The sequence below is a fragment of the Oryctolagus cuniculus genome, chromosome 11 (genome assembly GCF_964237555.1).
Source record: "Oryctolagus cuniculus chromosome 11, mOryCun1.1, whole genome shotgun sequence".
NCBI lineage: Eukaryota > Metazoa > Chordata > Mammalia > Lagomorpha > Leporidae > Oryctolagus > Oryctolagus cuniculus.
In genome coordinates, this window is record NC_091442.1 from 57,151,381 (window position 1) to 57,289,984 (window position 138,604).

General features: G+C 52.2%; 4 protein-coding genes, 1 long non-coding RNA gene and 2 other non-coding genes across 24 annotated transcripts; 4 read left to right on the forward strand and 3 right to left on the reverse strand.

Annotated features, from left to right (window-relative positions):
- Positions 1 to 4,905: 4,905 nt before the first annotated feature.
- Positions 4,906 to 6,669, reverse strand: LOC127490916 (uncharacterized). Its single transcript, XR_011380368.1, has 2 exons — positions 5,393 to 6,669; positions 4,906 to 5,267 (listed from the first exon to the last, which is right to left on the reverse strand). It is a non-coding gene; the product is annotated as an uncharacterized lncRNA (long non-coding RNA).
- A 5,162-nt stretch (positions 6,670 to 11,831) lies between these two features.
- Positions 11,832 to 11,904, forward strand: TRNAK-CUU (transfer RNA lysine (anticodon CUU)). Its single transcript has one exon. It is a non-coding gene; the product is annotated as a tRNA-Lys (tRNA).
- An 11,457-nt stretch (positions 11,905 to 23,361) lies between these two features.
- On the reverse strand, positions 23,362 to 65,497 carry CBX5 (chromobox 5). 6 transcript variants are annotated; one of them, XM_070052339.1, is made up of 6 exons: positions 47,980 to 48,011; positions 47,742 to 47,841; positions 46,028 to 46,206; positions 38,446 to 38,632; positions 33,495 to 33,592; positions 23,362 to 31,340 (listed from the first exon to the last, which is right to left on the reverse strand). In XM_070052339.1, exons 3-6 carry the CDS (start codon positions 46,162 to 46,164, stop codon positions 31,190 to 31,192), a joined length of 573 nt encoding a protein of 190 aa, XP_069908440.1. In that variant the 5' UTR covers positions 46,165 to 46,206; positions 47,742 to 47,841; positions 47,980 to 48,011; the 3' UTR covers positions 23,362 to 31,189. The 6 variants fall into 6 exon arrangements, with proteins under 6 accessions (XP_069908440.1, XP_069908439.1, XP_008254791.3 ...); XM_070052338.1 differs by having other exon boundaries at positions 33,495 to 33,595; positions 47,980 to 48,008; XM_008256569.4 differs by lacking the exons at positions 47,742 to 47,841; positions 47,980 to 48,011 and adding an exon at positions 65,180 to 65,497.
- A 352-nt stretch (positions 65,498 to 65,849) lies between these two features.
- HNRNPA1 (heterogeneous nuclear ribonucleoprotein A1) lies at positions 65,850 to 72,248 on the forward strand. 8 transcript variants are annotated; one of them, XR_001793343.3, is made up of 12 exons: positions 65,850 to 65,990; positions 66,553 to 66,669; positions 66,893 to 67,039; positions 67,174 to 67,384; positions 67,475 to 67,567; positions 67,646 to 67,738; positions 68,009 to 68,083; positions 68,292 to 68,444; positions 69,044 to 69,199; positions 69,410 to 69,475; positions 71,836 to 71,919; positions 72,113 to 72,248. XR_001793343.3 is itself a non-coding variant. In XM_051845614.2 (11 exons), exons 1-10 carry the CDS (start codon positions 65,976 to 65,978, stop codon positions 69,463 to 69,465), a joined length of 1,116 nt encoding a protein of 371 aa, XP_051701574.1. In that variant the 5' UTR covers positions 65,850 to 65,975; the 3' UTR covers positions 69,466 to 69,475; positions 71,836 to 72,248. The 8 variants fall into 8 exon arrangements, 5 of the variants coding, with proteins under 5 accessions (XP_051701574.1, XP_002711081.1, XP_069908438.1 ...); XR_011380076.1 differs by lacking the exon at positions 68,292 to 68,444; XR_011380075.1 differs by lacking the exon at positions 67,646 to 67,738.
- Positions 72,249 to 74,390: 2,142 nt separating this feature from the next.
- On the reverse strand, positions 74,391 to 83,501 carry NFE2 (nuclear factor, erythroid 2). 5 transcript variants are annotated; one of them, XM_070052336.1, is made up of 3 exons: positions 83,479 to 83,501; positions 76,722 to 76,895; positions 74,391 to 75,636 (listed from the first exon to the last, which is right to left on the reverse strand). In XM_070052336.1, the coding sequence occupies exons 2-3, from the start codon at positions 76,833 to 76,835 to the stop codon at positions 74,629 to 74,631; spliced, it is 1,122 nt and encodes a 373-aa protein (XP_069908437.1). In that variant the 5' UTR covers positions 76,836 to 76,895; positions 83,479 to 83,501; the 3' UTR covers positions 74,391 to 74,628. The 5 variants fall into 5 exon arrangements, with proteins under 5 accessions (XP_069908437.1, XP_008254796.1, XP_051701573.1 ...); XM_008256574.4 differs by lacking the exon at positions 83,479 to 83,501 and adding an exon at positions 80,552 to 80,881; XM_051845613.2 differs by lacking the exon at positions 83,479 to 83,501 and adding an exon at positions 80,537 to 80,881.
- Positions 83,502 to 109,888: 26,387 nt separating this feature from the next.
- COPZ1 (COPI coat complex subunit zeta 1) lies at positions 109,889 to 131,229 on the forward strand. 2 transcript variants are annotated; one of them, XM_002711133.5, is made up of 9 exons: positions 109,889 to 110,005; positions 123,191 to 123,259; positions 124,414 to 124,495; positions 125,045 to 125,136; positions 126,479 to 126,534; positions 127,697 to 127,774; positions 127,926 to 127,977; positions 129,153 to 129,191; positions 129,920 to 131,229. In XM_002711133.5, the coding sequence occupies exons 1-9, from the start codon at positions 109,988 to 109,990 to the stop codon at positions 129,965 to 129,967; spliced, it is 534 nt and encodes a 177-aa protein (XP_002711179.1). In that variant the 5' UTR covers positions 109,889 to 109,987; the 3' UTR covers positions 129,968 to 131,229. The 2 variants fall into 2 exon arrangements, with proteins under 2 accessions (XP_002711179.1, XP_069908441.1); XM_070052340.1 differs by lacking the exon at positions 129,153 to 129,191 and having other exon boundaries at positions 127,926 to 128,000; positions 129,900 to 131,229.
- On the forward strand, positions 119,898 to 119,958 carry MIR148B (microRNA mir-148b). The gene has a single exon (NR_162544.1). It is a non-coding gene; the product is annotated as a microRNA mir-148b (primary transcript).
- Positions 131,230 to 138,604: the final 7,375 nt, after the last annotated feature.

Below are 138,604 nucleotides of genomic sequence, written 5' to 3' on the forward strand. Positions count from 1 at the left end.
CAGGGAGTCTAGCTTGTATCTTTCCTGCTGCAGGGGACAGGAGGGTGGAGTCTGGGCTCCAGCGGTCAGAGGACCCGAAAGAGGACAAGCACTTCAAGCCTTGGGTGGGGGGGCAAGAGTGATGCAAAATTAATTAATTAAAAAACCCAGAAGGGTGGCTCCCCCCGCCCCGTCTCTCCTCCCTGGCAGCAGCAGGAATGGCGGGTGGACAAGTGGGAGGACTGCCCGGGAGAAGGAACAGGTTATGACGTGCAAAGGCTGCGCCCTCCCGCCCCCTCCCCCCAGGCAGCTGGCAGGGACCCGGCCAGGCGGCGGCAGGATGACCAGCACTTCCAGGGAAACTGTGAGCGCTAGGATTACTGGGAATTCTTCCGGCGCTGGACGAGACGGGGGAGAAAAAAAATCCTGGTCCCGGAGCCCCCTTGTGGCCACGCAGGGGCAGGACAGGCAGCTGGGGCTCCCACCGCCCCCGAGCGAGGGCTGGTGCAGGGGCGGCCGCCCCCAGTGCCCCACGTGCTCGCCGAGGCCCAGCCCCAGGGCGGCTGTGGGGGCACGCTAGAAGGGGAGACAGGCCGGCCCCATTGGGCTTCTCATCCGCCACGCACCGGCTGCCACGTCCTGAGCAAGCTTCCTCCCGCCCGGCCTCAGTTGCCCGGAGCTCGCCCGCCCGGGGCCCGCACCGCCCCCCAGGAACGCGGCAAGGACCTCGTGGCAACGCTCTCTGTGTGGACAACTTTGAATCGTTCCTATAAATTTGCTCTCACGTGCAGGCGCAGGGACCGGGCTCTGGCCGCCTGGGCACGGAGGGGGCATCAGGACCCATGCGCTCCGTGCTCCCTACACCCCACCACGCAAGGCTGGTGTTTGACCTCGCCGTCCCCGCGCTGTCTGGGACCTCCAAATCCCACGTCGGAGTGCATGGGTTTCAGTAAGGGCTCCATCCACTCTGGATTCCAGCGCCCCTCCCATGCCCCACCCCCAGAGGCTGCTGTAATGACCCAAGCACTCTGGCCCCTGACATCCCCCTCTGGGGGGGGAGACCCCACGGAGTGGTCCAGGCTCCTGAGTTTGACCTGGCCCAAGGGCCAGCGTTGCAGACCAACAAGTGGCAGAGGTGGCCTGGGGCCCCAGGCTGGGGGGTGGGAGCAGGGGGGTGGGGACAGGGAGGTCTAGGTATCCGCTTGGCCTTCTCACATACCAACTCTCCACTAGCCGACCCCAGGGTCTGGGGGAGACAGCCCCAGAGCGGCCCTGGGGCGAGAGTGCATGGCCACACACACACTCCCAGCTCCCCCTGGTTGTCGCCCGGAGATGAGGGAAGGCTTCAGCGAGTGGGGAGGGCGCAGGCCGGGTGGGGAGGGTCTCCAGCCCACCCTCCAACGTCAGCAGGGCCCTGAGGAGCCTCTGTGGACGCTCACTGAGAGGTCCGAGGGCAATGTGCCCAGGGGCTTGGAGGAGGAGGAGGGTTACAAGCCAAGAGCTGATCCTCGCCTTGCTCTCCACAGCTCGGGAAGTTCTTCCAGGCATCCGCCCTCAATCCCTCCTGCTGGAATGGGAGGGGTTTCTCCCTGGGGATTACTCTAGCTTTTCGCCTCCATTATAAACCAAACAAACACTTCTGAAACCCTGAAGAGGAAGGAGGGGCAGGAACAGGTGATGGATTGCAAGGCAGGGAGCGGACAGAACAGGGGACCCGAGGGTGGGGGACGACCCCTCTCCTCCCGATCCCAGACGCAGGATTCCCAACCACGGACCCCTTTGGAGGAGGACTGGGGACAGATGACAGATGTCCCAGGAGAGGGCCGTGACAACATCCTCTGAATGTATTCCAGGTTATCAGGAACGGGGGCCAGCAGGGAGGAGAGGCAGGGGACAGGAACAGGAAGGAAGAGGAGCCCGCAGAGAGAGGAGGAAGCCCTCCGTGGAGGTCAGGGGGCCTCGTGGGGATGAAGGAGCCCCCGGGGTCTACGTGAACGTGGCTGGGGCTGGCATCGAGAGGCCAGCACGGAGGCGGCGCCTGTACAGCGCAGGTTGGCAGGTGGCTGGGAGCAGTGGGGCCCTGGCTGCACCGGCCCCTGAATCCAGCCAGGTCTGTAGACCAGAGGGGCCCAGGAGTGTGAATTTTGTAGCACCCTGGGGTGACTCTGGCTATCCTGGCCGCATGCTGTCACTCTTCAGGGAATGGAGGGGCAAGGCGGTGTGACAGCATGGTCACCATCTGCAGGCTGGAGCCCGCACACAGAGGCGGAGCTGGGGGGGGGTCTCCTTTCCTCAGCCCCAGTAGGACCCTCCTGGCCTTGCCTCTCTGTTCTGATTTTGCCGGGGCCACCCTCCCACTCCCCAGCCCATGACCAGCGCCCTGCGCTTTCTCTTACCAAGACCCAAGTGGAGCCCACGCATCCGATGCCCTCCCAGCACCTGGTGCCCGGGACGCACTCAGTGGGCGGCCAATCCTGCAGTGAGTGGCTCGGCCCTCCTGGTTCCTACCCAGCGGGCAGGGGAAGGCAAGTAGGGCTCCTGGCTCCTGTCCTCGCCAATCAGGGTCCTGCAGGGAGCTGGGGCTGGGGCACCTGGGCTCCCAGTTCTTCCCCAGCCACCCGGACCCCAGCTGTGGGGTGGTTGCCTTGGCAAGCAAGGTCTACGCATCCTCCAGGGGTACGCGAGGGGGCAGAGCCCTGGGGAGGCCAGGCTAGGACACGGTGCTCCACCCTGCCCCCCAGCCCGGGGCCAGGAGGAAGGCCAGCCAAGCGCCACCCCTGGATGTGTGGGGGCCTGGCTCCTGCAAGAAGATGCATGCCCCTGACCCGGGGCGGGGCGCCCTGCCTGCTCCAGGCCCTCTCAGACTGGGAGGTGTCCCTGTGTCAGCCCCAGGGGGTGCAGGTGCAGACGGGGCTGCAGGAAGGGAGAGTGGAACTGGTCCTGCAAACTGGTCCCTACTGGTCACACTCACAGCCGGCCAGCAGGAAGCAGGGGGTCTAGGGGCAGCCTGAGACGGACTGCGGCAGCGGGGGGGGGGGGGGGCACGAGCAGGGAAGAGGCGCCGAGAAAGGGAAGGTACCCCGCTCCCAGGTTTCCACGTCCCCTCGGTAGCTACTGGGCTTAGCACCACCAGCTTCACGGAGTCCCCAGCGCTCCCCCTCCCCGGCAGCAGGGCACTCATCTGGGAGCCAGGAATCTGGGTCCTCGTTCTGCAGGGACCACCAACAGGCCTTCATTTTCCAAGCTGTTAAAAATTGGGAGGCCAGGGGCTGGCGGCGCCAACATCCCCTATGAGCCCCAGGTCAAGTCCCTGCTGCTCCACTTCCGCTCGAGCTCCCTGCTGATGCACCTGGGAAAGCAGTAGATGACCCAAGTCCTTGGGCCCCTGCACCCACATGAGAGACCCAGAAGAAGCTCCTGGCTCCTGGCTTCAGATTGGCGCAGCTCAGGCCGTTGCAGCCATTTGGGGAGTGAACCAGTAGATGGAAGACCTCTCTCTCTCTCTTTCTCCCTCTCTCTCTCTCTCCCCTCCTGTCACTCTGCCTTTCAATTAAAAAAAAAAAAAAAGTAAACCTCTTTTTAGAGTTTGGAAGGCAGGGGCCAGCGCTATGGCATAGCCAATAAAGCCGCCACCTGCAGTGCTGGCATCCCATATGTGCACCAGTTCAAGTCCCGGCTGTTCCACTTCTGATCCTGCTCTCTGCTGTGGCCTGGGAAAGCAGTAGAAAATGGCCCAGGTCCTTGGGCCCCTGCACCCACGTGGGAGACCCGGAAGAAGCTCCTGGCTCCTGGCTTTGGATTGGTGCAGCTCCAGCCATTGCAGCCATTTGAGGAGTGAACCAGTGGATGGAAGACCTCTCTCTCTCTCTCTCTCTCTCTACCTCTACCTCTACCTCTACCTCTATCTCTACCTCTACCTCTGCCTCTCTGTAACTCTGCCTTTCAAATAAATAAATTAATATTTTTGAAAAAATTGGGAGGCCACAGGGAGGTCTTCAGGACCAAGGCCAAGTGCTTAGAGTTGGCCTAAGGCCGTGGGGTGGGGTGGAAAGAGTCACGGAGAACCAGACTCCTGGGGTCCTCCCACTTGACAGACGGGACACGGAGGAGGCGGGGAGAGCCTGCTGTTCAGGGAAGGAAAGAGATCTCGGCCCCAGTAGCCCTGGCACTGGACCAACTCACAGAGGTGCAGCGGCTCAGGCTCCCCCCCCCCGCCCGGGACTCCCGAGTGGGCGCGGGCACTTTAACAAACCCCAGGGGAGGCGAAGTTCAAGACCAGCAGGCCGCATGGGCCAACACGGAGCCCTCAGAACTCACACAGAACCTGGCTCCTCTGCCGTGAGCACCCACGGGTGTTGCCGGGGCGGGGTTGGCCCTGCTGTGAGGACTCAGGGTGCTTAGTGCACGGTACGTGCGGGACAGCCTGGCCGGCTGCCGCCTGTGTGAGCTCGGGCAAGGCCCCTGGCCAGTGTGTGCCTCCGTCCCCTGCTGTGTGGAATGAGGAGGCCTTAGGAGCTTGCGGAAGGGTCACGCGATGGAGCGATCTGACTCCACGAACGGCGGCCACGGAGCAATGACGGGAGCGCTTACTGACTGGTCCTCAAGAGCCCCAGTCTCAGACACCTGTATCCGGCTGGGCCGGGAGGAAGGGGCTGGGCAGAGACGGGGAGCCGGAGGCAGGGGCTGCGGGGAGGACCAGCAGGAGCCTGCCCTGGGGCCCGCGGCTCTGCCTGGCACGGTTCCCACACTGGCTTCACACTAAAGCCGCAGAACCCCAGCCGGCTGCGCAGCGCTGTGCCACACACCTGCTGTGCCAGCCTAGCCGAGCGGCTTGCCCTCTCTGGGCCTCAGCTCCCTCGGCTGAAGACCAGGGGAGAGGACCATGAGACAGTCTCTGTATGATGCCGATTTGGTGAGTCTGGTGCATTTTATTTAAAGATTTATTTATTTATTTGAAGGCAGAGTTACAGAGAGGCAGAGGCAGAGAAAGAGAGAGAGAGGTCTTCCATCCACTGGTTCACTCCCTAGATGGCCACAATGGGCAGAGCTGAGCTGATCCGAAGCCAGGAGCCAGGAGCTTCCTCCGGGTCTCCCACAGTGGTGCAGGGGCTCAAGGACGTGGCCATCTTCTACTGCTTTCCCAGGCCACAGCATAGAGCTGGAGTGGAAGTGGAGCAGCCGGGACTTGAATCGACTTCCATATGGGATGCTAGCCTTCAGGCTGCGACTTTACCCACTATGCCAGAGCGCTGGTCCTCTGGTGCATTCTGGAACACACAGCTTTGCTCCTGTACGTGGCACAACGTGAGTAACCACAGGGCAGGACCCTCGTTCCCACCTCCCCTCACACAGACACACACACACACACACACACACACACACACACAGTCAGGAGCAGGCACCTGGAACACACCTGGCCTCGCCACACACAGCAGCTCTGCTCTCCCGCAGGCGCCAGGGCCAGGTGAGCCCGGGCACGCCCTCCCCGCGTCTCCCAGGCCGGGCGTCTGCTGCCCCCTGCTGGTCGCAGGCGGGATGGCCGCCGGCCTGGAGGGCGGGGGGATGTCCCGCCCGCCTCGGACGCCCCGCACCCGGCGGCTTCCTTCCGGGCCCCGCGAGGACGCGGGGGAAGCAGGCAGCCGCGGCTGGGCCCTGTGCAGGGGAGAGAAGCGGCCAGCGGCAGACACACGGACAGCGCTTAGAGCCGCAGAAGCCGAGGGCACTAAGCGCCGGGCACTGTCCCGCCTCGCCGCCCCTCGGCGACGGTGCAGGCGCGGGGCCCCCCCGGTCCCGGGTTGCGGGGAGCGAGGCAGACAGGTCCTGCCGCCCCCCAGCCTGCGGCGGCCCTGGGAGCCGAGGCCGGGACACACGGACACGCATCCGGAACGGGGCCGAAGGCTCTAGAAGAAGGAGAGGAGGCGGAGAGCACGACAGGATGGCGGGGAGGCGGGAGGGGAGGGGGCGGGCTCCCCTTTGACCCCAGGGCCCCAAAGATGCTATCAGGCTCCAGACCCGCCGGAAAATCCTTCCCGGATCCGTCCACATTCCAGCCTCCGCCAGGCTGGTTTACAGCCCGGACACTGTTTATGGCCGCCCCATTCTCCGGCCCTTGTCTGCAGGCCCCCAGGGCATCTGGCCGGGCCAGAGGGAGGCTGGCGGGGGCAGGGGTCCCCCTCCCAGCTTCCCAGCCCCTCCTTTGAACCCTGCTGGGCGCCGGAAGGAGGGGGCCGGACGCCCGCCCCAGGGGACCCCGGCCAGGCCCCTTCCTGAAAGGGGCCGCAGACCCCACCCCACCCCGAGCCCAGGCAGGGGCCACCTCACAGGGACCACGGACTCGCACCCCGGCCGACTCCCGGCTGCGTGACCTTGGCCACACGATTGAACCTTCCTTGGCCTCAGCGTGTCCGTCGGTGAAATTAAAATTATAGCTCATGAGCACTGTGGAGGATCTGACGTGTGACAGTGCCCAAATCGCTAGCTGTTGTCACAGAGCTGGGAGCAAAGGCCCAGAGATTTTTTTTTCACCCCGCTTGGTGGCCCTGGCATACACGTTGGCGAATTCTGTCCTCCAGACAGGCAGGCAGCCCCCCGGCTACCGGCTTCCTCAGGCCCACCTCTCACCCGGGCGACCCCGCCCCGGCTCTCTCACGCTCCGCGCCGGGCCGCCGCGGTTTGCGGGCGTGCTGCCCTCTGCCGGCAGTGGGCGGAACTGCGCCGCCCCTCCGCCGTCTGCGGCTTGGAGACCCGCGGCGGTGGGGGCCGAGCCGGCTCCACGTGTCTGAGAAAGGCGCAAGGGGACCCGGCAAAGAACCTTAGGCCACAGGGCCCTGGAGGGGAGGGCTCAGAGAGCCTGTGCGCTAGGAGCCGGGAGAGGCCTGCGTGCGGGATGCAGGGCCGGGGAGCCCCGGGCAGGGAGCTGGGAAGACACAGGCGCCCTCCTCTCCAGAGCTGTCCGGCCGGCCGGAAAGGGCGGAGGGGTCCGAGGGAGGCATGTCTGCGATGCACGGAAAAGGGGAGACAATGCTCCCACCAACCCAGCAGGGAGATGAGTTGTCTGCAGGCGAGATAAGGACTCCAGCCCGGCTGGCCTGGGTGCCCTGAGCCTGCTGAGATAACGCCCAGGACCTGCAGCGAAGGAGGGGGCGGGAGCCTGGCCCTTGCTCTTTCCCACCCTACCACTCCCCCCCTCACAGAGCCGGTGGAAGTCAGGCGAGAGCCCGAGCCCGGGCTGGGGGTGGGGGTCACGAGGTATGGCGGCTCCGCACCACCCCCCAGAGGTGGCATGACGCCAGGTCAGGAGACCCCAAGTCCGTTTTTAGGGACTTCAATGATGCTGGCTGGACCTTTCTCCAGAGCAAATGCCAAGGACTGCAGGGCCCCCGCCTCTGCACCCCCAGACCAGCCATTACCTGCTCCACTCCCCCCCACCGCCCACCGCCCACCACCTCACACACACCCCCTCCCCGCACCACCACCATCGCGGCCGCCAAGAATTCCAAACAAGAGCCTGGGCTCCAGGCCTGGCTTTAGTGTTTATCCCAGGTCGGGTTCTGTCCTGTCAGAAGCTGCCCCCGAAGCTGACCCCCTGCCCTGCCCCCAGAGCTCTGCCCAGGGGATACACTGAACAGGGACGCCCAGCGGACAGCCACCCCCCACACTCCGGGCTGGGCCCGCAGACAGGTGGGGGCCTGCGGCTCCGATCTCCCAGGGATCCCTGCGTTCACCTGCAGTTGGGGAGCGGCCACCTCCCCGAGCCCCCTGGGGTCCAGGCATTCGGCCCAGTTCTGCCCCTTACCTTGCGCCCTCCTGGGTCGGGCCTGCACAGAGCATACCCAGGGCAGGAATAAACAAACAGTGCCTGGGAGAGGGACTGGCCAGTGAAACTGAGCTCACACAGGTCATAAACAGAGGAAGATCTACTGTAAATAAAGAGCGAAGCCTACCATGAACAGACAGTGACCCAGGCCTGGGCAGAGGGACCCCAGAGAGGCCCGGGCAAGGGGCACCATGCTCGCTCTCCTGACCGCGGGCCGGATGGCAATGAGACTCCCAGAGGGGCCTCGGGGTGTCAAACGCAGGTGGAATCTGTCACCTCTCCCCTCCCTCAGAGCCCAGGAGCCAGTGGACAGAGTCCCAGGGGCCAGCCCAAGACCTGAAGCCCACTCCACGTCCTGGAAGGTAGAGGGCAGGTAGCCTGGGGAAGACGGCCTGGGAGGGCATCGCCAGCCACCCTGGCCCGACACAGACGCGGGTCCCAGCCTGAACCCCCAGGTGAGGTGCCAGCGGCACACTGCCCCCTTCTCTCTGCCCCTTGCTCTGCCCCCTGTCCCGTGGCTCTGCCTCCCTTGTCTCTGCTGCTGTCTTCGCTGTCCCAAAGCATCAAGTTGCAAGGCAGCACCTGAGTGAGCCCCAGTCTCAGGGCAGGCATTTGGTGCAGAGGCTAAGTGTCCCCCTCGCGCCTCGGTGAGCCAGAGTTTAAGTCCAGCTCTGCTACAGGCCGGCTTCCTGCCCATGCACACCCCAGGAAGCAGCAGATGACGGTTCAAGTGGGGGTCCCTGCCCCCCACACGGGAGGCAGGCTGGATGGAGCTCCTCATGCCTTGGCTTCTGCCTGGCCCAGCCACAGCCACTGCGACCACCTGGGGAGTGAACCAGCAGATGGGAGAGCTATGTCTGTCTGTCTCTGCCTTCCAAAGAGATAAAAGTTAAATAGTAAATCTTGGCCACTTTGGAAACTCCCGTATGGCTCTCCTATCAAAGGACTGGTCCCCCTGAGGCTGGCTGTGGGCGGTGCCAGGGCACCTGCTCGTCTTCTGGCTCCCGTCCCCGCCCACCCTGGCTCACCTTCCCCTTCTCCTCTGTGTGCACCCCCTCTGAGAGCAGACACTGAAATTGCAAAAGTGTCCAGCCAAGGAGACCCCACGCCGGTCCCAATCTGTAAGAGTGAGGCCCACGAACCTTCCGGAATCTTCCTAGCACGGGGAGACGGTGCAGACGCTGCCAGACCCCAGAGCCATGACCGGCTCCACCGCCACCCCCCACCACGTAATTTCTATTCATAGGGCACAGCTGGGTGATTAATGGCCTGATTAATAATTACTCAGGCTAATAAAATAATTAATTAATTTGGCAAGCCATTATTTATCTGTTCATCCTCAGCCTGAAACTCTGCACCTAGGAGTTTGGGAATCTCCCCTCCAGGCTCTCTCAGAAATGTGATCATTAATGTGGTGCGGGGGGGAGGGGGGCGGCTGGGGAGGGGGAGGGGGCGTCTCTGTCCTGAGCCCTCCCTAGGGAACAGAAGGGGCCTGAGGGCGCTCTGAGGACGCAGCCTGGAAGGAGGAGACAAAATAGCCAGGCAACTTCAAGCCCAGGGAGTGGGGGGAGTGGGATAGGAGCCTGGGAGTGGGGGGTTACATGGGGTTTGGGGGATCCTGGGATGTGTTCTCTCTGGCCATTGATTGATGACAGCATTTTCAACAAATGATCTTTATCTCACCTCTTGTCTTCCAAATTTATGATTTTGTCCCCAAGCCCCAGGCTAGAGGAGCAAGGACTGGGTGAATTCTCGGGTGGGGGGTGGGCAGCCTTGAGAACCCGGTGGGGGGTTTTGGGGGCTCTGCAGGAGGGGAGAGACCGCCCCCCACCATCTGCGTCTGAGCCCCAGAGGAAGGAAGCTTTGCATCGGACTTGGATTTGGGGCCCCAAAATCGAGAGGATCTGGTGCATCCGGCTCCCGGGAGGCAGGGAGCTGACCGCAGGGGAGAGAGGGGACTCTCCGGAGGTGGGGGGCAGCGGCGCCCCCTCCTGGAGGGAGGAATGCGAGCACTGGCTGCCCAGCCGCTCCCTAAATAGGCAGAGGCACCTGTGCCACGTTCTTGGTCCAGGGGCCCTGACACCTGCTCCCCCCATCCGGAGCACAGGCGCCAGCTGCCCGGTCCCTGTTGGCTTCCAGGATGGGCCGGGATGGGCGAGAGCCAGGGGCGCACGGGTTCTAGCTGGGGCGGGGAGGAGGAGCAAACCCTAAGAAGATACGCCCTGGCAGAACCACCATAAAAAGGGATGTGTGGGGGCTGGCGTTGTGGCACAGTGGGTTGAGCTGCCACTTGCGACATTGGCATCCCAGATCGGAGCGCCGGTTGGAGTCCCATTTCCCACCCAGCTCCCTGCTAATGCACCTGGGAAAGCAGCCGAAGTGCTTGGGCCCTGGAACCCATGTGGGAGGTCTGGATGGAGTTCGTGGCTCCTGGCTTCAGCCTGGTCCAGCCGTGGCTATTGAAGGCTCTTGGGGAGTGAACCAGTGGATGGAAGATTCTCTCTCTCTCTCTGTCTCTCTCTCTTCTCTCCCCATGCCACTTGGCCTTTCAAGTAAGAAAAGCCACAGTTTTTAAATCCCATCTTGTTGGGGGGAGCTGAGGCACACGGTGGGCAGTGGAAATGTCTAACAGGGGACATCTGACCTGAGCCTCGGGCAATGAATATAGGGATTTGTCAAGTGAAGGTCAAAAGCCCAGCACGCACCTGGAGACCCGTGAGGGAGGCAGGCCGGCAACTGAGATACGGGTGGCGTAGGCTTGGCCAAGGCATTCTGGGTGGGATATTCTAAAGAGGAACCTGGACCTCTTCTTGTAGGCCACGGGGAGCTACAGCAGGTGAATGGAGGAGAGTGATACGCGATCCGCACTGATTCGTGTTTTAGAAGATGACAGAGCTAAGACGTTCCCTGGGGCACCCGCATCCCGTATTGGCGCGCTCTGGGTCTGAGTCCCAGCTCTGCTCCTGGTTCCAAACACTCCCTGGGAGGCAGCGGGTGATGGCTCAAGTCCTTGGCTCCCTGCCACCCTCATGGGAGCCCCGGATGGAATTCCTGGCTCCTGGCTTTAGCCTGACCCAACCTCAGCTGCTGATGGTATTTGGGAAGTGAAAAAGCACATGGGAAATTTCTGCATCTCTCTGCCTTTCAAAGAAAAAAATAGAAAAGAAAGATTAGAAGGCCGGAACGCACCCGGGCTGGGCGAGCTGGAAGGGCTGCCAGGCTGGGAGGAGGCGGCGGCCAGGGCGCCGGGAGCAGGCAGGTTGGATTGCAAGCTGCCCAGAGCTGCGTGCAAGGAGACCCAGAGCCTGAGCCTGCTGATTGCCCCTCTGCTCTCTGGCTGTCCAGTGTGGGTGCGGGGCTGGCCAGGAAAGCTGGTACTTTGATCCGCTCACACTTCTAAGAGGTGGGAGATTAGAGCCAGGCCTGGCTGGGGGTCGGCCGTCTGGGAGCCTTGGGAGTTCAGCAGGAGGGGGCGTGGCAAGAAGAACCAGGAAAGGCGAACAAACCCGCCCATTCGGCGGTGCCTGCCGGGGAGGGGCGGTGCGGCTGTGCCCGCTGTGGCCAGCAGAGGGCGCATGGGAAGCGGGCTGTACCCGGAGACGGTGCTGGCGCTGCGGCTGCGCGGGCCTGGGTGCCCTCTGCTGGGCAGGCCGCGACTCGGGGCTGCCCCAGAGGGGTCCCCACCCCCGGCCCGCGGGGCTGCACCCCGAACCCCGCTGGCCCTGGACAATCGGATCTTGGATCTGGAACATCCAGTCCTGGGGACCACCCGTCGCCACCCCAGCTTTTGCGCCTCAGGACCCCGCCCCCTCCCGAGCCTCGGGTGCACCTGCTATGCACCCCTACGCTGCGGGGTGTCCGCGAGGCTCCCTGCGGCTCGCCCTCGCCTAAGACAAAATGCGTCCTCTCCCTCCCCTCGCTTTGGGCGGCCCTTTCAGCAGCCCGAGTGAACGAGACAGCAGTGGAAGCCCATTTCACGGAGGAAGAAACGGAGGTTTCAGACCCAGGTCGCAGAACGCAAGCTTCAGTCCTAACTGCCCGGCTAGCTCAGTCGGTAGAGCATGGGACTCTTAATCCCAGGGTCGTGGGTTCGAGCCCCACGTTGGGCGGTGTGGAGTTTGTCTTTTCATGACCAACTTTATAGCTGCCAGGTGCCCAGGTGACCCTGCTGTGTTTCTGACCAAGAGGAGGTCGCCCATGGAAACTGGGACCCCAGCCAGCTGCCGAGTGGGGGCTTTCCAGGGGCGGCCCTGAGCGCACCCCAGGGAGGGGTGGCATGGGCAAGTCGGCAGCCCGGGGCTCGGGCCTGGCTAACCTTCGACTGCATCCCCCCCTCCATGGGTGGCAGCTCGTTTTCAGCCTGGGAGAGACATCGTGCCCCCCTCAGGTCTGAGTCCCACAGGGAAGTCCCTCCTGGTGTCTGCCCACCGTTCCTCCTGCTGCAGCCTCAGCGGAACCCACAAGTTCTGTCCTCAGAGGAGGCAGTGGGATGGGGGGGAGGCTGGGCTTGACTTTCATGGTCTGAGCTGAACGACTTTCTTCCGCAGAGCCGAACCCCCAGCCCCCTTTCCACGCTCACACCCGGTCTCCCCGGGTCAGAGGAGGCCGCCCCTCTTTCCTTTCTCCCGCCGTTGTTGGCCAGGGTAGTTCAGAGGGGCGCTCTGCTCGCCTGCAACCCCAGCCCCAGTGCCTCAGTTTCCCCAGCGGGGCGCCGCTGCTCCGGGCCCGCTGGCCGCGCTGGCCGCCCGTGCGCACGGCACTGCCCACGCCGCGCGGAGAGCTCCGGCGAGCGCCCACCGTGCGTGCCGCGCGACTCCCCGGGCCTCGAGGAAGGAGTGGGGGACTCAGGGCCGCGGCTCCCCGAGTCGGGGGTCGGCGCGACGCCTGCGGGCCCTGCGGGGAGGAAACCGCACCACGCGCCTCTCGGCGCTGCGGGCGCGTGCAGGGCTTTCCATTCTTAGCGCAAGGAAGACCCCTTGTGGCCGTGCTGGGGAGCGCAGGCCACCGCCGCTGGACCGTCCGCAGCCCGGACGCCCTCCCGGGGCTCGCCCGGGTGGGAGCTTATGCCCACCGGATGCCTTGGTGGCCAGCTGCGCCCGGCATCCGGTCACCTCCCACGCCCTCCAACACCCCACCGCTGGTACTTCTCGCCCAACCGCCAGGGAGACGAAGCAGAAACTGCAGCAAGCGTGACTGTGGTTAGATCTCGGGAAGGACTTTTCCGGAACGGCTGGGTGGCGGGAGGGGACCCCTGCATGCCCGCCCCAACCTGTCGGAACTCCTTTCAGGTGAGGGGGTAGCAGGTGCGACCATGCTGCGCCCCTCCCCCCAACCCTTTGACTCCGCCTGGGGCCGAGCCCGGGTCCCAGCCGCGCTCGTTTGCATAGATTTGCAAGCCCAGCGGCGCACAGCTGCATTCGGCTTGGGGCCATAAATTCGCGGCGGGCGGCGGCTGTTCGGGCCCGGGTGCCGGCGGGGTCTCGCGTCCCCCGGAGCAGCCTGGAAGCCCAGTCCCGGGGCTCCTGGTCGGGTTTTCAGGTGCGCAGTCTCCCTATAGTCGTGTCTCCTCAGTCACCTTGCTGAAAACGAGTCTGATCATGGCCAAGGGCCTCAAACGCTGGACTCCCCAGGCATGCACCCTAAAGCTTATATGCTCATTTTTAAAATAAAAGATGTATGTATTCGAAAGGGGAGAAAGAGATCTTGCATCCGCTGGTTCACTCCCCCAGATGGCTGCAACAGCCAGGTCCAGACAAGGCCAAAGCCAGGAGCTCGATCCTGGTCCCACGTGGATGACAGTTGGGCCCTCCTCCACTGCTTCCCTCTTCTGCTGCGGGTTAGCGGGGAGCGGGATCAGAAGTGGGGCAGCAGGGACTCGAACCCACAATCCCGTATGAAAAACCAGTCTCTTAACCCACTGCGCCACAGCGCCCCCCTGTGTCCTGCCAACATTCTCCCTTTCTAACCTCCGCTCGGGCATGGTGCCAGAGCCAGGCGCAACAGAGCCTGTGCTTGACATACCCTAAACCCCTCCCTGGGCCCTCCCTGGCCGCCCCACCTCCACCCGCACTGCCCTTGGATTAGCCCTTCCTGCGCAGACCCGTGGCGAGCCCCCGCATGAGCACAGGCCCACACCCCTTGGCTACACTGGTGCAGTGAAGAGTCAGGGGAGCCCGCAGAGGCAGAGGCGCTCGGGGCTCCGCTGGTCCCGGGCAGCCCCTCCGGGACACGTGTGAGCCCAGAGAGCCTCCCCGCCCGCCCAGGCCAAGATTGCCAGCCGCTGCGGTGAAAGGGCTCCCGACCCCAAGTCACTGCCTTCCTCTGCGGCTGTTTCCTCGTCCGTAAAATAGGAGTAATACTGGCGACTTAATAGGGACTGTTAATGGTTGTAATGATGAAATAGTATGTGAAGAGCTTACTGGGTTTCAAGAGATCTTAGGATTCCAGGCAGGTGAAGCGAGGTTGGTTTGCTTATTTGAAAGTCAGAGATTAAGGGGGCGGGAGAGAGAGAGAGAGAGAGAGAGAGAGAGAGAGAGAGAGAGACAGAGACAGAGAGAGAGAGAGAGAGAATCTTCCATCCGCTGGTTCACTCCCCAGATGGCCGCAACAGCCAGGGCTCCACCAGACCACAGCCACGAGCCAGGAGTCTCCCACGTGGGTAGCCGGGACCCAAACGCTTGGGCCATTGTCTCCTGCTTTCCCAAGAGCATCCTCGGGGAGCTGGGTCAGAACTGGCACCCGTATGGGCTATTGCCGCCACACAGCCCCACGAGTTTCCTTCTTGCTCCTTGGCCCCGGGGAGGGGCACCCCCGCTGTCCATCCAGGCCAAGAGGCTTTGTGCTCTCAGCAGCCTGTGAGCTGCAGGATAAGCGGGTAGGGGAGACAGGTTGGGGGGGTCCCACCTGCTTGTGCAGTGTTGTCCTGGATGCCGTTTCCACGATGGCTACCAGGGGGCAGCACCAACCCCCCAAACCACCCTAGGCTGCCTGACCCGGCAGAGGAGGGCGTCCTGCTTTGCACAACCCTCCCCTGCCCAACCAACTGGGTCCCAGCAGGCAGCACCCGGGCCCTCCACCCCCGCACCTGCTCGGGCCTCCTGTTGCTTCCTGGGCCGGCTTACAGCCACGTCCAGCTCTGGATGCCCGGGAAAGGGAGGAGGGGTCAGGCTGCAGAGGGCATGCGTTTCAGGAGCTGCCAGGAGTGAACCGAGTGGAGGCTCAGAGGGGCAGGTTTGGGGGCCAGGAGCCAGAGGGTCTGTGAGCTCTGACAGGGGGAGCAAGCAAAGTGGAACGAGAGCAAGAGCTGTGAATGCAACACGGGACCCACCACTACTTTTTTTTTTTTAATTTTCTCTTAAATTTTGGTTTTTTTTAATATGAAAGACAGAGAAGGGGGAGATACAGAGAGATCGTCCATCCACTGGGTCACTCCCCCAAATGCCCACAACAGCCAGGGCTGGGCCAGGCCAAAGCCAGGAGCCAGGAACTCCACCCGGGTCTCCCACGTGGGAGCCATCGTCTGCTGCCTCCCAAGGTGCGCACCAGCAGGAGGCCGGGTCAGAACTGGAGGGGGCACTCTGGTATGGGTGGGGAGGGGGCAGCCCGAGCAGTACAACGCCTGCCCCGGGAGCCCCCTGCTTCAGAGGTACAATGCTGGGATGAAGCTGTTCCGGGAGTACTAGGGACTGCGGGTCAGGCTATGGTGGGGTCTGTGCATAGGCCATTACCGTGGGGACTCCCTGGGATGGAGGGAGGTTGGTAATGGGTACCAACATCAGCTGGCGGAAGGGCTGTCGCTCCCGGTAACCAGTGATATAATTCAGGAGCGGCCAAGAGGGGCTCAGAGGCTCCAGACACGGGCTGGTGATGGGGAGAGGCGGATGGTGATGGCTCTGATTTGATTAGCACACGTTTTATGCCCATGTGTGTACTGAGTGTCCCATTGTACCCCCCGAAGTGTGTGCCCTGATTACCTGCTAATCAAGTATTTCAAGAAATGTGGAGGGGGCCGGCGCTGTGGCGTAGTGGGTAAAGCCGCCGCCTGCAGTGCCGACATCCCATATGGGCGCCAGTTCTAGTGCCGGCTGCTCCACTTCCTATCCAGCTCCCTGCTGTGGCCTGGGAAAGCAGTAGAAGATGGCCCAAGTCCTTAGGTCCCTGCACCCACGTGGGAGACCTGGAAGAAGCTCCTGGCTCCTGGCTTCAGATTGGCACAGCTCCAGCCATGTGGCCATCTGGGGAGTGAACCACCGGATAGAAGACCTCTCTCTCTCTCTCTCTCTCTCTCTCTGTAATTCTGTCTTTCAAATAAATAAAATAAATCTTGAGAGAGAGAGGGAGAGAGAGGGGCCAGAGCTGGGCCAGTCTGAAGCCAGGAGCTTCCCCTGGGTCTCCCACGTGGGTGCAGGCAGACCATCCTCTGCTGCTTTTCCAGGCACATTAGCAGGGAGCTGGATCAGAAGAGGAGCAGCCAGGGCTCAAACTCCTCCCATATGGGATGCCGACGTCACAGGCAGAAGCTTTACCCACTGTGCCACAGCACTGGCCCAGTAATTCTGACTTTCAAAAAAAAAAAAAAAAAAATCAGTCAATAAATCTTCTTAAAAAAATCCTGTATGGAAGGAATGTTCCTCACCATAACAAAGGCCTATGTGACAAGTTCACGATTAGCATTACAATCAATGGGGCCAGGCTGGCGGGTTCTAGTCAGGGTCGGGCACCAGATTCTGTCCCGGTTGCCCCTCTTCCAGGCCAGCTCTCTGCTGTGGCCAGGGAGTGCAGTGGAGGATGGCCCAAGTGCTTGGGCCCTGCACCCCATGGGAGACCAGGAGAAGTACCTGGCTCCTGCCATCGGATCAGCGCGGTGCGCCAGCCGCAGCAGCCATTGGAGGGTGAACCAATGGCAAAGGAAGAGCTTTCTCTCTGTCTCTCTCTCTCACTGTCCACTCTGCCTGTCAAAAAATAAAAAATAAAACAATCAATGGGGCCAAACAGAAAGCTTTTCCTCAATGATGAGTAACAGGGACAGGACACCCACCCTCACTTCTGCTCAGCCAGCAGCACCAGAAGCTCCGGCCAGAAAGGAAGTGGGGACATTGCCCCTGCTTGCTGATGACATGAACTTGTATGTACACACCCTAAAGACTCCACCAAAAACCTGCTAGCAAAATGAATGCTTTTTGGTCTTTCAGCTAAGATCATCTTTATTAACAAATGAATACAGTAAAATACAAGATGCAAAATCAATGTAAAAAATCAGTAGCATTCTCATATGCTATCAATGAGCTATTAAAAAAAAAGAAATGAAGAAGCTATCTCATTTACCCCCCAAAATACTTAGATATTCATTTAGCCAAGAGACTGAAGGATTTGGACACTGGAAACCATGAAAAATTGATGAAACTGAAGAAGACACAAATTAAATGGAAAGATATTCTGTGTTCATGGATTGGAAGAATTGTCAATGTTAAAAGGTCCACGCTACCCAAAGCAATCTACATATTCAATTGAAATTCCGGAGGCATATTTCACAGAAACAGAAACACAATTCTAAACTTCATACGGAACCACAAAACAGATAGCTAAGGCAACTGCGGGTCAAAGAACAACACTGCAGGTATCAGCTTACCTGACTTCCAACTGTACCACACATCCGGGATACTCACACCAGCATGTGAAAATGGACACATCTGAGGCCTGTGGCACAGCAGGTAAGGCCACCACCTGCAGTGCCGGCATCCCTTGTGGGCACCAGTTCAAATCCCAGCTGCTCCACTTCCAGTCCAGCTCGCTGCTAACGGTCTGGGAAGAGCAGTGGAAGATGGCCCAAGTGCTTGTGTCCCTACCACCCACACAGGAGACCTGGACAGCATTCCTGGCTCCTGGCTTCAGCCTGGCCGTTATGACCTGGTGAGCATTTGGGGAGTGAACCAACAGACGGCAGTGCTGTCTCTCTCAAGTCAATTAAAAAAAAAAATTAAAGAGAATTACCTTGGGGCCGGCGTTGTGTCGCAGCGGGTTAACACCCTGGCCTGAAGCGCCGGCATCCCATATGGGTGCCAGTTCAAGACCCTGCTGCTCCACTTCTGATCCAGCTCTCTGCCATGGCCCAAGTCCTTGGGCTCCTGCACCCACGTGGGAGACCTGGAAGGAGCTCCTGGCTCCTGGCTTCGGATAGGCGCAGCTCTGGCCGTTGTGGCCAATTGGGGAGTGAACCATTGGATGGAAGACCTCTCTCTCTCTCTTTCTCTCTCTCTCTCTCTGCCTCTCCTTCTCTCTCTGTGTAACTCTGACTTTCAAATAAACAAATAAATCTTTTTTAAAAAAGAGAATTACCATATGATCCAACGACCCCACTTCCAAGTCCATGTCCTCAGGATTTGACATCAGTATGTCAAAGATTACAGAATGCACTCTGATGTTCATGGTGGGGTTTGCACCCATCAGCAGATGCATGGATAAAGGAAATGTGGCATATACCAAGTGGAATACTATTCAGTCTTCAAAAAGAAGGGAAGGCTGCCATTTGCAGCAACGTGGCCGGGCCTGGAAGATGTGTTCGCTTAGGATTCAGCCACGCCACATTGTATACATGGATTATAGCATCACCGTACCCCACCGAAAGATGGAGTTACAGAGAGAGGGAGAGACAGAGAGGTCTTCCATCGCTGGTTCACTCCCCAAATGGCCACAATAGGTGGGGCTGGGCCATGCCAACACCAGGAGCCAGGAGCTCCTTCCAGGTCTCCCATGTGGGTGCAGGGGCCCAAGCACTAGGGGCCATCTCCTGCTGCTTTCCCGGGTGCATCAGTAGGGAGCTGGATTGGAAGTGGAGCAGCTGGGACTTGAACCAGCGCCCATATGGGATGCTGGTGTCGCAGGCAGTGGCTTTGCCCGCTGTGCCACAGCGTGGGCCCCCAGACTTGAATTCTTACCTAATGACTTTGCCCAGTGCAAGGCTGGGACACGGGGTGAAGTCAGCCGTGAGCTTCTGTTGTTTCCCAGCCTCTCTCAGCCCACACTTTGTCCCGTCACTCTCTGTGCCCAGTGATACGCTGGCTGTCCCTCCAGCTCTCTGTCCCCCTGCCACGTGAACAGACACTGCCTGTCTCCTGCTGCATCCGAGCGGGGCGGCTGAGCTGGTGCACAGCCAGGAGCAGTTCTTCCATTGCCTCCGTGAACGATGTCTTCCTCTCCGCAGAGAAGCCCACGAGGCACCTTCCGAAAGCCCCTCTCCGTCATATTCCTAAATGACTGGGGATTAGCAACTGCCTTCACTTATCTAGGCCATTGCAGCTTGGGGGCTGGCGTTCCGGTGCAGTGGGTTCATCTGCAGCTGTGTGCTGGTTCGAGTCCCGGCTTCTCCTCTTCCAATCCAGCTCCCTCCTAATACACCTGGGAAGGCAGTGGAAGATGGCCCAAGTGCTTGGGTCCTTTCATCCACATGGGAGACCCGGATGGAGTTCCTGACTCCCAGCTTTGGCCTTGGCCCAGACCTGGTTATTGGGGCCATTTAGGGAGTAAATCAGTGGACTGAAGACCCTCCCAGCCCCACCTCGCCTTGCTCCACCTTCCCAATAATTTTTTTAAGTGGCTCAACTTGGGTTCAGTGAGATCTACTATACCTGAATGAGCACAAGCACCCAGAATTACATTCAAATTAACACATTTCTCCAACTGCCACACACCCAGACCTGCCATTGCTTCTTTGAAGGCGGCAAGCGGTCTGGCTTGGAGATTTCTGACCAGCACAAGGCTAGGACTAGGCTAGCCCCTGTACCGCAGGCCCCTCCCCACACTCGGCCACCGCAAGCAGGTGGATCGAGGGAAGAAATCCCCGCGTGAGGGTGGAAGCTGACATCACTCCGGATGCGGGGCGGGGCGGGGCGGGGGTGGGGGGAGGCTCTGAAACAACCCAAATATTTTCCACATTAGCAGGGAGGTCGCCAGCACAGAGCAAAGGCTGCCGTAAGTGGGAACACGTGGAGGGGAATGAGGAGTTGATTCAGCGCAGAAGTCGTGTTGGTCTGGGTGAGGAAGACCGGGGGCCTGCGGACGTGGGGGGGGGGGCTCGCCTGCCCCTGCCGCCAGCTCCCTCTCCCCACACCGCTGGCATCTGCGTTTCGGCGCACACTCGTCCCCCGCACATCATCTGTTTTTTCCCAGGTCTCTCATCTCCCTCCTTCTCATTGCATTCCAATATCCTGCTCTTGCACATGGGCAGCTCTTCCACCTCCTCCAGCCAAGCCTGCCCCAGCCTCTCGATGCGAACCAAACCCCCCCTTTCCTGCTTCGAGTAAAAAGCAGCAAGGGGGGGAGGGATGGGATGAGAGCCCACCCCCGGGCCCGGTGCTGCTCCTCGGCGCCCTCTACCGGCAGACTGGTCGCCGGGAAACCGGTTTCCACAGGCGCCAGATCCCAGGTGCTGGCGGTTGGGGCGATGGGAGGGAGACCCCCAATGAAGGGGCTGCACGCCCCCACGTAAGAAAAGGGGCAGACACTTCATACGGCGTCAAGAATTGAACTGGGTTAACTGGCCGCTGCAGATCAGTGACTTCCAGCCTTGGGGCAATACAATTATCTCAAGGATGGTTATGAAATTCTCAGCGCCACAGAAAACTGACTTGGTCGTGAGCAGGGTGGCAAGGGTCTCTTTTCCACGCCTATATAACCGCCCAGAGCCCGGGAAACTCTGAGGCTCTGCTCTCAAAGGTCAAGAGTCCCTGTTTTCAGAATCACAGCTGTGATCGGGAGGGCCGGCTCGGAGAGCTGCTCCAGGGCCCGGGGGAAGACGTGGCTACATCCTTCGTCTCTGCACCACAGAGAACAATCTAGAATGTTATTTCCCCCTCAATCCCTTCTCTCAATTCTCCTTATTGGCTTTCTGCTCCCAGGAACGTGAAATTAAAACACACACACACACACACACCCCGGAAAGGAAGAAAGGCTGCAAAGGGGAACAGTGAACGTGACGAAAAGGAAAACTAACTGGGAAAGGATGATGAACAGGAGAACAGGCCAGGGCGAGGGCACGCGAAGGGCAACACGGGGAGGAGGCATCCCGGGAGGCTGCCTGGGAGCAGGGGCCCTGTGGGTGTCCCAGCCCACCCTCCCCTAAAGACCTGTGGCAGCTCCAACTCATCCACCTCCAGACCTGGAGCTGGAGCAAGCGCGGATGGGACAGACGACAAGGGAGCCACCAGGCCCAGGAGGACTCTCCAGGAGCTGGGCAGAGACAGAAGCAGAGGACCAAGGCAGGGAGTAGGGGGAGCAGGCTGTCCAGGGGGCTGCGGGGTGGTGTTGCACATAGTGTGAAGGAATGGGCTCCAGTTCACTCGCGCCCCCCCGCCCGCAGGGGCCCGGCTCTTCCTGCAGACGCAGAATTTCATAAGCTCCAGCAGCTGTGGCCAATACCTCAGCTTCCTTCTCGAGGCAACAGCAGCAGCAGGAGGGGAGGCAGAGAAGGAAAGGGCGCGATCGTAACCGCAAACCTTTTCATCTCAGCGGCCCCAAAATTGAAATTTATCAGCGAACTCAATTCTCAACCTCCCTTCCTCCCTCCCTGGCTCGTAACCAAATGATCGAATCAGGCTTTGCGGCGAGGGGGCCAGGAGGCTGTGGGCCTGGGAGGAGGCTTCCGGTTGGAAGCAGGAAGAGATGCACCTGTTTCCAGAGGTGGCGTGGGGTAGAAAGAGCTCATAAAGAGTCCCAGATTGCCGCAAGAAAGATAATAATTTGACGGGGATGAACTTAAATGTCCAAACAGAGGTTGCTCATGGAATTTAAAGGGGGGGGGGGGGTGGAGAGAACGTGGGGTAGAGATGAGAAATGTGGAGAAAAAAAGAGAAAAACGCACACACCAGAGTAGACAAAGGGGAGAAACTATAAAAAAAATACAGCCGTACAAATAAGGATAGGAGCTGGGAGAGGAGGCAGGCAGCACCTGGACAGCAAGCTGTCACAGCTGCCGGGAGGGTGGGAGAGACGGGAGGGCAGCGGGGAGGCGGAGAAGGCAGAGCGCCCAGGAGCCCAGGACCTGTCTTGTCTGTGACTTGAAGCAGGTGCACTCACGGAGTTTCCTCACACTCAGTCCTGGCTTCTCCCACAGCTGCCCGAACAACAGGCCTCAGACCTGGCTGGGGCACACCCCCTGCACCACACCTAGCTAGGCCACACCCCCCTGCACTGCACCTGGCTGGGACATGGGCCTCCCGCCCGAGCCCCTGGCTGGGCCACACCTCTGCCTCAACTCCACGCTCCCCCAGCACACCCATGGAGAGTCACTCCTATGGTGTGCTCAGGCAGCACCTGCGCATGTCCGCGGGCCGCAGCCCTCCATCCCAGGGCCATCCCGCTGCCCAGCACTCTCTCCAGAAGAGGCTGCCCGGAGGCGGCCAACAGAGTGGTCTAGAGCCCGTGCTCTGTGTGCTCCGTGTGCTCCGTGTGCTCGGTGAGCCACAGCGTAAACCTTCCATTCCCCACGGCTCGCCCAGCTCTGCAGCCCTCCCATAGAGACAAAAGGAGGCAAGACGGCCCAGGGTCTGGACGCTGTGGCAGGTCGAGGGGCAAGACTCCAGGGAGGCGCGGTGAGTGGTGACGGGCTCAGCCGGATGTGTCACAGCCGGCACAGCCCCAGCTGCAGGGAAACCAAAACCGAGGCGTGGTTGTTTAGGAGTGGGAGCGTGGGGGGCCCTTGCCAACATGCTTGCCGAAGGGCCCAGGGCAGGGACAAGGTGGCACGGCGGTGCGAGGAGAGGACAAGCCGGCCCAGGCTTCAGAGGTAGCAAATAAACACCGCCCAGAAGGGTCTGCTCTGAAGTGGACCAAATGGCTCTCCTGTCCCGTGTTTATGGGGTCATGGACCATTAAGCCAGCCAACCTACAGATGTCTTCATAAGACTTTATGAGATGACACCGGGGAGACCCCATCACTCAGCAGCAAGAAAGGAAGAAACCAGAGCGGAGAATTGCAGATCAGAGGACTCGGCCTCCGAGGAGCCACAGCTCAGGGCGGGCCGCCTGGCCCCCGGGGGCCCCCGTCCCGTTTCTGCCCGTCTCCATCTGACTCGGTACTGCGCTGGGCTTGTGCCGCCCGCTAACAATTACTCACACTGCCCTCCCCCTGCCCCCAGCCATGTTCCTGCTTTAGCCCTCGGAGAAGACAGTGACTTCGGCATTTGTGAGGCAAATCAGAAAGATGAAATAGCTACACTTAACAACACTCACGGACATTGGGACTTTCAAATCTGATTTAGCCTGCTTGGTTTGCTGTTTCATAAATTCTAATAACCACGAGCAGACTCGCCTGGTGAGCCCTGGGCTCTGGCAGGCTAATGTATGTTAGGCACACAGCCTGAACCTGCTCAAGTGGGAAACGCCACACCTTCTTTTATTCCCTCGTGCTTGCGCCACCTTGTGGATATTTCTGGAATGCCAGGGATCAGCAATACCAAAAAAACCTACCTCTTCTGCAAGTGGCTCTTCCAGAAACTGGATGTATGGACTACCAGACCCCCGTCTCAGGGGTGTTAAGACCCAGCCCTTCAAACCACCACTCGGGATCCGTATTTGAAAAGCAACCATTTATTAGAACCAATACAAGAGTATGAAAAGAGGGAAAAGAGGAGGGTGGAAGAGGGGGAGAGAATGAGGTTTGTGTCGGAAGTCAGTTCTGGAAACACATAAATGCCTACTTTTAAACATTTACATTTAAAAGGCGAACATATACATAGATCACTTATCCTTTAAAAAAAATAAAAGCAGACTTGTTTGGCTGAAATAAAAGCAAAAACAAAAAAACACAACCGAAACTCCCCCACAAACCAAAAAGTCCATAGAGAATTTCCCATTTCCATTCAGGAACCTGGCTAGAGTGAGACCCCGCGACCCCGGGGTGGCGCTGAGCACTGCAGGGCAAGCCTGTGCCGGGGGTCGCGGGTCACAGCCTGCAGGAAGTTGGAGAGAGGCCGGGGCCAGGCCGGCCGGCCGAGTCACCTCCTGGCCACTTGGCAGCCATCAGACTCCGCTCTCTCCAACCTCCAGGGCTCCACTGAACCAGCCGGCATCGCCAGTGCTAAGAGTCCACACAGAGAACGGGAATGCGACTGCCAGGGGCCACGACCTTGTGCTTTTTCACAGGTTACAGATCTAGGGCCAAGGGGAGGGGCAGAACCAAGAGCCCTATGGGGAGGAGGAGGTGGCTGAGCCCCTAAACTGGGATGGAAAGAGTAAGGCTCTTGAGCCCACACCCGGGCAAACAGAAAGAGTGTGGCAAGTTTTCTCAAACCAGGAGGGGGAGAGTCAAGGTCAGGTGTGGACGGTGGACATGTAGAGAGATGACAGATGCTGAATTCAGTGTGTGGGAGGAAGCTTTAAAGACCAATGTCCAATTCCGCGTGTTCCACTCATTACCGAAAGAAATGCGGCAGCCTTCATTCCTGGTGGGGGATCAGGAGGTTACAGCTAGTAGGCCAGCTGGTTTCCATGAGAAGCCAAACACCACAAAGGGGAGCCATGACCCGGCTGTGCCGGGACCAGCGCAGGGAGTGACAAGTGACAATGCGAACCGAAACCGTGGAGGGCTGCTTTGCTCCTGAAGACAGCTGGGGCTGGCTCCAGCCCCCAGCCCCCAGCCCGGGGAGTGGAGCCCGAGTTCCTAACCTGCAGAAAGGAGCAGGTGTGGCCTGCCTCCTGCTTCCCTAGTCCAAGGCTTGCGGGTCTAAAACTGCCTCTTGGTGAACACAAGACATAAAAAATACCAAGCGCCCTCCCCCATGCCATCCTAAGTGCATCTGAACCATCGAGACGCCAGCATTCCCAAAACACTGTCAACATCTGAACTAGCAGCTTTGATGTGGGGTGGGGGGCAGAGAACTTGCTGGGGTCACGGAGGCGGCGCCGTGGGGACTGAAGCCACTGGCGGGCTCACGCTCAGTCACGGCGTTCCCCTCAGAGGACCCTCAAGTATTCTGTCAACTGTGATTTGCAATGCCTCACAACACCCCTGTGAGGTAGGTCTGTATTATTACCCCCATTTGACAGATGGGGAACTGAGGCATTGAAAGGAGTGACTTGCCCAAGGTCAGCCATCAGGGTCAGTTGAGGAGGTTGGCACACAGCGAGGCAGCTTCCACTGAATTCCTAACCCAGGTCCTAGGGCATCTGACTTCCCAGAGTGCACTTGGAAGCAAAAGGAAGCCAGCAGGCAGACCTCATGGGGTCAGCAAACGGCACGCACAAGGGTTACCTGAGGGCCTGGGATTTGCTAGGAGCATGGGAGGAACCTTGGAGAAACAAACTGCTTCTCAGGCAGGCATCCACAGATGCTTGGAAGATGGAGCTGCCTCTGGAACATGGAAAGCAAGGTCTTCTGTACAGAAACGCTTGCTTTACGCTAACAGGTAAAGGACTGCGACACACTGATTTCTCAAAGTTCTGTACTGCGGAACCCAATTCCTAAAATCCAGAAAGCAGCGAGGCCACACCGATGCGGAACAGTCAGACCATTTCCCGGCAGCGGCCTTGGCAGTGCAGGAATCCCAGTGCCACCAAATCCCCCATCCCAGCCCCGCTGCATCTCTCCACCCCGCAGAGTGCCAACATCTTCACAAACAGCTCAAGATCAAGCGCAGAAACTGGCAACCCCTGCTTTCCCACTTGGGGAGAAGGGATGAAGTGTTCCTCTGTAACTCATCATAGAGACTCTTAGAACATTCTTTCCCCCTGCCAGAACTTTTTTTTTTTTTTTTAATAAGAGAAAGGTAAAAACAAAACCCAGTATCATCCCCCTCCTCCTGTGCTACCCCAACCCAGATTACTCTGGATTCTGCCCCTTATCCTAAAACTAGGGGGCCACAGAGAGGTACCACATCAACAGCCAGCTCTGGGTTAGAATCAAATCTTAAAGCTACAAAAAGCTGGGAAACACTGACTTAAGCCTTAAGCGCTGTAACACAATGAAACTTGTTCTTCGAGAATTTCCAAGCAGGAAGCCCCTTCCCTCTCTCTTCCCCCCTCCTGGTCGCCAGTGCTCAAGGAATGACTGATCGTCAGACACAGTGTCATGCTCACCAGGCACACTCTATAGAGTGGCAGGTGTCACTCCAGATCTGAGTAGCAACTTTTCCTCACTGGCTGCTGACCATGCTAGGCTAATCCAGGCGCTGGGCAAGCTCAGGACTGATACTTCAGCAGTGACAGTTCAGAAATTCCCATAAGAATTCCTCAAAAAGAACAATTCCTTAAAGGTCTAGCAAACTGGCCACTCCGGCTTGGAGCAACTGCTAAGGGTCACAGCTGCCAATGCCAGGGGACATCACACAAAACAGAGAGCGACAAGATAAAAAGTTCATTGCATTCCATTTGGCCTAATTTCCTGATAATAGTTTCCTATTAGATTTTCCGATTAATACTGATGGCGCTTACCTAGGCTGTGATAATTAGGTTTTGATCTATTGTGACATTAATGATCACAATGAGTTGACTTTGAAATGGTCTTAATTAATGGCTCTTTCCTTGTCAGCTTTTGCGTCCAGCGCAGGGTCTGCTCCTCCCCCACCACCTTGCTTTAACTCCTTCTCTTACTGACCTTAGAGACGAGAGCACTGGAGGTTCACTTGCTTCCCGTAAGAGATGTAGCCAGGTGAAAATCTTTTTCTGACAGAGGAGCAACATGAGATGATGGTGGGCAGAATAAGGATTCGGATGAAAAGGCGAGAAAACGCGCGAGCCACGAATAGCAACACTTCCGTCCTAGACAGCCAAGTCGAACGTGCTGCTGAGGCAGAAGGAACTCTGAGGGGATGAGGTAGATTCAAATTCAAAGAAGTCAGCGCAAGCAAAAAAGGAAGCAGAACTGCTTTTACGAAGCTTGCCAAAGAACTCCGCGCTTCAGTAACCTTCCAGAACAGGTACTCTCACTCCTGGGGCCCTGCCACCCAAAACCTGGTCAGCTTTGTCACCCGGGCACAGACCCCCCACCTGTGTGTGGTCATGGGGGCGGGGACCGGGAACCTTCCTGACTGACCCCCACGTACTTCCTCACCAGGAGACTCCTCCCCAGACCGCGGGAGACTGGGGACACCGGAGACCGCAGGGGGATGAGTATTTCGGGGAGAGGTTCCTACGCAACGGACCCAAGTCCCTGCTTAGAAACCACACTCCTGCAACACTGAACAAAACTGCACTGGCCACAGGGAGACGAATGGGGCGTCAACACGGGGGTCCAGGCAGTCTTCTAGGGCGATTCTGGTCACGCACAGCAAAGCACGCCCGTTTCAGACTTCTAGTCAGCCTCACGCTCACGTCTCCAGAAGGGGCGAGCGCCTCTGATGGAATGTCTACAGGGCACAAATGCCGCTGCAGAACCCGCCGTGTCCAGAGCCGACCCACAGCATGGTTCGCACTTGCCCTAAGCCATGACCAACTCCACCGCTCAGCACTTCGGCAGAGTCCGCACCAGGGACACGGGCTGTTAACTCCTGCTCGGTGGTTCTCTCCCAGTAGTAATGGCATTTCTAACTAATCCTCAGCTATATTTATTTTCTGGAATATAACGAGTCTTGTTGTTTCTATGGCCAGCTGGCTTTCATCCAAGGTCACAGGTCTCTTCTGAGTAGCCACCAATTAATGTCACTCTTCTCCTCTAGGGCCAGAAGCCACACACACAGCAGCCGGCTGTCTCCGTCCCCACAGACGTGGGTCCACGCACCCACGTGCAGCATTCACGCCAGCATTTGGCTGGCCAGTGCACCCCGCACCAGCACAGAAACTCTGCTGAAGGCAGCCACGGTCTTTTTGAACTCTGTATCCCCTGCCCAAATGTTTGCTGAGTAACCCCACTGCTGATGTACATGAATAGGGCTAGGATTCGAACGTCTCCACACAAACTGGGTAGAAAGAACACCCAATTCAGGGCACCTGCTTCTGTCTATAAGGCTGGTAACATTTCTCATTTTTGCAAGCCACTTTTTTTTTTAAAAAAAGAGAACAAATGTTATGGTCAGTAGTGAAGCCATCACGAAGCTGCACACACTGACTCAGGCCTTTCCTTGCCACAGGCACACGTGCTGGGCTGGTTACGACAGCAGGGACCTCGGGACTGGCTTTCACTCTAGACATCTAAGCCAGAAGGCTGCATGGGGTCACAGACCCAAATGAACTTCCTCTTTAACCTCATTTGTAAGTTTCCTCATTTCAAATGAGGCACTCGTGCCATTGCAAAACAGTCTTAGAAGCCCTTGAATTTGAACCCTAAGGGCAGGCAGACACAACTGCTCCCTGGGCCAAACACAGATTCCTTTGACTTCCCAGCATCTCTGGAGTGAGCTAGGCCCAGAGAGCCAGCAAAAGCTTCAGATAAAAATCTTCCAAACTCTGCCCAGTGGCAAAGGCAGAGTAACGGCCTGAGCTGTGGCGACAGCAGCAACCTCGATGGACAACAGGCAGCATCGTGCAGCTCTGCCTCGGGGACTGCCAAGACCATCCAGACTCCTGACGGCAGGAGGAGCACACGTCCCGAGGCTCCTAGAGTGGCCCAAAATTGGACTGCAGTTTGCAAAAGGAGAAAACACAGCTGCCCCCAGTTTCAGAACGGGTGCTTCTGTCCCAGGGGGACTCTACTGGGAAGAGAGACCGCTAATGCAGAGCAGGGTTTTTAGAAAGACGCTGTGAAAGAGGCCTACCACAGGAGAAGTCTCTTGAGGACTGGAGACCCTAGGCACTGAAAGAGCGGTCCACCTGCAGCCACCAGCTCCGCAGAGAGGCAGTTCTCGCAGGGTAAGGCCAGCTCTGCAGTGCTGACGGAGGCTCCCGCACGCATCTGGTCTCCTGTGTGCTGAAGGCTGGATTTAGTATCAGCCTCTGGCTTCCTGTGTTCCTGACGAATCAGCTGCGGGTAGGCAGGGGACAACAAAGCTTGTGTGGGTGGCACTCGGGTCATCATTTAATACACTGAGGGCAGAAAAAGGTGGGATGAAGAGAAACGAAGGGACTACTGGGGCTATCTTGGAAAAGATAATCAGATTTTGTTGAACGTCTTTAATGACACTTCTAACCATGGAGACTCTGCGTTCCACGCTTCTCAGGGCCAACCAATGTGCCTGTACCAATACTTCCAAGATCTTTGACCACGTGCTAAGATTTTTGGCTTTAAAAATAAGATCTCTGCAGCTTTTATGCCCACTGGCTACCGGGGGGGGGGGGGGCACTGTCATTTTCTCTAGCCGCAAATGAAGAAAGCCACATCCATGAGCTCCAGCCTGCCTTTGTCCTTTTCCTGTCCACCCTAATTGCTGTCCTTGAATACTCCTGGGACCAATCTGTTTTCTGGCCACCTTGCTTTCTTCTAGATGCCCATCAGGTTACGTACATGCAACTGGCCATTACCCAGCACTTGATCTAGGCCTTTAATTCCTTCAGAGAGCAAGGAGTACGGAGATTAAAAACTCCCGCCCACTTGAGGTACGGGGCACGGGCTCTCACCCCATCACATTACCATTCAGGAGGGTTTTCTCAGCTGACTTAAACCGAAAGCTTCATCGTCCCAGTCTGTCACATCACCGCAGCAACAGCTGTCTTCTCACTGTGCAGTATAATTTTTGACATAGCTTATACGAGCACACAAAATCCAATCAGCAGCTGAGCAGGGAGGCAACGCTAACAAATGCGATGAATGGGGATATGATTTGCATATTATTTGGACTGAAGTAATCCATCCGTTCCCTTCATCACTAGGAACAATCTAGAAGCGGCTGAATGCTCCTGGCCAGACAGCTATATGTTTCAAAAATCAAAAGCAACAACAAAAAAACAGCCTCAGCGGCTGGTGAACTCTAAAATTAAGGCCATTTCAAGCATTTATTCTTATTTCCTCAGCTTTGGGGCCGGGATGAAGATGCTCAAAACCCTGCTATTCCCTTACTTTGAGTCCTGATTCTCCAGGCTCCCCCAACTACAAGAAGGAAAAGGAGAGAAGGAGAGCATTTCTTGGGGGTACAAAGGAAGAAGGATATGATCAGGGAAAAAAAAAAAACAAAAAAACAAAAAAACAAACTTTCAACATAACAAAGCAGGAAGAAACCAAAAAGGAAAGACTGTGTTGCCCAGAGAGAGAGGCTGTGTCAAAACCGCTAATGCCAGGGGGCCTGTCACTTCCTAGGGTCATAGTCTTCCATGGAAAACACATTCTTAAAAATCAGACAGACCTAGAACTTGGAGGGGAGAAGGGGAAGAATACCAACACTTCGGGGGTTCTCGGTGGCAATCTAGGAGCTAAGAAGCAGGAAGCTGTAACCGTTGTGAACGTTTCAAATAGATACCGTGGCCAATGGGTCCCCTCCAAGAATTCTCCACTGAAAATAACGGCATGGGGGGCAGGGGTGGGAAGCTTAGATCCGCTGAGAAGTGACTCAGGTTTGAAGCCTCTTTGGTAACAGGAATGCTTTGGGAGGCCACGAAAGTTGGCAGGGTTGGAGGGTGCCTAGCACCTTGGCACAAGCAAGCACCAGGCAATCACTCACACCTACATAAATACATAATCTAAACACGAGGGATGGAAGGAAATCATACAAACATACCACGTGTGATCGGAAAGACAATCGCATCCTACCCCCACCACGTCGTCCTCGTGGACTACAGCTAACAACGTGCACAGCTAACCATCTTGCCATTTTATGACAAACTGACGCCACCTTGCAGAAGGAGCCTTAGGGATTGCTAAGAACAAGGCCAAAGGTCCTGGGGCCAAAAGGAGGGGCTTGACAAAGTTCAATGCAGACCGTGGTTCTCCCGGGGACGGAGTTATTCTGGGAGGATGGGTGAGGACGAACAGAGGCTGGCCCAGAAGGCCACAAGAACCCTGTATTCTCGTGGGGGGAGCTGGACTAGGCTGGGAAAGCCAACAGGTGGCAGTTGCCACTGGCTTTTTAAAAGACGGGCAACATCCTTTCCATCCCCGTATGTCAGAACAACGGTCAGCTGGTCATCAACACGTTCTGAGGACCAAAGCAGGACATCAAAATTACTCATCATTGTAACAAAATCCCCCAATCTTAAAAAGTGACCAACCCTGGAAAGATCAGGACTCGAAGGTGATTAAAAAGTTAAAACTCCTCTTGAGGTCACAGGGGAGCAGGAGGAGGAGATCAGGGCAAAGGAAACCATCGTGGGAGTTACACACAGTATGTAAATGCCTGGTCTGCACGGAGACACTGCGCGTTGAGTCAGACCATCAGTTAGGCTACCAGAGAACCAATACCAACATTCCCCCTGTGGGGCACAGTGAGAAGCACATTTTTTATGGATGTGTTTAGGAGAGAAGGGGGTGGGCAGAAGGAAGAGGAGGCAAGGGAGGTGAATGTATTATGTACAAAGAGAAAGACAGAGCCCACCCCTCCTTTAGCTCTTTGCTGTTTCTTTCTCTTTGTTTTCCGCGTCCTCGGGATACGCGTGCCACGTCAGTCTCTCTTCATAAAATGCTATCACAATCTGTGGACATTTCACGTTGGCTTCTTTTGCAAGAACCAAGTCGGCTTCATCTGTGTCCTTCCTGCAGAGAAAGAAGGGGACACTCAAAAAGGAGAGAAACCGTCTACACACACGCTCATGTCATCAACGCACTCAGTGGACTTGATTCCAAGGTGAAAAGGACCCTTATGGCTCAATATTTTCAAGGAGAAATGGAAGTAAACAAATCATGAGTACATATTGCTTAACTACGGTATTAGACAGATACAGAAATCTGTAGCTGAAATTCAGATGCAAGGGATCGGTGCTGTGGCGCAGTGAATTAATGCCCTGGCCTGAGGCACTGGCATCCCATATGGGCGCCGGTTCGAGTCCCGGCTGCTCCACTTCCGATCCAGCTCTCTGCTATGTCCTGGGAAAGCAGTGGAAGATGGTCCAAGTGCTTGGGCCCCTGCACCTACGTGGGAGACCTGGAAGAAGCTTCTGGCTCCTGATCAGTGCAGCTTTGGCCGTTGTGGCCAATTGGGGAGTAAACCAGCGGATGGAAGACCTCTCTCTCTCTCTCTCTCTGCCTCTCTTCTGTGTAACTCTGACTTTGAAATAAATAAATCAATCTTTAAAAAAAATTTAGATGCAAAATATGACGGCTGAGTTTGAAAAGCTGAATAAATTATACTAATTCTGCTTCCGTAATTTTTATGTATGAGCATGTGAGTAAATACAATTGAACCTCACTATTAATTATGGGTAAACCCATCAGTTCAGTTTCTGGATCATCCCAGTGAACAGGGTCTAGCCTTTTGTGACCTTTTAAATATTCATGACCCCTTTGGTCAGAATTGTGGACTGGTATGGTATGAAAATAGAAATTTAGCTGTGGGGCTGGCACTGTGGTACAGTGGGATAAGCTGCCACCTGCAACGCTGGCATCCTACAGCAGAGTGCCAGGAAGGGTCCTGGCTGCTCTGCTGCCAATCCGGTTCCCTGCTAACACACCTGGAAGGCAGTGGAAGACAGCCCAAATGCCTCAGCCCCAGCACCCACATGGGAGACCCAGATGGAGTTCTAGGCTCCTGGCTTCAGACTTGTCCAGCCCCAGCTGTTACAGTTGTTTGGGAAGGGAATCAGAGGATGGAAGCTCTCTCTCTTTTTCCCCTGCCTTCCCCCCATCCTCTCTGTCACTCTGCCTTTCAAATAAATAAATAAATCTTAAAAATTTTTAGCTGTAACATCCAGTTATCCAACCTACTTTATCAAGTGATCAAAAAATCTAGGAATACGGTTCCTTAACTACTATCTTAAATCAAGGGAAAAGCACTTTAATTAAGATTTTCCTGTGACAAGGGCTATCTCCTTTGGGTCACTCACAGAGGTAAGTGTTATGGGTGAGGAAAGGGAAAACAGGCAGCTGAGACTCAAATCTGGATTAGCGTGGAAAGAGCAATTTAATACGTGAATGCAAACCCTAAGTAACACATACGGCTGAGTAGGGAAACCGCCAGTCAACAGAGCACCTTACTTCGGACAGAACACCGTGGTCCTCCATACACAGGTTTTGGGGTCAGTGCCCGGCAGCATTCTGACCAGTTGAAATATTAAACCTTTGATGAAACGTGTAGGGCCCTCAGCTTCCTTTGTGGCATTGGGGCACAAACCCTCTACACAGCACAAGCCCAGAACCCTTGGAAAAACTGAGAGGCAGTGAGGGCCACACCATCAACCAACCTGCCTTTAAGAAACCCAGCTGAGGGACAGCACTTCACTTTCTTCCGAGAGTCATTCTTTCTACGTGATGACATCACTTGTGCCTTGGCTGCTCACTGTTAACATTCATTTTTTCTGCCACATGTCAATGGCCTTGGCTCTCTGTGATGGCAAAGCCTCACTCAACTCCTGTGCCATGCTCCAGATTCACTGTCTTACAGTAAAGCATCCAGACTTGTGTGAGCCAATGGTTCATCAGGACTCTAAGGTTCCTACCTTGGATTTGCCTCTTTCCAACATGTGGGCTACTGTAACGTAACCGGCTGAATACCCAAGCGTGAAAAGGCTCAAGTCCGTTCCGAACCTTAGTACTCACCTTATGTCAATGCCCACAGCTCATCCTGGTTAAGGATCCCCGGCATTCCACATCATTACTTTGGGAAATTTTCAGTATTGCCACCCCATCCTTCACACAAATTTAAGTCACAGGCAAAGTGACCACAATGACAAACTGAGGACCCGTCTCGCTCACCATTTCATTAGGAACATTAAATCGCCACAGGAATCTGTCGCTCCAATGATCTTTTCTGGCTCCAGTCCTCTCTCAAAGCCCCGGGCGATGTCATTGCTCTGCTATACACAGAGGAGGAAGAAAGGTTACATACAGGTAGTGAAGAGTGAAAAACACTTGTTCCTCAGGTTAGCAAAGCACAACTAAGGTAATATCATCTGCTACCACTTCTGGCCCCAACTTAGAAACATTCTTAGAACTCAAGAATCATGGATCAGTGCTGTGGCTTAGTAGGCTAAGCCTCTGTTTGTGACACTGGCATCCCATATGGGCGCGGGTTTAAGACCCGGCTGCTTCTCTTCCGATCCAGCTCCCTGCTGATGACCTGGGAAAGCAGTGGAAGATGGTCCAACTGCTTGAGCCCCTCCCACGTGGGAGACCTGGAAGAAAATTCTGGCTCCTGGCTTAGGATCAGCTCAGCTCTGGCTGTTGTAGCCATTTGGGGAATGAACTAGTGGACAAAAGATCTCTCTCTCTCTGTCTCTGCCTCTCTGTAACTTTCTGCCTTTCGAGTAAATAATTTTTTTGTTTTTTGACAGGCAGAGTGGACAGTGAAAGAGAGAGACAGGTCTTCCTTTTCCGTTGGTTCACCCCACAATGGCCGCTGCGGCCGGTGCACCGTGCTGATCCGAAGTCAGGAGCCAGGTGCTTCTCCTGGTCTCCCATGTGGGTGTAGGGCCCAAGGACTTGGGCCAACCTCCACTGCACTCCCAGGCCACAGCAGAGAGCTGGACTGGAAGAGGAGCAACCAGTACAGAATCCGGCGCCCCGACCGGGACTAGAACCTGGTGTGCCGGCGGAGAATTAGCCTAGTGAGCCGCGGTGCTGGCCTCGAGTAAATAAATACTAAAAAACAAAAAACAAAAAAAACAACCAAAAACCCTGGATTGGCACCGCAGCTCACTAGACTAATCCTCTGCCTGTGGCGCCGGCACACCGGGTTCTAGTCCCGGTCGGGGTGCCGGATTCTGTCCTGGTTGCTCCTCTTCCAGTCCAGCTCTCTGCTGTGGCCCGGGAAGGCAGTGGAAGATGGCCCAGCTCCTTGGGCCCTGCACCCGCATGGGAGACCAGAAGCACCTGGCTCCTGGCTTCAGATCAGCCCAGCACACTGGCCGTAGCGGCCATCTGGGGGGTGAACCAACAGAAGGAAGACTTTTCTGTCTCTCTCTCTCACTGTCTAACTCTGCCTGACCAAAAAAATAAATAAATAAAATAAAAAAATCTGGTTACCCCTCTTGTTTCCATCAAATGATTAGAAGTGGCTCTTAAATTCTTTAATACCCCTGGGAGATATTCTGGAATCAAGTGGGAATTCCTCTAATGCTACTCATTCTGAATCTCCTTCGCACCATGAAGTTGACACGTCTGATGTGACAACCAAGTCCACGTCCACCCTAAAACCATTTCAATGGTATGAACTTCAAATGTACCACCCTTCTTGCTCTTCAATAACTTTTTTAGGGTGTAAAGTCACTGTAACACTGGCCAGTGCACCTGAATGCAGCTTTTCACACAGTAGAATCTACACGGATAGAACAGAAAGCAAGAAGGACACAAGACCAACACCGTAAGATGGCAAACCTCAAAGATCATAGACCATGGGGAAGGGAACCTGCTCTATGCTACCCCCTCCTGCCATGATGAGCCATGGCACCAGACGGCTGAACTTGACTGTGACTTTCAGAATAACGACACTGTGTCAAAGGCAACCACGCAGTCTAGGCAAGCAACACAGGCTCTCATCCACGTTGAATGGCACTGGTGACACCTGCAGTGTTTGTTCTGTAATAAGGGCAAGGAATTCTCATATCTTTGTACACCCTCTGAGCTCCATTTTTGCAGCTGAGATACAAAATATTTGAGGGGAGAGATATTTCTTGGGATACACACAGAGGCAAACATGGTTACTTTAGGACATGGTCACGTCTGCGTGAAGACAGACAAGCACTCTCTGCCTGTTAGTAATGGGGGGGGGTAGTATGTGTGTTTGGACTTTTGTCTTTAATACAGCATATAATAATAGACAAAAAAATGGCACTGGTGACAGCCAAAAAGTAAAATTTTACACAAAGAGTACACTGGCTTATCTAGCAGCAGTACAAAAAGGTTTAGAAAGACTGCCCAAACGAACTCCATCTCCGGCGCCTGGTTTTCATAATGAAATCTCTTTGCCCTGATATTCATCTCACTTTCTTCTTGAGAGAGAAAAAGCATTCAGGGTCCAGGTGGTCCCTGAAGATACCAGAACCCACAATAGGAAGGAAATTCCAAGCATGGATCAAGGGGAGATACTGACTTTTTAAAAACATAGCCTCTTTTGGGGGCGCTTAAGGGGAAGAGGTTCCCAGATGTGCACACAGCTGCTCACAGCTGGAATGCTGGCGCATGGACCCGGCAGTAAATCATAGCTGGCGGCTGAAAACAGTTTGCCACATAGGGAGGGAAGCGGGGGAATGGAAGAAAAATGTTCAAGCTGCTGAAAAGGAGCCGAGGCGAGGAAAATGCTAAAATCATCACACAGGCAGTAATCTTAAATCAGGCATAATGCCGACTAACAAATTTCTTCTGCAGTGGTCTAAGGAGAGAAACCCAATCTTCTTCTGTACCGGTAAAGTACGCAATCACCTATCTCCCCAGCTGCCTCCCTCACAGCCACCAGCACCGCCAAGAATGGCGGCAGGGGCCCCAGATGGACTTCCCAATGTAGGGGATGTGCGGGGCTGATTCTCAAGGCCAGCAGCTTCCTAACCCAGCTTGGGAACAAAACTCTCTGCACTGGCCACTGGCTCTGAGCCAGCTCGCTCGGGTCACTCCTTTTTAAAGGGACACAAACACAGGCGGAGGAAACACACATATGGCTCCTAGAAGTCCTACGCTGGCCTGTTTTTGCTCTTTTCACTTAGCTGGCAAATGCATCAAAGATAAGAGCCAGAATACAAAGGAGTAATAAAAAAAAGAGAAAAAAAGAAATCAAGCCCCAGCTCCTTAGAGAAGGGAACACATTCTCAAATCCTTTATCAGTGCAATAAATCATAATCATGTACAGACCTCACTGCAACAGAGCGGTTTAAAAAACAAGTTGTAAAAAATGGAATTAGTGAAACAGGGAGGCAGACACGAACTGAGGGTCCCCTCCACTCATAGCCTACCATCTTTCACTCATTTCAATTCTTCTCCCATTCTCTCTTCTCTGGAGGCCAGGCATCGTCTGCACAGCCTTTATAAACGCTGTTGCCTGGACCCAACACACAGCGAGGCAAGTGCACCTGCTCTGGGGTATATCCTGGGCAGTGGAGATTTCTTTGTTCCCTGCAGGGAGGGGTGCTGTGATCTCATGCTCTACAAAGACGGAGCCCAAAGAGAATGCAGAGAGATGGGGACCCCTGTGGCAGCGGTGCTGGGAGATTCAGAGACGGACTTCCGCTCTTACTTTACTCAACTCTAAGTGTGTGATATATCCTTCACCACAAAAGGCTTTATAACCTTGACATGAAAGGAATGAAAGCTGGGGGGTTCACTGTGTGTTTGCAAGTACACCCACAGATGGAAAAGAGGGAGATGAATAAAACAGATGGGTGGGCACTGGCACAGCCGTGAAGACTGCCGCCCGGGACACCCACAGCCCATATCGAGTGCCCAGGTTCAAGAGGCAGTTCTGCTCCCGACTCCACTTTCCTGCTACTGTGCAGCCCAGAAGGCAGCAGGTAATAGCTCAAGTAATTGGGTCCCTGCCACCTTATGAGGGAGACCTACATTGCGTTTCCAGCTCTTGGCTTCAGCCAGGCCTAGCCGTAGCAATTGAGGGCATTTGGGAAGTGAATTAGCAGATGGAAGATCTCTGTCTGTCCTTCAAATAAACAAAATAAAACATTTTTTAAAAACTTATTAAAAAAAAAAAAAAAAGACAGTAGCAATGCTTGTGCTGGTTGCCTGAGAGCTACAGAGCAGAAGGAGTCAAGCAAATGATCAAACTAAAATTTCCTAACTCTTCCCACAGTAAATAATAATGGTTCCAAATGAAGGGGAAAATTAATTTCTTTTTTAAAATTTTACTTATTTGTTTGAAAGGCAGAGTGAGAGAGAACGAGATAGCAAAAGAGATCTTCCATCCTCTGGTTCACTTCCCAAATGGCCAAAACAGCTGAGACTGGGCCAGGCTGAAGACAGGAGCCCAAAAATCCATCCAGGCCTCCCATGTGGGTGAAGGGGTCCAAAAACTTTGGCCATCTTCCTCCACTTTCCCAGGTGAATTAGCAGGGAGCTGCATTGGAAGTGAAGCAGCCAGGACTTCAACCAGCACCCATAGAGGATGTCAGCATCATAGGCTGACAGTTTAACCCACTGTGCCATAACACTAGCTCCCTGAAAATTAATTTCTTATTCAGATTATGTAGAAATAATATGATCAGGAGAGAATATAAATGCCACTGAACTGTATCCTTTACAATGGTTAGTTGCATATTATGTTTCTCTCACCTCCATTAAGAACGAGAGTATAAAGGGTTGAAAGTGAGTGCCATTCTTGAAAGAAAAGAAAAAAAATGGCAGACATTTCAAAGCTCTTTTCCATTCTTCCAAAATTCACCAAAGATCCTCCTAAGATAACTAAGACATCTGTTTATGGAGAGGGCAGAGAGTGGTTTTAAGTTTTACTTAGATGTGATTTTCCCACCTTAAAACTATTCAGTAGTCACAAATTGTGTTTCTCACTCAGCCAGGAGGGGGCACTGTGGCTAACCAACACACCTCCTGGAAGCTCTTTTGTTCAGCAATTCAACAATTTAGCTTGTGGGTCATAGTCCACGGTTCGAATAGAAATAGGGTGGTTTTCTCTCTCTCTCCCTCCCTCCCTCCCTCTCCCCTTCTCGCAGCAAAATAACAGTTTGTGAAGAAAAAAGGAAAGGAAGCTTACCTCTCTCTTTTTTTTGGACTTGATATCATCAGCGCTGTTGGAGAAATTGGATTTCCTCTTGGTGCTTTCTGACTTCTCCCTGGGTTTGTTGTTCTCACCCTCCTTCATCTTCTTGTACTTTTTCATAAACTCAGAAATTAGCTCAGGGCAATCCAAGTTTTTCTCAGGTTCCCAAGTATTATGCTCCCTGGGCAAGAAAGACGGGGAAAAAGAAAACAAGGGCATAAAAAATCCAATACCTTCAGAGAGGCCATGTAGCACAAAGGACAGACACCCTATCCTAAATTTCTACACGAGAGCAATGAAGAAAATATGTCCACATGGACACCCGGACACAATTGTTTACAGCAGTATTTAACAGTCAAAACCAGAAAACAATTCAACCGGTGAGTGGATAAACGAAATGTGGTATATCCATATAATGGAATACTATTCAACAACAACACCAAAAAACAAAATACTAATATAATACATGCCACAACTTGGAAGAACTTCAAAAACATGCTGAGTCAAAGAAACCAGGCCCAAGAGAGTATATATATGAAAAGCCTAGGAGAGACCAATTGAGAGACAGAAAGCAGATTGGTGGTTGCCTAGGGCCATGGCCTCAGAAACGCTCTGCAAGTGGAGTGTGGAGGCGGCTGCACAGCTCTAAAAAGGTATGGAAAATCACAGAACTATAGTTTCCATGGACGAATTTTACAGTGAATACATTATATTTCAGTAAAGCCATTAAAAAAAACCAACTTTCGCTCATGGAGTGGTTCCCACACATTATCATCTGTGCAACAGCTAAAGAGAGGACAGCCTGATACCTCGCGCACCCTCACTGTCCACTGTCTCCAGGGGTACTCATATTTTGAAAAAATGCCAGTGAGTGTTAGAGGATTGTAACCAGTTATTTAGAAGGCAGTATGGTCTTAAATCATTACAATAACGGCGAACCAAAAGATGACGAAGAAGCCGACGTGGAGTACACGAATCCAAGTGCTCTGGACTCAAGTCTGTAATCAGCTAGTGGTCAACATGTATTGTTACATTAACAAAGCTGAGCAATCACATCTAACTAACTCTGGTTCAAGGGAGTGCTGTTTTGAGAATAACTGGTATTCTCAAAATTCTCCTTTATATTCCCAGCATAGATTTTAAACCAAAACTAACCACACTATGAGTTTATGAAGTCAAACCAAGAAATGTACCCACATGGGAAAAACTGGACCAGGTATCACCTTTCCCCTTAGTCAGCGGCAACCAAGGTTCTTCGAGCTGTATTTTAAGGACTTATTTCTACTAAGACACATCTATAAATATATTATAGTTTCTGTAAATCCCTGATTGACTTGGGGATAACTCTTTAACCTTATGCTCTAATCATATCTAATAAGATGTTTTATTATTTTTATCTTTTAAATTTAAGCAAGGAATCTTTTTGTCTTAAAGATCTTCAATTTCAAAAGCAGAATTACATATTGAGAGAACTTCCATCTGTTGGTGTACTTCCAAAGTGGCCTCAATAGCTGGGCCAAGCCAAAGCCAGGAGCCTGAACTCCATCTGGGTCTTGCACCATGGATGGCAGAGGACCAAGCACTTGGGCCATCCCCCACTGCTTTCCCAGGCACATCAGCAGTGAGCAGGATGGGAAGTGGAGCAGCTGGGACAGGAACCGGCATCCACATGGGATGCCGGTGTGCTGTGACTTACGACAGCCCCTACATAAGGAGTCTTTAGATGGGAATAGTTTTTAACACACACCAGCCAAATAATCTGACTCAACCAGGGAGAAGAACGATGAGAAAATCTCAGCTATTTACTTTAGACCTAAACAACTTCCTGCCAAGAGTGCCAGATTCAGACAAAATTAATTTCTAAATCATCTGAGCTAATACTGGAAGAACATCTCCTTTATATTTCCCCACACAGTAACTTTCCCCTAAGCTCTCAAATTGTACAGTTTACAATCCCAGAAGAAATTAACGCACCAAGTCAAGAAAGGGGCCCTATTCTAACACGGCAAGTAGGCCTGGGGGCAGGGGGTGGGGAAGAATCCCTGCTGATGGGAAGACAGCAGTCCTAAACAGGGGTTATCCTTTTCCCACCATTTTGATACTGCTGTTTCTACTTCAACTACTTTTCACCCCAAATACAGTATAGTATAATTAAGAGCTTAGGTTTTAGGGCCAAAGACACTGGATCTTGGATGACTGTTCCACCATCTTCATGTTACATTATCTTCAATAAATAATTCAGCTCATTTCCTCCTCTGTAAAGCGGCAGAATCTGACCACTGACCAGCACATCCTGTAGCCATCCCCCTCCCCCAATCTGAGGTCCCACTTTTGTGCTCTCAGCTACTGTGGTCTGAAAATATTAAAGGGAAATCCCAGAAATAAGCAACTTCTAAGTTCTAACATGCACACCCTTCTGAGTAGTGTGATGAAATCTTGCACGGCCTGGCTCCGCCTGGGCTGGAACGTCAGCCGTTCCTTCATCCAGCCTTCCCTCATCCCCCTGCCCATTAGTCCCTTGGAAGTAGCCCCAGTCAGACAGACTGAAAACTGCAATGCTCGCATTCAGTGACCCTTCTGCAGCAGCCTAACACCGTGTCACAGTGCCCACATCATCACAAAGTAAGAGTTCTGGGGCTGGCATTGTGGCACGGCAGGGAAAGCCACCACCTCTGATGCCAGCAGCCCATGTGGGTACTGGTTCATGTCCCGGCTGCTCCACTTCTGATCCAGCTCTCTGCTGTGGCCTGGGAAAGCAGTGGAAGATGGACCAAGTCCTTGGGCCCCTGCACCCATGTGGGAGACCTGCAGAAAGCTCCTCGCTCCTGGCTTTGGCCTGGCCCAGCCCTGGCTATTGCGGGCATCTGGGAGTGAACCAGCAGATGCAAGAGCTTTCTCTCTCTGTCTCTCTCTCTCTCTTAACTCTTTCAAAGAAATAAATCAATCTTCAAAAAAAAAAAAAAAGATATTTTGAGAGACTACATTCGTAGAACTTTCATTATAGTATAATAGCTGTTGTATTCTACCATTAGTTATTAGTGGTTAATCCTTACTTGGGCTAATTTATAAATTAAACGTTATCACAGGTATGTATGCACAGGACAAACAGGTACTCAGGGATCAGTACCAGGCACGGTCTCAGGCACCCACCTTAGCTTGCAGCAGATAAGGGAGCATTGTGTGGAGGGTGTCCACTTGCAGACAAGGCTGAGGCGGAGCAAAATCTGGCCCAGTCTTTCATGAACCCAGGGCAATCACGAAATCATGACAAATGCTCCATCTGTCTACCACAGATCCTTCCCTCTCTGACCTATCATGGGGTACCAGAGCACCTCAATGGCAAGGAGACAGTTTCAAGGACCTTTCAAACATCTGAGTATTTCTAGCGGTGAGTCAATGGGCCCACCAGATCCCCTCAACGTCTTGAGGTGGCTACTTGAGTTCCTATCTCCCAGTGCTCTGGGTCTCTCAAGCTCAAGGGTTCTCGTATCTGGGGAAAGGATGACAGCAATCCTCCTGAGAAATGCGGACAGCATCTTCTGACTGCTGTGCCGCAAGTGCCACATTGGGGCTGGGAGAATGCGAAGTATCTCACGACGCATGAATTGTCCCACCTAAAACACCAACAAGCTCCAGATGAGAAATCTGAACCTGGGTACTGAAATAACCTGCAGCATGTTCCAAAGGCTCCCGACTCACATCTTTATCCAAAAGTAAAGGCAAAACATTGACGTTTGTAGTACACATAGATCCTACCTTTATTATTTTTTTTTAATATTTATTTATTTATTTGAAAGTCAGAGTTACACAAAGAGAGAAGAAGAGGTAGAGAGAGAGAGGTCTTCCATCTGCTGGTTCACTCCCCAATTGGTTGAAATGGTGGGAGCTGCGTCAATCCAAAGCAAGGAGCCAGGAGCCTCTTCCAGGTGTTTGCATGTGGATGCAAGGGCCCAAGCACTTGGGCCAACCTCTACTGCTTTCCCAGGCCATAGCAGAGAGCTGGATTGGAAGTGGAGCAACCAGAACTCAAACCAGTGTCCACATGGAATGCTGGTACTGAAGGCAGTGGCTTTACCCGCTACACATTAGCGCTGGCCCCCTGAAATTCATTTTAATGATATATTTAATTAATAGATCAAAAAATACTACTTGAACATTAATATGAAAATCCTTCGGCCCCTGCACCTGCGTGGGAGACCCAGAAGAAGCTCCTGGCTCCTGACTTTGGATAGGGTCAGCTCCCAACAGATGGCAGACCTCTCTCTGCCTCTGCCTCTCTGTAACTGCCTTTCAAATAAAATAAATCTTAAAAAAAAAATGAATTTCAGGGGCCAGCATTGTGGCCCAGCACGTTAAACAGACACCTGTAACGCTGGCATTTCATATCAAGCATGGCTTGAGTCCCAGCTGCTCTGCTTCTGATCCGTTTCCTGCGAATGCTCCTGGTAAAGCAGACAAGACGGCCCAAATGCTTGAGTCCTATCACCCACATAGGAGACCTGGATGGACAGACTCCTGGCTTCTGTGTGATCCAGCAAGGACTGGGGCAATTTGGATGGTGAACCAGTGGATGGAAGCTCTCTCTCTGTTAACTCTGCCTTTCAAACGAATAAATCAATCTTTAAAATAGGGTCAGGACTATGGCATAGAAGAATAATCCTCCACCTGCAGTGTTGGCACCCCATATGGGTGCAGGTTCAAGTCCCAGCTCGTCTACTTCCGATCCAACTCCCTGCTAATGCGCCTGGGAAAGCAACAGAAGACACGTGGGAAACCAGGAAGCTCCTGGCTCCTGGCTTCAGCCTGGCCCAGCCCTGGCCATTGCAGCCATTTGAGGAGTGAACTAACAGATGGAAAAATCTCTCTTGCTGTCCACCTCTGTAACTCTTTCAAATAAATAAAAATAAATCTAATAAATAAATAAATAAAATTAATTCCACATTTAATGTGACCACTAGAAAATTTAAAATTATGATTTGTACTTCTATTGGACAGCACCGAAACCAATTCCTATCAGTTCATTGGAGTTCTGTGAAATCTTTTTTTTATTTTAAAGATTTTAATTTATTTGATAGGCAGAGTTACAGAGAGGAAAAGACAGAGAGAGAATTTCCATCTGGGGGTTCACTTCCCAAATGGCTGCAACAGCCAGGGCTGGACCAGACAGACTGAAGCCAGGAATTCCTTCTGGATCTTTCACACAGGTGCAGGGGCCCAGGCACCTTGGAGGGCCATCTTCCACTGCTTTCCCAGTACATTAGCAGGGAGCTGGATCAGAAGTGGCACAGCTGGGATTCATACCAGCATCAGCAACCACATGAGATGCTGGAGTTGCAGGCAGAAGCTTAACCTGCTCTATTGAAACACCTGCCCTGAAATCTTTATTAGACATCCTTTATTAGCCATTACAAATTGAGATGGGGGCTAGCATTGTGGCACAATAGGTTAAGCCATTGCCTGCAACTCTGGGTCCCATATGGGCGCCAGTTTCAGCCCCGGCTGCTCCACTTCCAATCCAGCTCCCAGCTAATATGCCTGGAAAAGCACTGGAGGATGGCCCAAGTGCCTGGCCCCCTGCACTTAAGTGGGAGGCCTGCAGAAACCTCCTGGCTACTGCCTGGCCCAGTCCTGGCCATCGCAGCCATCTGGGAAGTAAACCAACAATGGAAGTGCTCTCTCGCGCACTTTCTCTCTCTAATTCTGCCTTTCAAATGAAGTAAATCTTTTAAAGAAAGAAAAGAATTGAGGCAGAATGAGTAACAATTACACAGTCTTACCTAATTAAAAAAAAATTTTTTTTTAATGTATTTGATGGAGTTATATAGAATGAGAGAGAGAGAGAGAGAGAGAAAGGTCTTCCTTCTGCTGGTTCACCCCACAAATGGCTGCTACGGCTGGCGCGCTGCACCGATCCAAAGCCAGGAGCCAGGTGCTTCTCCTGGTCTCCCACGCGGGTGCAGGGCCCAAGGACCTGGGCCATCCTCCACTGCACTCCCAGGCCACAGCAGAGAGCTGGACTGGAAGAGGAGCAACTGGGACAGAATCTGGCGCCCATATGGGATGCTGGCGCCACAGGTGGAGGAATAACCTAGTGCGCCACGGCACCAGCCCAGCCTTACCCATTTTACCTTCAAGCTACTTCTCTATGCTTTGATATGTGCCTCATTCTATTTATTCCAAAGGAAAGAATAATCTACTTTAGCATTTCAGCATAAAGCCAGCTACCGCCTGATAAACTCTAGTTACCACTTCAGTATCATCCTTAAAATTCATTAACTTACTTGAGGAAACCTCAGATTACATAAACATGTTACTGACAGGGTAAGATGCCACTTGACTCGCCTGCATCAGCCTCCCTCCCTACTCCAGCTTCCTGCTAATGCACGCTTCGGGAGGCAGCAGGTGATGTCTAAGCTGGGTCCCTGTCACCAACATGGGTAACCTGGATTGAGTTCCCAGCTCCTGGTTTTGGTCTTGCCTGGCCCAGCACTGCAGGTAGTGGGGAGCAAATGAAGGGATTGAAGACCTCTTTGTCTGCTTCCTTGCCTTTCAAATAAATTAAGTAAAAATATTAAATATAGAAACTAGGTGGTGGCCAGCGCTGCGGCTCACTAGGCTAATCCTCCACCTTGCGGCACCGGCACACCGGGTTCTAGTCCCGGTCGGGGTGCCGGATTCTGTCCCGGTTGCCCCTCTTCCAGGCCAGCTCTCTGCTGTGGCCCGGGAGTGCAGTGGAGGTTGGCCCAAGTGCTTGGGCCCTGCACCCCATGGGAGACCAGGAAAAGCACCTGGCTCCTGCCTTCGGATCAGCACGGTGCGCTGGCCGCAGTGCACCGGCCGCGGCAGCCATTGGAGGGTGAACCAACGGCAAAGGAAGACCTTTCTCTCTGTCTCTCTCTCTCTCCCTGTCCACTCTGCCTGTTAAAAAAAAAGAAAGAAAAAAAAAGAAACTAGGTGGTGTGTGTTCACTCGAAATTTTCTTTACCTCATCTGTGTCTAAAATCTTTAAAAATAAAATGTTGGCCTCAGATTTAAGTCTCACACTGAAATGAATACTCATCAAGACTGGGTGGCTTCATCCTGGGACACCTCAAAGATCCAGTTCGGGAGAAACATGGGCTATGGAACCGACTTTTTTTTTCTTTACCACCAAAAATGTTAATAACAGTTTACACTGACACCAAGCCTATGTTAGGCCCTGTGCATCCATCTATCAGCCCTATGACAAGTACTATTTCTCTTTTTCCTCTGAGGAGGAAAAAAAAAAAACAGATTAAGGAAATTAACTACCATCATCCATCTCATTTCATTAGTGGTGGAGCAAGAATCCGAGCTCAGGCAAACCGGCTGGCTGGTCTGTGCGCTGACCCAAGGCCTTACCCTGCCTCTTACAAGGAGAGTGAGTAGAGTATCAGCTCTACAGGGGAGGAGTCTGTTTAGTCTGTGTTGCATCTTCTGACTCAGGAAAGGTGTGCAGATGGGAGAAAGAAAAGACACACAGACAGCGGTGGCTCCTGGGCAAGTGAATCAAGGCGTTCACCCCTGCAGAGCCCTGGTGCTAAGCACTAGTACTTACTCGGAAAAGCCTTTCCACTTCAGGAGGTACTCCACCTGCCCCTTCACCACGCGCCGATCTAGCACCTTCTCCACCACGTACTCCTCCTCATCCTCCGAAGAAGAGCTGTCGGCCGTCCGCTTGGTTTTCTTCCCCATGTCGCACGCTCTTCCACCTGAAAGACTAAGGCCACCGCGTTCCTGCAGAGAGGGCGACAAGGTGGTTAGAAGCCACACGCGTGGTTCTGGGTCTCAGCCTCTTGGAGATGGGGTGGGGGGCTGTAAGACAAAGTTGCCACGTACTCTTCTTGTGCGTCTCGAATCATTCTACAGATGGACCCTAAGAATTCACTTTAAAAATGGGTTAATCCTTGCTTCCCCAACTTCCACCTTCTTTTCAGCTAAAGAGATCAAAATTATTAGTGCAACTGTTTGACTCCTCTCATTTGAGATTCTAAGACTGGGCTGCTTTTGTAACTATTTAAAAAACCGGGAACTCCAGAGGAAATGTGGAAAACCTCCAGTTAGAGGAACTCAGATAGAATGAAAACTTCTCCCTCCAAGGTGAATAAGGCTCTTTAAGAAAGTGAAAAAAGAAAAGCTTCTAAAATGTAACTCTTCCCTGTCCCAGCCCCTGAGCGTCTCAGGGCCGCACAAACGAGGCCTGCCCAGGCACCGCCGCCACATTTTCAGGGACTCGGTACATTTCCCTTAGACAAACCGAGCTTGTCCCTCCAGAGCATCCATCAGCTCACGAAAGCAAGGCTGACATCTCCAACACACTAAGCCTCCTTTCTAGTGAGCTCAAGTGGGGATGGGAGGGAGGCAGAAAGAAAAAAAAAAATGAGTCCCAAAATTCAAAATGAGTTTACTAGAACGGTTCAATAATCCCCAAGGCTCAGCCAAGGCAAACAGTTAAGGAGGCACCTCTCCTCTTAACTGAAGTTGACTCTGAGCCAAAGGAAGAGGAGGAGGAAGAGGGAGTCTGGCCCCAGACTCAGCATCAACACGAAGCCTCCAGGAAGCACAGAGGAACCATTCATAGGCCCAAGGAGAGCTGGAGCAGGCAACACAAATGGAAATTGAGTTAAGCTCAGAAATATGCACATCAGGGGGTGCTCAACAGAGAATCCAGTTTTTAAAATTCCCACGTCGTTGTTACCATGATCATTTTTAAGAATTCTTCCTTAACCATGCTAAATGGTGCCTACAGTCTGGATCATATGAGTAGCAGGAATTGTTTGCTTAGCTGAACTCCATTTTTATTTTGCTGTAATCTTTAAAGATGTTACTCAGCACTCTCTTAAATATTTCCATCTTGACCACTCCCGGGAATAAGGAGGGCCACTACTAATCTCAGAATTATGTTTGAGTAACATAAGAAGTTGCATTTATCCATTCACTTCGAATTAGCAAAACTTAAGAAATTATTACAAAAATAAAGAATATATAGTTGGAAACCCTATCTCGAACTTACTAGCAATAGGTATGCCCACCTAAAAACCTACTTATATCCATTACTGCCCTACAGTAAAACCAAGTTTTCACTAAAATACTTTATTCGGAAGAGGGAGTAGCAGGAGAATGTAGGTAGGAGGTTTTATGAATTTAGAAGACAGTCCTAAGCTCCAAGAAAATCTATCTGATTTGGTTTATTTAAAATACAAACAGCCTCGGACCTCACCAGGGACAGGAAATGTCGTTTCCAGGGAGAGCAACCCCCCACGCCCACTCACCTTGCAATTTCCGGGAGCTGAGCAGTGTAGGTCAGAGCGCTGGGGTTAAACCCGGCCCATGTCAGATGCATGCAGTTAAACACTGTGGCTATGGCCTCCCCTGCCTCACCAGGAAAAAACAAGGATTTACATATGTGTTCCTCAGTTTGAGGGAGGGATGAGGAAAATTTCCTTTTGTACCTTCATGCAGAAGAGGAACCCCAAAGGTAGATGCATGGGGGTTCCCTCTTTTACCTACCGGATCGCCCCAGTTCTTTCTTTCCCTCTGGGCTAACAGGAGGGGCCTCCCCTCCCAGGTCTGAGGCTTGGCGGGCTGGCAGCTCCCCCGCCCCCACCCAGCTGCCTGGGCGCCACTGCGCAGCTGTCCCAGTCCGTTGCCATGGCAACTGGCAGCCGTACCAGACTAAGGGGGAGAGGCAAATGGAAAAGTTAAAAGGCTTAACTTTCCCTTTCAGCGAAGACTGGGTGGAGAAGTTGGAAGGTAGCTCCCTTGGTCTCAAGTCTAAGGCATTCAGAACTCAAGGGAATTGATTCTTGAGTTTTAAATCCAAAACCTGTGCTTATTCGAAGAGCACTGTGAATTAATCAATAGCATTTTAAGATCATCTAACAAGATTACAGCTCAACTAGCAGGAGGGGAGGAGAAAGGCTGGGTCTCTCTACAACAGAATCAGTACAAACCACCCACCCCCTAATCCAGCCCGCCCCAAGCACTTTGGACAAGGCCTTTTCTACCATCTGTCACTGAACAGTTAATTAAAATTGCTTGGGGGAAAAAATAACAGGAAAGGGGGGAGGGGGCGTATTTTAAAGATACAACCTTCCTTCTTTGGAAGGATTACTAGGTAGAAAGAGAATCCAGAAGCACTGCCCCCAAAAACCTTTCAACTGACATTCCCTGAATACAAGACAAAGGCGAAACAGCAGATCGCTCAGACCACGACTGCTAAATTGAAAGCAGTTCTCATTAGTTGTAATGTTGTGTTAGGAACCAGGTTTCTTCATGGCTGCCCATCTGATACATTAATATACAGCTCCCGTATCAACAATCCCTAAATGCTTGAGAAGAGGACTGGGGTAAGGCAGAGAAACTCAAGAGACAAAGTCCACATATCTTGCTTTCTCCCAGCCTAATAAACCTCTCAGAGACTGCCGGACATGGAACCCTGGAGCTGGGGTTGCCGCCACAGGAGAGCAGGGAAAAAGGACCGTCAAAAGCAAAGAACCCAACCTGACACAAAAACAGAGAAAATGGTGACTATTTTGGCTGTCAAACAGAAGACACATAGGGTGTAAAAGCAAAATAGAAAAAACATTTTTTTAATTATGGGAGATTTACTCAAATCTGAAAGAACTCACCAGGAAGGAAATCTGAGTTAAAAAATGCTTTATAACCTTAATGATATCTCTTTAATGTAACCAAGGATCTGAAAACAATGGCAAAAAGAAAAAAAAATTAAAGCAAGATCCAGACTAATTATTTTGCCACGTGTGATCTTGGATAAATACATTTTTTGTCTACTCCCAGCATCGTTAAAGCGGGATGAGCACTGCACTCCTTCAAGAGTGAATCTATGTTCAAAACCAAAGAGCCGTTACAGCCCCTAGAAGGGAAGCTTCTGCAGAAATGTACCAGAGCTGAAAACAACAGAAGGAAGGCTGTGACCTCCCGAATTCCTAAGCCAGTCCCCTGCTCACACACAGTCCCTGGCTCAACGTGTTGGTGGACAGAGGAGGAACCATGCTAACAGGGGTGCTGGAAAATTGGTAAACTCAGAACGAGGTAGGTATGTCCTCTCCCAAGGGTAAAATATTTATTTCCATTCCTTCCAACTCGGAAAAGCCCTGGAAATGGCTAAACGAAAAGCCTCTAGTGTTAATTCCATGAAGGGATGGCTAAGGGACAGGAAGAATGACAGCAACACTAACATTCTGGCAAAACCCTTCAGGAGAAGAAAAGTGAATTCAACAAGGAAAGGGCCAAAAAATATTCTGTTGTCTACTGCTGCCCCTAAAAACATCAGGACATAAAGACTCAGATCCATTCCCTGCTTCCTACCCTTAAACTGCCGGAAGGACACACACGCCGAGGTCCTTTTCTCTTCGGGAAATGGGTTTTGTAGCAGCTGACAAATCGAATTGGGCCTGATGCCAGGAGTCAAGAGTCCACCCATAATATTCTTTAAAGAATGGCATGCAATTGTCTTGTAAATCTCCAGGACAGTCACAGATCAGAAGCTGGCAAGGATGACGACATAGTTCTGATGGAATGTGTCTTATCTTAACCTTGAAGTTACAGATCTGCTCAGGAGCAGCAGTAAGAAATGAGAAATGCACTCAGACATCGGAGGGGGCATAATTCTCTTTTAGACAGTGCGACCCAGTGTATGAGGGTCAAATGAAACACAAAGCCAGACGAACAATTTAAGGGCTAGAGCCAGGACTAGATAAAGCATCTAGACTGGTGGTTCACGCTGAGCTGGGGTGAGGGGAGCGATCCTGCATGAGAAGTGAGACATGGATGGCAGGATGATGGAGTGATTAGGCGGCAGAATGCTGATACCACGACAGGAAGAGAGGATGAGCCTCTGTGTGCAACCTTATCCTTGTGGAAATCTCCATGGCAAGGGGAGTGCAGCTTCTCCAGTTTCCAGTCATTCAAGCAGAAGGGCTCTCAGCCTCTCCAATACAGACCTGCACGCTCTGGTAAAGGTATCAACACTACCGATACATTGCAGCAACCAAAGTCCAGGAGGACAGGGCAACAGCAGGCCCCAGCAACCCTCCTTCCTTACCAGCCATGCAAGGCAAATTTACCTTACAGGAATCCGGGGGGGGGGGGGGGGGGGGACACAGAAACAAGGGATCTGCTCAGGAAGCCTTGGAAAACCATCAAAGAACTTTGCGGCCATGCACAGAACCCACATTCCAAGCTGCTGACCAGGCTCTTTAAACACATGAATCTTGAAAAAAAAAGAAGAAGAAGAAGAAGAGGTGAGAGGGTTAAGCAGAAAGAAGAGGGAAAGGAATTCCACATGTTCTAAGAGAAAAAAAGTTTAGAAAGTGTAGGTCTTCAGCAATTTCAGCGAGGTCATTACAAGAAAGCCAGGGTGGGTGATCAGAGGACCACGACGCAAGGGCCTGCCCTCGGAAGCACACCACCACCCTCGGAGGCCCTGGCGCCATCGGCTGCACTCGGTCCAGGCTCTGCTCTAGTCCCTCCAGCCTCACTTTTCAATGCCAGCTGCCCTGGTGGCTTCTCTTTAGTTCTTGGTGTAGTACATTTTATTTTCATCATTGCTTTTGCACAAAAGCACATATAATTCTAGATCTTTCTCCAAGCTTTCTTTTTATTGTTGTGCATTGCCTCACTGAACTACCCACCAAACTATTTGGAGATGGCAATCAAACCAAATGTCAAGGTATATAGTCAATGAGCTCTCTCCTCATTTTACAGTTTAACACAAACTCCACGAAGTAGGTAAAATCTTCCAAAAAGAAAGCCAAGGGGCATATGAAAAGTTTCCTATCACATCACAGATTAATATGCCACTGAGGAGTGGCTTCAGTTGCCCCATGCCTGAGAAATTCCCATGCGCCCCTAAGGGCCTTTGAGGAAAGAGTAGTTTAGGGGAACATTTCATTGTCAGACACAGCACAGGCTTCCAGCAAATAACAGAGATGAAAACAAGCCACATTTACAGAACCAACCATTTTAATCTGCTCTACGTCCTTTGCTCTTTATGGACCTGGAAGCACCAATAGTCTTAGGAACGTAACACACACAGCATAAACCCAGAATACCCTCTATAAAGATGTTTTCCTGTGCTGGATTTATGATTTCCAAAGTATTAGCCATGTGGCATTTTCACAAAAAACAGCATAGAGATGCACATTACAGCTGTCCTAGCTGTCTCAGGTTTTGTTAAATGGGCTGATAACTATCACTCCACCTCCAGCAAAAGTCCATGAGCACCCAATTCAAGAGGAGTTAAAAGCTTTTTAAATGTCTATTTAAGAGACTGGATTAGGAGAGGGTTGAGGGGGAAGATTAACTGTGGTCGTTAACACCCCTATCATTAACAAGCCACATATAGACAACACAAACCTTATTAATAGACAGGAGTGTGGAGAGAGGAAATGCTCTCTTTGGCCAGCACAGCACCACTTCATAATCCTTTAGACATGATGTGAAGGCGCTACTTCAACTAGCCACAGAACCCTTCCGCAGCAAAAAAAAATAAAAAATAAAAGCCTGTTTGCTGATTATCCAAGCCTCCTGCTACAGTGAGCAAAAGGGAGTATAGGCCCTCTTTCTTGTTCTTTCACATTAAAACACATACATTATAAATGGAGATAAAGGCTGCCTTATAAATTCCATTTGTCGGTATAGCCCCCCAGCTCTGACCACCATCATATAGATGAAAATGGACTGTGGGCCTCAATTCTCAGAACTGCTTCAAGTTCTGTCTGGTAAACTTTTTTTTTTTTTTTAAAGAAAAAGAAAGAAAGATTTATTTGACAGAATGACAGACAGGGAGCTCTTCCATCTGCTGGTTCACTCCCCAAATAGCTGCAATGGCCAGGGTTGGTACAGGCCAAAGCCAGGAGCTTGAAATTCCATGTTGTTTCCCGTGTAGGTAGCAGGGCCCAAGTACTTGGGCCATCCCTTGCTGCTTTCCCAGGTGCATTAGCAGGGAGCTGGATCAGAAGCAGAACAGCCGAGACCTGAGTCAACACTCCCACGTGGGATTCCAGTGCTTAACTCCCAGCACTACAACACTGACCCAGAAGTTTAACCATTTATTTTTATTTACATGAAAGACAGAGAGACAAAGCCACAGAGGTATCTCTTCCATCCACTGGTTCACTCCCCAAACGCTTACAATAGCCAGGGCTGGCTGGCCAGTCCAAAGCCAAGAGCCCAGTATTCAATCCAGGTCTCCCAGGTGGCAGGGGCCCAAGCACTTGAGCCATCACCTGCTGTCTCCCAGTGTTTACATTAGCAGGAAGCTGGAACTGGAAAGAGACAACATTTGAATCCAGGCACTCCAATATGGGATGCAGCCACAAATGACATCTTAACCACTATGTCAGCCGTCCACCATTAAACTGGTATATTTAGCAGTAACTTACAGATTCTTAACAGCTCACAATGATTTGACATGGGATTTCCTGCCCCCTCTCCCCCCTTAATTAAAATCTATTAAATAGAAATTTTACAATTGTCAGTCTCCTTTAAATTTATTTAGGGCACATCTAAACCCAACCCCTGGTCAAGAGGTTAGATATCCAACTGTTCCAAGATTTTTGAGAAAGAACTTGACACCACTCTGGAAAAATGTCTTCCAGATGGTGGTTTCCAACAACTCTACCTGTGGAATGCCCTGAGCTCCTCTCAAGGCACCACATGCTCCGGTGAGTGTTGCAGCTGATTGGGGAGTGAACCAGCGGATGGAAGACCTCCCCACCTCGCCTTCTCTGTGTAACTCTGCCTTTCAAATAAATAAATAAATCTTAAAAAAAAGAAAGAAAAATGGGTAATAGCAATATCTGAGTGGATTAACATGAATCTTAGATTAAACACCACTTTGGCAGATCATGCTTGCAAAACACGGAAGAGTGAAAAGAGAACTGAAATGATCACCACCAAATAAAATTACAGCCCTAATGCATTGTGTCAAAAAGCAGCCTCAGGGGAGACATTTGGGCTGGTGGTGAAGATGCTATTTGGTACGCCTACATCACACACTGTGGTGCTGTGCATCTGAGCCCAGCTTCCTGCTAACGTGTACCCTGGGAGGCAGCAGGTGTTGGCTTAAGTGGTGAGTCTCTGCCACCCACTGGGAGAGCTAGATTGAGCTCCAGGCTTTGGCCTGGCCCAGTCCTGGCCACTGCAGGCATCTGAAGGGTGAACCAGTCATGAGGACTCTCTCTGCCTTGTGTTTCTCAAATCAACAAGTTTTTAAAGTTCAGCCATCACATGTAGAGCCAGTGCTTCACCTTGTATCATGCAGCCTGCACATTTTGGACATCAGCAGCTTAAGGGTTACAAAGGCCTCTTGGGGTCATTCCAACAAATCATCTGCTTTAAGGAAGACCGTACACCAAGCCAGATAATCGAGGTTCTCTCAGTCTCAGCTCAGTGAAGACACGGGAGAGACATGAAAATCTGTATAGCCATAAACTAGAATCTCTAAAATATCTCTAATTTAACTGTTGAGAAGATACTAGAATTTAAATCAATATACTAAAAACTGATTAATACACGCTGACTAGAAAGGAATTTTTTTATAATTGGAGTAAGAAATATCTCAGGCTATAAAAGAGAGCATTCCCTCAACATATGGCATAATTTTCTGCTTTGCCATCACCTTGGTATATTTGCAACATGAATTATATCGAAGCCATAGCCTACAATTTAGATAAATAAAATCAAGCCAGTATTGAATTTTTCCCAACCCATACAAGGGTATCCTTGGCAGCTCCTGGGCTATCTATTATGATCCTGACCAATTTCTCTCTGTGGCAATTTAAAAGCTGTAAAAAAAATACATAATGGGTGATGACAGGAGAAACAAACCCACACCAGAAGTTATTGAACCTTGCAGGTCTTTGCAAGTGTCTCTATTGACATTTAAGTGTGAGTTACTATGCCACAATATCATAAAAGTGTACTCTATACTTCAGATATATTGATACTTAAATGCAAAGAAAGGCCACCATCAGATAAATGGCTCAAAGGATGGCCAATCTCAGACCACCCAGCTCTTCAACTCAACATTCTGACGTGTTACTTAAGCCAAGGAAGATTCTTCTATCCTCCTTTCCTCTAGTTTTCCAACTACATTCCCAATTCCACTCCTATGCCAAAAGAACGATTCATACAGTAATTCTGATCCTTGCTCTCAAACTGGTGGGTTGGCTATGGGATATTTACTGAGGTCCTAGTGTCAAGCATTCCATTAGCACTGAGTCTATTGCAGTTATCAACGTAAGGGCTAAGGACATGAAGGGCTTCCCTGGTTAAGTCAGCAGTAGTTTTTGCCTTCTCTGAAGACTTTTACAGAATAGCTTCAAAGAGGGCAACCTGTTCAAACAGTGAAAACATCAGGACTAAGAATAAATAGATATGGCACCTATCCCAACTACTTCACAGAAAGGTTAAATTGGACAGTTCACACAATCTCTATGGCATTATTTGTGCTAATGATCTCAGATCTGTGCGGAAAACAACTAGAAATCACTTAAAACTAAAATATAAGCAGATATTTAATGTCTGATCATGTATGAAATTAAAAAAAAAAAATGCTGGGGTCAGCATCCCATGTGGGCGCCAGATTGAGTCCAACTGCTCCACTTCCAGTCCAGCTCCCTGCTAACACGCCTGGGAAAGCAGTGGAAGTATTTGGGCCCCTGACCCATGTGAAGAAGTTTCTTGCTTTGGCCTGGCCCAGCCCCAGCTGTTGGGCCATTTGATGAGTGAACCAGCAGATAGAAGCTCTTGCACATGCTCTTTCTCCATCTCTGCTTTTCAAATAAAACATTTTTTTTAAATAATGAAGGCTTTCATTAGTGTTCCCTCTCTGATTTTCTGAAACTCTGTGAAGAATTGGTATTTCTTCCTTAATGGTTTGCTAAAATTCACCAGAAAAACCACCTGGGCCTGTTCTTTCTAGGATGGCTTTTAGCCACAAATTTCATTTCCTTAACACATCTAAGGTTAGCAGGGTTTTTGTATTTAAGTGAGATTTGGTAGTTTGTCTCAAGGAATTTAGATGATTTCATCTAAGCCATATGGCATAGTTTTTGTTTTTAAAGTTTATTTCTTTGAGGCCGGCGCTGCGGCTCACTAGGCTAATCCTCCGCCTTGCGGCGCCGGCACACCAGGTTCTAGTCCCGGTCAGGGCATCAGATTCTGTCCCGGTTGCCCCTATTCCAGGCCAGCTCTCTGCTATGGCCCGGGAGTGCAGTGGAGGATGGCCCAAGTCCTTGGACCCTGTACCCGCATGGGAGACCAGGAGAAGCACCTGGCTCCTGGCTTCGGATCACCGCGGTGCACCGCGCGCCGGCCTCAGCGGCCACTGGAGGGTGAACCAACGGCAAAAAGGAAGACCTTTCTCTCTGTCTCTCTCTGTCAAAAAAAAAAAAAAAAAAAGTTTATTTCTTTGAAAACTAGAGTTATGGGCTGCAGTGGGGAGAGAGAGATCAAGAACTTCCATCTACTGATTCACTCCCCCAGATGGCCACAACAGCTGGGACTGGGCCAGGACAAAGCCATGAGCTTCTTCTGGGTCTCCCATGCGGGTACAGGGGCCCAAACACTTGGGTCATCCTATAATGCTTTCCCAGACACATTAGAGAGCTGGATCAGAAGCAGAACAGCTGGCGCTGTGGTGTAGCGGATAAAGCCACCGCTTTACTTTTTTATTTTTATTCATTTATTTTAAGATTTATTTATTTGAAAGGCAGAACTATATATAAAGATCTTCCATCCACTGGTTCACTCCCAAAATGGTTGATCCAAAACCAGGACCTAGGAGCAGGAGCCCAAATGCTTGGGCCATCTTTTACTGCTTTCCCAGGCCACAGCAAAAGCTGGATCGGAAGTGGAGCAGCTGGGACTCGAACTGGCACCCATATGGGATGCTGGCATTGCAGGCAGCTTAACCACTTATGTCACAACGCCAGCCCCCACAGTATTTATGACCTTTGTAATGTCTGCAGGATCAGAAAGATAGCCCTTATTCCTACTCATGGCAATGTGCAACCATTTTTCTCGATTCGTCAATTTCATTGAACAACTCTCAGAGGGTAGGTTTTGGATGTAGCGGTTGAGCTGCCGCTTAGGATGCCTGCATCCCACATAAGCATGCCCGGTTCGAGGCCTGGCTCCTCTGCTTCTGATGCAGTTTCCTGCTAATGCACCATGAGAAGCAATTGACCATGGCTCAAGTACCTGGGTCCCTGCCCTCCACATGGGAGACCCAGATAGAGTTCTGGGATCTGGACTTCAGTCTGGTCCAGAAACAGGTGCTGCAGCCACTTGGGGAGTGAACCAGCAGAGAAGATTTCAGTCTGCCTTTCATGTAAAATTAATTAAAAAAATTTTTTTTTACTTATTTGAGAGGCAGAGTTACAGACAGAGGGAGAGACGGAGAGAAAAGTCTTCCATCCACTGGTTCACTCCACAAATGGCCACAATAGCCGGAGCTAAGCTAATCCAAAGCCAGGAGCCAGAAGCTTCCTGCAGTCTTCCAGGTGAGTGCAAGGGACCAAGAGCTTGGGCCATCTTCTAGTGTTTTCCCAAGCCATAAGCAGAGAGCTGGATGGGAAGAGGAGCAGCCAGGACACGAACCGGCACCCATATGGGATGCCAGTGCCACAGGTGGAGACAGCCTACTATGCTACAGTGCAGGTCCCTAAATAAGTAATCTTCCAAAAAAATTTTTAAACTGCTTCACTGATTTTTGTCTAATTTTTAATATTTCATTAGTTACTGTTTTTGTTTATTATTTCCTTCCTTCTGCTTACTTTGGATTTCATTTGCTCTTCTTTTCCTAGGTCCTTAAAACAGGACCGTGTAGCACTGATTTTGCCACTGCTTTTGTGCTTAGTATCACCTTCCCTCTAACTGCATCCTTTACAAGTGTTCCGTCTTCATTTGGTTCAAAATATTCTCTGATTTTGTGATTTCCCCTTTGGCCAACAAGTTACTTAGAAGGATACTGGGCCGGCGCCGCGGCTCACTAGGCTAATCCTCCGCCTAGCGGCGCCGGCACACCGGGTTCTAGTCCCGGTTGGGGCGCCGGATTCTGTCCCGGTTGCCCCTCTTCCAGGCCAGCTCTCTGCTGTGGCCAGGGAGTGCAGTGGAGGATGGCCCAGGTGCTTGGGCCCTGCACCCCATGGGAGACCAGGAAAAGCACCTGGCTCCTGGCTCCTGCCATCGGATCAGCGCGGTGCGCCGGCCGCGGCGGCCATTGGAGGGTGAGCCAACGGCAAAGGAGGACCTTTCTCTCTGTCTCTCTCTCTCTCTAACTGTCCACTCTGCCTGTCAAAAAAATAAAAAAAATAAAAAAAAAAAAAAGGATACTGTATAGTTTCCAGATACATGGAGGCTGTCTAGAGGTTCTTCCACTGATTTTTTTTCCCTGTTACTGATTTCTAACTCAGTTGCACTACAGTCAGAAAACTTACTTCACATGATCGAATCCTTGTGAGTCTGAGACTTGTTTTATGATCCAGAAGATGGGGGTCAATGTCCCACGTGCACCTGGAAAGCAATGCTGCTGACGTCGTGGACTGTTCTAGAACTGTCATCATCAGATTAGTTGATGGCGTTAAGTCATCTACTTCTGTCTAGTAGTTTTATCAATTACTGACAGAGGTATTAAAACTTTAGCATATAACTCCGGGTGTCTATTTCATTTGCATCCTTTTTCCTTCATGTATTTTGAAACTTCCCTCATTAGCTATGTAAACACTTAGGACAGTTATATCCTGTTGATGAACTGACTCCTTTATTACCTAATCTTTGGGGTGTTAGTTATTTGCCCAAGCTATCTTTTAGGTCTGTTATGGAAAAAGAGCAAGAAAACATTTTGAAATACACATAGGAAACAGAAGGTAAAATATGTAACAGAGGAAGTTAAAAAAATAACTTTAATGGATTTTCTGAATTATCTCTAAGTTTTATCTATGCTTGTCTCCAACTACTCATATAAATGAGCTTTGCCTATGTTTTATCAGATCTTTAGACATAATTTATTGTGGTGAAATACTGAACAAATTAGCAGTATGTTAACCTCCCCAACTCCTTGTGAGGTGAGTCTTACTGATTTAGGGAGGAGAAACAAGGCACATGGAGTTCAAGGATTTGCCTCAGAAAGCAAACTTACATTTCCCAGCCTGTTAGCTGACCTCTTTAGCACAGGGCATTTTATTCCGACATAATTATGCCCGCTGGCTCGGACACGAACTTGCTTTATTCTGAGAAACACAGATTACAATCAGAGAAATACTTGAATTCAATTTGGTTCCTCCTCTCCATGGAAGAAATAAATAATGAGTTTGTTCTAAAACTTGATCTTGAAACAGTCCTTTCAAGTACACGACCTCAATCTCATGCTTTCTAGTGTCCTTCCTTGCAAGGAAGAACAATGGAAGAGGCACTCGGTAAGTTTGGAGATGAAAATCGCATGTGAGATTTTTTTACTCTGTCCATGACCCAGTTTTAGGAAGAAAAATCTGTCAGTGTTTAATTTGGATGAACTATTATTACTGAAGAGGAAATCCAGACTACACAGTCCACAGCCCATGAGGAAGAGAATGAAAGCAGCTCAGCCAGTCCAGTATGCCCTTTGTAGAAAACTTTTCCTTCTAAAAGGTTCAAGCACAGTTAACAAGCATAGGTTTGTTATTCCGTGTTAATGCCCGGAGCAGCTGACAATCAGCCAACAACTCAATCTTTGGGCCCTGAAGTCCTAGGCACTGAAGACCACCAGTGACTAGGCTCATCCAAAATATTAGAATATGTTCTGGACCACACTATAAATCATTGGCTTTTAGAAAAACCCCTCAAGATGACTTAGAGTCACTCCCTAAAAGTCTTTGGTCTAGAAGCCTGTGTGCTAACACTTACCCAACTCCTTTCACTTAAGATAAACTAAAGCCCAAAGCCCACAGCAGACTGAGAGCTCACCCAACTTTATACCATTAGTTAATGGCAGAAGTAGGACTAGAATTCAGGTTTCTGAGTCTTTTATTTTTCATTTGCTTGAAAAAAAAAAAAGTGGGGGGACCAGCACTGTGGCACAGCGGGTTAACACCCTGGCCTAACGCGCCAACATCACATATGGGTGCCAGTTTGAAACCTGGCTGCTCCACTTCTGATCCAGCTCTCTGCTGTAGCCTGGGAAAGTAGTAGAAGATGACCCAAATCCTTGGGCCCCTGCACCCACGTGGGAGACTCGGAGGAAGCTCCTGGCTCCGGATCGGTGCAGCTCTGGCTGTTGTGGTCAATTAGGGAGTGAACCATTGGCTGGAAGACCTCTCTCTCTCTCTGTCTCTGTCTCTCTGCTTCTCTTCTCTTTCTCTCTGTGTAACTCTTTTAAATAAATATTTTTTTTTAGAAAAAGAACTTTTAAAACTCTTTAAGGGGCTACTGTTGTGGACTAGCATGTTAAACGGGCTGCCGGCAACACGAGTATCCCAGAAGGGCTGGTTTGTGTCCCAGCTGCTCCACTTCTGATCCAGCTCCCTGCTAATGCACCGTGGAAAGCAGCAGAAGATGGCTCAAGTACCTGGGCCACTGTCACCATGTAGGAAACCCGGATGAAGCTCCTGGCTTCAGCCTGGCCCAGCCCCAGCTATGGCCATTTGGAAGGTAAACCAGCAGATGGAAGATCTGTTTCTGTCACTTTGTCTTTCAAATAAGTAAATAAATGTTTAAAAGAGAATTTAAGTTTATGTGGACTGAGGTTTAGGGAATTGAGGTGTAGTGGTGTGTGAATAGTGGCCCCAAAAAGATCAGCATCGAACCCATCAAATGGGAGAGCATTACTTTACACCAGGTACAGCGAAAGATATGATTCCAAACATACACGAGGAGAAATCAATCCCAGATCACCCAAGTGAGCCGTAAGGGAAATCACAGGTGTGCTGCCATGAGCCAGGCAGAGCCGAGGCGAGCACGTGAAGGGGAAAACAGAACCAAGAGATGAGGTCAAAAGGCAAGGACGCTGCCCACCAGCAGCAGCTACAAGGAACCCAGCACAGACTCCAGAGCCTCCAAGAGGGGCTCAACCCCTTGAGTGCAGACTTCTGCCCTCTAGAACTGCGAGAAGAAACTCTTCGTTGCTTGAAGCCACCACACGTGTGGTAGTTTGCTACAGCGACCACAGGGGGTTAACAAGCAGGGGAAATACACGTTGAAAAATCCTAAGTGTTTTACCCACCAGTAAGACGCCCATGTCCCTCATGGGAGTGTTTGAGCGCCACACCAACACCAGCTCCTCGCTCCAGCTTCCTGAAGCCAGACCCTGGGAGGCAGCAGTGACGCTCAAGGGAGTGGGTGCCTGCCTCCCACTGGGGAGACTTGGATTGAGTTCTTCATGGCTGACCTTGGCCTGAAGGCCACTGCAAGCATTTGGGATCCGTCACTCAAAAAATTACACAATGCCCCAGAAACTGAACACACATAACACCACTTAATGGTTAAGAAAAATGCACGCTTGAATAACCCAGGGAAGGCCTGTAACTTTCCATCTCTTGTTTCAAAGGGTAAACAGAGGCAACCACAGGATATCATAATTGACCCGAATACAACTTGGCACACCTGAGGAGACCAAGTGAGCAAGGTCTAATATTTACATAGCTGCTAACAGGAACGGCGTAGGTTTTTCCACAGACACGCTAGCGGGTAGAGCTCCTGGACAGACTAAACACAGGCAGCAGTTGTCACTGTGGGGGGTTCTGCCAGCACGAACGTAAGGTTGTCATCAGAAATGAATATGCGGCTTACAGAAGCCCGACAAATCTGCATCTCGGGCTCTGTGCAAGCCACCGCTTCTCAGGATGCCCTGGAATCCTTCCTATTGGTACAAGGATCAGTTAAAGTTAGCCCCCAAAAGCAAGGGAAGAAAGTCAAAGTTTGCGTCAGAGAAAACAGATGATTGCCCAGGATCCAAGTTCGTGAATGATGATGTGTAAATAACCATACTAATAACTCAAGTGGTATCTCACACTGTAATTTATTGCTTTTAAAATCAATTACCCAATACAGCCCAGCTTTAGGCCCAATTTCATGCCAGGTGAAAAGAAATAAAAACATCAAGTGAAAGAACAAAAATAAAGGCTAGAAATGCTTTATCGGGGAGCGTTCTTAAATGGGCGATTCCTTGAAGGAACTTAGGCCGTGTGGCCACATAAAACACCTCAACCAGTGCAAAACAGACTCACTAGTGTTCCTCAGAAGCCTCTGTGCGCTGGACATGAAGATTTTCTCTTTTCCAGAGTATTACCAAGGGCCCTGAGAGTCTGCCAGACACAGGAAATTGCAATCACTTCCCACGTCCACTCTTTCCCCAACTAGCACCCTGCTCACCTACGGTTTAGATTGCAGCTTTCTCCTGTTAGCTTTCAGGCAGCAAAGACGTGTTACTTTCCCCGTTGTGAACAACGCGTTTGTAAGTTTAGTCACACCGTTGTATGTTTGTACCCAAGTGCCCTCACACTAACGGTATCGCAACATTTTGTATTTAACTGCCAGGTCTAAGTTTAACAACCAAACCAGATTCTCCGAAAGCAAAATGAGGGAAGGTTTTCCACGTGATAGTCTCAGAATTTCAATGCAAAAAGCACCCTAGGCCGGCGCTGCGGCTCACTTGGCTAATCCTCCGCCTGTGGCGCCGCGGCACCCAGGGTTCTAGTCCTGGTTGGGGTGCCAGATTCTGTCCCGGATGCTCCTCTTCCAGTCCAGCTCTCTGCTGTGGCCTGGGCAGCAGTGGAGGACGGCTCAGGTCCTTGGGCCCTGCAGCCGCGTGGGAGACCAGGAGGAAGCACCTGGCTCCTGGCCTCGGATGGGCGCAGCCGGCCATAGCGGCCATTTGGGGGCAACAGAAGGAAGACCTTTCTCTCTGTCTCTGTCTCTCTCTCACTGTCTAACTCTGCCTGTCAAAAAAAAAAAAAAAAAAAAAAACCACTAAACTTACACCAACAGTAAGAAGGGTTTACTGCACCTATTACCACTGAACAGACCCTCACAATAAAATGCAAAATTTTCACTTGCAGTCGACTAGGAAGTCTTAGTTCAGTTCCTAAAATCTTTCAAAGGGAAAAACATCAGTAAAACACCAAATAAAGGGTCATCAATTGATCTGCTTGTGAACACAAGTGGCTGGTGCTGGAAGAATCCACTCAGAGCAACCTCAGGTGGCCTGACTTGGTTTCCTATTCAGAGCAGTCGTTCCCCGCCCACCCCATGCCCAAAACCATGGGTCTGTAAGCCACTGTGACAGCAGTTCAGTATAAACTGACCTGCCTCGAGAAAATGAAATAGGACATGGAATGTGGGAAAATACCAGAGTGTTTGCACCTTTGCTGTGTGAAACTTGTTTCCATGTACGTACAAAGTCAGTATAAAATATATTTCTTCCTGAGGGTCATAGCTAAAGCAGAGTGACAGTCACTCAAAGCCAGGAAAGAGATTTAAAGTTAGGTGAAATCCTTAACAGGCATCTGAGACAAAATTTACCTTCTTAAAAAAAACACCTTTGCCATTATTTAGGGAGCCAAATTCAAGCAGTCAATCATATAATTAGATTGCAAGAAATATTAAGAATGTTAATGAAGTATCACTTTTATCAGAAGGAACAATGATCCTATTATGTGTCTGAAAGAGATAAGTGATAGGATTTAGTAATCCACTCAGCAAAGGCCCCTCCCTAAATACATCCCACTTTTATTGAATTGGTAAAACAGAGGACTTTGAAAGGATAATTAACTCTAACATCAGCCATTTTAGGTCTGTTTCAAACTGAGATTCCGATGCTTACCCCTCTCAGACCTTTGGCAACGCCTGGCGGCTGTGAGGACAGCGGGGGGGGGGGGGGGGGTGCTGCTGGCTTCTAATAGGTAGAGCCAGGGAGCCCAAGACAGCCCCCACTCCCTGCCCAACAGAGAAGTATCTGGCTCAAAGTGCCCATAGTGTTGAGGATGAGAAACCTTGTTATAGATTAAGACTGTATTCCTTTTAAACCTAAATAAATCCAGGATACCCTCAACCGCTCTCACTTTAGTTATCAGAAGCTCAGCAACTGCACTATCAGCATATCCACAAATAGGTTTATGATCAGGTATGAAACACAGATTTGCCGTTTTTGCAAGTACGGGAGAACACGGAAATCTCTGCTCGGTTCATCACAAGCTCCATTAAAATCATTTGTATTTGCACAAGTGCGGAGAGGTCTCCAATCACAAGTGTACTTCATATGTGGTTGACTTTTATTAGAGTATTTAAAGATTGCTCCCTTGGCTTTAAGTCAGTGAACAATAAAGCAGTAAGACCCTAACACACCCAATATATAATGCAAACTTTTTTTTCAAAAGATCCCTGAATAAGCAGAGAAAGCATTATCAACAGAAGACAGACTACATGCAGAACACCCTCGTAAGGAAATCTAATCAAAAGGCAATGAATACTCCAGGTGATGGATGGGTCTTTTGTCTCCAACACCCTAACGTATCGCCTCCTACAGCGGCTTCCGTGGGACATCCTCAAAGGAACAGCACAAAGAGGGACACGGGAGATCTTTAATGGTGTAAAGAAAGATATGTACAGGAGGGAAAGTCAGAGAAAAAGACCAAGACAAAAGCACGGAGCAGCTAGCTGAGAAGAGAGACAAGGGCGATGAGAAGTATGATAAACAGAAACGCACACACAAAACTGACTTCATTTTTTATTTTATTTTAATCACAAATCGTCACCCCTGTAAAGATTAAACACGGGTCTATTGGAAACCCAGCCTGCCTCGGCCCCGGCGTCGGCAGAAGCAACACACTCCGGACAGGGGCAGGATTCTGAAACTTTTCTGCGGGCCTACGAACACCTTTGTGTCCGCAGAAACAGGCATCCTGAGGTCGCCTTGCCGTACAGTACACAGTGATTTCTCTCATTCGCTAACACTCAGTCCGTCTTCCTAAAACAAGTTCTCTAAATCGAAAGCCCTGCTCGGGTTTCCCCCAAACTCAATGTGGTGGATGCTGGGATGCCCCGACGTGGAGAGCGATGCCAAGCTGCAGCACCCAGGACCAAATTTACGCTTCCGCTACCAAAGAGGTGCACCGGGCGGGGGGCTTCGCAGAAGTCGTAGGGGGGAAAAACCCACCCCCGCACGCCATCACGACCATTGAATCTCCTTCCTCCCCACCCTTTCCCACCAAATCGAAGACCTCCCCGTCCTGGAGAGCCTATTGGACGACCTGTCCGAGAGGCTTCCTTGGGCCGCCCGCCTACTGGCTCCAGATTTGGTCCATCCACTTGAGGGCCCAACTCCCGCCTTCCCCGCTGGAGTCAAACCCACGGCCCCTCGGAGAAGCCCAACCTACCGCGCGCTTCGCGCTCATTGGCTCGGCGGGACGCTGCTCAGGAAGGGAAAACCCGCCTCCCACATTCCGATGGCCCAAAGGCCGATCAGTCGGCAGCTCGAGGTAGACCCAATTGGCCTAGACACGCGCCAGTCAAACGCCTCGGCGGCACAGCTCCACACAACCTACAGGGATGGAATATCCCGCCCCCTGTTCTTCTATTGGTTGGCCCAACCCACCGCTGCCCCTTGACTATCCCCCCACCCCACGGTCCATTCATTTCACACAATAACGGGCCCAACTGGAGCCGGTCCAAGGCCTTGTACAGGTAGACAAGACTCTCTGCCACTTACCCGGGATCGAGAGTGATCACACACCCTAACGTCTGCCCCGTTCCTCTGTGCTGAGGCCGCACCACAAGCCACCGCTGCTGCTGCCTTCTGCGCAACGCCAACCGCCCGCCAAAACGGATCCTTCCCTGCGCCTGCGCAACCAATCCTGGGCCCGGACCCTTTCTCCGCCCACAACGCCTGCGCAAAGCAGCGCGCAACTCCCGCCACTACGCAGGCGCCGTAGGTTAACCGCCTTCTCCCGCCCGCCATTTCACGTGTTTCAAGCGGCGAGCGGAACTCTATAATGCGCATGCGCAAGATCGCCATTTTACTACACATGCGCTCAACAGGCGGTTGTTGAAAAAAACCGTCACATCTAACTACTTTTCTGCTGCTTGGTGTTAATAATGCTTTACCAAACAAATAGGATATATAATTTGGACTAGTAGAATGAAAAAAAAACGTTTAGACAGGCGAAGTACGTTCAAAAATGAATGATTGTTCAGTTAGCCAATCAGGCTGGCTAAGAATAAGATTGCTCGAGGACCAATGGGGTCCGAGGGGTGGAGACTGCGCAGAACGCCCTAACGGTGACGTACGCAGCAGTGCGGCGCCATACACCAATAGTAGAGGGAAGCGATTTCAAATGTCCAATCAGAGCGAGGCAGGGGTGGAGTCTGCCAATGTCGAAAGCGAGGAGGCGGGATAAAAAAGCGAGGCCGAAGGTAGGCTGGCGGATACGTTCGTTGGCTTACTCCTTTCTGCTTGCGGACGCCGCCGAGGAAGCATCGTCGAGTTCTCTCTTCCCACCGCCGTCATGTCGAAGTCAGAGGTGAGGAGCTCCCCTTTTCTAACGTAGTTCTCCCCCTCGTCTCCCTCTTCGAGTCCAGTAGGGGCGGTTTCTTTGCCCGCAGCAACCTTTTCGGCAGTTTGCTCGGTCGCGGCCAAGGCCTACCCCTCCCAAAGTTCAAGTCGCCATTTTGTCCTCGTCGTCGCCATGAGGTTGCGGGCCGCTAGCCCCTCGATAATCACTCCGGGGTCGGCGTCGGGGCAAAATCGTTAGCCATATGGCGATTTAGGTTCAATTTTGTCCCGGCGAGCGGGTTTTAAAAAAGCCTTGATGCCCCTCACGGCGATGTCCCCCTCCCGCGCGGACCTTTTGTTGCGCGCGTGCGTCTGGAGGGAGCGGAGCGGCGCATGCGCTGGAGGCTCCCCAGCCCCCAACGGGCCGCCTCCCCTGATGAGGGGGAGCACGTGGCCCGCTTTGGACCGGAGCGAACAAAAAGTGCCGCCTTTGTGGGGGCCGAGTTGTGTTCCCCACCCCCCGCGTGGAAACGGGGTCGTGTGGTAGCCCGAATTTACAAGAGAAAAACCAATTTTGCTCTCCCGCCCAGTCGCCCAAGGAGCCCGAGCAGCTGCGGAAGCTCTTCATCGGAGGGCTGAGCTTTGAGACGACCGATGAGAGCCTGAGGAGCCATTTTGAGCAATGGGGCACGCTCACGGACTGCGTGGTAAGACTGGGGAGGGCCGGGAGGCGGGGCGTCGGCGGCTGTTCCTGCAGATTCTGTGCGAGGGCTTAAGATCCTAACGGGGCCTGAGTTCTGAGTTAGGAATGGCTCGTTTGTGGCTCTTCGGCCTGCTTTTTGGAAGTTGCGGGAGCGGGGAACAGGAGGACCGCCCTATAACCTCCTACGGGCCCGGGCCTTGTAATAAGCAAATTAACGCTGTCTCCAGGTAATGAGAGACCCGAACACCAAGCGCTCCAGGGGCTTTGGGTTTGTCACCTACGCCACCGTGGAGGAGGTGGATGCGGCCATGAACGCAAGGCCACACAAAGTGGATGGAAGAGTTGTGGAACCAAAGAGGGCTGTGTCGAGAGAAGTAAGTGGGCCCCCAAACCCCCATCGGTTGTGGTAATAGGCTTGCCATTGGGGAGCCATCTGGACCCTTTCAAGTACTTGATAAAGGACACAGATTTTGCCATTTAGAGTAACTCGTGGTTCTCGGCTCGGTAGGATTCCCAAAGACCAGGTGCCCACCTCACTGTGAAAAAGATCTTCGTGGGTGGCATTAAAGAAGACACTGAAGAGCATCACCTCCGAGATTACTTTGAGCAGTACGGGAAAATCGAGGTGATTGAGATCATGACTGATCGAGGCAGTGGCAAGAAGAGGGGCTTTGCTTTTGTGACCTTCGACGACCATGACTCCGTGGATAAGATTGTCAGTGAGTATCAGATCCCAGGCACTTTGCGGGCTTTCTGCAACGCACGTGGCATTCCACTCTAACCCCGGGCTGTTTGTCATCAAATTTCAGTTCAGAAATACCACACTGTGAACGGCCACAACTGTGAAGTGAGGAAGGCCCTGTCGAAGCAGGAGATGGCCAGCGCTTCGTCCACCCCGAGAGGTATGTCTATTGCTTAGTCGGACGTTAAGGTAACTTTGAGTTTTTCCAATCTGTATGGTTTAACACTTATCTCTCAAGGTCGAAGTGGTTCTGGAAACTTTGGTGGTGGTCGTGGAGGTGGTTTTGGTGGCAATGACAACTTTGGTCGTGGAGGAAACTTCAGTGGTCGTGGTATGTATGGTTAGCTAAGGTTAACTCTAGAGAGCTTGTGGTTTCTTGACCCTAGATGACTTGTCCCTTTTTTTTCTGTAACCTGTAGTAGCATATAACAAATGGCCTACGTTTCCGAAGTTAAGTTTTATCTAAAATGCAGCTCTGGCCTGTAACTAACCAGAAGTTACTCCGGTGTGCCAATCGTTGTCACAGTGCAGGGAGCGCTTCCAGAGCGTACCACGCAATTCATATGCTCTAAACCTGCTGCACGTGTTTGCTTTCTTCCAGGTGGCTTCGGCGGCAGCCGCGGTGGAGGTGGTTATGGTGGCAGTGGGGATGGTTACAATGGATTTGGTAATGACGGTAAGTCTTTAAAGAATACATAGGTAAAAATGTTTCTGGCAACTTGTGTTACTAGATTAGGATGATAGAAACTGTTAACTGCTAGTGCATGATAAGCTCAACTGAACCCATAATAAGCATGCTTTGCGCAGGCCTTTAGCCATTACACTTGAACCGATTTTGATTGTTAAATACTTTTGTCTTATTGAGAAGAATTGTATTCTTATAGGTGGTTATGGAGGAGGCGGCCCTGGTTACTCTGGAGGAAGCAGAGGCTATGGAAGTGGTGGACAGGGTTATGGAAACCAGGGCAGTGGCTATGGCGGGAGTGGCAGCTATGACAGCTATAACAACGGCGGAGGCGGCTTTGGCGGTGGTAGTGGTAGGTATCGAGTGATCCAAGTACTTGGTCTGATAGCTAGATTAGTGTTTTAGCATTTTAATGCCCATATTGCGATTGGAAGCTCTTAAAGCATTGTGTGGTACACTGCATGGTATATTAAAAGGAAATGAGCTTGCTGTGCTACCTCCTCCTAGCTTTAAGCTGGGGCCGCCTCACTCCCAAATAAGTAGATGCTAAGCGGGTAGTGGTGTCTGTGATGTGAGTGAGTTAGCATCTTGGCAGGGTTTAGTGTGTGGAACTCCTTGGGACCGCAGGCACTTAGTTGATACATCCAAGACCGTTGACCGTTGGCAGTGGCCTGGATGCATGCACAAAGGCCTGTGAGGCTAGAGAGTACACCTCTAGTTGCCACTAGGAAAAATTCAACTTCTAATGCGGTGAACTGGGTTGCTTTGTAAAACTTCTGGATTATTCAACTGAATGCCTTGTCCAGAGAATGAAAATGCAGATGTGCAGCCACCTGAGTTTGGGAGGAAGCAGGCAGATAATAAAAGCTTTAATTCTGAACACTGAGCAGAATTGGGTACTCTCAGTCACCTTCTCAAGTAACACACAAAGGCCATCTTTCTGTTCCCTAGGAAGCAATTTTGGAGGCAGCGGAGGCTACAATGATTTTGGCAATTACAACAATCAATCTTCAAATTTTGGACCCATGAAGGGAGGAAATTTTGGAGGCAGAAGCTCTGGCCCCTATGGTGGTGGCGGCCAATATTTTGCCAAACCACGAAATCAAGGTATGGTATGAATGTAACTGGGAGATGAGCAAGTAAAAGGGAAAGGAGTTGGTTTGTTGGGTGCATAGCTGATGGTGCTGCCCTTGTCAGGTTTCGCTAAGGCTGTTAAATAGTCACTCCTAAGTTTGAACTTGTCTCATCCCATTGAACATGAAAGCAGGGCTTTTGCCGTGGGCACTTGAGAGGTTAAAAGGCCCAATCTTGTTCTAGGTGGCTATGGTGGTTCTAGCAGCAGCAGCAGCTATGGCAGTGGCAGAAGGTTTTAATAACTGCCAGGTAAGTAAACACCTTTTTTTGTGTGTGCTTTTTTTTTTAAGTTTTTATAATCGCTGCTAAACCCTAATGTAGCTAAGCAGTGTGGCATAGTTAACATTATAATATTGCAGTAAAATTGTGGGTATTAAGTTCAGATAATATTGATAATTCAGATGAGCAAAATTTGTGGGAAACAACTTAATATTGGATTGTAGCCTTGAGTCTTAATATGTTTAGATTAACAACTTTATTCCATATTGTTCAACAGGAAACAAAGCTTAGCAGGAGAGGAGAGCCAGAGAAGTGACAGGGAAGCTACAGGTTACAACAGATTTGTGAACTCAGCCAAGCACAGTGGTGGCAGGGCCTAGCTGCTACAAAGAAGACATGTTTTAGACAATACTCATGTGTATGGGCAAAAAAACTCGAGGACTGTATTTGTGACTAATTGTATAACAGGTTATTTTAGTTTCTGTTCTGTGGAAAGTGTAAAGCATTCCAACAAAGGGTTTTAATGTAGTTTTTTCTTTTTTTTTCTTTTGCACCCATGCTGTTGATTGCTAAATGTAATAGTCTGATCATGACGCTGAATAAATGTGTCTTTTTTTTAAATGTGCTGTGTAAAGTTAGTCTACTCTGAAGCCATCTTGGTAAACTTCCCCAAAAAGTGTAAAGTCAGAATTCATCAGGGTGATGCCAGGTTCCATTTGAGATTTATTTACAAAATGCTCGGGTGGAGAAGCTGTTCTCAGATACATGAGTTACTGTTGTGACCTTCTGAAGTTCACCATTAAAAGCCACCCAAGCAAAGTCATGGGGTTATTTGGTTATAAGAATGATTGTTGGCACATCCTTTGCAATATATCTAAATTGAATAATGGTACCAGATAAAATTACAGATGGGAATGAAGCTGTGTATCATCCATTATCATGTGTAATCAATAAACGATTTAATTCTCTTGAATGGAATGACAACTGTATGGATTTGGGACTGGCAGAGATTTGGACTTTTCCCTACCCTCCACCCCTGATAATGTTGAATCCTACCACAATGCAAGTTCAAAACTCTGCCAGAGAATAGAAGCCAGCTGCTGGCTAATGCTTCCACTCCATTAAGTCCACAAAGATTTAGAAGTGTTTTAAGAGACATTTCTTAAAAAATACCGGTACCAGTAAGACTTGAATTCAATATAAACAGGTTTTTATTAAAGGAAAACTGCAGTTCTGCTGGGTCATGGGTCGGTGTGTGGGTGGGTCGGTCTGTGGAAATGTATGTTGATTACACTGGTTGGGGGGATTAAAACCATGAAGTGGGAGGAACAAATGTTTCTGTATAATTTCATATTAACTGCAGTTTTCCTTTAAACATGACACAAGACCACACAATCATCTGAAAGTGTTAATTGTATATATAGATAATGATTTCTAAACCTTTCATAGTTCATGGATACCCAATAATTGTTATTTGTAAATAGGTTCTTTGAAGCCTACCCTCTTTAATTTCAGTGCCATTGTATCTAGTAGTATAGATCATTGTTTACTAGTAGGACTGTATATGCCATCCCAGGGGTGTGTTGGAACATTGGGGAGGAGGGTGGGAGGGAGGTGGGTGGAAGGTGGTGGGGGGTGGGTGAGCGTGGACGGTAGTTCATGATACTGGCTGAGTTTGCAATAGCAGGTGGAACCTTTAACTGTTGAGGGAGTTTGCAGATACATCAGGATTCGTGACAATGCCTTTAAAGATCCAGGAGAGATGTTCAGCTACTAGGAACTGCTAGCAAGCATAGCGCGAATGGCTCCGAGCTCAGACTCTACAGCTGAGAGTAGACACTTGTGGTATGTGGAGCACAGATAAGCCAGGGGCAGGCCACGGCACCCTCCATGAAAGCTAGGAGGAAGTGAAGTTTGAGTGACCATCGCCAGAAAGGAGGCAGACGAGAGTAAGGCACACCTGACTCTTAGGACTAGCAGTCAGAACCAGGAGGAAAGGTTTTATTGCTATGCTGGTAGGTAAGAACAGATTTTACTTACATCCATAAAGTTAACCTAAAATCCAGTATTCTGTTAAATTTTCCTTAATATATTGAGCCAAAACTAGTCCAGTTAAGCTGAACTTGGTTTTTCTGGAGAAATTGACACCCTATTGGTGGCTCCTAATTGAAGAAAGTAATTAATTCTGTGATAATCTATTTTTGCCCTTTAATTTTATTTGCTGTCCTTTTACCCATTTCCTTGAAATAATGGCTCAAATTAATATATTGGAATCTTCCCAAAATGGGGGGAGGGCTGGGTGGGTGGACCATTAGTGGGTGGGGGTGGTTTAGCTTGATGGGACTCTGTCTTCGAAAAGAGCCAGTTCTAAAGGCTGTTTACTTTTCTAGGGAAGAATCTGCTACACGCTTATCAGCTCTTATTAAAAAAATAATTATAATTAAACCCAGAAACTCCTGTCCATGGCTAGAAAGGTAAGTTTCTATAAAATAATGGCCAGCCAAGAGTTCTCCATATTTCCAAAGTCAAAGGGAGAATTACCAACACCCAAGCACAAGGTCCAATTGTCCATAACCAAAGCAGCCAGATTCCCAGTGGTGGCAGTTAGCTGATGACAGAGCCCTGTCCTAATGCGTTAACGACTTCACCCCTCTCTTTCCTTTGCAGGAACATCCTTGTGAGGACAACCTTTGAGCCACTCCATTTCTCACTGCTATGCAGTTGATACTAGCTGTTTTGCAGCTCTAATTATTCATTCCATTTTGTGAATGAGCTTTATGAATAATAAATCATTTTATAAATACTTGGTCTGCTTCATGTTATTTTCCCATTTTAAATTAGGGATTCAAAAATGTAGGATATCAGTGATAAACTGGTCTTGGTAAGACATTGAGGCAGAGAAAGATCTTCCATATTCTGGTTTGCTCTCCAGATTACAACAGCCAGAGCTGTAAAAATCCAAAGCCTGGAGCCTCTTGGATCCCCCATGCAGGTGCAGGGGCCCAAGGACTTGGCCATCTTCCACTGCTTTCCCAGACCATAGCAGAGAACTGGATTAGAAGTGGAGCCACTGGGACTTGGACCACAACGATGTGGGATGCCAGCACCACAGACTGGGGCTTTAACTTGCTGTGTGGTGGCACCAGCCACAGGCAGTTGCCTTGACTCCATGTCTCAGATCAACTGACTGCCTTTCCCTTCTGGGGGCAGAACAAGCTGCCCAACATGGCAGCTTTTAAATGGGGGTTGGTTCCTGACTGAGACGGTGTGCTGCATTGACACTGCCGCATTCAGGATCATGGTTTAGAGCCAGTGGGCACTCGGACAGCAAGCCAGTGTCAGGCTGCTCCAACAGCCATGTCTCCACTCCTGGCTTGGGAAGCCAGCCGCCAGTGAGCTGTGTTGAGTCTTGGGAGCTAGGATTTGTGAAGTTCACGTGGTAGATCGCGCTGACAAGCTGATGAGACAAGCATTCAGAAGCAGTAATTGTGCTCCAGCAAATGCTTTCTATCTTTCTGCATTCCAGAAAGATTGGCCCAGCCTGTTCAGCAGAGGAAGAGTGAGGTGTGGGTTAGGGGAACTCTGCATCCCAACATCTGGGCTGGAACACCACAGGATAGCCTTTTGAAGAGCTCTACTTGTTTGACAAGTTGGCCAGGAGAGGTTTTGCATTTATTTATATTAAATGGCTTTAGGTTTCATGTGCTGTGCTTTGTTTTATACAAATGAGGGAATTCAAGGTAAGACCTCTGGTCCAAGTTGATGTTCCCAGCTTGGCTATAGGTCGACGTGGCAGCTCCAGAATGGTCTTGCCTGGTAACAATCTGAGAGGAGGCTGCACCTTCAGGTCCTAGGGCTTGAAGTGATGAGGTCAGGTAAATAGTTGAATTTGCCTGTGGGTTGTGTTCGGGACATTGGATTTTTTTCATTCTACCCAAAGATGAATTTTAAAACTTGAGCAGTTAGCTCTGCATTTTACAACTTAACATGTGAACGTTTTCAGTTCTCTGAGACAAAGTTGACAAGTGGGCCCTGTACTAACAGGAAACTCGGGTTGCTTTCATTCCATAAAGCTTGGCTACACGGCATGTTTCTCAGTGGGCTTGAGCACCCACCGCCTGTGCCCTGTCCCTGCTGTGGGCTCTTGGAGCTGCCCATCTATACTTGCATCAGACCTGGGATGAGGATTCCCTGTGGGATGATAGGAAAACCGGGTTGAAGGGTAACAGTAAGGTGTTTCAGGTGTGGAGCCGTGGATGTGCCGAAGTGGGAAATCGGGATCCCCTTGAGTTCAAGGAGATGTGTAGAGGGAGGGCTGGTTGGATTTTAGGTGATGCGCCTAAGGAGCCAAACTCCAGGTCCCTGTATCTGTTTCAAGGGTGCAGGGAGAGCACCTAACAACGCACATCTGAGGATGTAGAAGTGGAGGGCCCCAAGGCAGCGACTGGTGCTGGGCTGTGATAGAACCAGGAAGAGGAAGTTCTACAGGACGTACGTGTTTGATTCCACTGTGGAGCCCCGTGGTGTGAAACCTCTAAAGCTGTGGTGTCTGGTCAGATTCCCGAGTGGAGAACCGCTCGCCCAGCCTCCTGAGAGCCCTGGCACTTCAGCACCCAGGCTGAGAGGTGAAGTGGGGGCAGGACAGAATGAAAGGCTGTGTGTGTGTGTGTGTGTGTGTTCCAAAGAGATCTCAGGGCATCACCAGTTTGTGGGGCTCCCAGGAAATGGGGCGGGGAGCTCCTCAGACGATCCACGCCCCTGACTAAAGGAGTTTAGACGGCTGGATCTCCACCCTCTTGAAGCCCACGTTTTCTTGACTTCTCAGGCGAGCTCTGGAGGGAAAAGAGAATGAACCTGGCAGCATCCGCCCAGCCCTGGACCCCAACAAGTAGTGCTCTGAGCGCCCAGCTTCACCATCATCGCAAAGGTAGACGCAGTAGAAGGCTGTTTGTGCAGAACGCTTTATAGACCAAAGCTGGGACAGGGCTGGAGGTGAGAGGTCAGGGAAAAAAGGTTCTGGCCCAACCCCCACACGAGCTGCCCCAAGGCAAGCCTCAGTGAACAGCAGGGTTCCCACATTGGTCTAAATAAGTCTGCTTTATCTGGGTCTGGGGTCGGGGAGTCCCTTTATCAGAAGGGAGGGAACTCCCCATCACCAAGCCCACTCTCCACCCTGAGCCAGTTCAGTCTGTGGCCTCCGCCTTGGTCGCTCGGGGCACCAGGAAGATGGCACCATCGGCAGCCTGCTGCAGCACGTACTCTTCTGGGGAGTAGCTGTTGCCTGACTCATCCCGTAGGTGCTGGAAGATGTCCCGGTACAGCTCGGTGAGCTGTTGGCGCATGACTTCCAGGGTCCGGTCAGCCTCCCCTCGGGCCCTGAGAAGCCGCTCTCTCTCGCTGCCCAGCTGCTCCAGCTCCCTCTCCAGCTGCACGATGGTCTCCAGCTTTCTCTTGCGACAGTTCTGGGCGGCCACCTTGTTCTTGCCCCGCCGGCGGATGTCCCGGACCAAGGCCAGCTGGCTGTCCGTCAGCGGGTAGCGCGCCAGCAGCTCGTTAAAGTCGTCTACCGGTAGGTTGACGATCTTGTCCGTAGGGAACGGGATCTTCATGGCCAGGGCCCGGCGCTCATCCCGACTCCCGGCCTCCCCGCGTGCGCTCGGCTTGGCCCGCACAGGGCCTGACGAGGGCTCTAGGGCCAAGGGGGCCTCGGCGGGTGGCAAGGTGTAGCTGGGGTGGACCAAGGCGCTGGGCACGAGTGAGTAGGGGTACTCCACTGGGTACATCTCCAAGTACTCGCCGCGCCGCCGGCCGGCCTCTGTCCCCTCCAGCTCGAGAGACTCGGCGTCGCTGTAGTTGAGGGATAATCCCGAGTCGGATTCTGGGTCTTCTTGGGGCTTGGGCGGCCCTGCAGGCAACCCAATGTCCAGGAGGGCTAAGGGGTCTGGGAGAGGCTCGTTGAGCAGGCCTGAGAGGGTCAGTGGCTTGGAGACTGGACCGGCCATGTTGTTGTAGGGGTAGGGGGCGTCTGGGACGTGGGATGTGGGTGCTGGGAGCTCATAAGGTGGTGGGGGCAGGGGGAAGCCAGCATCCGGGGGGACGGAGCAGGGGCAGTAAGCTGGTGGGGGCAGGGGTCCAGAGAAAGGGGCTGGGGCTTGGGGCTCAAACGATGGCTCACTTGGAGCGTTTAGGCCCTGCAAGGAAAGACATAAAGAGGTTGGGAGGGAGGCTGAGGAAGTGAAAACTCAGGACAAAGCTGGGCCCCTCGGAAAAGGCCAGTAGCAAGAGAACAGAGAGAAATGCCGAAAACCGACGAGGCTTCCTGCAGAGCTGTGTTAGCAATGCGGGGAGAGCAAGAAGGACAGCGAGGTCAGATTCAGAACAGTCTACCTAATGCTGGAACAGCTCCCGGGGTTCGAATGGCCCAGGAGCCTTTCTTTCCTTCAGGGAGAAGGCAAGGCGTTGGTAGCCAAGATGACCCTTTCCTGCTGCAGTTATCTGGGGTCAAAGGGTCAAGTCCAGGCCCCAGCCATGCCCTGGGTGCCCAGCAGGGGGAGCTGCTACCTGGAAGGAGGGCCCAGGGCAGATCCTAAGGGCGTCCGTCAGGCCCCGAGGCAGGGGAGGGAAAGAGGGCGGGCGCAGAGCTGGGGCCAGGGGCCGAGAAGCACTTTGGGGAACTGGCAGGAGCTCGGCCCTCTCCTCCTGTGTCCCTCTGTCCCTGCCCAGGTGCAGCGAGGAGGAGAGAACGTGCTGCAGACAGGGCCCCCAACCCACATAGGGGAGCCACCCTGCTCCAACCCAGCTGGGGACAAAGGCCTCATTGTTAGGCCAACAGACACCCCTTTGTCCAGGGAGCAGGGGGAGAGGACCCCAGCATGGCTGGACTCCCCTTCCCTTCCGAGGCCCCTGAACTGCTGCCCTGCTACCTGGGGGGAGGTCTCGGTTGCTAAGAGCAGGGAGGAGGAGATGGCAGGACTGGAGAAGAGGGAGGGAGGACAGAGCCAGAGGCAGCGTGGAGCCGTGAGCAGCATGGCTGCTGAGTGAGCTTTGCCCTCGCCCCTCAGACCCTCCCCTCCGCTCCCCAGCACTCCTGTCCCCGCTAATGCACACTCCCCAGGTTCCCCCAGACTCCCCAGAGTCTCCCATCCACATCTCCCACATAGTCCAGCCCTCTCTTTCCCAGCCTGGAACACTTCCAGCCTGGGCCCCGCTTGCTCCCACCTGCTGCCTCCATCCAGTGCAGGCCAGGCTCCCCGCCCCGCCCCCCCACCCCGCTCACCTGCAGTTCGGTGATGGACATGATCTCTTGCCAAGTCAGTTCCATCTCGCCCAGCTCTGGAGTGGGCAGCTGTGTCAACTTGTTCCTGCTCTGCTGGGGGGAACACGGGGGCATCCTACTGGGCCAGGGTCTGTCTGGTCCAGGTTCCCCCAAAGCCCGAACGACCCCAGCAACCTGCGCCAAAGGAGAAAGGTGTGAGAACCGCTCCTGCTGGGCTCAGCGAGTCTCTCCTTCCCCCAGTGGCCTTGAAGCAAGAGAGCCCTCGCCCATCCTGAGCTCCTCAGCCCCTTAGAGCTCAAAGCAAGTGGGGTGTGAGACCGCCCGCTCACCTACTCAGGCCGCTCAGCTCATGTGGGAGCACAGTAGGACTTTACCTGGTCTTCGGACAGGATGCCTTCTCTCTCTCTCCCTTACCTCTTCCGCCCTAGAAATGTACTCCTGGCCAGGGCAGTCTTTTTGGTTTGGGTTGGAAGTCTGGGGCAACATCAGGGGCCACCCCTGCTTTCCTCGTCCGTCTTCAGCTTCAAGATCTCAGCCTTTTCTTCCCAGGATGAGAGTGCACGCTTGGGGGATCCCCCAAGGAGTGTGTTATGGGAAGAGCCACACAGACAGCTTTCTCCAGCATGTGGCCCAGGCCTGGGTGCTGATAGCAGCCCTGCCCTCCCCTGCCTGGGCCAGATAAGAGGCTTATCAGCTGCAGGCAGCAGGGGCAGAGGAGGAGTGGACTCTGCAGACACTGGACCTTGGCCTTGTGTCCCCACAGGGTCATCTTGGCCATACCTCAACCCTTAAAGCCAGGGGTCTTTCCTCTTGCGAGGTTAGCGTAAGCACCCTAACAATGAATTACTAAGTGCTTTTCAGGGGGTTGTGCAGGGCCTCTGTGAGCATCGGTCAGGAGAGTGACTTTCACAAAGGTCCTGTAGAGTGGGTTCAGAAGCCAAGACCCACAGCAGCATGAGGCCTGGAACACGACCCTCCTGGCCTCGCCGGCACCTGCCAGCCCTGTCCTGGGTCTGCGTATCCCAAGCCTCTGCTGGCACTGACGTGGTCACTTCTCCCCGCGGACTTGCAGCCTCTTCCCTCTCCTGGGCAGTTTCCCTTTAGACCCCTCAGTGTGCACTCCCCTCCAGCGCCGCTGCTTCTGTTTTGGGCTCCAGCAGCGGCAGCGGGAGGTTGGGCAGGCCATGTCGCTTCTGGGCCTGTTTCCTCTTTGTGAAAGCAGAGTTAGACAACCTGATCTCGGAGGTCCTTCCTGCAGGGGCGGCGTGCGCTTCACTCCTGCGCAGATCTGTCTGTGCGTCAGTCCCTCTTCTCATCCCAGCTCCCCAGCTCCTGACACCCATCACTGCCCACATCTGTCCTTGTCTTCAACAAGCAGAACAAGAGGCCGCAGAGTTTTGTCCAGGGCCTCCTGATCTCAGCGCACGTGCACGCAGCACCATGCAAGGATGGGAAGCAGGCTGGGGATGAAGGAAGCCCGCAGAGTGCAGAGGGTAGCCCTGGATGACCTTAGATAGCCGGACCCCTGACCACCCGCCGCAAGGCTGGCCCGCCACAGCTGTTTCACACGGAGCCCATTCTTTGGCTGGACCACAAAGCCGGGGCCGGGGGTCGGGGGGGGGGGAACGACTACAGATGACCCTTTCGAAAGAGGATCTCTCCTAGCCTGTGCCTCTCTCTGCTTGCAACTGGGAGTTGGTGGAGGTACAGGTCCTCCTTCAGCCAGCAGGCACGGTGGGTGGGGTGTTTATGTCTGTCCAGGAGGCCATTTCAACACCGGAACCCCACCCTCCCCCACCCAGGTTCTGGCGGAAATTGCCCAAAGGCAAAGTGAATGGAGAAGGGGTTTTGGGGGCAGGGACATCCACTCTTGCCTCATAGTTCCTTAAGCACCCCATCCCCCTTCTGTCTTCCCGGATCTGACACCCAGGTGCTGTATACAGAGCCTGCCCCGGGAGGCAGGGAACCGGATTCTCCATTCCTCAAGCAAATCGCTTCCAAAGGCCAAATTCTGTCTCCTCCCTTAAATAGCGAACTAGAGAACCCCACTGCCGTGAGAGGCCGTGGTGCTGTGTCTGTCTCAGAAGTCACACATGTATCGTGCACTGCATCAACCCGGGGCCATGCGAACACACAGACTCGAGAGGCTCCCCAGACCTCGGAACCGAATTCCCAGGCGCCAGAGGAGCCCAGTAGGTGATCCTTAGACTTCTAGCTTTGAACCTTGAGCCAGGCAGCCCTGTCCTGTCTCTGAGCCGAGGAATCCGCTCCCTCTCGGGAAGACCTGGGGCTCAGAAGGGAAGCGAGGGCAGCTGGGAGGCTGGGGCAGAGGGAGTTTAAGGACAACCCCAGAATCAGCTCCAACCAGCAGTTTGCAGCAGGCTCCAGGGGGAGTGGGAGGCTTCTCCCAGACGCTCAAGGGCCGGCTGGAGAGGATCTGTATATCAGATAGAGACCACCACTGGGCCCCAGGAGGCTATCCCTCAGAGGGACAGGTCAGGGAGGCAGCATAGTCAGAACTGGCTCAGCTGGAACCCCACAGGGGCCACCCTGGGAAAGACGGGTGGGCTTCCCTGTGCCCCCCTTCCTTAGCAATGAGCATCTCCCACCTTACAGTTTCGCCTGCATTTGGGGGGTCAGTCCCCTTATTCCCACTCCCACTGAGTTGGTTGGCTGCTCCTCCTCTTAGTTCCCAATACTGTGGACCAGGTAGGACTGGAGCCATCTTTAGGGGCTAAAATCCATCCTCCTCACTCTCATCCTGATGGTCCTCTCCAGAGAGATTGTTCTCACAAGCCCTAAATACTCGCAGAATTGTGCAGAGTCTTATGTTTGGGGGTACAGAGCGAGGAGGGTGGCGCGGGGAGAGGATGACTCTGGGCCTCCACCACTGTCCCAGGGCCCCTAACTTCCTTGACGAGCAGGAATGACGAGGGAGGGGGCTTGCTCAGACCACCCCACCTGTCCAGGCATCCCTAGAGGCAGTAGGGATGGGAAGGGAGCCACAAAACTTGGGATGTGGCACGGTGGGGGAGCAGCCCCCTTAGAAAGACTAGGGAGAACCCTCAAAGAAGGAGAGGCAGACCTCAGGGAAAGGGAAGAGAGCTTTGATCATGGGGGTCTCCGTCCTCTGGGGACAAAGAGGACTGAGCGGTGTGTGTGTGTGAGAGAGAGAGGGAGAACAGGGAGAGGGGACCAGCTCCTGGCATCCCGCACTCCACCCCTTGACCCCAAGCTCCAGTCTGTTGGGACATTGCGTGGAGAGTCCCAGCAGAGGATGCTCCTCTGCCCCCTGGCTCTCAGGCCACCAGGAGCTCTGGTGGGGTTCGCCCGCCTTCCTGTCCCTTCCAGGTCTAGCTGATCTCTCCTGTGCAGAGAAGGGGCAAGGGGAAGCTGGAACCCAGCACCCCCTACCCAGTCATGCCACTTCTCAGAAGTCCTCAATTGTTTAGCTTCCCCCAAACCTCCACAGCTGGCTGGACCGAGAAGAATGCAATGGGCCAGGGGGAGGACGGTATCATGTACCTGGAAGTCTGTTGCCCGCTCAGGGCAGCCCTCAGGCGACCACCGGTCCCCATCCACTGCCTCCCACCCCAAGGATCCCAGGGCACTCAGGAAGCTATGCAGGTCTTCTCCCAGGGGAGTTCTCCCAGGTGCCAATTCCTAACCTAGGGCAGTGTGGGGAGGTCTGAGGTCTCCTGGGAACCTATGGAAAGTTGCTGCTGTCTCCCTCACTCCTTGGCCTCCCCCTCCCCAGCCTGCCCCAGGATCTCACAGGAACCCCCCCCCCCACACACACACACACCCGCGCCCACCCTGCCTTCCGGCACCTGTGGCAGAGTCCAAGCGTGCACGAGCGAGCAAGCTGGGTAAGGAGAGAGTTGAGGTTCCAACTGGCGTCTCTGGGCAGGCTGGGTCTGAGCTGACACCTCCTGGGCCAGGATCTCTGTACCTCTAAGCTCCCGCAAGGGCTTTGTCCCGCCCCCCGGCCATGGCCGAGCTCTGAGCCTGGAGGCTCAGGCTGTGCTGAGAGCAGTGAACCCGGAGGCAGGCGCACGGGCTCGCTCTCGGTCTGGAGCCCTGGCCTCCCGAGTTCTCAGTCCTTCCTCCAACCCTCCCCTTTCCCCGTGGCCCTCCTCTCCTTCTGCCCCTTCTGGCCAAGAGAGGAAACTTGAGCCCAGTGTGGTTTCTGCCCACAGCCCGCCCCCACCTTGCTCCCAGCCAGCGGGGGCACACAGGGCTCCAAGCCTCTCCCGGCCTCTTTGGCTGCCCAGGAGCCCGGCCAGGGCTGCGTTTCTTCTGCGCGCATGATGCGTTCCAACCTGCAGGACCTCTCCAAAGTGACCTGTAAACTCTATGCAGGTTGTGTCTGTCCTCTGCCCCCAAAGCCAGCTCTCGGGGTCCTGGAGACGGGGTCACGGCGAGGTGGAGGACTGTCGAAGGGAGGATAGCCGTCTCGCTGCAGCTGGTTGGGTGGGTGGGCGTTTAGGTCAAAGCCTTCAGTTAAGGAAAGCCTGGCTCCGGGAATGGGCAGGGGGATTTGGAGAGGAGGGGCAGGCTGCTTTGATGTACCCTGTCACCTGCAGCCTCCCCTCCCCCTCAGCCTCAGATATCCTAGCACAAAAGCCTCTTTCTTGGCCTGGCTTTTCCTCTGTGTGAGAGAGAGCAGAGGTGGGTGGGGGGCTGCCCGGCAGGGAGATTATTCACCTCTCTGAAAAGGGACCCCCGGGTGTCCTCTGTCCTCCTTTCTTCCAGCCTAGGCACCTTGGGACCCTGGACACACCAGGACACGTGTGTGTAGGATGTCAGGTCCAACTCCCAGCCCCCATGGCAGCTCTCTGTGAGGCCAACACAGACCCCTTGAGCTTGCCCAGTCACCCTGTGGCCTCCAAGCCCCAGGGCAAACAGATCTCCCACGGGAGACCGGGAGAAAGGAGTTATCCTTCCTCTTAGCTTTCGGTGACTTTCAGCTCTGAAAGTTCTTTGCCTGTCCGGCTGCGATCCTTTTGTCTGCAGCTGGCACTTTTTCTCTGTTTCTTTCTTCTCCTGGGGTTTTGAGATCATTGGAAACATTAAGACTGGGGAAGTGGACAGGTGCCACCCCAAGGCAGTGCTGACGCCCAGCGAGCAGTCTCTGATAGGATGGTGTTCAGCGTTGAGGAAGAATGCTCCTCATTGATAAAGAACAGGTGCTGTAGGTGCTCTGTGTGCCCCCAGCACCCACCATCCCAGTTCTTCCCTAAGACACCCCCCACCCCGACAGCACAGCACAACAAGTAAGGAGGCAGTGCCGCAAGCATGAGGGGCCTCCTGTGCAGCTGGCGTGGGCTGGGAATAATCCACATCCACGTGAAACCCACGGTTCACTGCGCTGAATTCCAGCAAGTGCTCGTGGACTCTCTGTAACCTGGTGTCACTGAACAATCAGCCGCAAGAGTGACTGTCACCGGGGCCGACGCTGTGTCGCAGTGGGTTAACACCCTGGCCTGAAGCTCTGGCATCCCATATGGGCGCCAGTTCGAGACCGGGCTGCTCTACTTCTGATCCAGCTCTCTGCTGTGGCCTGGGAGAGCAGTGAAAGATGGACCAGGTCCTTGGGGCCCTGCACCCACATGGGAGACTGGGAAGAAGCTCCTGGCTTCAGATTGGCACAGCTCCGGCTGTTGCGGCCAATTGGGGAGTGAACCATCGGATGGAAGACCTCTCTCTCTCTCTGCCTCTCCTCTCTCTGTGTAACTCTGACTTTCAAATAAATAAATACATCTTAAAAAAAAAAAAAGTGACTGTCACCACCTCTTGTTCCCTCAGAGGGACCTGAATATGTGCGCTGTGTCCGAATGCCAAGACTGCGGCCCAGACTCACGCCCAGGTCACCCGTAGATTCTGAACCCACTTGGAGCGTGCGTTGAGGTCATCAGCTCGCCTCCCACTCTCACAGATCTTGCACGGAGCATCATGGCTTCCTGGGCTAGGGGTGTGGGGAGCACCAGTTCAGGTCTGCAGACCCAGCGTACGCATTCGACAGGTGTCAGTGGAGCCTTGCTCCGTCTTGCATTCCAGGAAGATAAAGATGAATGAGACAGTCCGTATCCTCACTCACAGTGGGAAATCACCTGGATACAGGTCTCTATGAAGTGGTGTAGAGCAGAAGAGGAAATACATCCCCCCTGGTGGAAATCAGCGGAGGCTTCCTGGAGGAGTGAGCTGGAAATGCCCCAGACAGAGAAGTGGGAAAAGACTATTGTGAGCCAACGGGTAAAGACATGGAGACGCACAACTCAGAGTCCAGCTTTGGCTTTACCAGGGCAGGACAGGGAGTGAGAAGCAGTTAGGAGCTAAGCTTGGAAAATGTGGCTGGCACGAGATCCTAAGGGGTCCTGGAAGTCAAGCTAGGAAGATCGAACTCCATCCGATCCCGTGAGCAGCAGGAACACCTACAAGTGTTGCAAGTCCTCTACTAGTTACTTGTGGGGACAGCCAGGGTGGCATAGAGTGAGCTAAGTGAGCACACAGCCTTCTCTCAGGCTCTGGTCAGGTGGAAGTGTCCCCCACCTAACCCCCACCTAGGCTGTGTCCTGCCCGCACAACACCCCTGCCAGCCCTCAGGGGGCAGGACGGGCTCTCTCTCCCCCTCCCCCAGACCCCTGAAGTCCCTGTCAGCGCCCTTCCGCCTGGGTTGCCTTCTTTGATTCAGTTTGCAGGGTGGTAGGTGAGTGCCAGCCCGGATGGGCAGAATCCACGCCTGAGATTTTCCTACCCTTGAGATTCTCCCACACAGCAGAGGTTGCAGAGAGAGGATGCGGAGCGAAGCATGGCCAGGTAGCTTTCACTGTTTCATTATTCTCCACCTAGCCGGGTCATTCGCTCCTTTCGAGGTTGGCTTGCTGTGTCTCCCCTGGTGAACCCACCCCTGCTCACCCACACAGTGCATGGGCACAGCACCACCAGCATCAGGTCAAGCCACAGGCAATGTTGCCAAACCCCTCAGGGGGTTATGCAACCAGCTTCCCCAGAAGGGCGGGGTGGGCAGAGGTGGAACCAGGGGGGAGGGCCGTGAGTCCCACAGGGAGCTGGCTGCCTTGCCCTGCCAGCCTGTTGGTCTGACCGCAGCAGCCCCAGAGGGCGGGGGCAGGGCCAGCCCTTTATCAGTGCCCTGCAGGGTTGCACCCGCCTCCTGCTGGCTTCCTCTCTCAACAGACGGAAAGGGGAGGCAGCCACAGGGGGGCAAGGGGAGGGCTGGGCGTTATCCTAGGCCGCAGAGCCGGGCAGTTACCCCGAAGGCTGGGGGAGGGGGAGTGGCCCTCAGGGATCAGGGAATAGGGAGGCCCCTCTTACTAAAGCAGAGTGGTATGAACCGAGGCCCAGGTATGGACACACATCTCCTGAGCCATCCCTTCATTTTTCTTTGTGTTTCAGTTTGAGTAAAGATAGGATTTTTTTCATGTTCTGGTTTTTTTTGTTTGTTTGTTTGTTTATTTGAAAGGCAGAGTTACAGTGAGACAGAGATCTTTCATCCATTGGTTCACACCCCGAACAGCCGCAATGGCTGGGACTGGGCCACACCGAAGCCAGGAGCCAGAAGCTTCATCCAGGTCTCTCACAAGGGTGGCAGGGGCTCAAGCATCTGGGCCATCATCTGCTCTCAGGCCCATTAGCAGGGAGCTGAATCGGAAGTGGAGCAGCCAGGACTTGAACCGGTGCTCATATGGGAGCCACTGTCACAGGCAGTGCCTTAACCGCTATGCCATGATGCTGGTCCCTAATGTTCCTTTTGTTATTCATTTAAGAGAGAGAAAGAGAAACAGACTCAGCTCCCATCAGCTAGCTCACTCTCCAAAGACCCAGAGGGGTGGGGTACAGTGAAGCTGGAAGCCAGGAACTCAGTCCAGGTGCCCCCCCAATGTGTGGCAGGAACCTTATTACTGGAGCCATCACTGTTGCATCTCAGGGTCTGAATTAATAGGAAATGGGAGTCAGGGGCTGGAGCTGGGACATGAATAACAGATGCACTCTGATGTGGGATACGGGCATCCGAACCACTAGGCCAACGGCCTACCCCAAGGATAGGATTTTTGTTCGGTTTTTTTTTTTTTTTTTTTTGGCTTTTATTTATTAATTATTTTGAAAGGCAGACCGACAGAGAGACAAACAGAAATCTTCCATCTGCTGGTCCATTCCCCCAAAGACATGCAACAGCCAGGGCTGAGCCGGGGTGAAGCCCGGGGCCAGGAACTCCATCCAGGTCTCCCATGAGGGTGGCAGGGACTCAAGGACCTGAGCCATCACCTGCTGCCTCCCAGAGTGCCCATTAGCAGGAAGTTGGATCAGAAGCTGGAAACCGGACACCTGGATATGAGACGCTGGAGTTCCCAAAGAGATTCCCAAGCAGTGTCTTCACTGCGGTGACACAGCAGTGCCCCTAAGGTCAGGATTTTTTGAAAGGTCTTGGAAGAGGTTCTTTTTGTCAGATAATCTTTTTCCCTTAAAATTAAAATTCCCTTAAAAATTTTTCCCTTAAAATTCCCTTAAGATTGATTTCTTTGAAAGGCAGAGTGGTAGAGAAAAAGGAAGAGACACAGGAAGAGAGAGAAGGAGAGAGATCTTCATCCACTGGTTCAGTCCCTAAAATATCTATGATGACCTGGGCTGGTCCAAGCTGAAGCCAGGAGCCCAGAACTCCATCTGAGTCTCCCACTTAGGTGGCAGGAGTCCAGGTACTTGGGCCATCTTTTGCTGCTTCCCAGGCGCATTTGCAGAGAGCCGGATCAGAAGTGGAGCAGCCAGGACTCTAACCGATGCTCAGATAGGGGATACTGGCATTGCAGGGGGGCAGTTTAACCTGCTGTGCACAACACAAGCCCCAGATAAGAATTCTCAGAGAGGGGAGCCTGAGCCCCAGCCTCAGGCCATGCACGCTTAGGATTCTCAAGGGAGTTGAGTAGGACCGAGGTTCCTAGACGCTGTCATCTGAGACTTGGGCTCTGCTGCAGAGCCCAGCACAGACACAAAATGGGTGAAGGCTGACAGATGAGTCTAGGCTATTTCTAGAAGAAATAACCCCTGGAGCTGGATTACAAATCTACAAAGAAGGGGCCAGCGCTGTGGAACACTAGATTAATCCTCTGCCTGAAGCACCGGCATCCGATAAGGGCGCCGGTTTGAGTCCTGGCTGCTCCTCTTCCAATCCAGCTCCCTGCTATGGCCTGGAAAGCAGTGGAAGATGGCCCAAGTCCTTGGGCCCCTGCACCTGCATGGGAGACCCAGAAGAAGCTCTTGGCTCCTGGCTTCAGATCAGTCCAGCTCCAGTCGTTGCTGCCATTTGAGGAGAGAACCAGCAGATGGAAGACCTTTCTCTCTGTCTCTCCCTCTCTTTGTCTGGAACACTCTATATCTCAAATAAATAAATAAAATCTTTTTTTTTTTTTTTTTAATCTACAAAGAGAAGCCTGAGAACCTTGGACCTAAAGACCTGAGTGTGGGTCCTGGCATTCACTACGTGGCCTTGGGCAGCCCAATCTTTCTGAGCTTTGTTTCCTCACCTGAAAACTAGAGATAATGATGATAATGGCGACTCAGTGGAGCTGTTGGGAAGGAGAAAGGGAATAATAGAAAATAAATCTGGGGCCGGAGCTGTGGCACAGCGAGTTACAACGCAGCCTGCAGTGCCAGCGTCCCACATGGGCACCGATTCGAGTCCTGGCTGCTCCACTTCCAATGCAGCTCCCTGCTAGTGCACCTGGGAAAGCAGCAGAAAATGGTACAAGAGCTTGGGCCCCTTCAGCCATGTGGGAGACCTGGAAGAAGCTCCTGGCTCCTGGCTTGAGCCTAGCCCAGCCCCAGCCTTTGCGGCTATTTAGGGAGTGAACCAGTGGACAGGAAGATCTCTGTCTCCCTCTCTCTCTGTAACTCTGCCTTTCAAATAAATAAATAAATAAATCTTTAAAAAATCAAAAGAAAGTAAAGGAAATGAATCTGTCATTATGGGGAGATGAATGCTGAGATGCCTGGAGGCCAGAGCACCCCAGGGATTGAGGAACTTAGAGCGCCTTATCAGAGGACAGACTGGTTGGAGCTGAGCCGGTGGGCGGCCTGATTCTAGGAGGGGGCCAAGGCTAGGACAGGCAGTGTGCTGAGGAGGGGCGGAGCGGAACTTCCAGGAACCAGTGCTCTGGCTACGGCACCCCCATCCCAGCATCGCTGGCCGGGGCTTGTTCTAGACACTGAATGGGCACAGTGCCGGTCTTACAGGCGTCAGTCACCTTCCAGGAACCCCAGAACCCCTGGCCCCGACTGTTGCAATCTACTGTGGGCGGGGCTGCCTAGGAAGTTCTGTCCTCTGCTCTTAGAGGATGAAGGCTGGCTGCCCCTTCCACAGGCACCTGCCCCTGGCAACCTCCCTCGCTCCGCTCGCTCCTCCCCTCCACCTGGAATGCACGCCCTGGCCCTTTCTGCCTATCCGAGGAGGTGTAGACAGTAACACAGATCTGAGCTTCAGACTCAGCTCAACACACAGCAGTGTGGACTTGGGCAAAGCAATTAACCTCCTCAGGCCTCAGTTTTGTCTCGGTCAAAGGGGAGAGCACAGGCCGGCACTGAGGCCAGCATCCCATATGAGCGCCGCTTCAAGTGCTGGTTGCTTCCCTTCCGGTTCAGCTCCCTGATAATGGCCTGGGAAAAAGCATCGGAAGATGACCCAACAGGTTGGACCCCTGCCACCCACGTGGAAGACCCAGATGAGCTGGCGCCGCAGCTCACTAGGCTAATCCTTCACCTAGTGGCTCCCGCACACTGGGTTCTAATCCCAGTCGGGGCGCCAGGTTCTTTCCCAGTTGCCCCTCTTCCAGGCCAGCTCTCTGCTGTGGCCAGGGAAGGCAGTGGAGGATGGCCCAAGTCCTTGGGCCCTGCACCCCATGGGAGACCAGGATAAGCACCTGGCTCCTGCCTTCGGATCAGCGCAGTGCGCTGGCTGCAGCGCGCCAGCCGTGGCGGCCATTGGAGGGTGAATCAATGGCAAAAGGAAGACCTTTCTCTCTCTCTCTCTCTCTCTCTCACTGTCCACTCTGCCTGTCAAAAAAAAAAAAAAAAAAAAAAAAAAAAAAAAAAAAAAAAAGACCCAGATGAAGCTCCTGGCTCCGGGCTTTGGCTTGGCCCAGCCTGGGCTGTTACAGCCATTTGGGGAGTGAACCAGCAGATGGAAACGCGCGCGCTCTCTCTCTCTGTATGCCTATAACTCTACCTTCCAAATGAATAAAAATAAATCTTAAAAACAAAGATGGGGCAGGCTTGGAGCAGAGCTCCGGCTGCAGGCCCTGTGAGGCAATGTGCGTAGAGTGCTTATTACACAAAGTGTGTTCTTGTTGGTTCCTTTCTTGTCATCTGCTCTCCAAGGTCTAGTTCAGCTCAAGTTCCAGATCTACAACACTTTCTCTGACTACACACTCTTCCTCTTCTCTAACTGCTTTTGCAAATATTGTAGGTATTGGAGAATTAGAAATCTCATTTAGGGGCCAGCACTGTGGCATAGCAGGTAAAGCCACCACCTGCAGTGTCGGCTTCCCATATGGGTGCTGGTTTGAGTCCTGGCTGCTCCACTTCCAATCCTGCTCTCTGCTATGGCCTGAGAAAGCAGTAGAAGATGGCCCAGGTCCTTGAGCCACTGTACCTGCATGGGAGACCCGGAAGAAACCCCTGGCTCCTGGCTTCGGATCAGCACAGCTCTGGCCGTTGCAGCCGTCTGGGGAATGAACCAGAGGATGGAAGATCTCTCTCTCTCTTTCTCTCTCTCTCTCTCTGCCTCTGCCTCTCTATAACTCTGCATTTCAAATAAGTAAATAAATCTTTAAAGAAGAGAGAGGCCAGCGCCACGGCTCACTTGGCTAATCCTCCACCTGCGGTGCCAGCACCCCGGGTTCTAATCCCCGCTGGGGCGCAGGATTCTATCCCAGTTGCTCCTCTTCCAGTCCACCTCTCTGCTATGGCCTGGGAGTGCAGTGGAGGATGGCCCAAGTGCTTGGGCCAGCACCCGCATGGGAGACCAGGAGAAGCATCTGGCTCCTGGCTTCGGATTGGCACAGCGCGCCGGCTGTAGCAACCATTTCAGGGGTGAACCAACAGAAAAGGAAGATTTTTCTCTCTGTCTCTCTCTCACTGTCTAACTCTGCCTGTCAAAAAAAAAAAAAAAAAAAAAGAGAGAGAGAGAGAGAGTGGATTTTCAGTTTCAGAAATGCCTATGCTGTAACCTTGGCTCTGACATTACTTCAAGATGGCAGGAAAATTATTTAATCTCTCTGAGCCTAATTCTACCCATCTGTAATTTAGGAATATTATTAATACTACCTTACTTGTCATTGTGAGAAGCAAATGAGTTAAAAATGGGTGATGGGGGGGCTGGCACTGTGGTGTAGTGGGTAAAGCTGCCACCTGCCGTGCCTGCATCCCATGTGAGTGCTGGTTCCTGTCCCCTGGCTGCTCCGCTTCCAATTCAGCTCTCTGCTGTGGCCTGGGAAGGCAGTAGAAGATGCCCAAGTCCTTGGGCTCCTGCACTCACATGGGAGACCCAGAAGAAGCCCCTGGCTCCTGGCTTTGGATTAGCCATCTGGGAAGTGAACCAGCAGATGGAAGACCTCTCTCTCTCCACCTCTGCCTCTCTGTAACTCTGCCTTTCAAATAAATAAATAAATCTTTTTAAAAAAAATGGATGAGGGGGAGCCACGTTGTGGTTCAGTGGGTTAAGCTGCCACCTGTGATACTGGCACCTTGTACCAGAGCACTGGTTCAAATCCCACATTTCCACTTCTGATCCAGTTCCCTGTCATCTGGGAAGTGAATCAGCAGATGGAAGCTCCTTCTTTCTCTGTCTTTCCTTTTCTCTCTGTCACTCTGACCTTCAAATAAATAAAATAAATCTTTTTTTTTTTTTTTTTTTGACAGGCAGAGTGGATAGTGAGAGAGACAGAGAAAAAGGTCTTCCTTTTGCCATTGGTTCACCCTCCAATGGCCGCCGTGGCTGGCGCACTGCGGCTGGCGCACCACGCTGATCCGAAGGCAGGAGCCAGGTGCTTCTCCTGGTCTCCCATGGGGTGCAGGGCCCAAGGACTTGGGCCATCCTCCACTGCCTTCCAAAATAAATCTTTTAAAATTTGATATTGGAACTACATAAAATCTCTTTTCTTTGTATTAATATTATACTACCATTGAACAAAAGTATCAGAAAAAAAAGAAAAAATGGATACTAGGGCTGGCATTATGGCACGGTAGGTTAAGCTGCCACTTGCGAGGCTAGCATCCCATATGGGACGCCAGCATTGCAGGTGGTAGCTTTACCTGCTCTGTCACAGCACTAGCCTTAAATCAATTTTTTTGAAACCAAGATTTTGGGGGTTGGCACTGTGGCGTAATGGGTAAAGCCACCATCTGCAGTACCAGCATCCCATATGGGCATTGGTTCGAGTCCTGGCTGCTCCACTTCTGATCCAGCTCTCTGCTATGGCCTGGGTGAGCAGTATAAGATGGCCCAAGTCCTTGGGCCCCTGCACCCACATGGGAGACTGGAAGAACTCCTGGCTCCTGGCTTCAGATCAGCGCCGCTCCGGCCATTGCGGCCAATTGAGAAGTAAACCATCGGATGGAAGATCTCTCTATGCCTCTCCTGTCTCTGTATAACTCTGACTTTCAAATAAATAAATAAATCTTTTTTAAAAGAGAAATGCTTACTACTTAAAAAAAACCCAAGATTTTTTTAAAGGATGTATTTATTTGATAGTCAGAATTACAAAGAGAGAGAAGGAGACAGGGAAAGACAGACAGAGATCTTCCATCTGCTGGTTCACTCTCCAAATGACTGCAGTGCCCGGGCTGGGCCAGACAAAAAGCCAGGAACCTGGAAATCCATTCAGGTCTCCCACGTGGGTGCAGGGGCCAGCACTTGGGCCATCTTCTGCTGCTTTCCAAGGCACATTAGCAGGGAGCTGGATCTGAAACAGAGCAGGCGGGACTCAAACTGGCACCTGTGTGGGATGCTGGCATTGCAGGTGGCAGCTTAACCCATTATGCCACAATGCAGGCCATAGTGAATACATTTTTTTTTTTTTTGACAGGCAGAGTGGACAGTGAAAGAGAGAGACAGAGAGAAAGGTCTTCCTTTGCCGTTGGTTCACCCTCTGATGGCCGCCACGGCCGGCGCACCGCGCTGATCCAAAGGCAGGAGCCAGGTGCTTCTCCTGGTCTCCCATGGGGTGCAGGGCCCAAGCACTTGGGCCATCCTCCACTGCACTCCCTGGCCACAGCAGAGAGCTGGACTGGAAGAGGGGCAACCGGGACAGAATCCGGCGCCCTGACCGGGACTAGAACCCCGTGTGCCGGCACCACAAGGCGGAGGATTAGCCTATTGAGCCGTGGCTCTGGCCAATGAATACATTTTTTTAAATGTGTACTGACTGTGAGAAGCAGACAGACAAAGAACTTCCATCCTCTGATTCAGACCTCAAATGCCCACAACAGGCAGGAGGCTGCAGTGGGGGAGCCAGGAACTCCATCTGGGTCTCCCACATGGATGGCAGGAACCCAACTACCTGAGCATCAGTGCAGCCCCCCTGGGTCTGCATCAGCAGGAAGCTGCATTAAGTGCCAGAACCAGGGACTGAACCCCGTATTCTGATGTGGGACACAAGCCTCTCATCCGGTTAGTCAACCAGCTGCCCCACAGTACTGCTGAATGATACATCTAGGGTGCACCTAGTAATTATTATTAAATAAGTATCAAAGAACCTTCACTGAATTAAATTGTTAACTAATAAATTTTTTATTGAGAGGGATTATAGTTTATGTCTTGTCTTTTTTATACATGCCCCAAGGTGTCTAGTTCTGACTATAATATGTGGTTGCTCACTACACAAATATTTACGTAGTGCGTTCTAGCTGCTGAATTCACTTACTGTGCAAACCACCTTCTCTGAGAACAAAGAACAGGAACACCGACCTCACTGAACAAGTCCTGAAGGATGAATTTCCTAGGAGGAAAAAACAAGAAAGAACATTCCAGGCAGAAGGAAGATCTAGGCAAAGGCACTACTGTGGGGAGTAAAGTCTAGAAACCTCTCATCAATGCAGAAGAACCCCGGGTTGTAAAGGGAAGTTTGGGTGTAGAGGAAGGTTCCTGGGCCAGCAGCGTGGGTCATGGTGACCGGGGCTCAGGGACATCTGCACGGTAGGAGTCCGCATTCCTGTCCAGGTTCTCAGATAAGGGTTGGCGTAGTGGTGCAGTGGGTTAAGCCGCCGCCTGCAAGGCCGGCATCCCATATGAGCACCAGTTGCAGTCCCGGCTGCTCCACTTCTGATCCAGCTCCCTGCTAAGGCCCGGGAAAAACAGCAGAGGATGGCCCAAGTCCTTGGCCCCTGCACCCACGTGGGAGACCTGGATGGAGTTCCAGGTTCCTGGCTTTGGCCTGCCTCAGTTGCAGCCACCCAGAGAGTGAATCAGCAGTTGGAAGATCTCTCTTTCTCCATCTCTTCCTCTCTCTGTGTAACTCTGCTTCTCAAATAAATAAATACATCTTAAGACACAAATCTTAAGATATATATAATTATATATATGTAAATCTTAAGATGTATTTATATATTTAACAGCTAGAGTTACAGACAGGGAGGGGGAGAGGCACAGAGAGAGGTCTTCCCTCCGTTGGTTCACTCCCCAAATGGCCACAGTGGTGGAAGCTGGGCCGATCAGAAGTCAGGAGCCAGGAGCTTTCTCCGGGTCTCCCTCATAGATGCAGGGGCCCAAGGACTTGGACCACCTTCCACTGCTGTCCCAGGTCATCAGCAGAGAGCTGGATTTTTAAAAGTAGAGCAACTGGGACTCAAATTGCCGCCCATATGGGATGCTGGCACCGCAGGCAGAAGCTTAACCTACTACACCACAGCACTGGTCCCAATAAATGAATGTTAATAGAAGAGGGAGAGGAAGAGGAAGAGGAAGGAGAAGGAGGAGGGGGAGGGGGAGGGGAGGAAAAGGAAGAGGGGGAGGATGAGGGGGAGGAATAAGAAAAAACAAAGACACTACGCTGGGCCCAACTAAGGGCCTCTCTGCCCTGGGAAGGGATGAGAAAACCGGATTCCTCTGAGAGCCCGGGCAGCTTTGAGTTCTGCTCACAACAATGTTGCTCCCCATACAGCTAGCCATATGTGATGCAGTCTTGGCGAAGGGTGATAAGGTAATTCAAAAGATATAAGACAGCAGTCACTCAGGGGACATGCGTTCGTGGCACAGACAGTGAAGTGGCTGCTTGGGATGCCTGCACCCTATCACAGTGCCTGTTCAAGTCCTGGATGCTGTTTCCATCCAGCTTCCTGGAAGCTGGGAAGGCTGCATATGATGGCCCAAGTGTGTGGTTCCTGCCATCCACATGGGAGACACAGATGGCGCTCCTGGCTTCTGGCTCCTGGCTTGGGCCTGGCCCAATACTGGCTATTTCAGCCATTTGAGGACTGAAACAGCAATGAAAGATCTTTTTCTCTCCCTATCTTTCCCTCTCTCTGTACGCTGCCTTTAAATAAACTTTTTTTTTAAGACTTATGTTTATTTGAAAGGCAGAGATATGGAGAGAGAAGGGAAAACAAAGAGAGAGAGAAGAGAGAGATAGATATCTTCCATCTGCTGGTTCACTTCCCAAATGGCCACAATCGCTGGAGCTGGGTCAGTCTGAAGCCAGGAGCCAGGAGCCTCTTCTAGATCTCCCAGGGGCCCAAGGGTTTGGGCCGTGTTCTGCAGTTTCCCCAGGCGCGCTAGCGGGGAGCTAAATGGGAACCAGAGCACCTGGGACTAGACCAGTGCTCATATGGGATGCCGGCACTGTAGGCGGAGGCTTAACCTTCTATGCCACAGTGCCAGCCCCTAAATAAACATTTTTTAGAAAGGAAAACAAAGGCCAGCGCCGCGGCTCACTAGGCTAATCCTCCGCCTTTCGGCGCCGGCACACCGGGTTCTAGTCCCGGTCGGGGCGCCGGATTCTGTCCCGGTTGCCCCTCCTCCAGGCCAGCTCTCTGCTGTGGCCCGGGTGTGCAGTGGAGGATGGCCCAAGTGCTTGGGCCCTGCACCCCATGGGAGACCAGGAGAAGCACCTGGCTCCTGCCATAGGATCAGCGCAGCGCCCTGGCCGCGGCGGCCATTGGAGGGTGAACCAACGGCAAAGGAAGACCTTTCTCTCAGTCTCTCTCACTATCCACTCTGCCTGTCAAAAAAAAAAAAAAAAAAAAAGGAAAACAAAATAAAGAATTCACACTCAGGGGATGGGTGTTGTGGCACAGCAAGTGCTCTCATCCCATATCAGAGTTTCTGAGAACAGGTCCCTGCTCTGCTTCCGATCCACCTTCCTGCCAGTGTGCACCCTGGGAGGCAGAAAGTAATAACTCCAGTAGCTGGGTTCCTGCCATCTATATGGGAGACTCAGATGAAGTTCCTGGCTCCTGGCTTCAGCCTGGCCCAGTCCTGCAGGCATCTGGGGAGTGAATCAGTAGCTGCAAGATGTCTGTCTGTCTCTGTCTCTCCCTGTCTGTTGATTCTCTCTCTGTGGATCTGCCTTTCAAATTAATTAATTAAAATAAAGAACCATTGAGTAATACTCCCAACCCATTCCTTTAGGTGAAATTCCTTAAATTCCCTCCCTCTCCTTTTTTTTTTTTTTAATCATAGTTGTGTGTTAGGGAGACACCTCCTATATCTCAAAACCAGAGAGCTGTTTCATCAGAAAGATGCTCCCGGGGCAGGTGTTTCGCCTAGCGAAGATCTGGTGAGGATACCAGTGGGTCGTATTGGAGTAGCTGCATTCTGTTCCCCACTCTGGCTCCTGACCCCAGCTTCCTGCTAATGCAGACCCCCGGAGGCTGTGATGAGGGCTCAAGTAATTGAGTTCCTATAATAATAATAATAGTAATAATAATAATGCTACCTTTCTTCTACTATCTCCCTAGGACCTGCTTCACTGACAAGGACTGCACCTTGCCCCCAAGAACTAAAGACTTGGGGTATCCTCACCAGTCACCCTGCAGAGGGTTTGTGCCCACATCTCCAGGTCGGCAGCTGTGGCTGCCCACACTCTGCTGTCTGTGATGACCATGATCTGTGCCTGTTGCCCTTCTGCAGTGGTTGGAGTGGAAGTAACCAATGCTACAGCAGAAGGCCGAGTAAGCACTGGGCAGGGAGTTGCAGTGTCTACGACCTGATCTAGGGAACTGTGAGGGTCAAGTCCATTTGAACTGCTTTTCTGGTTCTTGGGATCCACTCCGGAATGAAAAAAAAAAAAAAAAAAAAAACCACAAACAAAACAAAACACTCTCAGGGTGGGCTTTATGGTACAGTGTGTTAAGCCATTGCCTGCAAAGCTGGCACCCCATGTCAGAATGCAGGTTCCAGTCCCAGCTGCTCTGTTTCTGATGCAGCTCCCTTCTAACGCGCCTGGGAAAGCAGCAGAGGATGGCCCAAGTGCTTGGGTTCCTGCACCCATGTGGGAGACCTGGATGAAGCTTCTAGCTCTTGGCTGCAGATCTGCCCAGCTCCAGCCACTGCAGCCATTTGGGGAGTAAACCAGTAGATGGAAGATCTCTCTTTGTCTCTCCCTCTCTCGCTCTCTGTAACTCTGACTTTCAAATAAATAAATAAATCTTTAAAAAGAAAAAAATTCATCTCATTGTGTCTGAGTATATGAAATATGGCTCTTTCCACAGCTTGGCTGATGTTAGAGTGACAAAGGAGAAATATGAAGGCATTTCAAGAGGTTCACAGAAAATGGAATTAAAAGATAAGTTTAGGGCGCTGGCCTTGTGGCATAAAACATAAAACAGAGAGAGAGGTCTTCCATCTGCTGGTTTACTCCCCAGATGGCCGCAGTGGCCGGAGCTGTGCTGATCCGAAGCCAGGAGCTAGGAGCCTCCTCCAGGTCTCCCACATAGACACAGGGGCCCAAGGACTTGGACCATCTTCCACTGCTTTCACGCAGCTGGGACTCGAACCAGCGCCCATGTGGGATGCTGGCCCTGCAGGGGCAGCCCCACCTGCTTCACCACAGCACCAGCCCCGGCATAAAACATTAAGACACCTACTGCAACGCCAGCATCCCATATGTGAGCTGGTGGCTCGTGTCCTGGGTGCTCCACTTTTTCTTTTTAAAAAAAAAAACTATTTATTTATTTGTAAAGCAGAGTTACAGGGAGGCATCCACACATACACACACGGAGAAACAGAGATAGAGCGATCTTCTATTTGCTGGTTCACTCCCAAATGGCCACATCAGCCAGGGCTGGGTCAGGCCGAAGTCAGGAGCGAGGAGATTCCACATGGGTGACAGGGGCCATCTTCCACTGCTTTCCCAAGCCATTAGCAGGGAACTGGATCAGAAGTGGAGGAGCCAGGATTCAAACCAGTGCCCATTCAGGATGCCAGCCCTGCAGGCAGCAGCTCCACCCACTACACTACAACGGTGGCCCCCAACTCAGTCTTTCAACTCAGTAAATAAATTTTTAAAACAAAAAAAGTTTATTTTAGTGCAAAAATTTTTTTGAAATCTAAGCATATTTTTTTTCTTAAATAAAATATTTATTTATTTGAAAGGCAGAGAATTCCACAGAAAGAGAGAGAGGAAGGGAGAGAGAGAGAGAGATCTTGCATCTGCTGGTTCACTCCCCAAACTGTCACAATGGTCAGTGCTGGGCCAGGTTGAAGCCAGGAGCCAGAAACTCCATTAGAGTCTCCCACATGAGGGGTAGGGGGCCAAGCATCTGGGCCATCTTCTGCTGCTTTCTCAGGAGCATTAGCAGGGAGCTGGATCAGAAGTGGAGCAGCCAGGACTCGAACCAGCACTCATGTGGGTTGCAGGCATCACAGGCAGGGACTTAACATGCTGCAGCACAGTATCAGCCCTTTGCATAGTTATTCCCAGCATGCATTTCCACCAACTTTTTGAAGGCAAATGATATTGTTGATTTTTTTTTTCCTCTAAGGAAATTTGACCCTTGGTTAGAATGCTCAGAAGTTCAATTTTGGGCAATTAATTCATCTTGGGAGAACTCATGAATGCTGACCAAACTTAAAAGGGCATAAGGTGGGGCCGGCGCTGTGGCGCAGTAGGTTAAAGCCCTGGACTAAAGCGCCGCCATCCTATATGGGTGACTTGGTCCATCTTCTACTGCTTTCCCAGGCCATGGCAGAGAGCTGGATCGGAAGTGGAGCAGCCGGATCTCAAACTGGCGCCCATATGGATGCCAGCGCTTCAGGCCAGGGCATTAACCCGCTGCGCCACAGTGCCGGCCCCCAACTACACAGTTGATTTACATGTTTTGATAAAAACTTAACAGTGGTTTAGACAATTCTATTGGCTGATCAAAATAATTGACTACTTTGGAAGTCAAATGTAATAATCAGAAGGTTGCTTAGTGAACAAGTGGAATTAGCTGGATAATTGTCATGACTGTAGAACTTTGCCTGTCTGCCTTATAAAGATAAACGATGATTCCTTTGTGGGGCTGATGTTTGGTGCGGTGACTACGATGCTCCGTGGGATGCCAGCATTCCACGTCAGGGAGCCTGGTTCAAGTTGCAGCTTCACTCCTGACTCCAGCAGCTTCCTGTTGACGTGCTCCATAGCGAGCTCCAGGCTTCTGGCTTCAGCCTGGGCCCAGCTCCACCTGTTGCAGGCATTTGGGTAGTAAGCCAGTGGGTGGAAGATTTTTATCTCTCTCTTTCAAATAAAAATAAACAAACAATTAAGTTTTTAAAATGTACTCATTTATGGGGCTGGTGTTGTGGCATAGCGGGTTGAGTTGCTGCCTGCAATGCCAGCATCCTATATAGGAACCAGCTCAAGTCCCGGCTGCTGCACTTCCCATAGAGCTCCCTGCTAATGTGCCTTGGAAAATAGCAGAAAATGGTGCACCCACATGGGAGACTCTGATGAAGCTCCTGGCTCCTGGCTTTGGCCTAACCCAGGCCTGGCTGTTGCAGCCATTTGGAGAATGAGTCAGCGGAAGATCTCTCTCTCTCTCTCTGCAAGCCTCCCTTTCAAATAAATAAAAATCTTTAAAAAAAAAAAAAAAAAGATATTCCTGGGCCAGCGCTGTGGCACAGCAGGTTAAAACCCTGGCCTGAAGTGCTGCATCCCATATGAGTGCTGGTTCTAGTGCCGGCTGCTCCACTTCCGATCCAGCTCTCTGCTGTGGCCTGGGAAAGCAGTAGAAGATGGCCCAAGTGCTTGGGCCACTGCACCCGTGTGGGAGACCTGGAAGAAACTCCTGGCTCCTGGCTCCGGATTGGTGCAGCTCCTGCCATTGTGGCCAATTGGGGAGTGAACCAGCGGATGGAAGACCTCTCTGTCTCTACCTCTCTCTGTAACTCTTTCTTTTTTAATTTTTTAATTTTTTTTTTGATAGGCAGAGTGGACAGTGAGAGAGAGAGACAGAGAGAAAGGTCTTCCTTTGCCGTTGGTTCACCCTCCAATGGCCGCCGCGGCCGGCGCGCTGCGGCCGGCGCACCACGCTGATCCGATGGCAGGAGCCAGGAGCCAGGTGCTTCTCCTGGTCTCCCATGGGGTGCAGGGCCCAAGCACCTGGGCCATCCTCCACTGCACTCCCTGGCCACAGCAGAGGGCTGGCCTGGAAGAGGGGCAACCGGGACAGAATCCGGCGCCCCGACCGGGACTAGAACCCGGTGTGCCGGCGCCGCTAGGCGGAGGATTAGCCTATTGAGCCGCGGCGCCGGCCCTGTAACTCTTTCAAATAAATAAAATAAATCTTTAAATAAATAAATAAAGATATTCCTTTGTGTTGGCCACACAGGGAACCTCTTCTAAATGTTCTGGAGAAATACTGATGATGGGGGGCGGGGTCAGGGTAATTCTTTGCATACTACCTCCCTTTCCTTCCTTCTAGGAAGACAAGGTGCAATTCAATTGATTGGATTTCAGTTCTAGCCAAGTTCATATAATTGATTCTGTTTATATTCCTTTCAGCCATTTTATTAAAATTGGCCTAAAGTTTATTGTGTTAGGGTTGCAGCTGTTTTACTTTAAGTAATTAGGTTTCTGGAACCTTGGGTATGTTGATAGAATTACACTTTCCTGAACTGAACCCAGGCCATCGGCAAACTTCTACAAATGACGGATCTCATCCATCACACACGGGCTTTTCCTACTTTCACCTGTGGTGCACACTCTTTGGGGGACACTTTTTAACTGCTGCTGCTTGGTGTTCACTGTCACATGAGGAAGTGTAATGGCTTCCTAGTGGGCCTTATGCTTTCCCTCTTCTAGTCTTTCTGCACACAAAGCTGTCAAAATCGATAATCATAAAATTGCTTCCACACAGCACACAGAAGAGAACTGCAATGCATATATTTGACAAGAGTCTGGTAGGTAGAATATATAAAGAACTTTACAACGTAACAGCAAAACAACAACCCAACCTAAAAATAGGTAAGAGATGTGAACAGACAATTCTCCCAAGAGAAATGCAAATAAGCAACAAGAACACAAAAAGATGTTAAAAATCATTAGTCATTAGGAAAATGCAAATCAAAACCACAATGAGACACCACTTCATACCCACTAGGACGATTGTATATATATTAAAACAAAACAAGGAACAAGCATTGTGGTCCAGCAGGCCTGCAGCCCTTATTGGAGTGTTGATTGGAATCACAGCTACCCTGCTTCTCCTTTTTTAAAGATTCATTTATTTATTTGAAAGACAGAGTTACAGAGAGACAGAGGCAGAGGTCTTTCATCCGCTGGTTCACTCCCCAAACGACCACAACACTTGGAGCTGCACCGATATGAAGCCAGCAGCCAGGAGCTGGGAGCATCTTCTGGATCTCCCACGTGGGTGCGGGACCCAAGGAGTCTGGCCATCTTCTATTGCTTTCCCAGGCCATAGCAGAGCTGGGTCAGAAGTGGAGCAACCAGGACTTGAACCGGCATTCATATGGGATGCCGGAACTGCAGACGGCAGTTTTACCAGCTACACCACAGCACCTGCCCCCAGCTACTCTGCTTCTGATCTAGCTCCCTACTATTGCGTCTGGGAAGGTAGCAGATAATGGCTTAAGAGTTTTGGTTCCTGACACCCATGTGGGAAACCCAGATGGAGTTCCAGCAGATACAGGCTTGGTCTCTCTCTGCCCATCTGTCTGCCTTTCAAATAAAACTTAATAAATAAGAATTTTTTAAAAATTAAATGCTGTTTCTGGGGCCAGTGTTGTGGTGCATCAGGTTAAGTCTCTTGCTGGGATGCTAGCATTCCATAATGGAGTTCTGGATCAGGGCCTGGCTGCACAGCTTCCCATCAGTTCCCTGCTGGTGTGCCTGGGAAAGCAAAGGAAGATGGCCCAAGGAACTGGGTCCCTGCCACCTACATGGGAGTCCTGGATGTAGTTTCTGGCTTCTGGCTTTGGCCTGGCCCAGCCCTGGCCATGGTGACCATTTGGGGAGTGAGCCAATAGATGAAGGATGCACTAGCATCCCACATGGTGCTGGTTCGAGTCCCAGGTGCTCCACTTCTGATCCAGCTCCTTGCTAATGCATCTGGGAAGGCAGTGGAGGATGGCCCAAGTGCTTGGGTCCCTGCACCCATGTGGGAGACCCGGAAGAAGGTGCAGGCTCCTGGCTTCAGACAGATGGTCCAGGCTCCATCTCCAGCTACAACGGCCATCTGGGGAGTCAACCAGCAGATGGAAGATCTCTCTCCCTCTCTCTCTCTCTCTCTCTCTCTCTCTCTCTGTAACTGCCTTTCAAATAAATAAAATAAATTTTTTAAAGTACGCCTCTTGGACGCTTTCTCCCACGTTCTCTCTGCCTGGACTGCTCTTCAGCCACATATCCATGCAGCTCATTCCCTGACTTCTTGAGGTCTTTTATCAGATGTCCCCTTGGCCATCCTACTGAGCTTCCTGTCCCTCACTCCTCAGTGTGGATGCTGTGAGGCAGAGAGGAGCGGCAGGAAGGTGCAAGGTTTAATGGGGTGGGGCATCCGTGAGAACGGATGTGCACCTCTCCAGACAGAGAGTGCCCGCTCATTCAGGCTGGGAAAGCCGGGCTACACGGTTTGATGGAGGGAAGACACCTGACAGGCCAGGCAGCAGCTCAGGAAAGAGCAGAAGCTGAGCACTGAGCGTGCTGTTTGTGTTCAGACTGCGGCTTAGAAGGGAATGGGGCCCGGTTCTTCCTTCCCCCATCTCTCTTCTCCTGGACAAAGGGTTTGCTGGGTGTGAAACAGGTAAAACTCCTCCCCAGGTTGTATTACCCAGTGTTGTCAGACTGGGGAGCACACTTGGCCCCTGGGCAGAGAGGATTCCCCTAGGGTGCCTTCCCCGGGGGAAGCTTGGGATCACTGCACAGTTATCAGGGTATGGGCAGGACTCTGTAGGGTAAAATGCTGGGCTGCTTCCACCTTGTGCTTCTGAGGCAGCCGCATTCCTTCCAGGACACACACAAACGGACTAATTTCTGATTTCGTGCCTAACAGCACCCTATAAATTACTCTACCATTGCTACTTCTCCAGGTTAACCCATTAAGTCCCAGCTTGCCGATTCTGCAAACATTTCAATGATATAACATTTATTTTAGAATTGTCATAGTGGTATTATTTATTGCTCAACTTAAGTATTTTTTTTTTTTGACAGGCAGAGTGGACAGTGAGAGAGAGAGAGACAGAGAGAAAGGTCTTCCTTTGCCGTTGGTTCACCCTCCAATGGCCGCCGCGGCCGGCGCGCTGCGGCCGGTGCACCGCGCTGATCCGATGGCAGGAGCCAGGAGCCAGGTGCTTCTCCTGGTCTCCATGGGGTGCAGGGCCCAAGCACCTGGGCCATCCTCCACTGCACTCCCTGGCCACAGCAGAGAGCTGGCCTGGAAGAGGGGCAACCGGTACAGAATCCAGCGCCCCAACTGGGACTAGAACCCGGTGTGCCGGCGCCGCTAGGCGGAGGATTAGCCTAGTGAGCCGCGGCGCCGGCCGTCTTAAGTATTTTTTTTAAAAGATTATTTATTTGAAAGGCAGAATTACAGAGGCAGAGAGAGAGAGAGAGGGAAGTTTTCCATTCCGCTGGTTCACTCCCTAAATGGTTGTGACGGCCGGAGCTGCGCTGATCCGAAGCCGGGAGCCAGGAGCTTCTTCCCGTCTCCCACGAGGGTGCAGGGGCCCAAGGACTTGGCCATCTTCTACTGCTTTCCCAGGCCATAGCAGAGAGCTGGATCGGAAGAGGAGCAGCCAGGACTTCAACTGGCACCCACATGTGATGCCGGCACTGGAGGCATGACGCCACAGCCCTGGGCCTGCAACTTAAATCTTTATAGGTGTCTTATATATAGGACTAGGGAACATAATGGGTGTTTTTTTTTTTTTTTTTTTTTTTTTGACAGGCAGAGTGGACAGTGAGAGAGAGAGACAGAGAGAAAGGTCTTCCTTTGCCGTTGGTTCACCCTCCAATGGCCGCCGCGGCCGGCGCACCGTGCTGATCCGATGGCAGGAGCCAGGAGCCAGGTGCTTTTCCTGGTCTCCCATGGGGTGCAGGGCCCAAGCACCTGGGCCATCCTCCACTGCACTCCCTGGCCACAGCAGAGGGCTGGCCTGGAAGAGGGGCAGCCGGGACAGAATCCGGCGCCCCGACCGGGACTAGAACCCGGTGTGCCGGCGCCGCAAGGCGGAGGATTAGCCTAGTGAGCCGCGGTGCCGGCCTAACATAATGGGTTTTAACGTATACAGATCTAACATTCCATTTTCCTACTGACATATTATTTCACAGCCTGGATGTATGAGAATAAGTGGAAAACTGGAAATCAAAAACAATGTGGGAAGACACAAACAAACAAAAGACAATGGGGGGGGGGAGTGGTAAAAATTTAGCGCCCCAGTTAAGTCTCCTGCTTGGGATGCCAGTATCCTTTATCAGTGTGTGGCTTCAGTCCCGGCCATTCTGCTTCCTGTCTAGTTACCTGCTAATGCACACCCTGGAAGACAGCAGGTGATAGCTCAAGTATTGGTCCCTGCCACCCACATAGGAGACCCAGATTGGGTTCCAGGCTCCTAGCTTCAGGCTGGCCCAGCCCTGGCCTTTGTGGGCATTTGGGGAATGGATAAAGGTCTCTCTTCATCTATTTTTTTCTTTTTGCACTTCAAATAAAATGAAAATAAACTTTAAAAAGATATAGGGAGGACGGGCATCGTGGCACAGCAGGTGAAGCTGCCATCTGCTACTCTGGCATCCCATATCAAAGCAATGGTTTGAGTTCCAGCTGTTCCACTTCTCATGCAGCTCTCCATCAATGCACCTGGAAAAGTGGTGGAAGATGGCCCATGTCCTTGGACCCCTGCCACCCACATGGGAGACCCAGATGGAGTTCCCATAAGAGCATTGGTTTGAGTCCTAGCTGTTCCACTTCCCATCTAGCCACCTTCTAATGTGCCTGGGAAGGCAGCAGAATGGCTCTAGGGCTTGGGCCCCTGTCACCCGGGGAGTAGACATAGCTCCTGGCTTCCACCTGGCCTAGCCAGATGTGTGGTGGCCATATGGGGAGTGAACCAGCAGACAGAGATCTCTCTTCCTCACTCTCCTTTCTTTCTCTGTAACTCTGCCTTTCAAATAAATAAATATTTTTTAAAAATATGAATATGGTCAGCTGATGTTGTGGCATAGCAACTAAAGCTGCTGCCTGTGATGCCGGCATCCCATAGGAGCACTGATTCTAGTCCTGGCTGCTCCACTTCTGATCCAGCTCCCTGCCAAAGAACTTGGGAAAAGCAGTGGGAAATGGCTCAGATACTTGGGTCCCTGCCACCACATGGGAGACCAGGATGAAGCTCCCGGCTCCTGGCTTCAGCCCAACTTCAGCTGTTGCAGAGATCTGGGGAGTGAACCAGCAGATGGAAGATCTCTGTCTGTCTCATCCCCTTCTCTTTGTAACTCTGTCAAATAAATAAATATATCTTAAGAAAAAAAAAAAAGTGGGCCTGGCACCTTGGCTCACTAGGCTAATCCTCTGCCTGCGGCGCCAGCATCCCATATGGGCACCAGGTTCTAGTCCCAGTTGCTCCTCTTCCAGTCCAGCTCTCTGCTGTGGCCCAGGAGGGCAGTGGAGGATGGCCCAAGTGTTTGGACCCTGCACCCACATGGGAGACCAGGAGGAAGCATCTGGCTCCTGGCTTTGGATCAGTGCAGTGCGCCAGCCATAGCAGCCATCTGGGGAGTGAACCAACGGAAGGAGGACCTTTCTCTCTGTCTCCCTCTCTCACTGTCTATAACTCTACCTGTCAAATAAATTAAAAAAAAATTTTAAAAAGTGAATGTAACTACGCTACTGTACACTTAGAAATTGTTTAAAATAGTAAACTTTAACTTACATTTTGCCACAACTAAAAATTTTTTTAAATTCTTACATATTCTTGCATATTACAGCCTCTGTGTGTACATTCACACCAAATCCTGTCTATGATGTCATCAAAGCATGAATGAATCAAGTCCAGGCTTAACACCCCCTTTCCATTGCTCCCCCCACACCGATCCCCAGGGATTCCCGTCTTAGTATCTTTGTCCCTGAGTTTAATCCCGCGTCACCCTTTGCAGTACACATTCGTCTTTGCGGCTGACATTTTTTTTATTTATTTATTTATTTATTTTTTATTTATTTTTTTTTATTAGAATTTTTTTTTTTTTTGACAGGCAGAGTGGACAGTGAGAGAGACAGAGAGAGAAAGGTCTTCCTTTTGCCGCTGGTTCACCCTCCAATGGCCGCCGCTGCAGCCGGCGCACCGCGCTGATCCTGGCAGGAGCCAGGAGCCAGGTGCTTTTTCCTGGTCTCCCATGGGGTGCAGGGCCCAAGCACCTGGGCCATCCTCCACTGCACTCCCTGGCCATAGCAGAGAGCTGGCCTGGAAGAGGGGCAACCGGGACAGAATCCGGCGCCCCAACCGGGACTAGAACCCGGTGTGCCGGCGCCGCAAGGTGGAGGATTAGCCTATTGAGCCACGGCGCCGGCTTATTTTTTTTTTTTTGACAGGCAGAGTGGACAGTGAGAGAGAGAGACAGAGAGAGAAAGGTCTTCCCTTGCCGTTGGTTCACCCTCCAATGGCCGCCGCTGCAGCCGGCGCACCGCGCTGATCCGATGGCAGGAGCCAGGAGCCAGGTGCTTTTCCTGGTCTCCCATGGGGTGCAGGGCCCAAGCACCTGGGCCATCCTCCACTGCACTCCCTGGCCACAGCAGAGAGCTGGCCTGGAAGAGGGGCAACCGGGACAGAATCCGGCGCCCCGACCGGGACTAGAACCCGGTGTGCCGGCGCCGCAAGGTGGAGGATTAACCTATTGAGCCACGGCGCCGGCCTGCGGCTGACAGTTTTGCAAACATTCACCTCACTCAGTAAACACTGAATACCGGGTACTAAGGACATAAAATAATGGGATGAAGTGCACACTCGGGGCGGGGTGTGAGCCTCACGAGTTAGACTGACCTGTTACACGCATGCACTACAGCTATGATCAGTCTATGATGCCTGCAAGGAGGAGGTGTCCACTTTCACTGCAGGACATCGGGGAAGGCTCTGCAAGGGAGAAGACTTTGGTTTTGCTTTTTTTAAAAAAAGTTTTAAGGGGGCCGGCACTGTGGCATAGCAGGTTGAGCCATCACTTATCACGCCAGCATCCCATATAGGGCCCAGGTCGAGTCTCGGCTACTCCATCTCCAATCCAGCTCCCTACTAATGCGCCTGAGAAAGCAGCAGAGGATAGACCAAGTACTTGGGTCCCTGCACCCATGTGTGAGACCTGGATGAAGCTCCTGGTTCCTTGCTTTGGCCTGGCCCAGTCCTGGCCATTGTGACCATTTGGGGAGTAAACCAGCAGATAGAAGATCTCTCTCTTTCTGATTCTGCCTTTCAAATAAATAAAACATAATACAAACAAAAAGACTTAAACTCTCAAATCCAGCCAGTAGTCTTTCTCTTACAGCATAATTATCCAGTAGGCAGGACAGCTATGAATCTGTCATGTTCTGGAACAATGGGTGTGAAAATCAGTCAGTACTCCCAATTAAAGGAGGAGGAGCCAACCGGGCTCCTGAAGCAACCACCATATCACACGGTTTCCCACCTCAGGGTCCCTGTAGAACCCAGGTAAGGTCCTTCAGGTATGCCTGGGACACAAGAGAGGCTGTACCACACCACAAAACAGGGGAGTGAATTGTCAGTGGGAGCGACTTGATTTTATTTTTATTTTTTAAGATGTACTTATTTATTTGGAAGGCAGAGTTACAGAGAAGGCAGAGGCAGAGAGAGAGGAAGTCTTCCATCCACTGGTTCACTCTCCAAATGGCAGCAGTGGCTGGAGGTGGACTGATCAGAAGCCAGGAGCCAGGAGCTTCTTCCAGGTCTCCCACGTGGGTGCAGGGGCCCAAGGACTTGGGCCATCTTCCACTGCTTTCCCAGGCCACAGCAGAGCTGGATCAAAGTGGAGCAGCTGGGACTAGAACCAGCACCCATATGGGTTGCCCGCGCTTCAGGCCAGGGCATTAACCCGTTGTGCCACAGAACCGGCCCCAATGTCGCTCTGTTTCAAATAAATAAATATTAAAAAAAAAAATAAAGTAAGGGGTTGGCACTGTGGTGTAGCGGGTAAAGCTACCGCCTGAAGTGCCGGCATCCCATATGGGCACTGGTTCGAGTCCCGGCTGCTCCACTTCTGATCCAGCTCCTCTATGGCCTGGGAAAGCAGTAGAAGATGGCCCAAGTCCTTGGGCCCCTGCACCCACGTGGGAGACCTGAAGAAGCTCCTGGCTCCTGGCTTCAGATAGACACAGCTCCGGTCATGGCGGCCATCTGGGGAGTGAACCAGCGGATGGAAGACCTCTCTGTCTCTACCTCTCTCTGTCACTCTATCTTTCAAATAAATAAAATAAATCTAAAAAAAAAAAAAAAAAAAAAGGCCGGCGCCGCGGCTCACTAGGCTAATCCTCCGCCTAGCGGCGCCGGCACACCAGGTTCTAGTCCCGGTCGGGGCGCCGGATTCTGTCCCGGTTGCCCCTCTTCCAGGCCAGCCCTCTGCTGTGGCCCGGGAGTGCAGTGGAGGATGGCCCAGGTGCTTGGGCCCTGCACCCCATGGGAGACCAGGAAAAGCACCTGGCTCCTGGCTCCTGCCATCGGATCGGATCGGTGCGGTGCGCCGGCCGCAGCGCGCCGGCCGCGGCGGCCATTGGAGGGTGAACCAACGGCAAAAGGAAGACCTTTCTCTCTGTCTCTCTCTCTCACTGTCCACTCTGCCTGTCAAAAAAAAAAAAAAAAGAAAAAAAAAAGAAAAAAAAAAAAGAAAGAAACAGAGTGACAGAGAGAGAGAGATCTATTTTTTTTAACGGTCTCTATTCTTTATTTTATTTTCTCTTCCTTCCTTCCCTCCCTCCCTCCCTCCCTCCCTCCTTTCTTTCTTTCTTTCTCTCTCTCTCTCTCTCTCTTTCTTTCTTTCACTGGCAGAGTCAGACAGTGAGAGAGAGAGAGAGAGACAGAGAGAAAGGTCCTCCTTCCGTTGGTTCACCCCCCAGATGGCTGCTACGGCCGGTGCACTGCACCAATCCGAAGCCAGGAGCCAGGTGCTTCCTCCTGGTCTCCCATGTGGGTGCAGGGCCCAAGCACTTAGGCCATCCTCCACTGCCTTCCTGGGTCACAGCAGAGAGCTGGACTGGAAGAGGGGCAACTGGGACAGAACCAGCACCCCAACCTGGACTAGAACCCGGAGTGCTGGTGCTGCAGGCAGAGGATTAGCCAAGTGAGCCACGGTGCCGGCCTCTATTCTTTCAAATAGGGCTTTAACCCTCTGTGCCACAGCGCTGGCCCAAGATCTTCTGTTCTTTGGTTCACTCCTCAAATGGCCACAATAGCCAGGTGTGGGCCAGGCGGAAACCAGGAGCCTGGAATTCCATCTGGGTCTCCCATATGTGTGTCAGGGGCCTAAGAAACTTGAGTTATTGTCTGCTGCTTTCCCAGAATGTTGCATTAGCAGGAATGCTGTGTCGGAAGCAGGACAGCTGAGACTCCAACCAGCACTCTGGCATGGGATGCTGGAGTCACAAGTGGCAGCCTAACCTGCTGCACCACGATGACGGTCCCAAGAACATGACTTTAGAACCACATTGTCTGTGACTGCCCATGAATAATAATTGTGTGACCGCCAGATCAGCTAACGGACCCAAGCAACACTTTTCTTACCTCTAAGGAAAATGGTCGCATAGCCATGTACGTCAGAAAGGTTTTAAGAACATACTAAGTAATATAGTCATGGATTAGCCAGCGCCGCAGCTCAATAGGCTAATCCTCCGCCTAGAGGCGCCGGCACACCGGGTTCTAGTCCCAGTTGGGGCACCGGATTCTGTCCCGGTTGCCCCTCTTCCAGGCCAGCTCTCTGCTATGGCCCGGGAGTGCAGTGGAGGATGGCCCAAGTGCTTGGGCCCTGCACCCCATGGGAGACCAGGAGAAGCACCTGGCTCCTGCCATTGGATCAGCGCAGTGTGCCGGCTGCAGTGCGCCAGCTGTGGTGGCCATTAGAGGGTGAACCAAGGGCAAAAGGAAGACCTTTCTCTCTGTCTCTCTCTCTCACTGTCCACTCTGCCTGTCAAAAAAAAAATATATATATATATAGTCATGGATTTAGCACTGCGCCTGGCACACCACAAGGGACCGATGCTGTTAGCATCGTCGTTAAGCTGCCAGGCCACAGTTGCCCCACTGCATATGAAGCTGAGCACAGTGCGACACGTACGGACGACTCCCCATCAGGCATAAGGCACAGGCCCCCACCTCTGCCACAGATGAGGCCGTCACTTGGGACTTCACCAGAAAATCATTTTACTTTCCTTCGTGGTAATATTAGCTCTGTAGTTCATTCTGGATCATCTTATTCTTTTTTTTTTTTTTTTCTGACTCTACTCTGAAACTATTAGAACCCCTCAGCAAGGGGAAGTTTAGACTCTCTCCTTGGGGAGCTGGGAAGTTGCAGATGTCAGAGGTGGGGGTGATTTTTAAAGTAATAGATGTCCTTGACCTGGGAGAGGTTGTGAACCAGGGAACAGAGGGAAGGGAGAGCCAGACTTCATTAAAACCCTTTCCTATTGTGAAATCCCTGCGTTCAGCAAACTTCTCTTTTCTCATTTTGCAATGCTTGTCCCTACGGGAAAAACCGCACACCCTACTCCCTGTGCCCCCTCATTCTGATCCTTCTACCCCTTTGCTCCCCTACTCTCTCCTCTCTGCTCTCCAATGCTCCAACATCCGGCTTCAGGTTGAGCCCAAGAAAATCTGCTTTTAGAGACTTTCTGGCTTCTCAGCCATCTTTGGGCCCGCAGGAGACACAACACCTAGGGGAGGGGAGCCAGTGTGGGCTATATAGGTTAGGCATCCACTTATGGTGCTAGTCCCGGCTGCTTCTCTTCCGATCCAGCTCTCTGCTACCGCCTGGGAAAGCAGCAGAAGATGGACCAAGTCCTTGGACCCCTGCACCCACTTGGGAGACCCGGAAGAAGGTCCTGGCTCCTGGCTTCAGATCGGCCCAGCTCTGGCCACTGCAGCTATTTGGGGAGTGAACCAGCAGATGGAAGACCTTTCTCTCTGTCTCTCCCTCTCTGTAACTCGACCTCTAAAGTAAATAAATAAATCTTAAAAACAGAACAAAGCAAAAACAAACAAAAACCCTGGGGGAGACTGTTGCTGTGGCAATCAGTTCCTAGTGTCCTTTGGACATCTCTCAGTGTGGTTGCTTAAAAAAAAAAAACGAAGGAGCCTGAGGCTAGAGGTAGCTCTGTTCGCCACGGCTACGGTGGCGCTGGGAACAGAATTGGGGTGGGATTCCGGCAGGCAGAGGCCGCTGTTAAAGGCCAAGGGGGCACAGCGCCCTCTAAAGGGAGTGCGGACTAGTCCGGTCACAGTATCACGTGTCCCCATCCCCACCAATTGAAAATCAGCAATAGCTTCCTCTGTTCCCCATGGAAACAATCCCGCCCCGCGGGTCCTCCCCGCCCCACTCTGTCGTGAGGTTTTGGCATTTTATTGAGTAGTCAAGCTGACAATCAAATACCTGCGCCTTTTGGATGGACACCTTCCTTCCGCTAAGCAAACTAAGACATTCATTGGTCAATATCTCAAAGGCCGGCTTATTCTTAACCAATGACCGTCACTGTAGGTGGGGTTTCAGTAAGATCTATGGCCAATCAGCGGCGGCGTCGCTTGTGCGACTCCACGTCGGCACCAGCTGCGGGGCAAGATGGAGGCGCTGATTTTGGTAGGATCCGGAGGGGCTGCGGAGCTAATGCAGTGTGCAGAGGGGTCGGGAGTCAGGGTTCCGGCCAAACCGGGAGGGGGAGACAGGGGAGTTCCGGGTAGTCCTCGGGGCCGAAGGTTCTGCTGGCCCCAGAGATACGTGTGTGGCCTAGTACAGGAGCCAACGCCTCGGGTTCGAGTAGGAAGCCCTGCGGGGTGAGGGCTCCGAGTCTGTGCAAAGTTGAAGGGAGCGCACGACTTCCGTAGGATGCATCGGACCGCAGGGATGCTGTTTTGGGGTACTCTGATTCCTGGCATTGTGGATGACGGCCCGATTTGAATTTCCCCAAACCTCCAAATTCGCCCCAAGTTCTAGTACAGGTGTTTTGCTGTCACAGATCGCTCCTGGTGGATTTTAGAGTTTGACTTCCCGTTGATAATTCCTTGTTGGATTTCTTTAAGAAAACCGTTTTCTCTTTACTTTCGTCGCCTGGTAGCCGCTATGATATAGGTCTGTCAGGATAAAGAATCAGTATTCCATCGAAGTTCTGGAATTCCTGATAGCGCTAGCATGCACTATGGAATATTTTTTCACACTCTTTATTCTGCCCCCCCCCCCCTTTAGACTTTAGAAGTTCTTATTGTGGAATCTAAGGTGGCTTATTTCTACCTTTCCTGTTATATGAAAGTTGTGGCCAAAGGAGTATATTAGCGTGCTTGTCCATATAATCCTTTAAAAAAAGATTTATTTTATTTATTTGACAGAGTTACAGAGAGAGGGAGAGGTCTTCCATCCGATGGTTCACTCCCCAGGTGGCCGCAACGGCTGTAGCTGTGTTGATCAGGAGCCAGGAGCTTCTTCCAGGTCTCCCATGTGGGTGCAGGGGCCCAAGGACCTGGTCCATCTTCTACTGCTCTCCCAGGCCACAGCAGAGAGCTGGATCGGAAGAGAAGCCGCCGGTACTAGAACCGGCGCCCGTATGGGATGCCGGCGCTTCAGGCCAGGGCTTTAACCCGCTGCGCCACAGCGCTGGCCTCCCATATGATCCTTTTTGTGTGTTCAGACTGAATGTCTATACCTTTTCTTTAGAGCTGGACCAGAGCATCTTTTTCAGAAGTGCCCTGTCTCTTAAGCTGGAAGGTGCGTGTGTGTACAGATGTAGGAGTTCAGCTGCCGGCCTGCTTCTTGCATGGAGTCACACTCCACACCTCTTTCCAAAGAAGCTTTCTCTTTTCCTTCAGAGCTGGTGAACACATACATGTCCAGGTCCTCACCAGGGAAAAGAGAGTAACAGATCTAAATTCTCTTTTTTCAAAATGTCCCAGATAGAATTAATTCTCTTGGTGTGGGTTGGTCGAATCTAGGTCAGAAGCTTATGATCTGAGTAGTTTTGAGTATTTTCTGTACCAGGTGGTTAATGAGTTTTCTTAACCAGGCAGCAGGTTAGATTCTAGGAAAATTGGTTTCTTCTGCTTCTTCTTCTTCTTTTTTTTTTTTTTTTTTTTTTTTACAGGCAGAGTTAGACAGTGTGAGAGAGAGAGAGACAGAGAGAAAGGTCTTCCTTTTTCCGTTGGTTCACCCCCTAAGTGGCTGCTACAGCTGGTACATTGGGGCCGGTGCGCTGCCTATCCAAAGCCAGGAGCCAGGTGCTTCTCCTGGTCTCCCATGCGGGTGCAGGGCCCAAGCACTTGGGCCATCCTTCACTGCCTTCCCAGGCCACAGCAGAGAGCTGAACTGGAAGAGGAGCAACCGGGACAGAATCCGGCACCCCAACCAGGACTAGAACCTGGGGTGCCGGCGCCGCAGGCAGAGGATTAGCCTAGTGAGCCGCAGCGCCTGCCAGAATTGGTTTCTTTGGAAGCTTTTAGACTGCTCCTTACATATGTTTAGAAGGGATTCTGCTTAGAGGTAAAGGGGTAAAGGGGATGATGTTTAGGGAACCTGTTAATAGCGTATCTGTGGGTAGTGATGAGTTGGGGGAGTAACATGTGAAAGTCACTCTGTCTCTGATTCCTCAGTGAAGTTCATTTCAGCCTGCTTTTTCCTTATTCCTCCACTTTAATCTGTGCCTAAGATGCTGCATTCACAGATTCCTGCTAATTTGGTCAGGTACCCATAGACTTAACTTTTTTTTTTTAGAAAAAAAAAAAACGGTTTATTTATTTGAGAGATAGAGTTACAGACAGAGGGAAAGAGATAGAAGACTTCCATCTGCTGGTTCACTCCCCAAATGGCCACATCAGCTGGAGCTGCGCTGATCCGAAGCCAGGAGCCAGGAACTTCCTGCAGGTCTCCCACGTAAGTGCAAGGGCCCAAGGACTTGGGCTGTCTTCCACGTCTTTCCCAGGCTACAGCTGGGATGAGAAGTGGAGCAGCTGGGACTCAAACTGGCGCCCAAATGGGATGCAAGCACTGCAGGCGGTGGCTTTACCCGCTGCACCACAGCGCCAGCCCCTAGACTTGACTTTATTAACCATACTGGGGCCGGTTCTGTGGTCCAGCAGGTTAAGGTGCTGCCCAGGATGCCAACATCCCATATTGGAGTGCAGGTTCAAGTCCCAGCTACACTGTTTCCAGTCCAGCTCCTTGCTTATGCACCTGGGAAAGCAGCAAAAGATGACCCAAGTCCTTGGGCCCCTGCACCCACATGGGAGACCCGAATGAAGTTCCTGGCTCCTGGCTTCTGTCTGGCCCAACCCTAGCTGTTGCAGCCATTTGGGGAATGAACAGGCAGATGGAAGATATCTCTCTCTTCCTGTCACTCTGCCTTTCAAATAAATAAATCTTAAAAAAAAAAAAAGTACTGATTTTTTATCATGAGGAACCGATGTCACAGAGTTAGGAGAAACTGAGGTATAGGGCAAAGAGCTTGTTCAAGAAAGTACAGTGTCAAAACCAGGAATAGATTTTGATGTTCTCATCCTCCCAGGCCAGGTCTTTCTGGGGTTAAAGTGGATGCTCTCATCATGGTTTTCCCACCTCTTCAATATTAACCATCAGTTACAGAAAGCTTTTGTAGGGGACAAAGTACCAACTGGTACCAGTACTCATGCTGGTTTCCAAAGTCCCTGGGGTATTAAGTTATCCTTTTCCTTCATCTATGTGAGCTCTTTCCAATGTTAACGTTTTTCTTCTCTCTACAATTTCAATTTATTTTGGGCCCCCAATTAAGACTTTATAAACCCTTTCCACCATCCTAGCCTTTTTAACTGGAGTTCTGTGAGAGAACTAAGCACTAATACTCTAAGGCACTCATTCTGTATAATTAACCAACTTTCTGTATTTACAGTAGAGATAGTTTTGTGCCATCCATGGAAGAAGTGAGAAAATAGTCATTTAAATAGTTTTAGGGAGGACCAGCACTGTGGCATAGGCATTGCCTGCAACACTCACATCCCATATGGGCGTTGGCTTGAGATCTGGCTGCTCCACTTCTGATCCAGCTCCCTGATAATGTGCCTGGGAAAGCAGCAGAGGATGGCTCAATTGCTTGGGCCCCTGGCACCCATGTGGGAGACCTGGAAGAAACTCTGAGCTCCTGGCTATGGCCTGGCCCAGCCCTGTCCATTCTGGCCATTTGGGGAGTGAACCAGCGATAGAAGGTCTCTATTTATGTCTCTGTCTCTGTCTCTCTCTCTGTAGCTCTGCCTTTCAAATAAATCCTAAAAAAAGAAAATTGTTTCAGGGGCTGGCATTGTGGTATAGCAGGTTCAGCCGCCACCTGAAATGCCAGCATCCCATATGGGCACCAGTTCATGTCCCAGCTGCTCTACTTCCAATCTGTGGCCTAGGAAAGCAGCAGAAGATGGCCCAAGTGCTTGGGCCCCTGCAGCGACGTGGGAGACCCGGAAGAAGCTCCTGTTTCTTAGCTTCAGCTTGGCCTAGCCCTGGCCATCGCGGCCATTTGGGGAGTGAACCAGCAAATGGAAGAAATCCCTGTCTCTCCCTCTCTCTTAACTTTCACATAAATACATTTTTTTTTTTTAATTTTCTGTATTCAGTGGTTCAGGTGAGGAACCTTAGTTGAGAATCAGGTGATATTCCCCAAATTTCTTTCTTCTCATGACCCTCACCTGTTGGTCCATAAAATTCAGCTCCATTTGATTCTAGAATCTTCCTCATTGTATCTCATTTCCTTCAGTGTCTGCTTAGCAGCTCTTTCTGCTCTTGAGGTCCCCGTTATGAAGACTGTGAGGAGTACTTGAACCTCTGGTGAGCTGGAGTTCACCGCACCCAGATAGCATTAGCTACTCCTTAGGTAGACAGACTCCTGGGTTCCCTCAGGCTTCCTCCCTTCACGTTTCTATTCCTGGCTCTGACTAGACCTCTGGGAAAGTCCGATCAAGGTGTATTCTTCTGTCCCCACCTCTCCAAGGCGTACAGATGGAGGGTGTTGAGGAGGAAAGAGTAAACTAGAAGGGTTCCAGATGAGCCGCCCTTCAACATGGGAACTTTGAAATAGCAACAGGGTCTCTTCACATAGGCACTTTACAAAGGATCACATTTAAAAAATACATATGTTTATTTGAGAGAGAGACAGACTGATAGAGAGCGAGCGATAGCTGCCATTTACTGGTTCACTAGCAGCATGGCTGGGCCAGTCTGAACTCAGGAGCCCAGAACTCCATCCAGGTCTCCCATGTGGGTGGCAGGAACCCAAGTACTCGCCATCATCTGATGCTGCTGAGGGTGCACATTAGCAGGAGGCTGGAGTTGAAAGTGGAGCTGGGACTTAAACCCAAGCACCTTGATATAGGACACAGGTATCCTAAGTGGTGTCTTAAACGTATCCTACCTCACCCCCATTTCTGTCTTGAATTGAGTAATCCATCTCTACCTAGTTTTCATGCAGACTTGTCTAATCATTCTCATCTTTTATTTATTTATTTGAAAGGCAGAGTTAGAGGTAGAGAGAGAGAGAGAGAGAGGGAGAGGGGTCTTCCATCCACTGGTTCACTCCCCTGATGGCCACAATGGCCAGAGCTGCACTGATCTGAAGCCAGGAGCCAAGAGTTTCTTCCAGGTCTCCCACGTGGGTGCAGGGGCCCAAGGACTTGGGCCATCTTCTACTGCTTTCCCAGGCATAGCAGAGACCTGGATCAGAAATGGAGCAGCCGGGACTCGAACTGGGTGCCCATATGGGATGCCACCTCCACAGGCAGAGGCTTAGCCTACTATGCCACGTCATCAGCCCCCATTCTCATCTTTTTATAAAAGTCTCCAAGGGAAGAGACCCTTTCATCTCCTTCAGTTCCTAGTGCTTAATAGTAAAGCTGTCAGACCTGCATCTTTGTTCTCCGCTTCCTCTCTGCTGGCGTGTCAGCTGGTTTCCCTTTCTGAGTTGTGAATGTGGAGGGATGTCTGCAGGTCACCATTCTCATTAATAATCTGGAATCTTTTTTTTTTTGCATTTTTTTAAAATTAAAGATTTATTTGAAAGGTACAGTTAGAAAGGAAGGGAGGGAGAGACACTGGTTCACTCTCCAAATGGCTGCAGCAGCCAGGGCTGTGCCAGGCTCAAGCCAGTAGCCAGGAGCTTCTTCCAAGTCTCCCATGTGGGTGCAGGGACCCAAGCACTTGGGCCATCTTCTGTTATCCCAGGCACAGCTCCCAGCTGGGAGCTGGATTGGAAGTGGAGCAGCCCGGACATGAACCAGGGCCCATATGGAATGCCCATGCTACAGGCGGCAGCCTAACCTGCTGTGCCATAGCGCTGGCCCCAAACTGGAATCTTAAAGCTCATGAATTATCCCTTCCTCTTTTTCCCCTCAAAGCTGAATTACTCTAGCAGTTTGGACCCGTAGGTCTTTGTTCATAGGTTTCATTTTTTTGAATCCTCTCTGGATTTGCCTTCTGAGTACTTTTCCAGTGTTTTACAGACCAGACTTAAACTTCTGTCTTTTCTCTCCCCTTAATATTTTACCCTAAACAATGACAAACCCCAAAAATCTAAGCCTCATTCAAAAATCAGGCCACCCAGAGTGCACCAGGTATTCATATACAGGGAGGAGGAAGCGGAGCAGAATACATCAGTGACTCCTAAAGGTTGATAATGCTCCATGGCCTTTGCTTCCTGAATCATCTTAATGGGGCTTTTGTTAAATTCCTTTGGCACTAACAGTAGAGGTACTTGGCCTAAATGCCCCCTCCCCCTGCTCTGGGCAAAGGTATCAATTACATTAAGCCCCCGAAGCACTCCCATCTCGTTCCTGGCAGTCCCCTGTGCCCCTCTCCCAGCTGCGTCCTTGCTGGTGCCTGGCCCCTCCATTTCGTTAGGAGAAGCAATCTCCTTCTTCCTGCACTGTGGAGATATATTTCTCAGCGAGGGCGCGCGCAGTGCCAGCACTGCCCCCGGTGAGGTCCCTGGCAGCCATAAAAATTTTTATTGTGATTATGTTGGTGTCGGGGTGTCCATCTGGGTTATTGCACACCTAGTTTAATTGATTGAAGTTTAATTTATTGACACTTCAAATTAAATGATCAGAATAAACTGTGCTGTTACTCTGGCCAGCTTGTTTTAATGGTTGATTGCTAGAAGCAGACCTTGGCTTGAACTAAAACCCCCAAAGAGCAATTGACGCTGCTTCTAACTCTCCCCATGTCTTGCCCTCCAAGAAGACCTCGTTATAGATTTCCGACGTATTTATATATATTTTTTTCCCTCTCCTTCACAGTGGTGGGAAAGAGTTGGTCCCTGGCAAGGTATAAATTATCTCGCAAGTCTGGGGGAGCTGTCACGTGGTCAGAAGAGGACGAGGGGGCCTCCACTTGAAGATAACCAGGCCTTTGAGAACTCAGTCTTCCCTGGTGGCTGAGGGTGGGTGCAATTATCCAGATATCTGAGGGCACTTAGTGGCAGGTTTAGGGTGCTTTTCATCTCTGTACTTGCTACCGTTCCTTGACCGAAGTGACTTGGTCGGAGCTGGGATATCGGCAAGAACGCCAGTGGTGGAAAGGGGAACCAGAGAAGGCACAAACGCATGGGAGCCGGCTTAGTCACTGTCTGTCTCCCAACTGCGGTGGTCGGACTAACTGGGAAGTGGGAAGGCGGGTGCCACGGGCAGTGGTCGGGAGTGGCCTGGGAGGCGGAGTCCGGGCACCACATTACTGATGCCCTGCTGGCTGGGGCCCTTCCGCATCCTGCCGCCCGTTTCAGGGCAGAGTAGGTTTTCTCTCACATCACATTACTCTCACATCCCTCTAGGGATCCCGCCTGCCTTGGATCCCACAGCCTGTGTCACCTCTTCTTGTGTTTGATGGCCCCCATCTCTTTGGAAGTCCCCCTGTTGTAAAACAAGGCGTTGATGCTGCTTGCAAAGCCCACCTCCTTATCTGGCTTTTTCATTCTCTCATTGTCAGTGCAAACATCCCCATCTGCAGCCAGTGGGTCTGGATAGAGCGGCCAGCCGCTTGTCCAGGTCCTTTTCTGGAGTGTAGTGTTTCCCAGGGACTGACACCAGAGCGAAGGAGAGCCGTCCGCTTCAGGGTCTGATTTGGGGGCATAGACAGACTGAAAGCTGGACCCAGACGCCGCCAGTTCAGACTTTTGGAGACTTTTCGTTTTTAGGAGCAGATGTGGGCAGGCAGTGGACTAAATCATGATGCACATCGTGACCAGAAACGAACCTCTCCCCATTTGATTTTTTCCCTTGCTGAGTGATAAATGATGGCTCTGGGTTCCCCGAGTGGCCTGGGCAGGAAGTTCTGGTGCTGCTCCCAGCTCTGGTTTCTGCTTGTCCTGTCCACCGCCCCATAATGTTGCTGTGCCCTTCGTTTCTGACTCTCACTTCCTTGATGGTTGGCGATGTCGGGACTGTCTGTAGCAGACAGGCTTTCTGAGTTCTAATGAAAGGGCTGAGAAGTTGCTTTCCTGAGAGCGTGGGGCTTGGTGATCTTTGTCCTGCCCATTTTCGTCACCAAATCCAGACATTGAAAGCCAGAGGGGTGTGGTGCTGACCTGTACTCCCCCTGCTGGCTATGTTGGTTTTCTCAGTTATATTTATTAATTTATGAAGCCCGCACACATATTGAAGCCATTCCTAGATGCATGGCAGAGAAAGGGGGTGATTTACAAAAGCATCACCCATTTCCCCCTCCTTACACCCTCTCTCCATACCATCTTTTTATCTTCAGGAGAGAAACTCATTTAATTCTAAACCAGACTCTCTGAACTCATAAAATCATAAAAATTTGAGAATGTGTATTTTGCAGGGAACAAGGTCCATAGATCTCATCAGCTTATCAGCGAGGTCTGCTGTAACTCAAAAAAGGTATTAACCTTAACTGATCTAGGTCAAGCCTCTCATTTCTCTGATGAGGAAGCTGAATCTTGGAGAAAGGGAGAGCATGAGTTAATGGCTAATCCCGGAGTTCAGAGACATCTTCTGTAATGTCCGAGCTCTTGGCCGCTGTGCTCTGTGTTTTGTGTCTACTGGAAAGGAAGATTGTCTTTCTGGGTGTCTCCTGCCATCGGTTCTTCCTGAGACACATGCTGTTTCCTCCTTATAATCAATATCTGCTCTAATGTCTGCTGGGGAATGTGTACTACCGATGGCTCCTAGTCTTCTCTGAGCTGCGCTTGAATCTTATCTGGCCGGTGGAAACTGTTCTTGTCAAAGCCTTTAGTTACTACTTTTTTTTTTTTTCTTCTCCATCTGAAGTTCATGGGTTTATGGCTGGCAAATTAGAGCTCTTAACTCCACAGGAGCCTCTAATTTTTAAAATGTTGGCACAGAGTCAGGGAGTAAAAAACACCTGCTTAGCCATGTGGAGTCTAGGAATTCCTCCTTCTAGTTTTTACTGTCTTGGTTTTACTTTATAAATAGGATTGAGAGAAGAGCATCTTGATGCAGCTTCTGCAGACCCATTCACAAGCCAGGGTACCCTCGCTGGGATGGCCCTCAGGATTTCTTTTTAAGTAGGGAATGAAGAACTTTCCAGAAATCTCATTCTTGTGCTCTTTCAGCTCTGTAGATCATATCCTCTAACTCCATAAAGGCTTCTTAGTTTTGCTCCCACTGAAAGAATCAAATAATTAATCATAGCTCCGAAATATCCTGTCTACCTGCTTCAAACATGATCCCCCAAGGTTTCTTGTGGCGTGGCAAAATTTCACCCCAGAGTGTTCTGCGTACTTTGTGAACAGACTGAATTCACTGTTTCTTTCAGAGCCCATCTCTTTGACTTTTTTTTTTTTTTTTTTTTTTGACAGGCAGAGTGGACAGTGAGAGAGAGAGACAGAGAGAAAGGTCTTCCTTTGCTGTTGGTTCACCCTCCAATGGCCGGCGCACCGCGCTGATCCGATGGCAGGAGCCAGGAGCCAGGTGCTTTTCCTGGTCTCCCATGGGGTGCAGGGCCCAAGCACCTGGGCCATCCTCCACTGCACTCCCTGGCCACAGCAGAGAGCTGGCCTGGAAGAGGGGCAACCGGGACAGAATCCGGCGCCCCAACCGGGACTAGAACCCGGTGTGCCGGCGCCGCTAGGCGGAGGATTAGCCTAGTGAGCCGCGGCGCCGGCCTACTAGTTTGACTTTCAAGACATTCGAGAGCTTTTACCCAGCGCTGCCTTTTGAATAATTCTGCTAATGAGAATCCCGAGGAAGCTGCAGGCCACCCAGAAGGCCCACAGGGGGCAGCACTAGGAGTGACTCTTCCCCTGTCTTTCTGTGTCTGAGGCGGGAGAGGTTCTAGACGCTGTTGATGTTTTTCACCAGGCTTCAGAAGCCCCTGGTTGAGATCAAAGGCCCCCTTGCAGCCGCCTGCTTGCTTGTTTGATGATGTTTCAGCTGTCCTGAGGAGCACGTTCTACTTTTCTTGACAATAAAAACATACATGAGAATCTATCCAAGCCACCCAGCCTCCCACGAAGCAGCCTGCCTATACATCATTTCTAGGCACCATTAGCATTTGAGGTGAAGTTCTGTTATACACTCAGGCTGTGGCTCTCTGAAAGTCAGTGCATCACAGAACTTTGTCTCGAAAGCTTTCTAGCAGCTACCCGTTTTGGGAGGGAAGAATAGACTTTACGTGGACCGAAGCTTCTAGGGTCTTTCTCAACAACCAGCATTTAATGTGTTACAAGGTCACGCCTGGTCTAATGTCCAGGAAACCTTTTTTTTTTTTTTTTTTCAGTAACGAGTTATTTATAAACTTGCCCTTTGCAAAAACTTAAAATGAAATTACATGACCAGTAATGGCTTCTGGGACCTTTAAACTGGCTGGTTTTGTGGCATGAGGGGAAGTCCCGGCCTTCGGCTCTCCAGAAAGGCAGGGGCCCCAGGCTGCAGTGGAACCAGCTGCAGTCAGGAGGTGGCAGGAGCAGTCAAGGAGACGCTGTTGGCCGCAGCTCTAGCAGGACGGAGAAGGAAAGCAGTGTTTAAGCCCTCGCTTAACTTCACAGCTTTGCTTGGCGTGGTCCTTCCTTTGCAAGTTGGCAGTGACCGGCCTTTTTGGTAATGCAGCCTCTCCTTTTTCAGTCAGATCCAGTCTTCTGCCTCACCTTCCTTAGCCTGCCTTTTATCTTTCTCAGGAAGATCCAGCGTTTCTGTTTTGGGGGGCTTCTTTCATGGCGTCTTCTGGGAAACCGAGGAAAAGCGGCAGGAGGAAGGGCAGCAGCAGGGAGGCAGGGATGTGTATCTCTTTCTGCCAGCATGGCTGCTTGCGTACTCAGAGCCTGTTGGTCACAAAGGATGTCTCACTCTCCCAGCTGGCTAAGGGCCACTGGGGCTTTGCTTTTCTTTGGGTTCATTCTAGGGATGCCAGACTCTGTGGCTGCAAGAACCAGTTACCTGTGCCAACTTAGTGGCCCAGTTTAAGCCAACAGACAGCTTTCTAAGGTTGCTTTGAATGTGGGTAGAGTGACACAGCCAAAGATTTCCAGGGAAAAAACTCTAGGAAAAGTTATTCTTTTTATTATTATTTAAAGATTTACTTATTAATTTGGAAGACAAAGCAACATCCTCCATACCCAGTTCATTCTCCAAACGGCTGCAGCAGCCAGATCAGGGCCAGGCTGAAGCCAGGAGTTCCATCTGTGTCTCCCACATGGATGACGGGGGCCCAGCCAGTTGGGCTGTCATCCGCTGCTCTGCCAGGCATGTTAGCAGGGAGCTGGATCAGAAGCAGAGCAGCCAGGACTCAATCCTGTACTACAACATGGGATCCTGGCATCACAAACTTCCACTTAACCCACTGTGTCACAACATCAGCCCCGCTTATTTCTTCGAAATTTCCTTCCATTTTGATATTTTTTCCATTAAGGAAAAAAATTATTGCTGTTCCTTTTTGGTAAATTGAGAATCCAGGCTGCTGTGGAACTGAGCCTGCTGTACGGCCTTGTGGCACCGTAGGGTAAGCCACTGCTTGGAATGCCCACATCCCGTATCTGAGTGCCTGGTTCCAGTCCTGACTGCTTCCAAATCCAGATTCCTGCCAACGCACGGGGGAGGCAGCAGATGAGGTCCCAAGTACTTGGGTTTCTGCCAGCCACATTAGAGACCCAATTTGAGTTCCTGGTTCCTGGCTTCAGCTTGGCCTAGCCAGGCATTTGGGTAATGAACCAGCAGATGGAAGACTGATCTCTGTCTCTCCCCGTCTATCACTCTGCCTTTCAGATAAATAAATTTTAAAAAAGTATACAGGATGGGCATTTCAAAGTATTTATCAGAGGAGAGATAAATATCCCCCAAAATGTAATATCCCTCAAAATGGCACACCAGAAAATCTACTTATGTGGGAGTCTAATTTTATAAGAGGTCCCCTAAATGCTTACTGCATCAAAAATTTTTACTTTATTCTCAAACTTCCTTTATTCTCTCAATTATTTAACAAGTACTGAACATTTAGTACATGTCAGGCATTGTCCTGGACGCCTAGGGTAAATCAATATACAAAACACAAAAATAGCTGTCCTCTAGAATTCAAGTGGGGAAATCTTAACATTTGCCATCGCCTTGTTGTCGTCAGAAGACCAGGTTCCATTTACTCCGATGTGGAGTTCCCCCCTCCCCCCTGAAGCCAGGTGTTTCCATGGAACCGTAAGCTTTTTGTAGCTTCATGGAACAGTTTACACGTGTAGAGCTTGTAGTTTCTGCATCCTTGGCAGTGATTTCTTTTTTCCCTCCTCAGTCTTGGGTCTTTGTTAAACACACGCTCAGAGAACACGTCTGGCCCTCGTGTGGGCTCCGGGTTCCCTAAGGCAAGCCAGGGGACAGGGACAGAGCACTAGCCTGGTCTCACGGCACAGGGATGTGTTTCAGTGGTAAGGAAATGAAGGAACGCTGGCTGCAAGCCCTTCCACCCGCAGAGCACTGCCTGCTGCCCCTGAAGCAGGTGGTGCCCTCGGTCCCAGGGCTGGAGGGAGAGCACCAGGCAGCCCAGCTTCTGTGCCATGAGAAGCTTGCAGTGGGAGGCAGGAGGTTTTGCCGGTGACCAGGAAGGCCGAGGCTGTGGTTCCCCTGTGGGAGCCAGCATCTTAGGTTTGGTTCTTGTTGGTGAAAGAAAATACTTTCCTGCTCACTGTCTCCAGGCCCCAGAGTGTCTTTCAGATCTTCTCTCACTACTTCTGAACTCCCCCTGGTTTAGGTTGGTTTTGTCCTAGTACATTTAGTGGCAGTTGTTCGTGGAGGAATCGGCTGTCACGGGAGTTTTTGGAAAACGGCTGTCTCACTGGGGTGCACTCCGAGCCGGTGTGCCTGTGTGTGCGAGCACACACAAATGCTCATTTCTCTGTAGTCCGTGCGTGGGTGGGTTAGGGAAGGCTTGTTTTATGCTTCTGCATTGCCACTGCATTGGGACTGCAGAAACTTTCAAGTGTACCAGGGCATTCAACTCTGTTTCCAAATGGCCCCGTGCAGTGCCTATTAATTAATCTGGTCACATTCCATAGCCACCTGTGCATGGGAGACCAGGGAAGGAGAGTAATTTGGAAAATAACTGTACTATAACGTTGGGCAATAACAGCAGGACCCACCTTGATGAAGCCCTCTGTGAGTCAGAAACTGCTGCCCTGAGCTGCTGAGGAGGCCCGTGTTGAAATGCCCCTCCTTCAATTCAGTCCACTCACCAGTGGAAATGTAGCCATGCTGGGGCAGGGGGGCATACAGAGGCAGTCAGGTGTCCCTTGTAACCCCAGAGGGACTGGGGGGTTTATGAGTTGCCAGTGGCGGTGGGGCTGTCGGGACTGAAGGTGTGTTCCTATCTCTTCAGGAACCCTCCCTGTATACTGTCAAAGCCATCCTGATTCTGGACAATGATGGAGATCGACTTTTTGCCAAGGTGAGATTCTCTTTCCAATTAGTTTGGGAACAAAGCAAAGACTTACAGACTGTGCCCTCCTTTGTCATGAGCATCAGGGCAGGGAACAGTTGTGGAGCCTGGGTTCCTGAACAAAGCCGCAGCTGGCTGTTAGAAGCAGCCTACCCGTGTCCATCACCCCTGTCCCCTTCCCTTCTACCTTTTCGCCCTGCTTGGGTTTTTCCAGGGACTTCTGCAATTCCAGCAATTCCAGCCCTGTGTATGTCTGCAGTCATCGCCAAGCGCGTTACCTCCTGACTGCCCGGCCTGTTTCCAACTTTGGATCTGTTGAAAGAGAGGAGGAAGGACACCCCTCTCCTCTCCCTCCATGTTCTCCCCCTCCTGTCGAAATTTCTTCGGTCCCCAGTGTATTAACTCTGGGCGAGCGTAGCATAAATCAATCAGCAGGTAGAGATTAGTTTAGAATTCACCAGCTGTTCCTCCCTGTAATTGGATGTAACTATGCAGGACACCTTTTGAAACAGTTATCCAGTTACTAAATGCCAGACCTGTCATAGGTCTTCAGCTGACTGCGACGGATTAGCCCCTGAAGAGCACAGCGATTTAGCAGCCTGCATCTCCGCCCCCTTGCCAGGGAGAGCCTGGGAGTCGGCTCAGTGATGTGCTCCATTGCCTCTGGCTCCTTTCCATTTACAGGAAAGAAAGCTCAATGTGGGAGCCCGGAGGGTCGAGTTGCCTTTCTTTGAGGAGGTTTTTACAGCCTTTGCCCACTCCTTGGCTTCCTATGGTGGGCAAGGGTCTGCAGGCAGTGTTCTGGCACTGCTCCCCAACATGGCCAAGCTCCTGGGAAGGGCTGCATGCAAGTGGTCTTGGGAGAGCACTTGTAGAGTGCAGGCAGGAGCAGGGCCTCCTCCCAGGGCTGGCAGGCCCCCGCTCTCAGACAGCCTTCGCAGTGTGAAGTGAGGTTGCTTATAGCAACTCCTTTCCATGTTTTAGGTTTGATTACTCACTGCCCACTCCCTGCTCCTGCAGTCTTTCTTCTCCATGTCAGTGTTTCTCCCTTGCCCTGTGCCTTGAAGGAAAGAAAGCCAAGATCCCAGGGCAGAACACAGTCACTGATCATTCTGGGCTCCCTGCTCCGGTGACCCCAGCCTGTGTCCCTTCTCTCTGAGCAGTACTATGACGACACCTACCCCAGTGCCAAGGAGCAAAAGGCCTTTGAGAAGAACATTTTCAACAAGACCCATCGGACTGACAGTAGGTCATCCACTCGCTGCTCCCTGTGTTGGGGGGGAGCCGTGTGGGAAGGGGTGGCGGTAGGACTGTGGAGAAAGGATAAAATGGCTCTGCCTCCTTTCTCTCTTTTTTTTTCTCCTCCCCTCATATAATAAACTCTTCAGAAATGTAATGGGGAGGTGAGTGTACCTCACGCGGGAATACCGTGCTGGAAGGTTGGCTGTTAGCTACCTGTCTAGTCCCTGGATTTATGAGCCTCACTTGACAAATTTAACTGCAGCTCTGCTTATTGTACCGCATCCATTAGGGCAGGTAAATGGAAGTCTGTAAAGGTGACCGCTCTGCATTTTCACCTCCGAAGGATCGACTAGTATCCTGTCTCATATACAAGTGTAGTGGGCGGAGGGGGGTGTGGGCACAGGAGAAGACACATTTAGACTCCTCCACCTCTGTGCTTCTCTTCTGCTACCCCCTCAAAAAGAGCAGATCCGCTTCAGCCTTTGGAGGTCACGCTAACCTGCCTTGCCTCGGCCTACGGCTCCTTCTCTCAGGCCACCTTTTTCCCTCCAGGTGAGATTGCCCTCTTAGAAGGCCTGACGGTGGTGTACAAAAGCAGTATCGACCTCTATTTCTACGTGATTGGCAGCTCCTATGAGAACGAGGTGAGACTCCCCACCCCTCTCTGGTATCACTCATTGCACTTCCTAAGCCACAGGCAAGACATGGCTGCTGGTTTGGAGCTTGGGAGAGCCGGGTCTCTGGCTTCAGGCTGGGCCGATACAGTTGGCAGAGACTCCCTGCCAGCCTCATAATGACCCAGCAAGTGCTTCCGCCCAGAAAGGAAGTTTTCCTGGAAGTAGAAGACACCATGTGTTGTTGAATACCCTTCCCTGGGTAGTGTTTTTAAACTGGGTTTCTGGGGTGTGGTTGAGGGGAGGGAGGAGAGTTGGGGGATACTGGTGCTGTGTAAAGGGTTCATACTTTTTCACTGAGTTTGGGCCAGTTTGCTGATGCCCTGAGTCATGTTGAGCCATCCAATCTGAGTGGGGTGCCTAGAAGACCACGGGTGTAGTCCTCACTGCTTCCTGGTTGCATGAAGAGCTATTTGCCTCAGATACTGTGGACTTGCAGGAGAGTAGATGAGCAAAACTAAGCCCCCAGGTAATTTGATGCAAAAATGAAGATTTGAGAGGACCAGCTCTTGCTGACTTCTTTTTTTTTTTTTTTTTTTTTTTTTGAAGATTTATTTATTTATTTGAAAGTCAGAGTTACACAGAGAGAGGAGAGGCAGAGTGAAAGCTCTTCCATCCACTGGTTCACTCCCCAGTTGGCTGCAACGGCTGGAGCTGCACCAATCTGAAGCCTGGAGCCAAGAGCTTCTTTTAGGTGCAGGGGCCCAAACATTTGGGCCATCTTCTACTGCTTTCCCAGGCCATAGCGGAGAGCTGGATGGGAAGTGGAGCAGCCGAGACTGGAACCGGCGCCCATATGGGATGCCGGCGCTGCAGGCGGCGGCTTTACCTGCTACGCCACAGCGCTGGCCCCGACTTCTTCTTATTGCCATAAGTGCTTTGTAAGGTACTTTGTTGTTTAGAACTTGTAGCTTCTGTGGATTGAAGTTACTTTTTTTTTTTTTTTTAAGTTTGTCTGACTCAAAAGCCCATTCTCTTTCCACTAACTGCAGCCTTTGTTTGACCTGTGATATGGTGTGGTTAACGAATCCTCTACCTCAGACATCAGGTCACACCAATACAGTTGCTGAAGACGTATAGAGGCTATTACAGGAAACTTCTGGCTGAAAGAGGCCTTGCAGTGTGGGACCATGTGGCAGAGTTTGTCCATGAGAAACCACAGATCCTCTTCCTGCTTTGCTCTCACGTCCAGCTTAAGGTTTTGGGCCCTTGTGAGAGCCTGTGTCTTTGGATGGTTCCTGAAATGGAGGATTTTGTTTTTATGTAGCAGCTTCCAGGGTTCTTAGCCTTCTGCCTGTCTGTCTCCCAATAGCTGATGCTCATGGCTGTCCTGAACTGCCTCTTCGATTCACTGAGCCAGATGCTGAGGTGAGCAGGCATGGTTGGTGCGGGCTGAGAGAGAGGGTAACTGTTTTTGAGGCCCAGGGATTTCTAGGGGATCGGGAGCGGCTTTCCCATTAAGGAAGGAGATGGGGGGAGGGGGAACAGCATCTTCATTGCTGTGTCTGCCCTTGTAATTCCCAGTCGGCACCGCCCGAGTTCTCAGCACCTTGAGGTGCTTTCCTGAGTTTCATTCTGAACCTCAAGAGTAGGGAAGGGCAAGCCTAAGGAGGTACCCCAATGAGACATCGGTACTGGGACTGGAAGCCACACTCCAGTGTCTGTCTCATAGTCCTGAGTTTTCCCTTCTAGACAACAGGAAGAATGTGCCACTTACCCGCTCCTCCCTTCCCACCTCCACTGCCCTCTCCTCTCCGCATGGAGGGGCAATGCAAGAGATATAAGATCCTTTCCTGGAAACATCCAAGGCTCTGCATTTCATTCCCCGTCAGCTCCCAAGTGAACCAAGTCCAGACAACCATCCAGAGAAGAACAGCAGGCGCCCTCAGCCACGCGAAATCAGCGGGGCGAGTGGCTCAGGTTTCCTCAGGAAGGGGGTGATTTATTTCTGAGCCAGGTGAACACATAGACTCCGTGTAGGGTAATCTAGTGAAAGAGTCAATCCGACGACGTGACAGGTCACGCGCACTAACCACCGGATCCAAGGCTGTTGGATGTGTACCCTGGCAGTCCCCAGCACCCCGCTTTGGGCGTCTTTTCAGGGCCTGAGCAGAACTGGCACGGTACAGGGAGGGGCACAGAGAGGCTTAGGAGGTTTGTCAGACTGAGCGCAAGCCCTCCCACCTCCTGCCACCTCCAGATTGAGTTTTAGCTCTGTTTACTCCTTTTCTCCACCCACTAATGTCAGTGTTTATGAGCAACATCGTGAGAAGCGTGTGGCAGGCAGGAAAGAGACGATAGCTCCGGATAATCAACCCTGAATACTCAGAAACTGTGTTACTGGAATCTCTTTCCTGGCCTTCCTGATCCTCAGCAAATCAGAGTAGGAAGGGGTTTGGAGTTCTTTATTTACTGTGTCCAGGTAGCTTGAGCAGATATTTACTTGTCTAGTTTAGGATCTTGAATTGAAACAGTGTCCTAGGATTCCTTTCACACACAGGCTTGTTTTTCTCTTCTCTTGGGGACGCAGGAAGAACGTGGAGAAGCGAGCTCTGCTGGAGAACATGGAGGGACTCTTCTTGGCTGTGGATGAAATTGTAGATGGAGGGTGAGCGCTCTGACCCACCTGACTCTGGGGTGAGGGGGTGGGTCACGTCCTGAGGGCTAGGGTAAGTGGGCTGAGTAGCCACAGGTCCTGTCCCCACCCGAAGTTGCTCCATCAAGACGGAGCAAACCATGAGCTTTCTTTGTCTTTGTAGAGTGATCCTGGAGAGTGACCCCCAGCAGGTGGCACACCGGGTGGCATTAAGGGTAAGCAGGAATTGTTTCCCTGGGCCGCCCAGCTCCTCACAGACGCCCTTCAGCTGCTGAACGTGTCCAGGGCTGCCCTGTAGAATCCTACAACCTTCTCCTTCCCTTTCCTTCTGTGCCAAAGAGGAGAAGCAGGAGGAACCGATTTCTCCTGATGCCCAGCAGTTCCCACAGTCTTTGCACAAAGTGGACGGTTAATACACACTTAATGAATGAACGAGGGAGTAAAAGAAACTGTGATAGTCTAGGTTCTGAAACTGTGAAGGAATTAAGTTTGTGGGACTGGATCCAGTCACTGGAGGCAGAGGAGTGTCTTGTCTTGTCTTTTAAAGACTTACGTAACTAAGGATGATCCCTCTGTATCAGGAGCATCCTTACCTGCCAGAACCTCATTCCCCTTTGGCGCTAGAGGTATCAGAGAGGGGCCTCTGAGTTGACCACAGGAGGCTTTGAATCCTTCGGTGGAGATAAGGGTGGGTGCAGAGGGAGCCCCCCAGCAAGATGTGGGTGGAGAGAGGTCTGAGCAGAGATCTCCCCATTCACAGGCTGTCCTGGCTCTGACCTCCACACAGTGAGAGCCGACAGTGCCGGGTAATGGGAAATCTTCTCCCTTAACTGCCGTGGGCTCCATTTGCATAGTTTAATCTTCTCCTCTAACATATGTCTCTATATGGCAAGAGAGAGGGGCCCCCACCCACTTCCCCCTTCCCCTGCTCAGGCTGCTGCAGCAGCAGTTTATTTCTTCAAATTAACATGCTGTCGTTACCCATCAGGCCTTGCAGGATCCATTAAACTGCCCCTGGCTCCCCCTCATCCTTTCCCTGGCGATATTGATATTCAGGGAAGGTCTTCTTGGACTAGGGAATCAGGTTCCCCACCCCCAAGTTGCGGGAGTTGAGGATCACATAACCTGCTGATGACTCGGAATGGAATAAATCTTTTTAAGAAGTCTTCCTGCCTTGAAACAGAGGATGGATGGAATGACCCTTCCGTGTTCATGGTCCCTCCTAGCCAAGTAAAACCATGGCTGCACTCATCCCCAGGAGGCCCTGGAAGTTCAGGGCATTAGCTCTTCGCTTCAGTGGAAAGGAGCACTCTTCCATGTCCACTGGAAGCCTCCGGTCAGGTTGTCCCCCAGCGTCCTGCCGCACTAAACATGTCTCTCTGTGCCACAGGGCGAAGATGTACCCCTGACGGAGCAGACCGTGTCTCAGGTATGACTCTCTCCCTACTCCCTCTCCGGACGGACTGGGTCCCTGCAGAGGCTAGAACAGTCCTCTACCCCACCCCCAAGTCTGAATGAGACTAGAGATGGAAGACAGAGCGTCCTTGGCTTCCTCTCATTCCAGAGAACTGAGACCCTACAGCCCATGCTCCCTACCCTACCCCCAAGTCCTCTCCCAGTTTCCTGTGAGTGGTAGCTGTCAGCCGTGCTCTGCACCCTTCACACCCTCCCTGCCCGATGCCTTTCTGTGATTTATTCTCCAGCAGAGGCTTGCCTTAAGCAGATGGTCTGTGTGTGCACACACACTCTCTCTCTTATTATGCAAATGAGGCCTAAGCTGGAACTGTGTATTCCAGAATGTGCGGGTTTTGCAGATCTGTCCTGCTACCTTGACTGCAGATAGATGGTCTGCCTGATGGGGGTGGGGGAAGGGTCTCACCAAGAATCCCTCTGGATGTGAGACTCCCCCTTTTTAGCATGTGTCCAGTAACCCCCAGTTTTCTTTCCTCCCAGGTATATACCTCTTCTCTCTTCATCCCCGCAGTGGATTTGAAATTTTTTGGAATTTCCCAAACTGACAACCCTCTAGGGCCTTAGAGAGCTTCTTTCCATTCCTCTCCCCTTGGGGATTTTCTGTTCCCCCTTCTTCTAAGGACAGGGAAGGCAAGTGGGGGACGGAGATCCCAGCCCCCCTCAGTGCTGCCCTTGTCTCTGCAGGTGCTGCAGTCAGCCAAAGAGCAGATCAAGTGGTCACTCCTCCGGTGAAAAACCAGCGTTCCTGGCTCCTCCGCCCTCAGACACTCGGCCTGTCTGCTGGACTCCTCAGCAGTCCCCCACCTGATGTGCTCAGGGTCATCTCCGGGATCACAGGGATCCTTAAATCTCCATCTTGTTGTGGTTGTCTCCCCTCCCCCAGCCTCCCTGCACACTTCCTGTTCCTTCTCACCCCTTTCCCGGTTCTGGGAGCAGAGCCCCCCTGCAGATCCGGAAGCTGGGCCGGCACGCCTCTACCTCCTTTCTGGAGAGGATGCACCCTGCTCTCCTGCCCTCATGTGCTCTCTCAATCCAGTGCCCTTTGCTGTACATACTCTGCAGGTCCGAGTGGGAGAAGGCGTGTGCTGAGTGTTTGCCTCCCTTTGCCTTTACCCAGCCCTCACCCCACAGCCCGGGCGTCCTGCAGGGGTGGAAAGGGAGCATTCCTCTACAGTGCATGCAGGTCCGGGGGCTCCAAACGCCACTGAACCCCACTGGTTGGCCCCAGTGTTTTCTCCTGTTTACTGCACTACCCTCTGCCTTGGACTAGTCATTCAGAGGGCACAGAATGGAAGAAAGCGTAATTGAAATTCTAGTGGAGAGGGCTTATAAAATTCATTCCCCACCCTGATCCTGCACACGGCCTCAGTGCCGTGTGGCCTGTAGTGTTGCCCATGGGAGCGTCCTCCTCTGGGGCCACCTTAAATGCTCCCCTGTTGCTGACCATGGTGTCTTCGCCAGCTTTGTCCCTCTGTGTGCTGGAGCAAAGCCAGTCACTGGAACTCCAACTCCATTCTAGCCTTGGGAAGAATTGTGCAGAACTGGAAGGAGTGAAACGTAGGACTTGGGCCTCTAGGGTCTCAGTCCGAGCTCCCCAAAAGCCTGGACCGCTTGACCTGGAGTGTGCACCTGCTGCTTGGCCCTCCCCTCTCTGCCTCCACTTGGGATCTGAGCAGTAGGTCTGGGCTCTTCCCCGCCCTCCTCCTCTGAGGGAGGGGTCTTGCCTTTGGGATTGGATTTCCCCAGGGAGACAAGGATGGAACTTCCAAGCTTGGGTCTAACCCTTCCCCATGACCCAAAACTTCTTACCCACAAAAATGTCTTAGAAAGCTTCCTGAGATGTAGGCATCCTGCCCCACCAACTGCCAGTTGTCCAGCATGGGAGTGGTGCAGACAGCCGGGCATCTCTGTGGAAGAGGGGTGTGGAGTCCGAAGGCAGCCACCTTCTGTCCTGCTCCGTGCAGAGAGGAATAAAACCCATTTGTTTTTCCAAACTGCCTTTGTGTGATGTTTCTGTTCCTCTTGCTCTCTTTTTGGCAGGGACTCCTATTCCTTCAGCCTCTCCCCCCCTCCATCCCCATCTTATAATATTTCTTCCCTCCTGCCTCAGAGACTCCCCAGCAATCCCCCCCATTCCTAATTTACGGGGCTGTTTGCCTCCTTGGCATCTCCCCGTCCCCTCGCCTGGAAATTGGCGCCAGGGGTAGGGTGGGGCTGGTATTTTCTCAGTGGGAGTCTCAGGGAACCGAGTTCTTTCCCCCACCACCCCCAAAGCCAGCTGCCTGCTCCCGCCTCAGCCATTAGTAACCCGGAGCCGCGCACCTGCGTGGGGGCTCCCTTCCTGCGCCTCCCACTCCTGCTCTGAAGCGGCGCTCAGCGGGTTATTTATCGGAGCCAGCGCTGCCGCAGAAGGTCAGGACGGTGGTGTAAATAACCTCTTCTCGCCATTTCCCCATCCCTGCAGAGCCTGCCCCCTCCCCCTCCCCCACCTTTATTCGCACAAATGAATGTGGCTGGGCTGGCGCTGAGCCTGGCCCTGCATCTTAATGGGGCGGTGAGCTCACAAGATGGATTTAGCTGGGGTTTTATGGTTGCCGCGGCGACAGGAGAATGCTTTGGTTTTCTTTCCCCCTTCCTCTGCAGGATTTTAAGAAGGGGGGAGTGTGGGGAGCCCTCCTCTCCACTGCAGTTTGAAGGGTCTCCTTCGCAGTCACCTCTGCTGCTCGTAAAATGGGCCTACAATTGCAGGATGAAGCAGTAGGCTGAACGAGTGCTTCTGATAGACCTGGAGTCCTCCAGTCTTGTCTGAAAACCTGGAGATTGAGCTCAGCACTGTGTGCCCAGAATCCCTCAGCAGATAGGAAAGACGGCTGGGTGCATCACGCCTGCCTGCAGTCCTGCGTTGAAAGTTGGGGTGCAGGGAGGGTTGGATGTAGGCTAGGTATCACCTTTGAGCTGGTGAAGAGCAGCGTCCAGCCTCACCACCATCACCCAGCACCGACCCCGGGGAGCAGGGCAGGCTTAGTTGCGGAGTTAGAGGGTGGTGTCCTGTGATGATGTGGATGGTGGCCTTCTGTCTGGTTCTCAAATGTGGAACTCACAGAGCTTCCGGTTCCCTAGCTTCCTTGGTTTGACCTTCCCTGGCCTTCTGCTTTCTCACCAAGAATGAAACTGGTGCCCCTGGCCTAACCTGTCTCCTGGCCAGCAATTTTCTTTTGCAACTATGGGTAAAGCCACCCCTACCGCTGACTGGAGCAGAGACTGGGGAGCAGGGCCTGATGGTCTCCCTCTGTCTCTTTCTGATCCTGGGCCTCTGCCTGTCTGTTTGTGAGCCTTTCCCTCTTCCCCAGGGGACCCTGGGAGGCCCCTCCTCTCCTTCCCCCTCTCCCTCTGCTTTGGCTGGGAAAGTGACTACAGCCTGAACAGTGCCAGACACCTGCCTGCCAGATGTGGCGATTCCCCACTCTCCCCCCCCAGCCCAAATGTCTATCCTTTCCCCACCCCACTGAGCTCAGGCAGAGGGAGCCCCCCCCCCCCCCCCCGCAGGGTGATTTACTGCTGCAGCCTCTTCCTCTGGCTCCTCTCCCTCCCCCTGGTGCCCATGCCCCCTCTGTTCCCACACGTCCTGCAGTCACCCCACTCGGGGGTGCTGGGCTGTGTGAGCCCAGACCCTGCACTGGAGAAGGAACGGGTGGGGTGAGGGTGCCTGGCCTCTGCTTCACCCATGGGAGAGCAGGGCTGAGGACAGTGGCAGCCAGAGCTGATGTCATTCTCACTGCGGGAGGAAGGGAGGTGACAGGAGGAGGTTAATGGGAGGGAACAGCACTCCGAGATCATCTGCAGAGGAGGAAGATGGCTCTGAGAACTTCCCAGGCAGGAGAAAGAGTCTGGAATTGTGACTACCTTGGTCCCCATCACATCTTTGCTGGGCTGGGTCTCCAGACTTTGTCCCTGGATCTGTATCTCAGATGACCCGGTAGATGTCCCTTTGATGGAACAAGGACATAAAGCTCAGCCATTCCAGCTCATTGCCCAAAAGAGAGATAAAATAGGAATGTATCCCTTGTCCCTGAATCCCAATTTGGTCTCCCACCCCATCCCCTGCATTCTTCCTCAGGTTTGGAAGCTGGTGGCAGCGGGCCAAACTTGAAAAACCTGTATGGAGAAGCTCACCCCTGCCTACTACCCCCACCTCACCCCTAGCCCACCTAAGATATAAAAAAGCCCAGCCCCTGGGGTCTGGGCCCTCTGCCACGTGTTCAGTCCGTTTGTACACGGGCAGTTGGTCGACCTTTGCTAGTTTATTTTCTTTGAATAAATTCAGTCTGGCTGTGAGTTTGTATTCTGCCTCCTCTCTGTTCTGCACCGTTTTTCTTACACCCTCAGCTGCTGCCCTTTGGACTGACCCAAGACACGCACCCAGAGGGCACCTGAAGTCCTTACTCTCCTCCCTCCTGCATCCCTTCTCCCTGGACACCCCCTGGTTTCCCCTCCCACACGATATCAAGCCCCACGTGATTCTCACGCCTCCCACCCAAGCAAGGCCTTGCTCGTGGCCTCTTCTCTCTCCACTCCTTCTCTCCTTGCACCCTAATTCCCACAGGTCCATCCCCGCGCCAGAACAGGGTTCCAGGGTGGGAATGAAGTAGCGGGTAGCTGGCGGGGGCGGAGTGGGGGAGTGTGGCAAAGACAGGACAGATGAAGAGTCCAAGGAAGTAGAGGAGGGGACAAGGAGTTGGAAAGAAAAACACAGTGAGGAAAAGCCACTGAGACAAAGAGGCAGAGGCTGAGAGTTAGCGAGAATAACAACCTGGGAGAATGAGAGAGACTGGCCCAACATAGCGAGGCTGGGAGCCCCGAAAAAAAAAGGAGAGATAGAGACAAGTCACTGGGGAGGGGCCAGGCCAGGGGCAGGCTGGCTCTCCTGGGCTACCTCATGCCGATGGTAACAGGCCATAAATCTGTGTGTGTGTCCATTTGTGTGTGTGTGTGGGGGGGTGCACATGCATGGCACACGTAAGTGTGGGGAAGGAGTGCTTCTCACAATTTTCTCTCTGTAGCTTCTTGCCAGCAGGCATCCCACGCCGACCCCCGCCCCATCCTCCAGGGCCATTCTGTAGGAATCCTGGCTCTCTCGCTTGGAATGCAGGCCTGCTGGAATGTCCAGGATCTGTAGACTCAAGAGGCCCAGTCCCCTCACTGCCCACCCCGGGGCCTGCCCACCAGCTGCTCCTGTCCATCTTCCCCTCCCTCGCTCTCCTTGTATCTGCCCCTCCTCCATGAAGACCCCTCCCCCAGCCTCTGACCTGCAGCCTGCCTGGGGCTGGGGGTCAGAGGGGAGACAAAGACAGAATTTATCACCGGTATAGAGAAGCAGCCAGAGACCCTGGGGCTGAGGGCAATGGCTGACCCCCTCTGGGGTGGGAGGGAACCTAGGCCCAAGGCTGGGAGGCTGGAAGGCTGGCTTCCAGGGGCTTCTGCTCACAACCCCCAACTTCTCCCACTGCAGCCTTGTCTCTGAGGACGTAGAAAATCCCCACGAGGGTGATGGTGACACCCAGGTGACTTTAGGAAAACCTGAGAGGAGAGGAGGGAAGAGGCACCTTAGGCTCATTCTTAGGGACAGTGATTGTTTCAGGGACTAGGAAGGAGTTCGGGGGAACACTGCAACAGATGGGATCCGGAGAGCCTCCCCTCTAACAGGGGACAGGCCCGGCTGCCGGGAATCAGAGTGGTTCCGGGTCCTGAAAGACAGGAGACCCGTCTCACCTGAACGTGAAGAAAGGAACGGAACTGCCAAGGGTTCCCACTTGAGCTCTTCTGAGGAGGCCTTTCCTCCCTGCGATGCCCAGCCCGCTCCTCGGAGGGGGCAGCAGCCGCTGGACCCTGCCCTTACAGTAAACACACTGCTGGCCTGAAATCGTCTCCGCTCAGCAGAGTGTGCCGGAGAGGGAACCGTGTGATCCACGAGTTTCCCAGAAACCTGGCCGTAGATCTTCTCGTGGACAGCTCCTGCGGCCTCCCCAGCTGCCCAGGGAGGCCCACCCCCAGCCCCTCCAGAACCTCGGCGTGTCACAGGCCCCCACAGACCCGACCGGGAAGCTCTCGCAGCTCCTCCAGCCCCTGGCACCCAACATCCTGCTTTTGGCTCCCACCCTACTGTCCTGGGAGAAGCAGGCTAGAGTAACCTGCAAGGGAGAAGAGAGTAGAAGGAAGGGAAACCGAGGCACAATCCCACCAACCCATTCCCATCCAGGATCTCGGGTAGGCTCTGCTCGAACTCCCCTGCAAGCTGAAACAATCCCCCCAATCTCTGATGGCAAGACAAAGTTGGACATTTTAGTGGGAGGGGGCCTAGCTGGGGAGGGAAGGTTGGGAGAGGACAAAAGAACGGAGGGCCGAGGGTAGTGGCCTCCAGGGGTAAGGGAGAAACAGGAAAAGGCAGAAGAGAGCATCTCTTTTTTTCCCCCTCACTCCCCTTCCCCCAATTGAGGAGGCAGATTTACAGCCTTGGTTTGGGGAGGGGGTGAGCATAAGGAAGACAGATCTGCAGTTCTGCCCTCTGAGTGTCTGGGTACTTAGCTTTAACTCCCCCATTAGCATCAATCCCCATCTTGCTACCCATCCGTCTTCTGACATCAGCTCCTTCCCCTCTCTGTAGCCCAGGCTTTCTGACCCTAAGTGGCTCTTAAAGGGCCAGTCTAGACCCTTCTCTGCCTCCCTCCTCCCAGTCCAGGCGGCAGCAGCATGGTGTGTGTGCACGCATGTGTACAGTGGCCATCCTGGCCAAGGCCATGGTAGAGGGACGCCATGGCCTCCAGGGCCTCTTCCCCAGCGTTCTTAGACCCCCATCTTGGCTGACTGCGTCCCCAAGCCCAGAGCAAGCCCTCTCCTGGGACTAGGGGGTCGCAGACGCCCGGCTCCTGGAGCAGGCATGCGGATCCCCGGCAGATTCTTTCTCCCTCATTTCCTGGAGGCCCAGGGCAAGCGGGTGTCAGGAACTCCTGGCTGTTTTTAATTCTCTACGAGCAGTGGGGGTGGACAGGTTGGCGGCTGAGACTCCTAGGAGATGCCCTGAGCCCCACATTCCTGGCCTCCTTTCCCAGGAATCCAGACTGTGGCCTCTGGGGGGGTGGGGGAGAGTGTGTGCAGGGATTTCACATCTTCCTCTGCTGGCGGGCGGGCGGCGAGGGAGGTGACAGGCCAGAGAAACCTGCCTCTGAGTTTCCTGGCTCCTCTTCCCAAATCCTCAGCCACTGAGCTTGGGGTGGGGGTGGGTGGGGGACGGGTTGCTCCTCGTCTCCAGCACCCGCCCCCGCGCACTCCAGGGGCTGCACCCACGCCAGGAGGCCTGGAAAGTTCCTCCCCTCGCCGCCTGCACCCCGCTCTGCGGCAGAGCGCTGCGGTCCTGCCAGGGGCCCTCCCGGGCCCGTCCACCCCCTTCCTGATACCCGAAACCCCTTCCTGGCCTCCCGCGGCGCTCCCTGCCCCGGCTGAGGGTGGGGGGCTTTGGGAAAATGGCCCTGCTAAAAACAGGAGCCCCCCCTAGCTGCACACATCCCCCCCCCCCAGTGCTCCCTTATTTATCACCTCCCAAACCTCACCCTCAAACAAGCATAAATATTCCTAATTCCTGAAGGCCAACTCTGAACTCATAAATTTCACGGGGAGGTGAGCGAGGGGAGGAGTGGGGTCTCCGGGCCGGGGAGCGCGCTGCAGCCTGCGGCCTGGGGGAGGCGCTCGCCGCGTGCCCACGCGCGGGCCGAGGGGTCCCCGAGGCGAGGGGGAGCGGGAGCCGCTGTCCTCGCCGTCCCCTGGGGGGTGCGTCGGGCTCCCCCCCACACACCCCAGTGCGCCACCATCCTCTCTCCCTCTTGTCTCTGCCCCTTGCACAGCCATTGTCTGGACAGCCACGTCTCCTCTCCCACTCCGGCGGGGCGGCGAGGCGGCGAGGCGCGCAAAGCCCGCTCGGGCCCGGGCGCCGTCTCCTCAGCCTCCTCTCCCGGCCCTCAGACGGGCCCCTTCTCTCCTCAGCCCTCGCTCCCTCGCGCCTCTCCTCAGCCAGCCTTTTTTTTCTGTCACCCTGTGGCCCCCTTCGCCCTCCAGCCTCCTCTGCCCTCCCCGCACCCCTCAAACCCCCTCCTCCGCCCCGGTTCCCACCACTACCGCCACGGGACTCCCAGTGCCCCCTCCCAGCGGATGAAAGGGAAGGGAGGAGGGGGCTCGCGGGACAGGTAGAGGGAGGGCGGGAGGAGCCAGAGCGCGGGAGAGGGAGAGGGGAGGGGCCTCCTCACTCCCCAGCGGCGCCCCCCTCCCCGCCGCCCCCCACCCCGAGCCATAAATCAGAGCCACGGCGGCCTGGCCAATGGGAGAATGACTCGTAAATCGGCCTGTCAAGATCAGCCAATGAGAGGCAGCGTTAAATCAAGTCCTGTCAGCGCTTGGCCAATGAAAGGCCCTGGGCTGACCATAAATCTGCCTGTAAGAGACAGCGGGAGAGAGAGAGCGTGCGGGCGAGCGAGAGCCGCGGGGCGGGGGCCTGGGGCGGGGGGGGGGGGCGGGGGGGTGGGGGAGGGCGAGCGAGAGGAGGCGCTTAGTCCGGGAGAGGCGATCGCGGAGGTGCGAGCGCTGAAGACAGCCTGCAGGAGAGACGGACAGATGGAGAGGGACAAAGAGAAGCCGGGGGAGATAGCGTCACCGAGGCAGCGCTAGGCTCGGGCGGGAGACTGACAAAGAGACAGGCCCTGACTGTCACCCGGCGCGGGGCCCCTGGGCGCACCCACTCTCCTGCCCCTTCCCCTCAATCGCCCAGACCGAGAGTGTGGGGCCGCCATGGAGGGTGCGGAGGGAGGGGTTGCTTTCTCGCGGACATCTCAGACCGCACTGTTTCCGCTTGTGTCCTCTGAGTCATCTTTTCCAGCGGCCTGCGTTATTTTTTTTTCCGGTGACTGGTAACTGGGAAAGTCCTCCCTGCAGTCTAACCTCAATCCCTATTGCTGCACCTCTCTACTTGAGGAAGCTTTTGAAGTGCCCTCAAGGGATGTGAAACGGGATCCTCTCCACCACCCCCTTTCAGAATCTTAGAAAGCCAGGGTAGAAAGGACTTTCAGGGACCTTCTTGTCGCTTGATCCTAAATTTAACAAGGCAGCTGTTCTGTAGTGCTTACACACTTGTGGGCTGGCAGTGCCTGAGGTTAGACTGTCCACAAACCATCCCCAGCTGGCCCACCTCGGGAAGATGCCATGTTCTCATTGTGTCTCAGAGGTAGCACGTAGCCTGGCACTGGGCGTTTGTGTGCTAGGAGTGCACAGTGCCTGCCGTTTGTGTAGATGCAATGCAGGCCCCCCCCCACGCCCCGGGGTCCACAG

Coding starts and splice junctions, on each gene's coding strand:
- HNRNPA1 (XM_051845614.2), top strand. Junction 67,040..67,173: donor AGAGGGCTGTGTCGAGAGAA/GTAAGTGGGCCC, acceptor TCGGCTCGGTAG/GATTCCCAAAGACCAGGTGC. Junction 67,568..67,645: donor CGCTTCGTCCACCCCGAGAG/GTATGTCTATTG, acceptor TTATCTCTCAAG/GTCGAAGTGGTTCTGGAAAC.
- NFE2 (XM_008256573.4), bottom strand. CDS start 77,207: ATGTTGCCCCAGACTTCCAACCCAAACCAAAAAGACTGCCCTGGCCAG. Junction 76,896..77,135: donor ACATTTCTAGGGCGGAAGAG/GTAAGGGAGAGA, acceptor CCTTTGGCGCAG/GTTGCTGGGGTCGTTCGGGC. Junction 75,637..76,721: donor TGTCCATCACCGAACTGCAG/GTGAGCGGGGTG, acceptor CTTTCCTTGCAG/GGCCTAAACGCTCCAAGTGA.
- COPZ1 (XM_070052340.1), top strand. Junction 123,260..124,413: donor GAGATCGACTTTTTGCCAAG/GTGAGATTCTCT, acceptor CTCTCTGAGCAG/TACTATGACGACACCTACCC. Junction 124,496..125,044: donor CAAGACCCATCGGACTGACA/GTAGGTCATCCA, acceptor TTTTCCCTCCAG/GTGAGATTGCCCTCTTAGAA.
- CBX5 (XM_008256567.4), bottom strand. CDS start 65,497: ATGTGTAGTAAAATGGCGATCTTGCGCATGCGCATTATAGAGTTCCGC. Junction 38,633..46,027: donor AAGTGGAAAGGCTTTTCCGA/GTAAGTACTAGT, acceptor TTTCTTGCCCAG/GGAGCATAATACTTGGGAAC. Junction 33,596..38,445: donor AGTCCAAAAAAAAGAGAGAG/GTAAGCTTCCTT, acceptor CTCTGTGTATAG/CAGAGCAATGACATCGCCCG.